Here is a 144179-nt window from a genome sequence, read left to right as displayed (position 1 = left end):
GCATAAAGTGCGTAAATAAGTTAAAACATGCGGGGCTGCTCAGTACGTACTGACAAGACAAAACAATAGGCGCAGTGGTGGACACATTACAGTGTAATCATGAATGATCATTCATAAAACATTGTTTTAACAGCAACCCACAAAAGCCATCTCAGAATTGTACATGGAATCGAGTCTGATCATACAGTGTCAAGGAGCCTGATGGCTTGGGGAGAGAAACGGTTGCACAGTCTGGCCGTGAGAGACCCAGTGCTCCCGATGGCAGGAGGGAGAAGAGTTTGTGTGAGGGGTGTGTGGGGTCTGCCACAATGCTGTTAACCTTTCAGATACAGCGTGTGGTTTAAATGTCTGTAATGGAGGAAAGAGAGGGAAGAGAGATGATCCTCTCAGCTGTCCTCACTATCCATTGTTGGGTCTTATAATATATAGAGGGACTGCAGTTCTTTGTACTATAGACAGGCTACTGTTCTAATTTGTAATTCGTAATTAATAGCTTTATTAACTTAGACCTGTTGGACTTTTACCTGTTGTTTAGCTTTGTTTACCCCAGTCTAACACTGGCACCTCCACATGATGGATATTAATAACAGCCTGTAAATCTCCCAACACTTCCTTGAGATGTGACACCACACAGATGATTATTATACTGACAGTCTTTGGAACCCAGCCAGTGAAGGAGCAACGCTTTGAAATATCGAGTTTAATCTCAAAAAGCCAAGCAGTTAGCTCAGATTTCACAACCCAAATTGCAAAAGTGATGCAATTGCAGAGGGATGAGGGATCGACAAAAACTTTCGGACAATAAGCTGTCTTCTTCCCAGCAGGAATGACAGGACAGTCACTGCCCGTGATGTGGGAGGAGGCGATACAGGAGATTGAAGATTTCAAGGTAAATTAGACCAGGCAGTTGTGGAGAATAGGCGTCACAGGGCTAAAGGGAAATGGGACTGGCAGTGACCCTGCTCAAGTCAGGGAGTTAACGGCACCAAAGAAACATCCGCAGCACTGACACCTCGACGCGAGATATAGGGTTTGATCTTCCCGAGGTCCTACCTGTGATGCTAGGGTTGTTGCAGAGCGCAGATTGACAGCACCTCTCAGTTACAGAAGCTGAAAAGCTGCCACCGTTAAAGGACAGATTCCCGACACAGGTCCCACACTCGCGAACCACAACCGTCTGGGTGACTCCACCTCGGGCGAGAGAAACAAGACTTTAGGTCACCACCCCCATCTCTGTAACCCCCTCCAGCCCCTACACCCCCTCCCTATCTCTGTAACCCCCTCCAGCCCCTACACGCCCTCGCTATCTCTGTAACCCCCTCCAGCCCCTACACCCCTCCCTATCATTGTAACTCCCCACAACCCCTACACCCCCACCCTATCGCTGTAACACCCCTCCAGCCCCTACACCCCCTCCCTGTCTCTGTAACCTCCGCCAGCCTCTACACCCTCTCCCTATCTCTGAAACCTTCTCTTGCCCCTATGCCCCACCCTATCTCTGTAACGTCCCTCCAGCCCCTTGACCCCTCCCTATGTCTGTAACCCCCTGCAGTCCCTACACCCCCTCCCTATCTCTGTAACCCCCTCCAGCCCCTACACCCCATCCCTATCTCTGTAACCCCCTCCAGTCCTTACACCCCATCCCTATCTCTGTAACCTCCTCCATCCCCTACACCCCTCCCTACCTCTGTAAACTCCACCAGCCCTTACACCCCGTCCTTATCTCTGTAACCCCCCGCAACCCCTACACTCTCTCCCTATCTCTGTAACCCCCACCAGCCCCTACACCCCCTCCCTATCTCTGTCACATTCTCCAGCCCCTACAACCCCCCCCCATCTCTGTAATCTCCTCCAGCCCCCACACCCCCTCCCTATCTCTGTAACCCCCTCCAGCCCCTACACCCCCTCCCTATCTCTGTAACCCCCTCCAGCCCCTACACTCCCTCCCTATCTCTGTCACATTCTCCAGCCCCTACACCCCCTCCCTATCTCTGTAACCTCCTCCATCCCCTACACCCCTCCCTACCTCTGTAAACTCCACCAGCCCTTACACCCCGTCCTTATCTCTGTAACCCCCCGCAACCCCTACACTCTCTCCCTATCTCTGTAACCCCCACCAGCCCCTACACCCCCTCCCTATCTCTGTCACATTCTCCAGCCCCTACAACCCCCCCCATCTCTGTAATCTCCTCCAGCCCCCACACCACCTCCCTATCTCTGTAACCCCCTCCAGCCCCTACACCCCCTCCCTATCTCTGTAACCCCCTCCAGCCCCTACAACCCCTCCCTATCTCTGTCACATTCTCCAGCCCCTACACCCCCTCCCTATCTCTGTAATCTCCTCCAGCCCCTACACCACCTCCCTATCTCTGTAATCTCCTCCAGTCCCCACACCCCCTCCCTATCTTTGTCACATTCTCCAACCCCTACAACCCCCATCTCTGTAATCTCCTCCAGCCCCTACAACACCCATACTCTGTAATCTCCTCTAGCATCTCTGCCCAGCTCCAATCCTTTCATCCTGACTATCTGCCCATTTTGGGTCTTTTGCAATGTGGACAATTTCTTAAAGTTATTGAGAAGTGTACTCACTGAGACTCAGTTTACCCAAGATGGTTCTGCAGCTCATGTTCCCAGTCGCATTGCAGACCTGCTGCTCCAAACAGATACCCTCTGGATCCTCACAGGAGAAACAGCTGAGAGTTGAGTCTGTCACAGAACCAACAAGGAGAAGCCATCAGTTATTGTACTCCCACTGAGGGAGCCCTCTGTGTGAGATTGGGATGGAATCATAGAACCCTAACTAAGCCAAAAGAGGCCTTGTGACCCAAACAGCAGACACTGACTCTTTGATGGTCATCCCTTTCCAATCGCCACAACCCAACAATCCCCATCCCCAATCCACCCGAACCTACACATCCCTGGACACTATGGGACAATTTCCCACGGCCAATCCACCCTAACCTGCACATCCCTGGGTACTATGGAACACTTTAGCACCAAAAGAGAAAATGCTGGGAAATCTCAGCAGGTCTGGCAGCATCTGTGAGGAGAGAAAAGAGCTGACATTTCGAGTCTAACTGACCCTTTGTCAAAGCTAAAAATAAGGAGAAATAAGGAGGTATTTATAGAAGCTGAAAATGTGTTGCTGGTTAAAGCGCAGCAGGTCAGGCAGCATCCAAGGAACAGGAAATTCGACGTTTCGGGCACAAGCCCTTCATCAAGAATGATGAATGATGAAATCCAAGGAATTTCCTGTTCCTTGGATGCTGCCTGACCTGCTGTGCTTTAACCAGCAACACTTTTTCAGCTCTGATCTCCAGCATCTGCAGACCTCACTTTTTACTCTCAGGTATTTATAGAAGGTGAGTCATGGCTCCAGAAGCAAAGGTAACAATAAAGAGGTGATAATGACAGTGCATAGAGAGATTATAGGGAGATTAGGAGCTGTGAATGACCAAGGCTGAAGCCAGTGCTGTGTGACAAAATATGGGGGGGGGGGGGGGGGGGGATTGGGGGGGGAATGGGTGAAGCAGAGGCAAAATGGAAAACAGGGGAGAAGGCTAACAAAGGGGGAAGAGGAGAGGGAAAAGGTGATGAGAGAGTGGGGAGCGAGCGAAAGAGAGACAATCAATAAATAAGAGGTACAGAACAGTGAAAAAAATATTGAAAGAAATAAATAAAATAATGAAATAAAATTATGGAGAAGGATGAAAACAGAGGGGTCGAGATGGGATAATAATCATCTGAAGTTGTTGAATTCAATGTTGAGACCGGCAGGCTGTGACGTGCCAAGTCGGAAGATGGGATGCTGCTCCCCCAGTTTGCTTCACTGGGACATTGCAGCAGGCCAAGGGCAGACATGTGGGCATGGGAGCAGGATTGTGTGTTGAAGTGGGAAGCCACGGGAAGGTCCGGGACCTGACTGCGTACAGACCGAAAGTGCTCAGCAAAGCGATCACCCAGTCGGCATTTTGTCTCTGTGATATAGAGAGCACATTGGGAGCAACGAATGCAACAGACCAAATTGAAAGAGGTGCAAGTGAAACGCTGCTTAATCTGAAATGAGGATTTGGGGCCTTGGATGGCGAGCATGGAAGAGGTAAAGGGGCGATTGCATGGGAAGGTGCCGTGTGTGATGGGAGAGGTGGTTCGTAGGGTGAGAAATGCTGTAGTCCACCTAGCTGTGGGAGTCAGTGGGCTTGTAGTGGATATTAGTGGATAAACTAATGTTGCAGTTGTATAAGACTCTGGTACGGCCACATCTGGAGTATTGTGTGCAGTTTTGGTCGCCATACTATGGGAAGGATGTGGAGACACTGGAACGGGTGCAGAGGAGGTTTACCAGGATGTTGCCTGGTATGGTAGGAAGATCGTATGAGGAAAGGCTGAGGCACTTGGGGCTGTTTTCATTGGAGAAAAGAAGGTTTAGGGGTGACTTGATAGAGGTGTACAAGATGATTAGGGGTTTAGATAGGGTTGACCATGAGAACCTTTTTCCACGTATGGAGTCAGCTATTACAAGGGGGCATAGCTTTAAATTAAGGGGTGGTAGGTATAGGACAGACGTTAGGAGTAAATTCTTTACTCAGCGAGTCGTGAGTTCTTGGAATGCCCTGCCAATAACAGTGGTGGACTGTCCCTCTTTATGGGCATTTATACGGGCATTGGATAGGTATATGTAGGATAGTGGGCTAGTGTAGGTTAGGTGGGCTTGGATCGGCGCAACATCGAGGGCCGAAGGGCCTGTACTGTGCTATATTTTTCTATGTTCTATGTTCTATGGCTATTGCTGGAAATGGAGACAGGAAAGCAAGTGTTGGAGATGGACCAGATGAAGGTGATGGAGGGATGGAAACTGGAAGCAAAGTTTATGAATTTTTCCAGGTCAGGAAGAGAGCATGAAGCCGTAGCGAAATAGTCATGGATGTACCAATAAAGCAGTTGTGGGAGGGGACCCGGGTAGACCTGGAACAAGAAATGTGAAATGTTCCACATACCTCATGAAAAGGCACGAGGGTACCCATTGCTATACCTTTGATTTGGAGAAAATGGGATGAGTTGAAGGAGAAGTTGTTGAGAGAGAGAACAAGTTCAGCCCGGTGGAGGAGAGTGGTGGTGGATGGAGATTGTTCGGGCCTCTTTTCGAGAAAGAAGCGAAGAGGTTTCAAGCCGTCTTGGTGCTGGCTGGAGGTGTAAAGAGATTGCACATCCATGGTGAATAGAAGGTGGTTAGGGCCTGAGAATTGAAAGCTGTCAATGTGTCGCAGGGCATCAGAGGAATCCCAGATGTAGGTGGGGAGCGGGTGAACCAGAGGAGGAAGGATGGAGTCAAGGTCGGAGGTAGTAAGTTCAGTGGGGCAGGAGCATGCTGTCACAATGGACCTGCCGGGACAGTCCTTCTTATGGATTTTGGGGAGTAGGTAGAAACGGGTTGTCCGGGGTTGGGAGACTATGAGGTTGGAAGCTGTTGGTGGGGAGGCATCTGGAGGAAACGAGGTCAGTCACGGTGATGAAGACAACGGCTTGATGCTCAGTGGTGTGGTCATGCTTCAGGGGCAGGTAGGAGGAGGAATCTGAGAGTTGGCGCTCAGCCTCTGTGAGGGTAGAGGTCAGTACACCAGACGACAACAGCACCCCCTTTGTCAGCAGGTTTGATGACAAGGTTGGGGTTGGACCTAAGGGAGCGAAGGGCAGAAAGTTTGAATGGAGAGAGGTTGGAATGGGTAAGAGGAGCAGAGAAATTAAGGCGGCCAATGTCCCGTCGACAATTGGCAATGAAAAGATCGAGGGCAAGAAGTTAGAGGTGGAATGTTGGAGGGATGTGAAAGGATCTGTGGTGCAGGGGGAGGACTCTTGCCCAATGAAGTGAGCACGAAGGCAAGGGCAATGGAAGAATAGCTCAGCATCATGTCGAGCCCGGAATTCATTGAGGTGGGGACGCAAGGGTACAAATTTTGCAATTTAGGTAATAATTTAGCACGGCCAATCCACCCCAACCTGCACATTCCTGGACACTGTGGGACAATTTAGAATGGCCAATCCAGCCTAACTGGTTCCCCCAACCCGCGACGTTGTGTAAGTGATCCCAGAGCACTGGGAGTGGATCCGATGATTTGCACTGATCGCCCTCTTTTCGAATGTTCATGCTGAATTGTCTCCCACTGCCCTTTCAGATCGCAGCAATGTGTTCTGCCGAGACTCGTCTCCAAGATGGCACAATGACAACTGTGATTGGTTTTCCAAGCAGAGACAGTGTCAGGGCAATTAACAACAGGGCAATTAACAACAGGGTAATTAACAACAGGGCAATTAATGGGTAATTAATAACAGGGCAATTAACAACAAGATAATTAACAACAGGGCATTTAATAACAGGACAATTAACAACAGGGTAATTAACTAAAGGGTCATTAATAACAGGGTAACTAACAACAGGGCAGTTAATATCAGGGCAATTAATAACAGGGTAATTAATAACAGGGCAATTATTAAGAGGGTAATTAACAGGGCAATTACCAACAGGGTGATTAACAACAGGATAATTAACAACAGGGCAATTAATAACAGGATAATTAATAACAGGGCAATTAACAACAGGAAAATTAACAACAGGGCAATTAACAGGGTAATTAATAACAGGGTAATTAATAACAGGGCAATTAACGACAGGAAAATTAACAACAGGGCAATTAACAGGGTAATTAATAACAGGGCAGTTAATATCAGGGCAATTAATAACAGGGCAATTAATAACAGGGTAATTAATAACAGAGCAATTAACAACAGGGCAATTAACAGGGTAATTAATAACAGGGTCATTAATAACAGGGCAATTAACAACAGGATAATTAACAACAGGGCAATTAATAACAGGGTAATTAACAAGAGGTCATTAATAACAGGGTAATTAACAGGGCAGTTAATATCAGGGCAATTAATAACAGAGTAATTAATAACAGGGCAATTAACAACAGGGTGATTAACAACAGGGCAATTATTAACAGGACAATTAATCACAGGGTAATTAACAGCAGGGTAATTAATAACAGAGTAATTAATAACAGGATAATTAACAACAGGGCATTTAATAACAGGGCAATTAACAACAGGGTAATTAACAACAGGGCAATTAATAACAGGGCAGTTAACAACAGGGTAATTCACAACAGGGCAATTAATAACAGGGTAATTAATAACAGGGTAATTAACAGCAGGGTAATTAACAACAGGGCATTCAATAACATGGCAATTAACAACAGGGTAATTAACAACAGGGTAATTAATAACACGGCAGTTAACAACAGGGTAACTAATAACAGGGCAATTAATAACAGGGCAATTAACAACAGGAGAAAGTGAGGACTGCAGATCCTGGAGATCAGAGCTGAAAATGTGTTGCTGGAAAAGCGCAGCAGGTCAGGCAGCATCCAAGGAGCATGGAGAATCGACGTTTCGGGCATGAGCCCTTCTTCAGGACTGAGGAAAGTGTGTCTAGCAGGCTCAGATAAAAGGGACTCGGGGGAGGGGCATTGGAAATGCGATAGGTGGAAGGAGGTCAAGGTGAGGGTGATAGGCCAGAGTGGGGGTGGGGACGGAGAGGTCAGGAAGGAGATTGCAGGTTAGGAGGGCGGTGCTGAGTTTGAGACAAGGTGGGGGGAGGGGAAATGAGGAAATTGGAGAAATCTGAGTTAATCACTTGTGGTTGGAGGGTTCCTAGGCGGAAGATGAGGCGCTCCTCCTCCAGCCGTCGTGTTGTTATGGTCTGGCGATGGAGGAGTCCAAGAACCTGCATGTCCTTGGTGGAGTGGGAGGGGGAATTGAAGTGTTTAGCCACGGGGTGGTTGGGTTGGTTGGTCCAGGTGTCCCAGAAGTGTTCTCTGAAACGCTCCGCAAGTAGGCGGCCTGTCTCCCCAATATAGAGGAGGCCACATCGGGTGCAATGGATGCAGTAAATGATGTGTGTGGAGGTGCAGGTGAATTTGTGGGGGATATGGAAGGATCCCTTGGGGCCTTGGAGGGAAGTAAGGGAGGAGGTGTGGGCACAAGTTTTGCATTTCTTGCGGTTGTAGGGTAAGGTGCCGGGAGTGGAGGTTGGTTTGGTGGGGGATGTGGACCTGACGAGGGAGTCCCAGAGGGAGTGGTCTTTTTGGAATGCTGATAGGGGAGGGGAGGGAAATATATCACTGCTGGTGGGGTCCGTTTGGAGGTGGCGGAAATGATGACGGATGATATGATGTATCTGGAGGTTGGTGGGGTGGTAGTTGAGGTCCAGTGGGGTTCTGTCCTGGTGGCGATTGGAGGGGCGGGCTCAAGGGCAGAGGAGATGTGGTGGAGAGCATCGTCGACCACATCTGGGGGGAAATTGCGGTCTTTGAAGAAGGAGGCCATCTGGGTTGTTTGGTATTGGAACTGGTCCTCCTGGGAGCAGATGCGGCAGAGATGAAGGAATTGGGAATATGGGATGGCATTTTTACTGGCGGCAGGGTGGGAGGAGGTGTAGTCTAGGTTGCTGTGGGAGTCGGTCAGTTTATAGTAAATGTCCGTGTTGATTCAGTCGCCCGTGATAGAAATGGAGAGGTCTAGGAAGGGGAGGGAGGAGTCTGAGACGGTCCAGGTAAATTTGAGGTTGGGGTGGAAGGTGTTGGTAAAGTGGATGGACTGTTCAACCTCCTCGTGGGAGCACGAGGCAGCACCGATACAGTCATCGATGTAGCGGAGGAAAAGGTGGGGGGTGGTGCCAGTGTAGTTGCGGAAGATGGACTGTTCCACATATCCGACAAAGAGGCAGGCATAGCTGGAGCCCATGAGGGTGCCCATGGCAACTCCTTTAGTTTGGAGGAAGTGGGAGGATTGAAAAGAGAAGTTATTCAGGGTGAGGACCAGGTCAGTCAGTCGAAGGAGGGTGTCAGTGGAAGGGTACTGGTTGGTACAGCGGGAAAGGAAGAAGCGGAGGGCTTTGAGGCCTTCGTGATGGGGGATGGAGGTGCACAGGGACTGGATGTCCATAGTGAAGATAAGGCGTTGGGGACCGGGGAAGCGAAAATCATGAAGGAGGTGGAGGGCGTGGGTAGTGTCCCGAACGTAGGTCGGGAGTTCTTGGACTAAGGGAGACAGGACCGTGTCGAGGTATGCAGAGATGAGTTCAGTGAGGCAGGAGCAGGCTGAGACAATGGGTCGGCCGGGGCAGTCAGGTTTGTGGATTTTGGGCAGGAGGTAGAAACGGGCGGTGCAGGGTTGTGGGATTATGAGGTTGGAGGTGGTGGGTGGAAGATCCCCTGAGGTGATGAGGTTATGGATGGTCTGGGAGATAATGGTTTGGTGGTGGGAGGTGGGGTCATGATCAAGGGGACAGTAGGAGTAGGAGACAGCTAGCGTTTGACCTCAGCGGTGTAAAGGTCGGTGTGCCAAACTACTACCGCTCCTCCCTTGTCTGCCGATTTGATAGTGAGGTTGGGGTTGGAGCGGAGGGAGTGGAGGGCTGCACGTTCCGAGTGTGAGAGGAGTGAGAGGGGTGGAGAGGTTGAGGTGGTTAATGTCGCGGCAGCAGTTGGCTATGAAGAGATCGAGGGGATGGAAGAGGCCAACACGGGGTGTCCAGGTGAATGGGGTGTGTTGGAGGCCGGAGAAGGGGTCGTCAGAGGGTGGGCGGGAGTCCTGGTTGGAGAAGTAGGCGCGGAGGCGAAGGCAGCGGAAGAATCCGCCAAGGACATGCAGGTCCTTGGACTGCCCCAACGCCAGACCATAGTAACACGACGGCTGGAGAGAGAGCGCCTCATCTTCTGCCTAGGAACCCTTTAACCACAAGGGATGAACCTTGATTTCTCCAGTTTCCTAATTCCCCTCCCCCCCCCAACACTCCCGGCCCCACCTTGTCTCAGTCCCAACCCTCGAGTTCAGCACCACCTTTCTAACCTACAATCTTCTTCCTGACCTCTCCGACCCCACCCCCACTCCAGCCTATCACCCTCACCTTAACCTCCTTCCACCTATCACATTCCCAATGCCCCTCCCCCAAGTCCCTCCTCCCTACCTTTTATCTTAGCCTGCTTAGCACACCCTCCTCATTCCTGAAACGTCAACTCTCCTGCTCCTTGGATGCTGCCTGACCTGCTGTGCTTTTCCAGCAACACATTTTCAGCTCTGATCTCCAGCATCTGCAGTCCTCACTTTCTCCTAGTAATTAATAACAGGGCAATTAATAACAGGGTAATTAATAATAGGGAAATTAACAAAAGGGTAATTAACAGCAGGGCAATTAATAATAGGGCAATTAATCACAGGGCAATTAACAAAAGGGTAAGTAATAACAGGGCAATTAAAAACAGGGTAATTAATCACAAGGCAATTAACAAAAAGGTAATTAATAACAGGGTAATTAATAACAAGGCAATTATAAACAGGGTAATTAATGACAGGGCTAACGGGATTGAAGGGTGTGAGGGAGAAATTGGGAACAGGGGACTGAGTTGGATGATCAGCGGTAACCGTACTGAATGGTGGAGCAGGGTAGCAAGCTCTGCTCCTGTTCCTATTTTCGATGTTTCTTGGCCTTACTTGACAAGGAGTTAACAGGTGTCACAGCGAGCGTCTGTTCAGTCGACCTGTAGTAAACTGCCGTCACAGAGTTTGTCATATTCTCAGGCGAATTCCACACCGCTGAGGAATAGAAATTAGCTGTCAGAATGTTGGAGGGTGTTGCTGTCTGTGCTGAGCTGTTCTCTGAAATCCCCCGATTACAACCACTCTCTCGGCAGCAGTAAAACTCTTGCTGTGTTTGGACTCCATAATCCTTTAACAGGTCTGGGTTTTGACACATACTCTCAGAAGCACAGCCTTTGATAGTGAAAGCAAGTGAATTGACTGGAATAAAGGAACATGGGTGTAATATTAGTGATTCATCAGGTCTTTCTCAGCGCTTCAATTGGGAAGCAATAATTGATGGAGTGAACTGTGAGACTTACATGTGACGTAGGAGTGGAGGCACCGTGTCTGTGTACCAACACATTTCACCGTTTCTGTTGGATGCTCACAAACACCAAACAATGGGCATGTGTAACACTCAAGACTATTCAAGGTGGTGTGAGTCTCTTCTGAACAACAGAAATGAGAAGGACACCCGTCACACACACATACACACAACAAAGAGTACAGAATCAATTTACAACAATGGCTACAGGGATGCAAAACCCTCAGGAAGTTGGCACTGTTCTCCCTGGAGAGAAAAAAAAGGCTCAAAGGACGATTTAATGGAGATTTTAACAGAATACGTGCTGGTAGGATGGGCCAAATGGCCCTCTTTTCACCATGGCAGAGTGATGAGCACCATAAACTGTGATTCCTGCTTCCTGAATCCCCAGTCTTCAAGGGTATCACACATCCTTCACTGTTCAGTCCTTTGTGTGTAGGCACACCATAATGGGGTTGTACTGGATGTTGGTGAGTCCTTTTAGAGTCATAGAGTCATAGAGATGTACAGCACAGATGTACACCCTTCGGACCAACTCGTCCATGCCGATCAGATATAATTTGCCAGCACCCAGCCCTTATCCCTCTAAACCCTTTTTATTTATGTCCCCATCCAGATGCCTTTAAAATGCTGTAATTGTACCAGCCTCCACCACTTCCTCTGGCAGCTCATTCCATACACGCATCACCCTCTGGGTGAAAACGTTGCTTCTTAGGTCCCTTTTATATCTTTCCTCTCTCACCTTATATCTCTGCCCTCGAGTTCTGGACTCCCCCACCCCAGGGAAAAGACCTTGTCTATTTACCCTATCCATGCCCCTCATGATTTTATAAACCTCTGTATGATCACCCCTCAGCCTCCGACGGTCCAGGGAAAACAGCCCCAGCCTGTTCAGCCTCTCCCTGTCGCTCCAATCCTCCAACCCTGGCAACATCTTTGTAAATCTTTTCTGAACCCTTTCAAGTTTCACAACATCTTTCCGATAGGAAGGAGACCAGAATTACATGCAGCATTCCAAAAGTGGCCTAACCCACGTCCTGTACAGCCGCAACATGACCTCCCAACCCCTGTACTCAATACTCTGACCAATAAAGGAAAGCATACCAAACGCTGCCTTCACTATCCTATCTACCTGCGACTCCACTTTCAAGGAGCTATGAACCTGCACTCCAAGGTCTCTCATGCTGCATATACCTCTAACAGCATCTCCCATTACAGGCATCTGACATGGTCCCAGCTGGTTTCTTGCACATGACGTTCTACCCACTCGTGGGTGTGTTTCGTGTCCTACCTATGATGGTTTGGTTGTTACAGAGATCAGACTGACAGCACCTCTCAGTCGTGGAAGCTGAGATTGTGCCACCGTTCAAGGACAGGTTTCCAATACAGGTCCCACACTCGTAAGTGATTGACTCGTCGGAGCTGAAAACTGTGAACAGAGAACCCAGAACAGCATTGAACTTTTTGGCGGACGCAGACACTGTGCAGCCAGTTACCACTCCCCTCTCCATCTCATTACAGATAGCCCGTGCAAAGTTTTATACCCCCGTTCTCCAGAACCCCACCCACATCAGTCACAGAGGTCAACAGCCCAGAAAAAGACCCTTCAGCCCATCGAGCCCGTGCCAGCCAAAAACAAGCAACAAGTAAAGGGAAGACCCTTTAGAATGGAGATAAGGAGAGACTTCTTCAGCCTCAGGGTGGAGAATCTGTGGGATTCACTCCCACAGAAGGCTGGGTCACTGAGTCTATTTAAAACAGGGAGAGATAAGCTCTCGATTGCCGAGGGGATCAAAGGTTACAGGAGGGAAACGGAAAAATAGGATTGAAAAACCTATCAGCCTTAATTGAATGGTAGAGCAGACTCAATGGACCGAATGGCCTAATTTCTGCTCCTATGTCTCTTGGTCTTATGAGCGATTCTGATCCCAGTTTCTGGCCACATATTACTGAATCTGGTGATGACAGAAAGGAAAGTAGAATACTAATTTGTGAAGGAGGTATAAGGATCCTGAAGGGGGATATAGGTAGGTTGGTTGAGTGGAAAAGCTCATTAGCGGGTGAGAGTATGATGCAGGAAAGCTTTGGCAGGAAGAATAGAAAATTCAGCCCATTATTTAAATAGAGAGAGTTTGCAAAACGCTGAGCTACAGGGGTGTCCTGGTGTGTGAATCACTTAACATGTAGATAGAGATGGCTAGTGAAAAGGAAGGCAACTGAAAGGTGGCCATTTATTGCAAGGGATATTGAGAAGTAAATTGAGAAGTGTGGAAACAGACCATTCGGCCCAACAGGTCCACACCGGCCCGTGGGCGGTACGGTGGCACAGTGGTTAGCACTGCTGCCTCACAGCGGGTTCAATTCCCTCCTCAGGCGACTGTCTGTGTGGAGTTTGCACATTCTCCCCCGTGTCTGCGCGGGTTTCCTCTGGGTGCTCCGGTTTCCTCCCACAGTCCAAAGATGTGTGGGTCAGGTGAATTGGCCATGCTAAATTGCCCGTAGTGTTAGGTAAGGGGTAAATGTAGGGGTATGGGTGGGTTGCGCTTCGGCGGGTTGGTGTGGACTTGTTGGGTCGAAGGGCCTGTTTCCACACTGTAAGTAATCTAATCTAATCTGACCCTCCGAAGAGTAACCCATCCACACCCATTCCCCAACATTTACCCTTGACTAATGCACCTAACCTACACTGAGCATTGTGGGCAATTTAACATGGCCAATCCACCTACCCTGCACACCTTTGGACTGTGGGAGGAAACCCACGCAGACACAGGGAGAATGTGCAAACTCCACACAGGCAGTCACCCAAGGGTGGAATTGGACTCAGGTTCTTGGTGCCATGGGACAGCAGTGCTAACCACTGAGCCACCGCACCACACTAAAGCTTTGTTCCAGTTCATAGAATCACAGACTACAGGAGGCTCTTCAGTCTATCAATCTCCAGGACAGGAGAGTCCTAATAATAGACAGCACAGGTTTAGGGTGAGAGGGGAAAGATTTAAAAGGGACCTAAGGGGTAACTTTTTCACATAGAGGGTGGAATGAGCTGCCAGAGGAAGTGGTGGAGGCTGATACAATGACAACATTTAAAAGGCATCTGGATGGGTATATGAATTGGAAGGGATATGGGTCAAGTGCAAACGAAACTGGTGTATGGTTGGCACGGACGGGTTGGACAGAAGGGTCTATTTCTTCTGAACTGTCAAAGCCACACTAAATCTGCAACAATCTCACTTTCCATGTGTAGCCCTCATTGAGGGGAGGACAGGTTTGGATGTTCTTATTTGAGTATCGAAACATTTTTGAAGCAAAGGTTAGCCAGTGGGGAGTCATGGTTGCAAAGGATGGACAGTCTTGACCTGCATCCACTTATATTTCAAAGAATGAGAGAAGGTGTGGTCAGGCCATGTGAGGTGGGATGGGGATATGAGAGGATGGATTCTTATGAGAGAGAGAGAGAGAAACGGGAAGCAGGGAACACAATTTGAAAAGAGGGAGTCTCCCATTACATTCCAGACTGTAGGGGTTCTCTGATTGAAGATGAAGAGAATATTTGCTCAGACATTTCCCATTCTTTTCCACAGACAACAGGGCAGCCAGGACATCACTGAATGGCAGAACAGGTTTGATGGGCTGAATGGCCAACAGGTTCAGCTGTTTGTACATTTACACAGAGATCTCCGACTACCTGAGCTCAACTAACCTGCGACCTTTTCAATCCCCAATCAACAAACCAGTTCTGACGGATTAATTGTTCATGTTTCTGAAGCTGTTCTGTACAAACTGTCATAGGTGTCTGGAAAACCCTCAGCCCCTACACCCCCTCCCCTATCTCTGTAACCCCCTCCAGCCCCTACACCCCCTCCCTATCTCTGTAACCCCCTCCAGCCCCTACACCGCCTCCCTATATCTGTAACCCCCTCCAACCTCTAAACACCTCCCTATCTCTGTAGCCTCCTCCAGCCCCTACACCCCTCCCTATGTGTAACCCCCTCCAGCCCCTACACCCCCCTACTCTGTAACTCCCTCCAGCCCCTACACCCCCTCCCTACCTCTGTAACCCCCTCCAGCCTCTACACCCCTTCCCTATCTCTGTAACTCCCTCCAGCCCCTACACCCCCTCCCCATCTCTGTAACCCCCCAGCCCCTACACCCCCTCCCTATCTCTGTAACCCCCTCCAACCTCTAAACACCTCCCTATCTCTGTAGCCTCCTCCAACCCCTACACCCCTCCCTATGAGTAACCCCCTCCAGCCTCTACACCCCCTTCTCTGTAACCCCCTCCAGCCCCTACACCCCCTCCCTACCTCTGTAACCCCCTCCAGCCCCTACACCCCCTCCCTATCTCTGTAACCCCCTCCAGCCCATAAACCCCTCCCTATCTCTGTAGCCTCCTTCAACCCCTACACCCCTCCCTATGAGTAACCCCCTCCAGCCCCTACACCCCCCTTCTCTGAAACCCCCTCCAGCCCCTACACCCCTCTCTATCTCTGTAACCCCCTCCAGCCTCTAAACACCTCCCTATCTCTCTCACCTCCTCCAGCCCCTACACTCCCTCCCTATCTCTGTAGCCTCCTCCAGCCTACACCCCCTCCCTATCTCTGTAGCCTCCTCCAGCCCCTAAACTCCTCTCTATCACTGTAACCCCTTCCAGCTCCTACACCCCTCCCTATCTCTGTAAACCCGTCCAGGCCCTAAATCCCTCCCTATCTCTGTAACCCCTCCAGCCCCTAAACACCTCCCTATCTCTGTAACCCCTCCAGCCTCTAAACCCCTCCCTATCTCTGTAACCCCTCCAGCCTCTAAATCCCTCCCTATCTCTGTAACCCCCTCCAGCCCCTAAACCCCTCCCTATCTCTGTAACCCCTCCAGCCTCTAAACCCCTCCCTATCTCTGTAACCCCCACCAGCCCCTGCACCCCTTCCCTATCTCTGTAACCCCCTCCAGCCTCTAAACACCTCCCTATCTCTGTAAACCCCTCCAGCCTCTAAACACCTCCCTATCTCTGTAACCCCTCCAGCCTCTAAACCCCTCCCTATCTCTGTAACCCCCTCCAGCCCCTAAACCCCTCCCTATCTCTGTAACCCCTCCAGCCTCTAAATCCCTCCCTATCTCTGTAACCCCCTCCAGCCCCTAAATCCCTCCCTATCTCTGTAACCCCCTCCAGCCTCTAAATCCCTCCCTATCTCTGTAACCCCCTCCAGCCCCTAAACCCCTCCCTATCTCTGTAACCCCTCCAGCCTCTAAATCCCTCCCTATCTCTGTAACCCCCTCCAGCCCCTAAACCCCTCCCTATCTCTGTAACCCCCTCCAGCCCCTAAACACCTCCCTATCTCTGTAACCCCCTCCAGCCCCTAAACCCCTCCCTATCTCTGTAACCCCCTCTAGCCCCAAAACCCCTCCCTATCTCTGTAACCCCCACCAGCCCCTGCACCCCTTCCCTATCTCTGTAAACCCCTCCAGCCCCTTAACCCCTCCCTATCTCTGTAAACCCCTCCAGCCCTTAAACCCCTCCCTATCTCTGTAAACCCCTCCAGCCCCTAAATCCCTCCCTATCTCTGTAACCTCCTCCAGCCCCTAAACCCCTCCCTATCTCTGTAACCCCCTCCAGCCCCTAAACCCCTCCCTATCTCTGTAACCCCCACCAGCCCCTGCACCCCTTCCCTATCTCTGTAACCTCCTCCAGCCCCTAAGCCTTTCCCTATCTCTATAACCTCCTCCAGCCCCTACAGCCCCTCCCCTATCTCTGTAACCCCCTCCAGCCCCTAAACCCCTCCCTATCTCTGTAACCCCCTCCAGCCCCTAAACCCCTCCCTATCTCTGTAACCTCCTCCAGCCCCTAAACCTTTCCCTATCTCTATAACCTCCTCCAGCCCCTACAGCCCCTCCCCTATCTCTGTAACCCCCTCCAGCCCCTAAACCCCTCCCTATCTCTGTAACCCTCTCCAGACGCTAAACCCCTCCCTATCTCTGTAGCCTCCTCCAACATCTCTGCATAGCTCGAATTTGTCCGTCCTGATGGACCTTGTTTTCCATCCTCCTGTATCTCTCTCTCTCCCTGTAATGTCTCTGTCTGTCTGCCCACTCCTGCACCTGGACAATCTGACAATGAGTTGAGAAGTGTTCTCACTGGAATTCAGTTTGCCCAAGATGGCTCTGCAGCTCTGGGTCCCAGTCGCATCGCAGACCTGCTGCTCCGTACAGGTCCCAGTTGGATCCTCACAGGAGAAGCATCTGAGAGACGAGGCTGGAATGCAGCAGAAGGTGAAATGGTCAGACAGTGGTGCAGTCACATTGACCAGAGCTCGAGCGTTGGACTCAGAAATGTAAGGAATATCCTAGAGCTTTCTCAAGGTCTGTGGCTCAGTTACTGATACCACATCGAGAATTGAGGCAGTCCCAATGAACTATAGAAAGATCCTGAAAGAAAATATGTTGACATAAATGCCTGAGGCTGCAAATGTGTTGCTGGTCAAAGCACAGCAGGCCAGGCAGCATCTCAGGAATAGAGAATTCGACGTTTCGAGCATAAGCCCTTCATCAGGAATAAGAGAGAGAGAGAGCCAAGCAGGCTAAGATAAAGGGTAGGGAGGAGGGACTAGGGGGAGGGGCGATGGAGGTGGGATAGGTGGAAGGAGGTCAAGGTGAGGGTGATAGGCCGGAGTGGGGTGGGGGCGGAGAGGTCAGGAAGAGGATTGCAGGTTAGGAGGGCGGTGCTGAGTTGAGGGAACCGACTGAGACAAGGTGGGGGGAGGGGAAATGAGGAAACTGGAGAAATCTGAGTTCATTCCTTGTGGTTGGAGGGTTCCCAGGTGGAAGATGAGGCGCTCCTCCTCCAGCCGTCATGTAGTTGTGTTCTGCCGGTGGAGGAGTCCAAGGACCTGCATGTCCTCGGTGGAGTGGGAGGGGGAGTTAAAGTGTTGAGCCACGGGGTGATTGGGTTGGTTGGTTCGGGCGGCCCGGAGGTGTTCTCTGAAGCGTTCCGCAAGTAAGCGGCCTGTCTCCCCAATATAGAGGAGGCCACATCGGGTGCAGCGGATGCAATAGATGATGTGTGTGGAGGTACAGGTGAACTTGTGGCGGATATGGAAGGATCCCTTGGGGCCTTGGAGGGAAGTGTCTCTGAAGCGTTCCGCAAGTAATAAATGCCTGAGGAACTGTTACTATTGAGAGAAAAAGTCATAGAGATGTACAGCATGAAAACAGACCCTTCGGTCCAACCCATCTATGCCTAGCCAATCCAATCTAGTCTTACTTACCAGCACCCGGCCCAGATCCCTCCAAACCCTTGCTATTCATGTCCCCATCCAAATGCCTTTTAAATGTTACAATTGTACCAGCCCCCACCACTTCCTCTGGCAGCTCATTCCATACACGTACCACCCTCTGGGTGAAAAAGTTGCCCCTTAGGTCTCTTTTATATCTTTCCCCTCTCACCCTAAACCTATGCCGTCTAGCTCTGGACTCCCCCACCCCAGGGAGAAGACTTTGTCTATTTACCCTATCCATGCCCCTCATGATTTTGTAAACCTCTATAAAGTCACCCCTCAGCCTCCGACGCTCCAGGGAAAACAGCCCCAGCCTGTTCAGCCTCTCCCTACAGCTCAAATCCTCCAACCCTGGCAACATCCTTGTAAATCTTTTCTGAACTCTTTCAAGTTTCACAATGGGAAGGAGACCATTATATTCCAACAGTGGCCTAAACAATGTCCTGTACAGCCGCAACATGACCTCCCAACTCCTGTACTCTAGATAATTATTGTGTCAAGACAGGGGATGGGACTCATCTGCTTTTCTGTGAAATATTGGAATAATAATCTTTCACATTCATCTTTAAGGGCAGTCAGGAACTCAACTGACCATCTCAGTTTATAGGAGGAGAAAGTGAGGTCTGCAGATTCTGGAGATCAGAGCTGAAAATGTGTTGCTGGAAAAGCGCAGCAGGTCAGGCAGCATCCAAGGAACCGGAGATTCGACGTTTCGGGCATAAGCCTGAAGAAGGTCTTATGCCCGAAACGTCGAATCTCCTGTTCCTTGGATGCTGCCTGACCTGCTGCGCTTTTCAAGCAACACATCTCAGTTTATAGGTTCATTGAGATGTACAGCATGGAAACAGACCCTTTGGTCCAATGCATCCATGCCAAACACATATCCTAACCTAATCTACTCATCGCAGTTCCACCTCTGCATTTTTGTCCGTATAGCTGAACCCAGTAGATATCAGCCTTGGCCATCACTCAGTTCCCAGGAGGAACCATCAAGTCTCAGGCAGAGAGGAGCCTGTAACTGCTGACATGGTTGACGTTCTTGTGATCACTTTTGCCCTCAGGGGGCAACTGGGTTCAATCTTCACATAGCCGCCACTGCTCACCATCTTCCAGCTCTGAGGAAGATTCACCCGAAACAGAAACGTTAACTCTACTTTATCTCCACAGATGCTGCCGTACCTGCTGAGCTCTTCCAGCCATTTCTGTTGCATGAGCTCTTTGGTCACCATAAGATGGACTTTGCTGGTAGCACTCTCCCTTAAGTTAGGTTCTCCTGTTTTGGCTGGTGTGGTAAAGGCACACCGTCACTCAGTCCAGCAGGAAGAGGCACTGGTCTTAAACAAGCCATAGTTCCTCACATGATCATGGAATCATCAACCAATCCCTACAGTGTGGAAACAGGCCCTTCGGCCCAACAAGTCCACACTGACCCTCTGCAGAGTAACCCACCCAGACCCATTCCCCTACATTATGCACCTAATCTACACATCCCTAAACACTATGGGACAATTTCCCATGGCCAATCCACCCTAACCTGCACATCCCTGGGCACTATGGGACAATTTCCCATGGTCAATCCACCCTAACCTGCACATCCCTGGGCACTATGGGACAATTTAGCATGGCCAATCCACCCTAACCTGCACATCCCTGGGTACTATGGGACAATTTCTCATGGCCAATCCATCCTAACCTGTACATCCCTGGACACTATGGGACAATTCAGCATAGGAGAAAGTGAGGACTGCAGATGCTGGAGATCAGAGCTGCAAAATGTGTTGCTGGAAAAGCGCAGCAGGTCAGGCAGCACCAAGGAGCAGGAGAATTGACGTCTTGGGCATAAGCCCTTCTTCAGAAATGCACAGGGCACCCGAGTTAGTCACGCTGCCATTCCTCTATCGGCTGTATGTCCCAGAAATGGAAGGCACTCTGCCTGTCCTTTCTGGGATATGGCTCCTGGTGGTAAATCAACTCAAGTTGACCCCCCCACCCATACCCCTTGAGAAGTTGGGGATGAGCTGCCTTCTTGAACCGCTGCAGTCCATGTGCTGTGGGTAGACCCACAATGTTCCTCACGGAGGAGATTCCAGATTCTGACCCAGGAATGGCGATATATTTTCAAGTTGGTGCCGGAAGTGGCTCGGAGGGGAACTTGCAGGGGCTGGTGTTTCATTCAATCGGTTGCTCTTGCAACCTGGAGGCTGGCCCTTCGTCCCGTCATATCCATGCCAGTCATCAATCCACTCCAATCTGATTCTGCAGCACGTAGCCTTGCCTGCTCTGTTGTCTCATCTTAAATGTCTCAAGGACTCCTGCCTTGATCACCTTTACAGGCAGTGAGTTCCAAATTCACAAATAATCTTGCGAAAGATTATTTTCTCCAAATCTCCTTTAAATCATGAGTTCCTTGCCCTGGAACGATGCCCTCTGGTTGCCCATCGAGGTGGTGGAGGTTATAGCTGCTGTTGAAGGATTGAAGGGGGATTTGCACAGTGCTGCTATTCTGCCTCAGTGATAGTAGGAATGCAGATGTATAAGATGTAAGATGCCGATCAAATGGGCCATTTTGATTTTACCCTGAAGGCCTTCCCGTTGTTTTGAGTGTCGTTGCAGCTGCAGCCATCCAGGAGAGTGGGGAATATTCCATGGCACTGTGGGCTAATGCTTGTTGAGTCAGGGTGCTGAAAGTGTTAATGATGACGAGTGCTGTAAGATCTTTGAGATTGCATCAAAACGTAAAAATGAAATGGCCCCTCTCTTCCCACAGCGTAGATAAAAACCAAACGAACTGCAGATGGTGTAAATCAGAAACAAAGACCGAAGTTGCTGGTAAAGCTCAGCATTTCTGAGGAAGGGTCAGTGCACCCAAAACATTAACACTGACTTCTCTTCACAGGCGCTGGCAGAATTACCGAGCTTTTCCAGTAATTTCTGCTTACACATCACAAGTCTGACCTCTTACTAGAGAGGGGTGGAGTGAAACTGGTGGCAATGTAACAGAAAGATCACAGACAAGACAAGACTTTCATGGTAATCGTAGCCAGTGCAGAAATTGATCCCACACACCTGGGAGATGCCCTATGCCAGAAAGTAGGAATCCAGCCAACTGAGCTAACCAATCCCTTAAGCCGTGATGCAAGTACATGGGTAGGAAAACAAAAAAACAGCATATGATTGGCGTTGTTTCTGAGGGTTTCAGGGACTCCCAGCTCATCAGATCATCTCCTTCAAGGTTAGGTGCTATTATTTGTTTTCCTACCCATGTACTTGCATCACAGCTTAAGGGATTGGTTAGCTCAGTTGGCTGGATTCCTACTTTCTGGCATAGGGCATCTCCCAGGTGTGTGGGATCAATTTCTGCACTGGCTACGATTACCATGAAAGACTTGTCTTGTCTTGTCTGTGATCTTTCTGTTACATTGCCACCAGTTTCACTCCACCCCTCTCTAGTAAGAGGTCAGACTTGTGATGTGTAAGCAGAAATTACTGGAAAAGCTCGGTAATTCTGCCAGCGCCTGTGAAGAGAAGTCAGTGTTAATGTTTTGGGTGGACTGACCCTTCCTCAGAAATGCTGAGCTTTACCAGCAACTTCGGTCTTTGTTTCTGATTTACACCATCTGCAGTTCGTTTGGTTTTTATCTACGCTGTGGGAAGAGAGGGGCCATTTCACTTTTACGTTTTGATACAATCTCAAAGATCTTACAGGACTCGTCATCATTAACACTTTCAGCACCCTTACTCAACAAGCATTACATAGAACATAGAACATAGAAGGATACAGCGCAGTACAGGCCCTTCGGCCCTCGATGTTGCGCCGACCGAATCCTACCTAACCTATACTAGCCCAATAACTTCCAAATGCCTATCCAATGCCCGCTTAAATGACCATAAAGAAGGAGAGTTCACCACTGATACGGGCAGGGCATTCCATGAACTCACAACCCGCTGTGTGAAGAATCTACCCCTAACATCTGTCCTATACCTACCACCCCTTAATTTAAAGCTATGTCCCCTAGTAACACCTGACTCCATTAGCGGTAAAAGGTTCTTAGTATCTACCCTATCTAAACCCCTAATCATCTTATACACTTCTATCAGATCTCCCCTAAACCTTCTCTTCTCCAATGAGAACAGCCCCAAGTGCCTCAGCCTTTCCTCATAAGATTTTCCTACCATTCCAGGCAACATCCTGGTAAACCTCCTCTGCACTCGTTCTAAAGCTTCCACATCCTTCCTATAGTATGGCGACCAAAACTGCACACAATACTCCAGATGAGGCCGCACCAGAGTCTTATACAACTGCAACATGACCTCAGGACTCCGGAACTCAATTCCTCTGCCAATAAAGCCCAGTACACCATATGCCTTCCTCACAGCATTAGCCCACAGTGCCATGGAATATTCCCCACTTTCCTGGATGGCTGCAGCTGCAACGACACTCAAAACAACGGAAAGGCCTTCAGTGTAAAATCAAAATGGCCCATTTGATTGGCATCTTACATCTTATACATCTGCATTCCTACTATCACTGAGGCAGAATAGCAGCACTGTGCAAATCCCCCTTCAATCCTTCAACAGCAGCTATAACCTCCACCACCTCGATGGGCAACCAGAGGGCATCGTTCCAGGGCGAGGAACTCATGATTTAAAGGAGATTTGGGGAAAATAATCTTTCGCAAGATTATTTGTGAATTTGGAACTCACTGCCTGTAAAGGTGATCGAGGCAGGAGTCCTTGAGACATTTAAGAAGACGAGACAGCAGAGCAGGCAAGGCTACGTGCTGCAGAATCAGATTGGAGTGGATTGATGACTGGCGTGGATATGACGGGACGAAGGGCCAGCCTCCAGGTTGCAAGAACAACAGATTGAAGGAAACGCCAGCCCCTGCAAGTTCCCCTCCGAGCCACTTCCGGCGCCAATTTGAAAATATATCGCCATTCCTGGGTCAGAATCCTGGGATTCCCTCCCTGAGGATCATTGTGGGTCTACCCACAGCACATGGACTGCAGCGGTTCAAGAAGGCAGCTCATCCCCAACTTCTCAAGAGGGGGGGTCAACTTGAGTTGATTTACCACCAGGAGCCATATCCCAGAAAGGACAGGCAGAGTGCCTGCCATTTCCAGGACACACAGCCAATAGGGGAATGGCAGCGTGACTAACTCGGCTGTCCTGTTTGTGGTTCAGAGCAATGCCAGGGTTCAATGCCCAGAGCCACAGAGTAGGAAGCAGTGTTAAACCACAACCTTGAGAAACAATCAGGAAAACAGGCACAAGATCAGACGCTGAGCTCAGGTGAACAATTGAGCCATTTTACGACTAAACCTCTCACCTCCTGTAACCAGAGCACAGCCGATGAAAATGCCAGCAAACAACTTCATCTTAATCCAGTTCTCAGGGTCCCTCGCACAGACCTCATGCAGGTACAATCCTACCCTCCTCAGCGTTGTGCGTCTAAATACACACAGATTCACAAGCTGCGTCCTGAAGCCAAGGGAGGTTTCCCTTGCTATCTGCTGGAATGAGTGTTCCTCTCTCAGTGTCTGGGATGGAATGCAGCCATCTGCCTTGCTTTGGTCACGAGATAGGGACTGTCGGAATGACAATAACCAGACAGGTCGTGCCTCAGAATGTCGTCAGCCTTTAACTGGGGACATTTACTGTCCCAGGTTGGTGAGACTGACAATTGGTTTAGGGACTGGGTGGTGCTGATTAAGTAAATAATCACATTCCTGCTCAGTTCTTGGTATGCTAATTCATTAGTGAAGAATGTGTTTACCTCCAGGCACCTTCATATGTGTTTGCCAACCAGATAAAGTCATAGAGACGTACAGGACAGAAACAGACCCTTTGATCCACCTCGTCCATGCTGACCCAGAAATCCTAAATTAATCTAGTCCCATTTGCCAACATTTGGACCATATCTCTTGAAACCCTGTTTCGAATAGGTTAAAAACAATGACTGCGGATGCTGGAAGCCAGATTCTGGATCAGTGGTGCTGGAAGAGCACAGCAGTTCAGGCAGCATCCGAGGAGCAGGAAAATCAATGTTTTTGCCCTTCATCAGGATTACAGGCAGAGAGGCTGAAGGGTGGAGAGATAAGTGAGAGGAGGGTGGGAGTTGTGGAAAGTAGCATAAAGTACAATAGGTGAATGGGGGAGGGGATGAAGGTTGGGAGATCGGTGGGGGGAGGTGAGGATGGAGTGGATAGGTGGAAAAGAAGATAGGCAGGTAGGACAAGTCATAGGGACAGTGCTGAGCTGGAAGGTTGGAACTAGGGTGAGGTGGGGGAAGGGGAAACGAGGAAGCTGTTGAAGTCCACTTTGATGCCCTGGGGTTGAAGTGTTCCGAGGTGGAAGATGAGGCGTTCTTCCTCCAGGCGTCTGGTGGTGAGGGAGCGGCGGTGGTAAAGTAGACCCAGGACCTCCATGTCCTCGGCAGAGTGGGAGGGGGAGTTGAAATGTTGGGCCACGGGGCGGTGTGGTTGATTGGTGTGGGTATCGAATACCAATCCAGATGCCTTTTAAATGCTGTCATTGTACCAGCCTCCACCACTTCCTCTAGCAGCTCATTCCATACACGCACCACCCTCTGTGTGAAAAAGTTGCCCCTTAGGTCACTTTTAAATCTTTCCCCTCTTACCTTAAATAGAGCATAGAACAGACCATTCGGCCCACGATGTTGTGCCAAGGATTATTCGTAATGTAAAATAAAGTGACCTAATTTACGCACTCCTCAACTCCCTGCTATCCATGTGCATGTCCAGAATTCACTTAAATGTTCCTAATGACTCTGCTTCTACCACCACCGCTGGCAACACATTCCATACATTCACAACTCTCTGCATAAAGAATTTCCCTCTGACATCTCCTCTATACCTTCCTCCTAAAACTATGAATCTTAGTGCCAGTCAATCCTGCCCTGGGAAATAGTCTCCAGCTATTGGCTCTATCCATGCCTCTCATTACCTTGTATAACTCGAACAGGTCTCCTCTCTTCCTCCTTCTATCCAGCGAAAAAGTCTGAGCTTAGTCATCTCTCTTCGTAAGACAAGCCCTCCAGTCCAGGCAGCATCCTGGTAAACCTTCTTTCCACCCTCTCCAAAGCCTCTGTATCTTTCCTATAGTTGGGTGACTAGACCTGGACACAATATTCCAAGTGTGGTCTCACCAGGGTCTCATAGACCCGCAGCAAAACCTCATGGCTCTTAAACCCAATCCCCCTGTTAATGAAAGCCAAAACACCATATGCTATCTTAACAACCCTATCCACTTGGGTGGCAACTTTAAGGGATCTATGCACTTGAACACCAAGATCTCTCTGTTCCTCCACACTGCCAAAGATCCTGTCTTTAATCCTATATTCAGCATTCAAGTTTGACCTTCCAAAATGCATCACTTCGCATTTATCCAGGTTGAACTCCATCTGCCATTTCCCAGCCCAGCTCTGCATTCTGTCTATGTCACGCTGCAGCCTGCAACAGCCCTCGGTACTATCAATGGCACCTCCAACCTTTGCGTCATTGGCAAATTTACTAACCCACCCCTCAACCTCCTCATCCCAAGTCATTTATAAAAACTACAAAGTGCAGAGGCCCAAGAACTAAGTCCTGCGGGACCCCACTCAACACTGACCTCCAGGCAGAATACTTTCCATCTACATCCACTGTCAGCCAACCAATTCTGAATCCAGACAGACAATTCTCCCTCTATCCTATACCTCCTGACTTTATGAATGAGCCGACCATGGGGAACCTTAGCGAATGCCTTGCTGAAGTCCATATACACCAGATCCACTGCTCTGTCTTCGTCAGCCTGTCTCGACACCTCCTCAAAGAACTCAACAAGATTTGTGAGGCATGACCTGCCCCTCAGAAAGCCATGCTGACTGCCTTTAATCATGCTGTGCTTTCAAAATAGTAATAAATCCTATCCCTCAGAATTCTTTCCAAAACCTTTCCAAAATCTATGCCCTCCAGTTCTGGACACCCTCCATCACAGAGAAGAAACCTTGTCTATTTACCCTATCCATGCCCCTCATGATTTTATAAACCTCTATAAGGTCACCCCTCAGCCTCCGACGCTCCAGGGAAAACAGCCCCAGCCTATTCAGCCTCTCCCTGTAGCTCAAACCCTCCAACCCTGGCCACATCCTTGTAAATCTTTTCAGAACCCTTTCAAGGTTCACAGCATCTTTCAAATCACAGGGAGCCCAGAATTGAACCCAGTATTCCAAACGGGGCCTAACTAATGTCCTGTATAGCCACAACATGACCTCCCAACTCCTGTATTCAATGCTCTGACCCATAAAGGAAAGCATACCAAATGCCTTCTTCATTATTCTATCCACTTGTGGCTCCAGTTTCAAGGAGCTATGAACCTGCACTCCAAGGTCTGTTGGTTAAACAACACTCCCCAGGACCTTACCATTAAGGTGTATAAGGCCTGCTCTGATTTGCTTTGTCAAAATGCAGCACCTCACATTTATCTAAATTAAATTCCATCTGCCACTTCTCAGCCCATTGGCCCATCTGGTTCAGATCCCGTTGTAATCTAAGGTGACCTTCTTCGCTGTCTGCTACACCTCCAATTTTGGTATCATCATTACTAACTACACCTCCTATGTTCACATCCAAATCATTTATATATATGATGAAAAGTAGTGAACCCAGCACTGATCCTTGTGGCACTCCTCTGGTCACAGGCCTCCAGTTTGAAAAGCAGACCTCCACCACCTTCAAGCCAAGACATTGACTTCAAATCTGGGCCAGCAGTTTCTAGCCTCTGGCAAATCATACAGGTTCTGTTAAAAGTTGACATCGATGGACTGTTTAAGATGGCTGCCACAGGTCACATGACTGCGGGCGCTGCAGGTTGGTGAAGCTTCCGGAAGCTTTGAAATGTGGATGACTGCTGAGAGGCTCTGGGCCTTTGTCCTTATGGAATTTCACACCAGCCGTTCAGAGACAACCATAAAATGGCAACCACAACGGGATTGCAGACTTCCTGGCTCTAGATATTGTCCGTGTATGAAGGGGAGTTAGTGAACTCTGTTTTTGTGTCATGTGCTCCAATGTCCCTCCATTGACGGCAGGGCCAATGGTTTGACCATGGATGGTGGAGGTCATGTCATTAACCTCTATGGCCGATTGAAGGTGTATCTACAGCCTGTGGTTGCGTGAGCTTAACCCACGGATATTTGGCTGAGATTTATCACAGAGTGCTGACGGCCGGGTCAGCAGTCTGCAAACTTCCAAAAGTAGCACCGTCGTCAACAGTGGACATCAGCTCTAACATTCAGCTCCTCCTGCCTGTTACACAGGAACAGGAGGCCATTCAGCCCCCACCCACCCCCAGCCTGTTACACAGGAACACAGGAGAAGGCCATTCAGCCCCCCTCCTCCAGCCTGTTACACAGGAACAGGAGGCCATTCAGCCCCCACCCACCCCCAGCCTGTTACACAGGAACTTGAGGCCATTCAGCCCCTTCCTCCAGCCTGTTACACAAGAGCAAGAGGCCATTTAACGCCCACCCACCCCCAGCCTGTTACACAGGAAGAGGAGGCCATTCAGCCCCCTCCTCCAGCCTGTTACACAGGAACAGGAGGCCATTCAGCCCCCACTCTTCCAGCCTGTTATACAGCAACAGGAAGCCATTCAGCCCCCTCCTCCAGCCTGTTACACAGGAACAGGAGGCCACTCAGCCCCGCCCTCCAATCTGTTAAACTGGAACTGGAAACCATTCAGTCCCCAAGCCCCAGCCTGTTACACAGGAACAGGAGAAGGCCTGTCACAGGGTCACAGATCCCACGCACTCGGTGGAGGGATATTTGGTGAATTGATTCCAAGAATACCAGACGATGGGAATTCTGACCTTTGCCCTGGAGTATTAGTGTCTGTGATTGCAGTGCACATTTATAAATACTAGGAGCTATCATAAAAGCTCACAGAATTCCTCAGGGACTCATATCTCACCCTTATGCTATGGGAGCTAATGTAATGTCCACGGGCGTGATAGTGGGAGGTCATCTAACATGGCTCGTGCTGCTTGGTTGCGTTGTATGTTGCTGAGAAGACTTGGGATTTTTTGTCCTTCTTGTATGTTAAGGGAAATCATACAATCCTACTAGTTTCTCACAAGCAAGCGTACCCCACCCGTTCACATGTGCAATTCTGCTCCCTGGTCTAAAGCGAATGGAACAATTCGTCTGTGTTAACCGAATCCATTATGTGGGAATTGGCGCCTCAGTGATTGGCTGCTTATACACAAGATGTGGAGGAGACTGTGTTGGACTGGGGTGGACCTAGTTAAAAATCACACAACACCAGGTTATAGTCCAACAGGTTTATTTGGAAGCACTAGCTTTCGGAGCACTGTCCTTCGTCAGATAGCTGCCTCTTGAAGGAGCAGCGCTTTGAAAGCTAATGCTTCCAAATAAACCTGTTGGATTATAACCTAGTGTTGTGTGATTTTTAACTAGGCACAAGGGGAAGATAAAAATAGCCGGAATTCAGTTGATGAAACTTTTTTAAATTACATCTTTGGTCACAAGTCTGTACACACAGTAGGTAAGCAAACCTCGACAGATTTGAAACTGTAGTTTTCCTTCCAGGAGCCGAGATTTCTTACTGCAATTGTACAGGGAGAAACCGCACAGTTCATAGAATCTCTCCAGTGTAGAAACAGGCCCCTTCAGCCCAGCACCAGTCCTCAGAAGAGCAACCCACCCATTCCCCTACATTTACCCCTGACTAATGCATCGAGCCTACACCCCCCAGAACACTATGGACAATTTAATATGGCCAAATCACCGAACCTGCACATCTTTTGGACTGTGGGAGGAAACCCATGCAGAGATAGGGAGAATGTGCAAACTCCACACAGTCGCCCAAGGCTGGAATTGAACCTGGGACCGAACCTGGGACCCTGGTGCTGTGAGGTAACGGTGCTAATCACTGAGCCATCACACCAGCCCCTGGAGTACTGTGTGTGTGCAGTTCTCTGTATCTGAGGAAGGATGGTCTGGCGATGGAAGGACAGCAGTGAATGTTTCCCAGACTAATTCTCGGGATGTCAGGGCTGACGGATGAAGAGAGACTGGATTGGTTAAGATTATATTCACTGGTGTTTCAAAGAATAAGATGGGGAGTCTTATAGAAGCCTACAAAAATTCTAACAGGCTAAACAAGGATAAAAGCAGGAAGAATGTTCCATATGACCAGAGGGGTCACAGCTGAAGGACACGGGTAGAACTGCAATGAGGAGAAATGCCTTCACGCAGAGATTGGGGAGCCTGTGGAATTCTCGACTACAGAAAATGGTTGAGGCGAAAACATTGAATATTTTCAAATATATAGACATTGTTCTTAGAGCTCAAGGGGTGAGAGAGTATGAGTACACAACAGGAACAGGGAACTGAGTTAGATGACCAAAAATATTGAATAGCACAGCAGACTTGAAAGGCCGAATGGCCTAGAGTAGAAATTAGGCTATTCGGCCCATCGTGGCTCCTGTTTCCTAAGTTTCTATGAAAGGACTAATGAGCCATTGGTAAGCCAGGAGAGTTTCGCCCTCGGAAGGTTGTTTCTTTTACTGCCCAGTGAAAATTGTCTTCTCATGTCATCATCAAGGAGCAGAGTCATCGATGGTCCCTCTCAAAGATGACCCCTCCTTCAGCAAAGCCAAACAATCACGGCAAGAGAGAGAGCGAGCGAGAGAGGGACTGCCTGCACAGAGTCACCAACAACGCAGGGCTTCACAGTAATCAGAACCTCAAAAGAACCAAGATCTTCCCTCCAGGCGTCATATGGGAACAGAGTCTAGATTTGGAAGAAGCAAAGGAGGAATTCAGAAACAGCTCTGACTAATATCGTACGCTGCTAGGTTAAACCTCGCAAAAACACTTCACATCATCATGGCAATGCCACGTTAGACACCAGGCCACTCTTGGAGTTATTATCTGACTCTCCCAAACTTTTCATTAATGTAATGTCTTTTTTTTTACCAAAATCCTGACAGACAGAACAGTGAAGATCAACAGGAAGTTGAGGAACTACAAAACGATAAAACAGAGGAGCAGAAATGTGGCCATTTGGCCTATCATGCCTGACAGGTTTTTCAGCCCTACTCTCCCACCTTCTCCCAGTGACCTTTGATCCCCTTAACAGTCAAGCAGCTGTTTCCCTCGGTCTGAAATAGACTCAATGAACTGGCCTCCACAACCTTCTGTGGCAGTGAACTCCACAGACTCACCGCTGCAGATGTTTCTCCTTATCTCCGTTCTAGAGGGTCTCCCCTTTACTCTAAGCCTGCGCCCTTGGGTCCTTGTCTCTCCTGTCAATGGAACCATCTTCCCAATGTCCATTCTATCCAGGTCCGTCAGCTTTTGAGCAACACGGCGGTTAGCACTGCTGCCTCACAGCACCTGAGACCCGGGTTCAATTCCCGTCTCAGGCGACTGACTGTGTGGAGTTTGCACATTCTCCCCGTGTCTGCGTGGGTTTCCTCCCACAGTCCAAAGATGTGCGGGTCAGGTGAATTGGCCACGCTAAATTGCCCGTAGTGTTAGATAAGGGGTAAATGTGTGGGTCGGTGTGGACTTGTTGGGCCGAAGGGCCTGTTTCCACACTTTAAGTAATCTAATCTGTTCAATTAGAATTCCCCCCTCCCCTTCATCTTTCCAAACTCCATAGTCCCAGTGGCCTCTAACGTTCCTCGTGTGTTAAGCTTTAAATTCCTGGGATTTTCTCGTGAACCGCCCCTGGACCCACTCCAAGGACCAGTGCATCTAGAGCTTTTTTTTAACAAAGGGGTCAGTATAAGCAGGACAAAGCTGCCCGCTCCTGTACAGTCTACTGAGTCAGAGGTGAAATGATGGACAGGTTTGGGACAGAGCGAGCACACTGACCTTCTATCTTTCTGCAGTAATAATAACATATCACCAACGCGATCACAACTCCAGAGGCGATCCCAACCGTTGATCCGATGATACACCCTGCAGCACCAAACAGAAATGTTTGTGAATGAATACCAGGAGCAATGAGGGCAGGGTTAGATGGAACAGGTATCAGGGACCAAGAGCAGAGGAAAACGGGTGCATATTCACCAATCACCCATCCAGACTCAACGATGTCACAGAGGAACAGGAGGCCATTCAGCCCTCCCTCCTCCAGCCAGTTACACAGGAAAAGGAGGCCATTCAGCCCCCCTCCTCCAGCCTGTTACACAGGAACATGAGGCCATTCAGTCCCCCTCCTCCAGCCAGTTACACAGGAACAGGAGGCCATTCAGCCCCTCCTCCGCCAGCCTGTTACACAGGAACATGAGGCCATTCAGTCCCCCTCCTCCAGCCTGTTACACAGGAACAGGAGGCCATTCAGTCCCCCTCCTCCAGCCTGTTACACAGGAACAGGAGGCCATTCAGCCCCCCTCCTCCAGCCTGTTACACAGGAACAGGAGGCCATTCAGCCCTCCCTCCTCCAGCCTGTTACACAGGAACAGGAGGCCATTCAGTCCCCCTCCTCCAGCCTGTTACACAGGAACAGGAGGCCATTCAGCCCCCCTCCTCCACCCTGTTACACAGGAACAGGAGGCCATTCAGCCCCCCTCCTCCAGCCTGTTACACAGGAACAGGAGACCATTCAGCCCTCCCACCACCAGTCTGTTACACAGGAACAGGAGGCCATTCAGCTGACCTCCTCCAGCCTGTTACACAGGAACAGGAGGCCATTCAGCTGACCTCCTCCAGCCTGTTACACAGGAACAGGAGGCCATTCAGCCCTCCCACCACCAGTCTGTTACACAGGAACAGGAGGCCATTCAGCCCCCTCCTCCAGCCTGTTACACAGGAACAGGAGGCCATTCAGCTGACCTCCTCCAGTCTGTTACACAGGAACAGGAGGCCATTCAGCCCTCCCACCACCAGCCTGTTACACAGGAACAGGAGATGGCCTGTCACAGGGATACAGATCCCACTCACTGGGGGGTATTTGATGGATTGATTTCGGGAATACCAGACAATGGGAATTCTTACCTTTGCCTGTTGTTGACTCTCGGCTGATGGTCCATGATGTCACGGGGCTGCTCGTTGGGATAGCTGCTCCACCAATCAGGAAATGGAATGGGAGGAGAGATCGACCGATCACTCAGATAAAGAGGAACAGATCCCTCACAAGCATCACTGTCCCTTCACAGGATTAACCCCGACACACTGTCAACTTATTCCATTCAATGTCCAGCCACAGAGACAGGATTCATTAAACTGTGAAGCGCTTCAGGATCAGGGAATCGTACAGCACAGGAGGAGGCCATTCAGCCCATCCTCCCCCACCGCTCCAGCCTGTTACACAGGAAGTGGAGGCCATTCAGCCCATCCTCCCCCACCGAACCAGCCTGTCACACAGGAACATGAGGCCATTCAGCCCCCTCTCCTCCAACCTGTTCCACACGAACATGAGGCCATTCAGCCCCCCTCCTTTAGCCTGTTACACAGGAACAAGAGGACATTCTGCCCCCCTCCTCCAGCCTATTACATAGGATCAGGAGGCCATTCATCCTTCATCCTCCAACCTGTTACACAGGAACTGGAGGCCATTCATTCCCCCCTCCTCCAGCCTGTTACACAGGAACGGGAGGCCATTCAGCCTGCCTCCTCCAGCCTGTTACACAGGAACAGGAGGCCATTCAAACCCCCGCCCCAATCCATTCAGTTACGATTGAATAAGAGGCCATTCAGCTCCCCCTCTCCCCCAGCCTGTTCCGCAGGAACATGAGGCCATTCAGTCCCCCTCCTCCAGCCTGTTACAGAGGAACAAGAGGCCATACATCCCCCCCTCCTCCAGCCTGTTACACAGGAACAGGAGGCAATTCAGCCCCTGCTCCTCCAGCCTGTTACACAGGAACGGGAGGCCATTCAGTCCCCCTCCTCCAGCCTGTTACAGAGGAACAAGAGGCCATACATCCCCCCCTCCTCCAGCCTGTTACACAGGAACAGGAGGCCATTCAGCCCCTGCTCCTCCAGCCTGTTACACAGGAACAGGAGGCCATTCAGCCCTCCCACCACCAGTCTGTTACACAAGAACAGGAGGCCATTCAGCCCACCTCCTCCAGCCTATTACACTGGAACAGGAAGTCATTCAGCACCCCCCCTCCTCCAGCCTGTTACAGAGAAATAGGAGGCCATTCAGCCCTCCCACCACCAGTCTGTTACACAGGAACAGGAGGCCATTCAGCCCTCCCACCACCAGTCTGTTACACAGGAACAGGTGGCCATTCAGCCCTCCTCCGCCAGCCTGTTACACAGGAACAGGAGATGGCCTGTCACTGGGATACAGATCTCACTCACTGGGGGGTATTTGATGGATTGATTCCGGGAATACCAGACAATGGGAATTCTTACCTTTGCCTGTTGTTGACTCTCGGCTGATGGTCCATGATGTCACGGGGCTGCTCGTTGGGATAGCTGCTCCACCAATCAGGAAATGGAATGGGAGGAGAGATCAACCGATCACTCAGATAAAGAGGAACAGATCCCTCACAAGCATCACTGTCCCTTCACAGGATTAACCCCGACACACTGTCAACTTATTCTATTCAATGTCCAGCCACAGAGACAGGATTCATTAAACTGTGAAGCGCTTCAGGATCAGGGAATCGTACAGCACAGGAGGAGGCCATTCAGCCCATCCTCCCCCACCGCTCCAGCCTGTTACACAGGAAGTGGAGGCCATTCAGCCCATCCTCCCCCACCACCCCAGCCTGTTACACAGGAACGGGAGGCCATTCAACACCCCCACCCCAATCCATTCAATTACAATTGAATAAGAGGCCATTCAGCTCCCCCCATCCTCCAGCCTGTTCCACAGGGACATGAGGCCATTCAGCTCCTCTACTCCAGCCTGTTACACAGGGACATGAGGCCATTCAGCTCCTCTACTCCAGCCTGTTACACAGGAACCAGAGGCCATTCAGCCCCTCCTCCAGCCTGCTACACAGGAACAGGAGTCCATTCAGCCACCCCTCCTCCAGCCTGTAACACAGGAACAGGAGGCCATTCAGCCACCTCTCCACCAGCCTGTTTTACAAGAACAGGAGGCCATTCAGCCCACCCACCTCCAGCCTGTTTTACAGGAACAGGAGGCCATTCAGCCTACCTCCTCCAGCCTGTGACACAGGAACAGGAGGCCATTCAGCCCCCTCTGCCAGCCTGTTACACAGGAACAGGGGATGGGCTGTCACTGGGATACAGATCCCACTCACTGGGGGGTATTTGATGGATTGATTTCGGGAATACCAGACAATGGGAATTCTTACCTTTGCCTGTTGTTGACTCTCGGCTGATGGTCCATGATGTCACGGGGCTGCTCGTTGGGATAGCTGCTCCACCAATCAGGAAATGGAATGGGAGGAGAGATCGACCGATCACTCAGATATAGAGGAACAGATCCCTCACAAGCATCACTGTCCCTTCACAGGATTAACCCCGACACACTGTCAACTTATTCCATTCAATGTCCAGCCACAGAGACAGGATTCATTAAACTGTGAAGCGCTTCAGGATCAGGGAATCGTACAGCACAGGAGGAGGCCATTCAGCCCATCCTCCCCCACCGCTCCAGCCTGTCACACAGGAATAGGAGGCCATTCAGGCCCCTCTCCTCCAGCCTGTTACACAGGAACAGGAGGACATTCAACACCCCCGCCCCAATCCATTCAGTTACAATTGAATAAGAGGCCATTCAGCTCACCCCATCCTCCAGCCTGTTCCACAGGAACAAGAGGCCATTCAGCCCCCCTCCTTTAGCCTGTTACACAGGAACAGGAGGCCATTCTGCCCCCCTCCTTCAGCCTGTTACCCAGGAACATGAGGCCATTCTGCCCCCCTCCTTCAGCGTGTTACACAGGAACAGGAGGCCATTCTGCCCCCCTCCTTCAGCCTGTTACACAGCAACAGGAGGCCATTCATCCTTCCTCCTCCAGCCTGTCACACAGGAACAGGAGGCCATTCAGCCCCCCACCTCCAGCCTGTTACACAGGAACAGGAGGACATTCAGCCCCCCTCCTCCAGCCTGTTACACAGGAACAGGAGGCCATTCAGCCCCCCACCTCCAGCCTGTTACACAGGAACAGGAGGACATTCAGCCCCCCTCCTTCAGCGTGTTACACAGGAACAGGAGGCCATTCTGCCCCCCTCCTTCAGCCTGTTACACAGCAACAGGAGGCCATTCATCCTTCCTCCTCCAGCCTGTCACACAGGAACAGGAGGCCATTCAGCCCCCCACCTCCAGCCTGCTACACAGGAACAGGAGGCCATTTTGCCCCCCTCCTTCAGCCTGTTACACAGCAACAGGAGGCCATTCATCCTTCCTATTCCAGCCTGTCACACAGGAACAGGAGGCTATTCAGCCCCCCTCCTCGGGCCTGTTACACAGGAACTGGAGGCCATTCAGCCCCTCTCCTCCAGCCTGTTACACAGGAACAGGAGGACATTCAGCCCCCCTCCTCCAGCCTGTTACACAGGAACAGGAGGCCATTCAGCCCTCCCTCCTCCAGCCTGTTACACAGGAACATGAGGCCATTCTGCCCCCCTCCTTCAGCGTGTTACACAGGAACAGGAGGCCATTCTGCCCCCCTCCTTCAGCCTGTTACACAGGAACAGGAGGCCATTCAGCCCCCCACCTCCAGCCTGTTACACAGGAACAGGAGGACATTCAGCCCCCCTCCTTTAGCCTGTTACACAGGAACAGGAGGCCATTCTGCCCCCCTCCTTCAGCGTGTTACACAGGAACAGGAGGCCATTCTGCCCCCCTCCTTCAGCCTGTTACACAGCAACAGGAGGCCATTCATCCTTCCTCCTCCAGCCTGTCACACAGGAACAGGAGGCCATTCAGCCCCCCACCTCCAGCCTGCTACACAGGAACAGGAGGCCATTTTGCCCCCCTCCTTCAGCCTGTTACACAGCAACAGGAGGCCATTCATCCTTCCTATTCCAGCCTGTCACACAGGAACAGGAGGCTATTCAGCCCCCCTCCTCGGGCCTGTTACACAGGAACAGGAGACCATTCAGCCCTCCCTCCTCCAGCCTGTTACACAGGAACAGGAGGACATTCAGTCCCCCTCCTCCAGCCTGTTACACAGGAACAGGAGGACATTCAGTCCCCCTCCTCCAGCCTGTTACACATGAACAGGAGGCCATTCAGCCCTCCCACCACCAGCCTGTTACACAGGAACAGGGGATGGCCTGTCACTGGGATACAGATCCCACTCACTGGGGGGTATTTGATGGATTGATTTCGGGAATACCAGACAATGGGAATTCTTACCTTTGCCAGTTGTTGACTCTCGGCTGATGGTCCATGATGTCACGGGGCTGCTCGTTGGGATAGCTGCTCCACCAGTCAGGAAATGGAATGGGAGGAGAGATCGACCGATCACTCAGATATAGAGGAACAGATCCCTCACAAGCATCACTGTCCCTTCACAGGATTAACCCCGACACACTGTCAACTTATTCTGTTCAATGTCCAGCCACAGAGACAGGATTCATTAAACTGTGAAGCGCTTCAGGATCAGGGAATCGTACAGCACAGAAGGAGGCCATTCAGCCCATCCTCCCCCACCGCTCCAGCCTGTTACACAGGAACATGAGGCCATTCAGCCCATCCTCCCCCACCGCTCCAGCCTGTCACACAGGAACATGAGACCATTCAGCCCTCCCTCCTCCAGTCTGTTACACAGGAACAGGAGGCCATTCAGCCCTCCTTCTCCACCTATTACATGGCACAGGGACCCGGGTTCAATTTCACCCTCGGGTGGCTGTCTGTGCGGAGTTTGCACGTTCTCCCTATTCGGTTTTCCTCCAGGGATTCCACTTTCCTCCCATAGTCCAAAGATGTTCAGGTTAGGGTGGATTGGCCATGGGAAATTGTCCCATAGTGCACAGGGATGTGTAGGTTAGAGTGGATTGGCCATGCTAAATTGTCCCATAGTGCACAGGGATGTGTAGGTTAGGGTGGATTGGCCATGGGAAATTGTCCCATAGTGCCCAGGGATGTGTAGGTTAGGGTGGATTGGCCATGGGAAATTGTCCCATAGTGCCCAGGGATGTGTAGGTTAGGGTGGATTGGCCATGGGAAATTGTCCCATAGTGCCCAGGGATGTGCAGGTTAGGGTGGATTGGCCATGCTAAATTGTCCCATAGTGCCCAGGGATGTGTAGGTTAGGGTGGATTGGCCATGCTAAATTGTCCCATAGTGCCCAGGGATGTGCAGGTTAGGGTGGATTGGCCATGGGAAATTGTCCCATAGTGCCCAGGGATGTGCAGGTTAGGGTGGATTGGCCATGGGAAATTGTCCCATAGTGCCCAGGGATGTGCAGGTTAGGGTGGATTGGCCATGCTAAATTGTCCCATAGTGCCCAGGGATGTACAGGTTAGGGTGGATGGGCCATGGGAAATGTCCCGTAGTGCCCAGGGCTGTGTAGGTTCGGGGCATGAGTTAGGGGTAAATGTAAAGTAATAGGGTCTAGGTGGGATGCTCTGAGGAGGGTCAGTGTGGGCGTGTTGGGCTGAAGAGCCTGTTTCCATCCTGTAGGGATTCTCTGATTACCTGGATTGGGCGTGGTGCTCCCACTCTCGGAGTTGCAGAGGTCCGTCCCACAACACGAGGGTGAGGTGTCAAACCGTACACGGAATTCTGACAATGACCCAGATGTTTGGCAGAAACGCTTGGAGACACAGCCTTTGGCGAAGAACGCCTTCCCACTCGACACTGGAAACAGACGGGACACACGTTAGGAAAACCCGGGGGCCAGCGTGACCCTCCTTGTTGGTTATAACGGATTGGTGTTTGGCAAGAGACATTGACCCGTTACACACACCACATTAATCATCTTTATTCATTCATGGCATGAGGACATCCCTGGCTGGGCCAACATTTCCTGCCCAACCCGAATTGCCCAGAGAGCAGTTCAGAGTCAACCACATTGCTGTGGGTCTGGAGTCACGTGTCGGTCCAGACCAGATGCCTCCTAACGTTTAACACTTACCCATTCCGTTTCTTCCCACAGCCCAGGGATGTGCAGGTTAGGGTGGATTGGCCATGCTAAATTGTTCCATAGTGTCCAGGGATGTGCAGGTTAGGGTGGATTGGCCATGCTAAATTGTCCCATAGTGCCCAGGGATGTGCAGGTTAGGGTGGATTGGCCATGCTAAATTGTCCCATAGTATCCAGGGATGTGCAGGTTAGGGTGGATTGGCCATGCTAAATTGTCCCATAGTGTCCAGGGATGTGCAGGTTAGGGTGGATTGGCCATGCTAAATTGTCCCATAGTGCCCAGGGATGAGCAGGTTAGGGTGGATTGGCCATGCTAAATTGTCCCATAGTGCCCAGGGATGTGCAGGTTAGGGTGGATTGGCCATGCTAAATTGTCCCATAGTGCCCAGGGATGTGCAGGTTAGGGTGGATTGGCCATGGAAATTGTCCCATAGTGCCCAGGGATGTGCAGGTTAGGGTGGATTGACCATGGGAAATTGTCCCATAGTGCCCAGGGATGTGCAGGTTAGGGTGGATTGACCATGGGAAATTGTTCCATAGTGCCCAGGGATATGCAGGTTAGGGTGAATTGGCCGTGCTAAATTGTCCCATAGTGCCCAGGGATGTGCAGGTTAGGGTGGATTGGCCATGCTAAATTGTCCCATAGTGCCCAGGGATGTGCAGGTTAGGGTGGATTGGCCATGGGAAATTGTCCCATAGTGCCCAGGGATGTGCAGGTTAGGGTGGATTGACCATGGGAAATAGTCCCATTGTGCCCAGGGATGTGCAGATTAGGGTGGATTGACCATGCTAAATTGTCCCATAGTGTCCAAAGATGTGCAGGTTGGGTGGATTGACCATGGGAAATTGCCCCATAGTGTTTAGGGATAGAACATAGAACATAGAGCATAGAAAAATACAGCGTAGTACAGGCCCTTCGGCCCTCGATGTTGCACCAACCTAAGCCCACCTAACCTACACTAGCCCAATAACATCCATATGCTTATCCAATGCCCGCTTAAATGACCATAAAGAGGGAGAGTCCACCATTGTTACTGGCAGGGCATTCCATGAACTCACAAGTTGAGTAAAGATGTGGAGGTTAGGGTGGATTGGCCATTCTAAATTGTCCCATAGTGTCCAGGGATGTGCAGTTTAGAGTGGATTTGCAAAGCTAAATTGTCTCATTATGCCCAGGGATGTGCAGGTTAGGGTGGATTGGCCATGCTAAATTGTCCCATAGTGCCCAGGGATGTGCAGGTTAGGGTGGATTGGCCATGCTAAATTGTCCCATAGTGCCTAGGAATGTGCAGGTTAGGGTGGATTGGCCATGCTAAATTGTCCCATAGTGCCCAGGGATGTGCAGATTAGGGTGGATTGGCCATGCTAAATTGTCCCATAGTGCCCAGGGATGTGCAGGTTAGGGTGGATTGGCCATGGGAAATTGTCCCATAGTGTCCAGGGATGTGCAGATTAGGGTGGATTGGCCATGGGAAATTGTCCCATAGTGTCCAGGGATGTGCAGATTAGGGTGGATTGGCCATGGGAAATTGTCCCATAGTGTCCAGGGATGTGTCAGGAAGCTGCATTAGTCAGAGGAAAATATAGGATTAAGAGTCTGGGTGGGTTACTGCTCGGAGGGTTGGTGTGGACGTGTTGGGCCGAAGTGCCCATACTGCAGCGCTTCTATGATTCAAACCTACCCACAGCCTCGAGACCCGACACACTCCCGCAGTGGGTCTCAGCTCCCACACATTGCACCGTCCGCTCTGACCGCCTGCAGGATTCTGCCGAGTCTCCGAAACACCCTCGACATTCCAGTCCATTCCGCGTGGCGTTCCGAGCTTCTGAAACACAAACATGTTTCCCCACGGTCAAACAAGCATGAGTTCCCCGGCAGCTCCCCTTGCTTCCAGACAGAAATACGCCTTGAATTCTATCACGCAGCCACACACGTGTCACAGGTCAACTGATACTCCGTATTCTTCAATCACAGCTGATCCACGTCCCGGAGAGCAAACACAAATGGATATCCCAACACAGCATTAAGGTTCTTCCTCTGTATCTAACCCCCAGTACTGGGAGTGTTTGATGGGAGCCAGCGTAGAAGGAGTTTTACTCTTCATCTCACCCTGCGCTGTCCCTGTCCTGGGAGTGTTTGATGGGGGGACAGTGTAGAGGGAGCTTTACTCTGTATCTAACCCTGTGCTGTCCCTGTCCTGGGAGTGTTTGATGGGGGGACAGTGTAGAGGGAGCTTTACTCTGTATCTAACCCTGCGCTGTCCCTATCCTGGGAGTGCTTGATGGGAGGACAGGGTAGAGTGAGCTTTATTCTGCATCTTACCCTGTCTGTGCCCTGAGAGTGTTTGATGGGGGACAGTGTAGAGAGAACTCTACTCTGTATCTAACCCCGTGCTGAACCTGTCCTGGGAGTGTTTGATGGGGGACAGTGTAGAGGGAGATTTACTCTGTATCCAAATGTGGGCTGTCCCTATCTTGGGAGTGTTTTATGGGGTCAGTTTAGAAGGAGCTTTACTCTGTATTTAACCCCATGCTTTCCCTGTCCTGGGAGTGTTTGTTGGGGAATGGTGTTGAGGGAGCTTTACTCTGTATCTAAAATGGTGCTGTTCCTGTCCTGGAAGGGTTTGATGGGGGTACAGTGTAGAGAGAGCTTTACTCTCAATCTAACCTCATGTTGTAGTGGTCTGGGAGTGAAAATGGGGACATTGTAGAGGGAGATCACAGCTGCAAATGTGTTGCTGGTCAAAGCACAGCAGGCCAGGCAGCATCTCAGGAATAGAGAATTCGACGTTTCGAGCATAAGCCCTTCATCAGGAAAAAGAGAGAGAGAGCCAAGCAGGCTAAGATAAAAGGTAGGGAGGAGGGACTAGGGGGAGGGGCGATGGAGGTGGGATAGGTGGAAGGAGGTCAAGGTGAGGGTGATAGGCCGGAGTGGGGTGGGGGCGGAGAGGTCAGGAAGAGGATTGCAGGTTAGGAGGGCGGTGCTGAGTTGAGGGAACTGACTGAGACAATGTGGGGGGAGGGGAAATGAGGAAACTGGAGAAATCTGAATTCCTACCTTGTGGTTGGAGGGTTCCCAGGCGGAAGATGAGGCGCTCCTCCTCCAGCCGTCGTGTAGTTGTGTTCTGCCGGTGGAGGAGTCCAAGGACCTGCATGTCCTCGGTGGAGTGGGAGGGAGAGTTAAAGTGTTGAGCCACGGGGTGATTGGGTTGGTTGGTCCGGGCGGCCCGGAGGTGTTCTCTGAAGCGTTCCGCAAGTAAGCGGCCTGTCTCACCAATATAGAGGAGGCCACATCGGGTGCAGCAGATGCAATAGATGATGTGTGTGGAGGTACAGGTGAACTTGTGGCGGATATGGAAGGATCCCTAGGGGCCTTGGAGGGAAGTGAGTGTGGAGGTGTGGGCGCAAGTTTTACATTTCCTGCGGTTGCAGGGGAAGGTGCCGGGGGTGGAGGTTGGGTTGGTGGGGGGTGTGGATCTGACGAGGGAGTCACGAAGGGAGTGGTCCTTGCGGAACGCTGATAGGGGAGGGGAGGGAAATATATCCTTGGTGGTGGGGTCCGTTTGGAGGTGGCGGAAATGGCGGCGGATGATAGAGCTTTACTCTGTATCTCACCCTTTGCTGCAGTGTTCTGGGGATGTTTGATGGGGACAGTGCAGAGGTAGCTTTATTCTGTACCTAACCCTGTGCTCCCCCTGTCCTGGGAGGGTTTGAATGGGAGACTGTCAAGGGGGAGTTATTCTGGATCTAATCCTGGGAATTTTTGATGGAACCTCAAGGGAAATTTGCAGGATTGATGTTTCTCAGTCATGGTATTATTAAACTGGACAGACTGATGATGGAATGAATCTATTGGATCTGGATTGGATTATGATGCATTTTTGCCTTACCCACAACTGTCCGATCATTACAGAGCTCAGAATCACAGCAACTGCTTTTCTCTGAGAGGATCACAGCTCCAGTGTTGATAGAGAGAGGATCCGAGCATGATCCACAGGAATTTCTAATCACCTGGTTGGGCTGTCCATCTGAAAACAAGCAAGTATCACGTCAGCAATTTCACACCGGCTGCTCAGAACTGGCGGAGAGATAGAGAGAATGGGGATGAAAGAGAAGTGAAAGAGAGAGAGAGAGAGAGAGGGGAATGAGCAAAAGGAAAGTAAAGTGAATAAGAGATGGGAAAGAAAAAAGCAAGAGAGAAGGAAGTGTGAGAGAAGCGAGAGAGAGTAAAAGAGAAAGGAAACAAAATTTCCCACAAAGTTCAAAACCATTTAAACCCATTGTAGCTTTCAATTAAGAACTGAAATGGTTCTGGAACAAGACTCCACATAAAGATATTTACTGCAATAAACAGGCTAAAATCACCACTGATTAAACAATATCTTTCCATTGGCACTTATGTGTCAAAGTACGACACTTTTGACCCAGCAACGACAACAACATGATTAAAGATACAGCAAAAGTTAAATTCAGCAAGACTGCTCACTCATGGAGAGATGATTGGCTGTAGTTTAACCTGAGAGTCAACCAAGAGGAGAGATTGAGAAGGAGGATCCTTCATGGGATTTTCAGCTGGGGTGGGAATTGAACCCATAATGTCAGCATTACAAACCAGCTGGCCAGCCAAACAAGCCACGTGCAGTGCTGTCACAGTCGACACTCAATTCAAAATCATTCCCAGCTCCCTCGGTATTGCTTCCATTCTTTGTGTTTATCAGCTTAGAGCGGTTGGACTCCAGAACGGTCTTCCATGATGCAAGTTTCCCTGGAGACTTCTCTCTCCTCACAGAGCGAGGCAAATTTTGTCTTAGCTGGATGTAGGTTTGGTCACTGAGCTGGAAGGTTTGTTTCCAGATATTTCGTCACCTTACCAGGTAACATCTTCAGTGGGCTTCTAGGTGAAGCACAGCTGATGATTTCTGCTTTCTGTTGTATGTTTGGATTTCTTTGGGTTGGTGATGTCATTTCCTGTGGTGATGCCATTTCCTGTTCTTTTTCTATGGGGTTAGTGGATGGGGTCTAATCTGATGTGTTTGTTGATAAAGTCCCGGTTGAAATACCATGCTTCTAGGAATTCTCATGCATGTCTCTGTTTGGCTTGTCCTAGGATGGATGTGTTGTCCCAGTTGAAGTGGTGTCCTTCCTTATCTGTATGGAAGGTACTAGTGAGACAGGGTCATTTTGTTTGTGGCTAGTTGATGTTATAGAGTCATAGAGATGTACAGCATGGAAACAGACCCTTCAGTCCAACCTGCCCATGCCGACCAGATATCCCAACCCAATCTAGTCCCACCTGACAGCACCCGACCCATATCCCTCCAAACCCTTCCTATTCATATACCCATCCAAATGCCTCTTAAATGTTGCAATTGTACCAGCCTCCACCACATCCTCTGGCAGCTCATTCCATACATGTACCACCCTCTGGGTGAAAAAGTTGCCCCTTAGGTCTCTTTCCTATCTTTCCTCTCTCAACCTAAACCTATGCCCCTCTAGTTCTGGACTCCCCGACCCCAGGGAAAGACTTTGTCTATTTATCCTATCCATGTCCCTCATAATTTTGTAAACCTCTATAAGGTCACCCCTCAGCCTCTGACGCTCCAGGGAAAATAGCTCCAGCCTGTTCAGCCTCTCCCTGTAGCTCAAATTCTCCAACCCCGGCAACATCCTTGTAAGGTTCTTACAATTCTTGCATGATATTTAGTTTTGTAATTTTTTTTTGCACAAAATACCACGTAAGAACTGTAAGTAACACTACATTGGACAAACAGGCAGAAAACTAGCCACCAGGATACATGAACATCAACTAGCCACAAAACAACATGACCCTCTCTCACTGGTAGCTTCCATACAGATAAGGAAGGACACCACTTCAACTGGGACAACACATCCATCCGAGGACAAGCCAAACAGAGACACACACGAAAATTCCTAGAAGCATGGTATTCCAACTGGAATTCTATCAACAAACACATCGAGTTAGGCCCCATCTACCACCCCCTGAGAAAAAGAACAGGAAGTGACATCACTACCAGAAATGACACCACCAATACAAAGAAAGCCAAACATATAAATAGAAAGCAGAAATCATCAGCAGTGCTTCGCCTGGAGGTTCACGGAAGATGTTACCGAGTAGGGTGACAAAACATTTGGAAATGAACCTTCCAGCTCAATGAGCAACCTTCAGCAGAACCTCAATCTGAGCTACAAATCTTCTCAAAACTCTTGTCTTAACTCCTGGTGAATTTGATTTTTCTCAATGTAAGCCCCAACTCTCATCACTGCACAGTGAGCTGCAACGTATTGCTGCCTACACTTGTTTTCTCTCTCTCTCTCTGTCTCTCTCCCACTCTCTCCTAGATCCTGACAAACTAATTGTGTCACTGTGTTAGATGGGGTATATTAGAAACACTTCCCTTCTCAAAGTCCAATTCTACAACAACATGAATCACATGGACCACGTATCTAGGTAGACATTGTTGATTGCCTACCATTGCAGGCCCAATTCTCCTTCATCCTGGAACTAAATGGACAGCTTAAAAGCACAACTGCTTATAACTTGAACTTCACAGAACTTTGAAAGGAGTTCGGAAACTCACAGTCTATTCCCTGTCAACACATAAGCTCCTGTTATTGATTCCAAATGTCACCACCTCATCCACTCTTCCTCCTTTAATCTCAAATAATCAAGCCAGCTGGGTTTGCTGTTACTCAGAGTTCAGAATGGATCACATGAAGTCTTTTGTTATTCATCTCAGCACAGAACAATCCTACAAACCTCATCACCGGGACAGAGATAACATGGGAAGGAGATAAAGGGTTGAGAGTGAAAGCAAGCGAGAGAAAGTGAGAGAGTAAAAATAAAAGAGAAAGAGAGAGTAAGACCAGAGATTAAAGAAGAAAAAGGCATGGGCCAGTGTGGAACGAATGGCCTGTTTCCGTGCTGTAGGACTCTATGACTAAGAGAGAGAGAGAGAAGACAGAGAAAAATTCTGGAAATGGAAGGAAGAGTAGGAGGTAGAGAGGAGAATTGGGGCAGTAAGCTTGGTTAGTCAAAGCTAATAGAGTTTAAGAGCAGGGAGGTGATGCCCCAGTGATTGTAATGGGGTCAGCCAGATGGACCTCATAGAATCTGAGTTCCCTGATTGGGGCTGTTAACGTGGTCCAGTCAGGGAGCCCTGGCTGACAGATAGAATCAGGAGTGTCTGGGTGTTCAGTTCACTCTGAGAGCTGGCTCTGAGGGAGCTGGGCCAGTGTCACAACCTACACACGTGTAAATGAAGGAGGACTTGGTGATGGGATGGGGCGGCATGGTGGCTCAGTGGTGCTGCTCACAGTGCCAGGGACGCAGGTTCGATTCCTACCTTGGACGACTGCACATCCTCCCCGTGTCTGTGTGGGTTTATTTCAGGTGCTTTGGTTTCTTCCCACAATCCAAAGATGTGCAGGTTAGGGTGGATTGGCCATGCTAAATTGTTCCATAGTGTTAGGTGCATTAGTCAGGGGAAATATTGGGGAGGGGAATGGCTCTAGCTGGGTTACTCTTTGGAGGGTAGGTATGGACTTGTTGGGCCAAATGGCCTATTTCCACACTGTAGGTAATTTAACCTAATGAGAGATTCCACCATAAACCCTGGTTAGAACACAGCTGGAGTCTTGTGTGCAGTAGTAGAATGCACATGCAGGAGAGATGGGATAGCTGTGGAATGGGGGCAGGGGGAGTTGCCTGGGTTGGACAGTTTCAGTGCTGCAGAGAGGTTGGACAGTCTGGGGTTGTATCTCTGAGATTGCAGGAGACTGAGAGGGGTTATGATTGAGATAGATAACATTGCGAGGAACATAGCTAGGAAACATGGCATCTTCTTGATGAAGAGCTCATTGACTGGGGGTGGGGGAGGTGGGGGGATGGGTGTAGATTGAAAAGAAGGGGCATGAGGTTTGGAGGTGATGTGAGGAATAACGTTTTCACCCCAAGGGTGGTGAGAATCTGAAAGGATTAGAGAGACATTTAGCTCAGCGGTGTCAAAGCTGTGGGTCAAGTGCTGGAAGACGGGATTAGAAAAATTCGGCCATTGTTTTTGACTCAATGTGCTGCAGGACCTCGTTTTTGTTTCGTGCTGTCAGACCTCGCCAACGCCATGAGACTAAAATTCAAGTAGAAACATTACCCAAGATTGTGATGATTGAGGTGGTCCGGCAGGTACTTATTTCTGATAGACAAATCACTGATTTGAGATTGCATTCGCCAGAAGTTGCAGAACATTCGTGACAGGTCAAAGGTCGCACTGAGGAGAGAGAAGCAATAGATCAACATGAATCAAATTAACAAGTCCCAGCTCCAGTCAGGAACCCCTCCACTGATTTGATTTATTACCATCACATGTACCAAGATATAGAAAAAAGTCCGCTAACCAGACAAATCATACCTTACGAAGGTAGGTCAGGGTAATCAAAAAGAATATAGTGTTGCAGCTACAGAGAAAGTGTAGAGAAAGATCACTTCGAATATAGAGTCAAAGAGTTATACCACACAGAAACAGAACCTTCAGTCCAACTCGTCCATGCCAGCCAGATATCCTAAACTGACCGAGTCCCATTAGCCAGCACTTGGCCCATATGCCTCCAAACTCTTCCTATTCATATACCCATCCAGATGCCTTTTAAATGCTGTAATTGTACCAGCCTCCACCACTTCCTCTGGCAGCTCATTCCATACACGCACCACCCTTTTAAATCTTTCCCCCCTCACCTTAAACCTATGCCCTCGAGTTTGAATACATATTTTAAAATATAAGACATCGTAAGTCTGATACCAGCATCACAGACCATAGGTAGAAAACGTCAGAGTACTGGGTCCAGCTGCAATCAGTGTAGCCATGGGGAGGGGTTTTTACAGCACACAGAGAGAGGCCATTCCGTTCATTCATTCCATAACAGCGCTCCCTATGGGGTGATTTGAACAGCAGTTCTGCCACTGTAGCCCTGTGGGTTTATTTCCCTCATGTGTCTCTTTTCCTCTTAGATTGATACTATTTGTACTATTCCAGTGAATTCTAGATTGCTACCACTCACCGTCTGAAGATGTCCCCCTCTCACAATTTATCTCATGCCCAACACTTTAAATCTGTGTCGCTAGTCCTAGTGATATCAGCTGTTGTGATCATGTATATCTGAACAGGTACAAGAAATGATTCCCCAAACTAACCTTGTAGCTAAAATCCCTCACCACTCTGGTAAATCCACACATGATACCTAGGATCCTTGACCCTTCCTATAATGTGCTCACCTGATCTAAATTCAAAGAGCTGCAAATGTGTTGCTGGTCAAAGCACAGCAGGCCAGGCAGCATCTCAGGAATAGAGAATTCGACATTTCGAGCATAAGCCCTTCAAAGAGCGTTGAGTAAAGAAGTTGAGAGATCATATTGTGGATGATGGTGAGGCCACTTTTGGAATACTATGTGCACTTCTGGTCTATCTTAGGATATTATTAAATTGGAGAGGGTACAGAAAAATTTACAAAGATGCCACCTGGCCTGGATGTTTTGAGTTACAGGGAAAGGCTGGATAGGCTAGGACATTTTTCCCTGGAGCGTCGGAGGCTGAGGGTTGACCGTATGGAGGTTAATAGAATCATGAAGGGCATACATAGGGTGTTTCCCCTCGGGTAGGGGAGTCCACAACGAAAGGGCATAGGTTTAAGGTGAGAGAAGAAAGACCTAAAAGAGACCTGAGGGACAAATCTTTCACACAGAGGGTGGTGCGTATCTGTAAGGATCTAAAATTTGAATTTAGGCAACAAAAATATGTAGATTTTTATTATAACAAAATGGTTTCTCGATTTAAAAGAATACTATAAAATGGCCTGTGAATCTGTCCTGCTGATTTGCAGAATTAAGCAGAAATTCAAAGATAAGAGGACAATAGAGTTTTCAAAAGCTGAATACTGACACATTAATTGAGTAATAGGCTCCTGGTATTAAATTATAGGTTATTATTAATATAATAAAATATAATATTTAATAAGTTAATAAATAATAATAATTTAATAATTAAAAATCAATACTTAAGTTGATTTTTTAAAAAAAGAAAATAAATACCACAATATTTTATAATAAAAGTTATTTTTTAATAAAAAGGTTTGTGAAATTGATTAGTGCTTGTGAAAGTCTGATCGGCAAGTAATTTTTTTAAAAATTAGTTTCTATAAAATTGAAGTAATTGTAAAATGGGTAATTACATAGACAGAACAGATGATTCACCATCAATGTTAGTGAAATGATGTGAAGAATTTCCCGAAATGTCTGAGGTCTTTAGAAAACTGTGTGGAGGTCTAAACAAAACATTGGGGTGATGAAGAATATCATTAGGCATCCCTAAATCTTGTTCAGTTTGGTTAAATCAGATCAGCGATTGATTTGGAAACGTAACATGGGAGTGGGCTCCCCCTCCAACTCTACTTTGATTTAATCCCTGCCCTCCCCTTCATTGTTTGATCACACAGCATTGCCCTTTGATGTGAAGGGCACTGCTTGTCACTGGCCACTCGGGTGTTTCCTTTCTTCCTGATGGTGGAAATTAAATAAAGATTTGAGAACTTTGTGTCTCTCACTGCGTCTCACACTTGCACACACACCATGGGTGCTGGGGAAACAATAAGCACTACCGCAGTTAGGCGGTAGTGCGGGGGTAAAGAAGATAAAGAGAAAAAAATATATAAACAGGGAACAGTGCTTGTCACTGACCACTCGGGTGTTTTCCTTAAAAAAGAACATGGGAATGGGAACAAGAGAGTTAATTGGGCTGTGGCAGCAGTTTTGTGATGAGACGCACAAAGAATCAGTTTTGCACTCATTGCAGGATACTGCCACCAAATTGGGATTGAATTAACTGCAAATGGTGCTATGAAGTAAAAACAACGACTGCAGATGCTGGAAACCAGATTCTGGATCAGTGGTGCTGGAAGAGCACAGCAGTTCAGGCAGCATCCAACGAGCAGCGAAATCAACGCTTCGGGCAAAAGCCCTTCATCAGGAATAAAGGCAGTGAGCCTGAAGGGTGGAGAGATAAGCTAGAGGAGGGTGGGAGTGAGGAGAAAGTAGAATAGAGTGAGTGGGGGAGGGGATGAAGGTGATAGATCAGGGAGGAGGGTGGAGTGGATAGGTGGAAAAGGAGCTAGGCAGGTAGGACAAGTCTGGACAAGTCATGGAGAGAGTGCTGAACTGGAAGTTTGGAACTAGGGTGAGGTGGGGGAAGAGGAAATGAGGAAACTGTTGAAGTCCACAAGTCTGTTGAGGTTCTTAAAAGTGAAATGCTCGAGCAAAATAACTACAGAAACAAAAGGAGAAGGTAAACAAGCAGAACTGCGCAGTTCGATGGTTGGTCTTAGTTTTAATGAGGAAGGCAATGATAATTCGGATTTAGATGAGTGGTGCTTTTTTAAAATATTATTATATAATTTCTTTGCAGCTCCTATTTCAGTCTCTTCCTTACAGGCTGATCAGTCTTTGGAATTTACAGCTGTTTCACTTAATTCTCAATAACTTTACCACTGTAGTCCAGGAACAGCATTGACAAGATAATAATCTCGCTGGTGTATCTGCTGTATTGGCGCGATGAAGTCTGTTGAGGTTTTTAAAAGTGAAGTGCTCGAGCAAAATAACTACAGAGCTACAGTTGTTGTACCTAGTGTGTCTGTTCAGCTTGTCTTGTCTTGCTTTGTTGCTTTTTTGTTCGTTTGGTGATTGTTCTTTGTTTATGGAATATGGAGGCTGGTCATTATTCTTTCTTGATGTGTTAAAAGATAAGGCAGGCCAGTGGTAACAATCCTTCCACACTTGGTTAAGCAATGATGTCACAGCCAGGATCTATCAGACTAAACTCCCAAGCTAAAAATTGAGACATGGTGTGTGTGTGTGAGAGAGAGAGAGAGAAAAAAGAGCTGTACAGCTAATAGAAAGTTTAACCCTTTGTGAATGCACATTTGTTTGTTGGTGATGGAATGTTTATGCCTTGTTCCCTGGAGCTTGAGATCCGGGACTGTTTGACTCTGATTTCTATTATGGAAATTTAACATGATTTCTTTTAAGTTTAAGGATTTTACAGTGATTATGAAATAAAATATTAACTCCTGCTCTTTTTACAGGCCATGACTGCCTTACTATCAGTTTCTAACTAATCTCTTTTATTCTTACATAAAAGCCAACCTTATTCGATTTCAAATCAGCTTAATACAGAGGAAACCAACACCATAACCTTTTTATTGTGTTTCAGACTAGTTTGTTTCCACTTAATTTTAAGACTGATGCTTGGTGATTGGTTTCATTGGTGATTATGAAGTGCCAGCTGTAACTTTATTCAGACAGTCCCCTGCCTCAATGACAGTTGAAGTTTCAGTTCAACACTAGATTGTAATAAATCATCAAAAAAATTCCTATGGTTAATATCTGTGTCCTTGGATTTGGTCATTATTCATGCATTAGTAGTTTTTTTTAACTTCAATCAACAAATCCTTTTAAGACAGCTCTCGACCTATGGCATTGTAATTGAGTAATGATTGGTCAGGACTACTTATGAAAACTAATTTTGGATTTAAATTAAGGGACTAAAACCTGGTAATTATAGTGGATTTTAAAGTTGGGAACTGTATGCATTTTACATTTTAAATATTAAATACTAAATAAATGAATTTCAAGTTTATGTATAATATATAAATATATATTTATAAATTATATAAGAAAATAAAATGTTGTATGTTACTCAGATATATTGTAAAAAAAATGACCATTGATATATTACCACAGAGGAGATCTGCTCTCAAAACAAGACAATGAGAACTATGCTCTGCTGATCCTCCAATGTCCACAAAAATAATTGAAAATTTACTTATTTTCCATAATCAGATGTATCCCCACTCAGCACTGTACAAAGTATGCTTGGTACCACTCCACTCAGTTTTCTCTCCAAAATTCAAGCTGAATTCTATCCATATCATTAGGTGTCCCCAACGATGAAAAAGGACTCCTGTCTGACTTAAGCAGGCACTGCTGTCACCCAGCGTTCCAACCTTTGGAAAATAGGGACAGCCAAACATATCGAGGAATAGGGTGGTATATCAATCATTATTTCTTTTGTAGTATCACTGCCCCATTTCATGGAGTTGGCAAGTTCCATAATGTTCGAGGAGAAAGTGAGGTCTGCAGATGCTGGAGATCAGAGCTGAAAATGTGTTGCTGGAAAAGCGCAGCAGGTCAGGTAGCATCCAAGGAACAGGAAATTCGACGTTTCGGGCATAAGCCTTTCTTCAGGAGGGCTTATTCCTGAAGAAGGGCTTATGCCCGAAACGTCGAATTTCCTGTTCCTTGGATGCTGCCTGACCTGCTGTGCTTTTCCAGCAACACATTTTCAAGCTCCATAATGTCACAGCTATGTTATACAATGACCAGGACAAGTGAATGAGACAAATCACCCATTTAGTTATTCTCCTCTTGTAATTTTTGATTAGCTGAAAATTCAAATCCTAAAATTCGCTTTCAGATTATGACAAGTAAGATTCCAAAATATATAGTTCGGAACAGGCTTTAAAGTTAGACAGGCATAAATTGATAAATTGGTTAGATGAGGTTAAAATGGATATAGCGGCAAGGAGATCAACTACGAAAGGTAAGAGAACGATACAATAAGAATGATAAAGCAGCAGAGTACAGTTTTTAAAGCGTTTTAGTCACTTGTTGGGTTTCCATCTGAATTACAGATAATGATTATTTTATTTATTTTTAATTATATATTATTATTTATATTATTAATATTTATAATAAATCAATTGTATTAGCCTGAATCAATATTAATTGGCAGGATTCCTTCACACATTCTCAGTAACCTGTCACATTGATTCATGGCTAATTTAAACTTGACTGGATTGATTCATTGCTAATTCAAGAATGGAAAGCTACATTACTGACCAGTTGAAGAAAGTTTGCATATGATTGGGGAATAGGGATATATATATATATATATATATTCCCCTATATATATGTGGCAGATAAAACTTCCAACAGTTGGAGAGGTGACTGTGAATGGTTTATATATATATGAGGAATATATAAACAAGGTTAAAGCAACAATACCGTAAAATAAAATAAAACTTAAATTCTACTCAGAATCCCGAGCCTATGTCTGGCATACCGACCCTTTTCGAGAATTGGGCTTTTGTTCCTGTATACATGCTGAGCCCTGTGGTTATGTGGTTGGCACTGTTTCCTCGCAGTGCCAGGGTCCTGGGCTTAATGCCAGCCTTAGATGGCTGTCTGTGTGGAATTTGCATGTTCTCCCCGTGTCTGTGTGGGTTTCCTCCGGGTGCTCCGGTTTCTTCCCACAGTCCAAAGGTGTGCAGGTTAGGTGAATTGGCCATGCTAAATTGCCCGTAGTGTTAAGCGCATTAGTCAGAGGGAACTGGGTTTATTCTTCATAGGATTGGTGTGGATTTGTTGGGCCTGTTTTCACACTGTAGGGAATTGGATCATCTCCTGATTGTCCCCAGCCTTAATTTAAGGCATCCACTTGTTGAAACCTTTCCTTTTTTTGAAAATGAAGCATCCAGTCTCCATAGTCGATATCATGGGGATGAGTGACTTGCACCATCCTAAACCAGGTCCCATCCCAGGGACGAGAGTAATGTTAATGAAGCATGCCCCTGACTGCAAGACCAAATGGCCAAATTTGCTCAGTATGTCCAAGTGTGATACAGATATAAATGCAGTAAAATTCTAGGAGTAGCCTGAACACGAATGGCTCGTGTTCCAAGACTGAAAGATGCACCTATCTGTCTGATGGAAGTGACAAACAATTGAACGATAATCAAGAAGCTCAATTACCTTTATTTAACTCTGGAGTCACTGACATGATCCAGACCAACCTGACCAGGAATTTCCAGTCGCAAATGAGGTGAGCCGTGGTTTTCTATTGGGATGGCCAGAACCAAACTGAACCATGATACAAGTTACAGGTAAAACAAATTATATTCAGCATCTTCACGATCCCAAATGCCATATGCCAGCCCTGATAGGGTTAATTGGGACCAGGATACCCACTGGGAGCGGAACCTACATCATGGACCTACCCAACGATCACTGCTGGATAACCTTTTCCTGATGGGATCCTGAAAATGGGGACAGCATTTCACCTTTGTGACTGGCAACAAGACAAAATAAAACCCAGGGGCAAATGTCTGGCCCTTACTTTAACTTGACATGTGGCCAATGGGGAGTAATGTGTCTTTAATGTTACCTCAGGGCTGGCATTGGGGCTTGACAGGCTTTCATCCTATCATCCTATCTTTGTGGGTGGCACGGTGGCACAGTGGTTAGCACTGCTGTCTCACAGCGCCTGAGACCCGGATTCAATTCCCGTCTAACATATGAGGAACGACTGAGGATACTGGGATTGTATTCGTTGGAGTTTAGAAGATTGAGGGGAGACTTAATAGAGACGTACAAGATAATACATGGCTTGGAAAAGGTGGACGCTAGGAAATTGTTTCCGTTAGGCAAGGAGACTAGGACCCGTGGACACAGCCTTAGAATTAGAGGGGTCAATTCAGAACAGAAATGCGGAGACATTTCTTCAGCTAGAGAGTGATGGGCCTGTGGAATTCATTGCCGTGGAGTGCAGTGGAGGCCGGGACGCTAAATGTCTTCAAGGCCGAGATTGATAGATTCTTGTTGTCTCGGGGAATTAAGGGCTACGGGGAGAACGCTGGTAAGTGGAGTTGAATTGCCCATCAGCCATGATTGAATGGCGGAGTGGACGCGATGGGCCGAATGGCCTTACTTCCACTCCTATGTCTTATGGTCTTATGGACTCATGCGACTGACTGTGTGGAGTTTGCACGTTCTCCCCGTGTCTGCGTGGGTTTCCTCCGGATTCTCCGGTTTCCTCCCACAGTCCAAAGATGTGTGGGTCAGGTGAATTGGCCACGCTAAATTGCCCGTAGTGTTAGGTAAGGGGTAAATGTAGGGGTATGGGTGGGTTGCGCTTCGGCGGGTCGGTGTGGACGTGTTGGGCCAAAGGGCCTGTTTCCACACTGTAAGTAATCTAATCTAAAAGGAAAATCTACTCATATACAGTGTCTCTTCATTGTGCTTTTAATATGATCCACGATTTTGGAGCCTTGGGGGAGCATTGAAGGTTTTTAACTCCAAAGTGGGGGGGCAGCGTTATAGTAATGCTATTTTGTCCAATCAATCTGACAGTTATCAAGATATCTGGCTCATGCTGATGAAAATGATCCTGTTTATGAAGTAATGGGTAAGTAGATGCAGCTGCCAAGCAGTTAGCCTTACACCCCAAACCTCTGATCCCATGGGGTCCCCAGCAAAACCCGTTTAGACACAGTATAAGGATGCGTATACCAGACCTGGGTAAGGTGCAGAAATCACAGGGGAATGATACTGTCTGTTCAGTGCCAATTCACAATGTAGAGGTTGATTTCTCTATTGCTTACTGACTGTAATCGTACAGGCTTAGTGTTTGGATTGTTTTCAATATTGTTTTGAAATTTGAAATGTTTACAGGCACTTTATACTACAGACTGAATTATCAAGTGATTTGATTTCATACATGGACACTAAGCCTAAATATCTTTGCTTTGTGCACAGAGCTTGTAAGAATATAGACTGGTTGATTTGATTTATTTTTGGATTGGGCTGTTAGATCTAAGAAAGGGTGTCTGGCTGAGCTATTATCTTCACTTAGATACTTATAACTGAACAGTAATGATTTGGAGATGCCGGTGTTGGACTGGGGTGTACAAAGTTAAAAATCACACAACAGCAGGTTATAGTCCAACAGGTTTAATTGGAAGCACACTAGCTTTCGGAGTGACACGACAATCACCTGATGAAGGAGCGTCGCTCCGAAAGCTAGTGTGCGTCCAATTAAACCTGTTGGACTATAACCTGGTGTTGTGTGATTGTCCTGATGAAGGGCTTATGCCCGAAACGTCGAATTTCTTGTTCCTTGGATGCTGCCTGACCTGCTGCACTTTTCCAGCAACATATTTTCAGCTCTGATCTCCAGCATCTGCAGACCTCACTTTCTCCTTGTGTGATTTTTAACTTTATAACTGAACAGTGATGGTTTATAATTTTAAGACTGTACCAATATCTATATTCTAGGCTTAGCTCAATATTAGATAAATTTCAGTGCGATTTGAAAGCTTTGTGTCATGTTGCCAGAATTTGGGGACGGCATTTCCCTCCAGCCAATATTTACTACCGACTTTTCTCAAAATCATCATCAGATTTCTACATTCAATTCTGATTACTGTTAACTAAAGCTGTAGATCAGGCCATTTAATTGGGCACAATGTTAATTTCTTTCAACACAAAAAGGGAATACAATATATATTGCAGAACTAATCTAAATTTGAGATAAAATAGATTTATTTTTATTAGCAAAGCTTCAAAGAGCACTACACCCCAGCAAAGCTTGATTGATAAAAAATAGGTTTGCTTAATTCGCCCAGGCCCGGGCTTTTCCATATAACATAGGAAAATAATAGGAAGGAAGGGAATACTAGTGCATAATTTAAAATGAATGAACCTTTTGCCAGGATGCGCAATATCTTTACTCCAGTGGGCTATTTCATTTTGATTAATCTGTGGATTATTTATTTCAAAATTGCTCTCACGGCTTCTAACCTGCTTAAGAGCACAAAGTATGGCCTCAAATAAGGTACTCCCGCGATACTCAGACCAGAATATGGGCGACCCCTATCAGATTAGTTTGCGTTACATCTTCTCTGCTGCCTATTGTAATTGAATATATGTATATTGTATATACTTATATACGAGGAGGAAATGGTTTCTACTTTATTACAACGGACACTTCCCGGTCTGCAACCTTGCAAGGGGGGGGAGATGATAAAGATAGAACTTGACCTGCTGTGTGGACTTGTCATTGGTGCACAAGAAGGGACAGTTTTCCTGTGCCGATCCTGAGCAAACAGAGACTGTGGACCAACTACGCCAGGAAGATGTCTTTCTGTGTCATAAGACTGAATGTTGTTAAGAAAGACTTTTGCAGTGGTCAAACTGTATAAAAAATTAACAGTTCATTTACAGCACAAGTCTAAATGGACTTTACCGTGTAAAACTGTTGTGTGCCAGTTTGATGACATTTGTACTATGGGCATCTCTGATAAGCCTTCTCCCCTTTCAGATAGATCATGTCGTAAAAGAGACAAAGGGGGGATGTTTCTAGAAACCTATAATAAAATGTTTGGAGAGGATGAAGTAATTTGTTATGCCCTTACTTCAGTAATAGACTTCCTGACCCCTTTTATCCTTCCAAATCCTAACATGGGGGTATGGAATAGTATTTACAGGATGTAATATCTTTTTAGTTATTTCCTATCCCCACCTGCTATTTGTTTATGGACTTCCTCCAATAAATCCGCAATATCCTGTCCAAATTACTACAAGGAGAAGGTGAGGACTGCAGATGCTGGAGATCAGAGCTGAAAATGTGTTGCTGGAAAAGCGCAGCAGGTCAGGCAGCATCCAAAGAGCAGGAGAATCGACGTTTTGGGCATAAGCCCTTCTTCAGGAAAAAGAAGGGCTCATGCCCGAAACGTCAATTCTCCTGCTCTTTGGATGCTGCCTGACCTGCTGCGCTTTTCCAGCAACACATTTTCAGCAAATTACTACAAGGGTAAGGGACAGGGGTGCGCTTATGTAAGTGTGCCTAATTTTTTTTTTCCCTGTGCTATGATTAAATGAATTGGTCGCCACTGCTTTTCTGAAGGACCTTGCATCTCATTTGTATGCCTTAACGAAAAAGGTATCCCGATTATCACTGGAATTCAAACTCTATGTGGAGAGGGTAACAGCACCCACCTTCATTATGATACCCCTAAAGGCACTAATATTTTCCCAGGTATTGGAGGGGGAAGAACCATTTTGGGTTGCTGACCATGTTTCTTATCAAGAAACTCACCTCATTAGCAGCGGATGATTTTCACCCTCAGCACCCAGGGCCAAGTTATGTAACCATGGATTATCCACATACCCCAGGAAGTCACAAAGCTAGGCCCACTTCTTACTGGGAAGGACCATCTATTGCCTATGCTAAACCTGGATATTATTTTTTCAGTTATAATAAGGCAGCTAACTACTTTGTCCTGAATAGACAAGTAGTCCTCATGTCGTAGCTGGAGGAACACTATTTCCAACTCCTGTTCCCTGTCCCATTGCCTGGCAACGAGATCCTAATTCCCTTTTTAAACATACAGTTTCTCCTTGCTCTGAGCAGAATGGAAAAATCCAAAGACCAGATCAAGAAGTAAAGCACACTGATTGACATATGCAACTCTTTCACTACGAGAGTCCTTAAGAATATTAGTCATCAAAACCATAATTATCCCATTGGTGGACTCATAATTCTGAGGAATGAGACAACTGCTGCTTTAATACCTGCTTTCAGAATTGCGTCTATTTGCCCAACAAAACCGATTACATACTTGCGAAGGAAGGTGGATTTTGTGTTATAGTTAAAGGAAAATGCATTATGAGGGTCACTGATCTTTTTGAAAGCATTACTAGACATATTGATAATATTCACACTTTTGTCAACCAAGTGAACGAAGGTTCAGGATGGGAAGATTGGGATTTGGCTCATGTACAACTGATTAATTAATATGTCTGTGTATGGTGCCATTGTTTTAATTGGTCTTTTTATTGGTATTGCTATAGTTAAGCGTATTATTGCTAAAATATTAACTTCTATTGACAATATTGGCTCCTCCCAGAAAAGGCCACAACGGTTGGAGGAAGAGCTGCTCATCTTCCGCCTGGGAACCCTCCAACCACAAGGGATGAACTCAGATTTCTCCAGTTTCCTCATTTCCCCTCCCCCCACATTGTCTCAGTCGATTCCCTCAAACTCAGCACTGCCTTCCTAACCTGCAATCTTCTTCCTGACCTCTCCGCCTCCACCCCACTCCGGCCTATCACCCTCACCTTGACCTCCTTCCACCTATCACATCTCCATCGCCCCTCCCTCAAGTCCCTCCTCCCTACCTTTTATCTTAGCCTGCTGGACACACTTTCCTCATTCCTGATGAAGGGCTTATGCCCGAAACGTCGAATCTCCTGTTCCTTGGATGCTGCCTGACCTGCTGCGCTTTTCTAGCAACACATTTTCAGCTCCTGCCAGAAAATGCTTCTTCCCCAATTAAATGAAGACGAGGGAACACCATTGCCTGTTCTAAGTTCCCCTTCGGAGGAAGAGGAAGTATTAGCAGTCTTTTGCTGCTATTGAATCGGATTAATTTGATCCATGCTTTTCTGGTGTGGTCATAAAATGACCAAAAGGGGGAAATGAGGATCTAAAATTTGAGTTTAGACAACAAAATTATGTAGACCTTTCTTGTAATTAAGAACCCTTTCCCAGGAGTTATCATTGGATATTTCAGGAGTTGGAAATAGTGTTCCTACAGCTATGGCATGAAGACTACTTGCTGTATTCAGGATAAAGTAATTAGCTGCCTTATTATAAGGGTAAATCATGTCACCTTATTATATGTGGCCTTCCTTGAAGGCTGTACTATTTCTTAAACATATAAATAATGTGTAATTTTCAATGCAATTGTGCAACTTCACGGAACACAGAAGCTTCCGTCTCTGAGTTGCTGGATAGAATTGCATCAATGTACCTTAATCCAATAAACTAACAACCCTTGCTTTTTGAATAGACCACATTTGGCGATTCTTTTGGCTGATCTCGAACCAAGAGGTCCGTCCTGAGGGGTCTAAATCTTCATCTGGAATGAGCTGCCAGAGGAAGTGGTAGACGCCGATACAATTACCACAATTAAAAGAAATTGGGCAGGGACATGAACAATTAAGGTTCAGAGGGAATATGGTTGAAATGCAGGCAGATGGAATCTACTTTAGATAAATGTGAGCGTTTAGATAAATGTTGGTATTTTAGTGAGCCAAACTGGGGCACGACTTACACAGTCAATGGTAGGGCCCTGGGGAGTGTTATAGAACAAATGGTTCCAGGGGTGCGGGTTCATATCTCCTTGAAACCGGAGTCACAGGTAGACAGGATGGTGAACAAGGTTTCTGGCATGCTTACATTCATCACTTAGAGCGCTGAGTATAAAAGTTGGGATGTCTTGCTGCAGCTGTACAAAATATTGGTGAGGCCCCGAACTATGTGCAGTTCTGGTCACCTCCCAATAGAAAAGGTATGATTAAACTAGAAACAATGCAGAAAAGTTTTACTAGGAAGAAATCTAGGCTGGAAGGTTTGAAGTATAAGGAGAGGTTGGATTGGCTGGGAGTTTTTTCCCTGGAGCGCAGGAGGCTGACCTTATAGAGGTTGATAAAATCATGAGAGGCATCGATAAGGTAGATAGCCAACAGCATATCCTCATGGAATCTGAAACTAGAGGGCGTAGGTTTAAGGTGAGATATACAATAGGGTCCACAGGGGCAACGTTTTCACATAGACGGTGGTGAGTGTCTGGAACGTGCTGTCAGAAAGAGCAGGGACGGCTGGTACAATTCAGTAATTTGAGAAATATTTAGACCGGGACATGGATGGGAGAGGAATGGAGGGGTATGGAGCAAACACAGGCATATAGGGCAAGTTTAAATGGTGAAAATGGGGCAGCATGGCAAGCTGGGCTGAAGGGCCTGTTTCCAGTCTGTAGACCACCGTGATGCTATGAGATAGGATTAGTTCAATTTGGTCAGCTTGATGTGGAGGGGCTGGCGTTGGAGTGGGATGAACAAAGTCAGAAACCGGATTAAAGTCCAACAGGTTTGTTTGAAATCCCAAACTTTTGGAACGTAGCCCCTTCATCAGGTGAAGTCTTGGAGGAAGGGTTCGGTTTCTGTGCTGTACTGTCTTTGTCTACAGCAGTAGTGCCAGAAGACTGGAGGACAACAAATGGTGTTCCCTTGTTCAAGAAGGGGAGACAGGGCAACGCTGGTAATGATAGACCAGTGAGCCTCACTTCGGTTGTGTGTAAGCTGTTGGAAAAGGTTATAAGAGATAGGATTTATAATAGAAGGAGAAAGTGAGGACTGCAGATGCTGGAGATCAGAGCTGAAAATGCGTTGCTGGAAATGCGCAGCAGGTCAGGCAGCATCCAAGGAACAGGAGATTCGACGTTTCGGGCATGAGCCCTTCTTCAAGAATGAGGAAAGTGTGTCCAGCAGGCTAAGGTAAAAGGTAGGGAGGAGGGACTTGGGGTAGGGGCGATGGAGATGTGATAGGTGGAAGGAGGTCAAGGTGAGGGTGATAGGCCGGAGTGGGGTGGGGGCGGAGAGGTCAGGAAGAAAATTGCAGGTTAGGAAGGCGGTGCTGAGTTTGAGGGATTCGACTGAGACAAGGTGGGGGGAGGGGAAATGAGGAAACTGGAGAAATCTGAGTTCATCCCTTGTGGTTGGAGGGTTCCCAGGCGGAAGATGAGGCGCTCTTCCTCCAGCCGTCGTGTTGCTATGGTCTGGCGATGGAGGAGTCCAAGGACCTGCATGTCCTTGGTGGAGTGGGAGGGGGAGTTAAAGTGTTGAGCCACGGGGTGGTTGGATTGGTTGGTCCAAGTGTTTCAGAGGTGTTCTCTGAAACGTTCCACAAGTAGGCGCCTGTCTCCCCAGTATAGAGGATTTATAATAATCTAGAAAGGAATAAAATCATTAGGGATCGTCAATGAGGTTTTGTGAAGGGTAGATCATGCCTCACAAACCTTATTGAGTTCTTTGAGAAGGTTACCCAGCAGGTGGGTGAAGGTAAGGTGGTTGATGTGGATGTACACAGATCGTTTAAAGTTGCCACCCAAGTTGACAGGGTTGTTAAGAAGGCATACAATGGGTTAGCTTTTATTAATAGAGGGATCGAGTTCTGGAACCATGAGGTTATGCTGCAGCTGTACAAAACTCTGGTGTGGCCGCACTTGGAGTACTGTGTACAGTTCTGGTCACTGCTTTATAAGAAGGATGTGGAAGCTTTGGAAAGGGTGCAGAGGAGATTTGCTGGGATGTTGCCTGGTATGGAGGGAAGGTCTTACAAGGAAAGGCTGAGGGACTTGAGGCTGTTTTTGTTAGAGAGAAGAAGGTTGAGAGGTGACTTAATAGAGAGACATAAGGTAATCAGAAGGTTAGATAGGGTGGACAGGGAGAGCCTTTTTCCAAGTATGGGGATGGCGAGCACGAGGGGGCATAGCTTTAAATTGAGGGGTGATAGATATAGGACAGATGTCAGAGGTGGTTTCTTTACTCAGAGAGTTGTAAGGGTATGGAATGATTTGCCTGCAATGGTGGTAGATTCACCAACTTTAGGTACATTTAAGTCGTCATTGGACAAGCATATGGACGTACATGGAATAGTGTAGGTTAGATGGGCTTCAGATTGGTATGACAGGTCGGTGCAACATTGAGGGCCGAAGGGCCTGTACTGCGCTGTAATGTTCTCGGGTCTAACCCTATCAACCTGGCTGGCAACTTGCAAGTATCTATGTACCTGGACACTGTCATGGAGAAAATGTCGAGAACCACCAGGAGATGCAGAGAGTCCTTCAAGATGTAAGTCTTTTATTTGCAAATAAAAAACTGTGACACTGAGAAAGCAGATTCTCGAATGCCCCTGAACCTCAGGGTCTGTGGTTTTTTAATATTTTTTTATCATGTTTCTATTAGCTTATCAGCATGTTCAACTATATTAATCAAAGTACCTCAGTCTCGCTACACAATAAGCCAGTGATGTTAGTTCCCATCATCTCTTTAGTTGTACATTCTACTTCATGTTAATCTAATGTCATGGGTAGATTTTTAGTGTCAGCTTTTCCAACAATGGTCGTTCTCCAGACCCTACTTAATATTTTCCTAATGACATGATTAGATATTTATTGTCAATAGTCTCAAGCAGGCTGACTCTACTAACTATTAATTAGATATTTAATGACGTGTCCCAAATATTTATGGTCCCAATCTTGTCATAGTGATACTTAACAGGGAGGCTAACCTTACTAACTGTTATCTCATCTCGCCACAGTGACCTTTCAGCCTTAACCTTACTCTGCTCATTAGTGTAAGACCATTCCACTGTCTTATCCCATCCTGCCTTCCACAGACCCCTTGCAACAGATTGCCAGTGGACTCCATGCTTTAGCCCTTCCGTTGCTTTCATGCTCTTTATTTTCCATAGCACCCACATGAGGCAGCACCGTGTCTCAGTGGTTAGCACTGCTGCCCCCCCCCCCAGTGCCAGGGACCTGAGTTTGATTCCCATCTCGGCCGACTGTCTGTGTGGAGTTTGTACATTCTCCCTGTGGGTTTCCTCCGGATAATCCGGTTTCCTCCCACAATAGAAAAGATGGGCAGGTTAAGGTGAATTGGTCATGCTAAATTGCCCATAGTGTTAGGTGTATTAGTCAGGGGTAAATATAGGGGAATGGGTCTGGGTGGGTTACTCTTCGGAGGGTCGGTGTGAACTTGTTGGGCCAAATGGCCTGTTTCCATACTGTAGGGAATCTAACCTCTCTGCTCATCAACACTACCAAGAATCTTACCATCAATCCAGTACTCTGCATTCCTGTTACTCCTTCAAAAGTGAATCACCTCACAATTTTCCACACTAAACTCTGTTTGCCACCTCTCAGCCCAGCTCTGCAGCTTACCTATGTCCCTCTGTGATCTACAATATCCTTTGTCACTATGCACAACTGTACAGACCTTAGTGTCGTCTGCAAATTTACTAACCCACCTTTCCACGCCCTCATCCGGGTCGTTTATAAAAATGACGAATAGCAGTGGACCCAACACCGACCCTTGCGGTACACCACTAGTAACTGGACTCCAGGATGAACATTTCCCATCAACCACCACCCTCTGTCTTCTTTCAGCCAGCCAATTACTGATCCAAACTGCTTTCTCCCCCACAATCCCATACCTCCGCATTTTGTACAATAGCCTACGGTGGGAACCATATCGAATGCCTTGCTGTTAAGAAGGCATACAGTGTACTGGCTTTTATTGATAGTGGATTGAGTTTCGGAACTGTGAGATAATACTGCAGCTGTACCTGGAGTATTGCGTACAGTTCTGGTCACCGCATTATAGGAAGGATGTGGAAGCTTTGGAAAATGTTCAGAGATTTACTAGGATATTGCCGGTAGTGGAGGGAAGGTCTTAAGACTGAAGACTGAGGAACTTAAGGCTGTTTCTGTTAGAAAGAAGATGGTTGAGAGGTGATTTAATTGAGAGACATAAAATACTCAGAGGGTGAGATAGGTTGGATAGTGAGAGCCTTTTTCCTCAGATGGTGATGGCTAGCAGAAGGGGATGTAGCTTTAACTTCAGGGGTAATAGATATAGAACAGATGTCAAACAGTATTAGGGGTATGGAATGCACTGTCGACAACAGGAGTAGACTCGCCAACGTTAGGGGCATGTAAATGGTCATTGGATAGACATATGGACGAGAATGGAATAGTGTAGGTTAGATGGGCTTCTGATTGGCTCCACAGGTCAGCTCAACGTCAAGGGCTGAAGGGCCTGTCCTGCATTCCAATGTTCTACGTTCTATGTACGACTCAATGAATCTATACCGTAGCTGAGACTGAACCAATGCTTTGACATTGTTCAAGGATATTTATTTCTTTACTTCTGGAGCCAATTCCTCAACTAAGATGCCAATCGTCCATGAACGGAGCACTGAACGGAGAAAGGTGAAGGACTGAGAAAGCCCCAGTTCACTCCATACGGAACAGGGAGAGGTGTCAGAAGTGGGACTCTTGAGTCTAACAAACTCCAGGCTGAGGAGAACAATTCTATATCTGAACACATACACACACACACACACACACACGCGCGCACACATTCTAACACATACCTTCAGAGAGCAACGATGAGAGGAGAATGGTTGGGTATAATGTTTTTAGGTATCTCTGTAACATTGTTTGAATTGATCAGGCCAATTCTCAGTTTCTGCGTCAGACAACTTCCTGGTGAGCAGGGAACGCCCCCAGTTCACTGGAAAATGATGAAACTTCATATTTCTCTTTTGAAGTTCTCCTGTCCAGGCAGTGTGAGTGCTGGCAAACTGTTTCCTGACACACCCCCATCACCAATGACTGGCAGAGAAAGGGGAGTCACTTTGAAGAGATTGACCTGCCAACTCCCCACTGACACACACAGGGCAGAAGGGATAACACAATCCAACAACCACAAATATTGCCACTTCATTACAGGAAACTGTGTCGTGACGATGCAAAAACAATTCACCACCTCCAAACCGGATCGATTTGAATTCATGGTCGAACAGGCACATTCATGTCACACTGAGAGATTTCAATCAGCAAGGTTGTACGCCTCTTGTCAAAGTCTGAAGGGTCTGGGTAAACATTCCAACTTGCCAGAACCATTTACACCATAAGGTTCAAACACCGAGGGTCAGTACACAGGGAGTGCCGCACTGTCGGAGGGTCTGTGCTGAGGGAGCGTCGCACTGTCGGAGGGTCAGGGCTGAGGGAGTGCCGCACTGTCGGAGGGTCAGTGCTGAGGGAGTGCCGCACTGTTGGAGGGTCAATGCTGAGGGAGTGTCGCACTGTCGGAGGGTCAGTGCTGAGGGAGTGCCGCACTGTCGGAGGGTCAGTGCTGAGGGAGTGCCGCACTTTCGGAGGGTCAGTGCTGAGGAAGTGCCGCACTGTTGGAGGGTCAGGGCTGAGGGAGTGCCACACTGTCGGAAGGTCAGTGCTGAGGGAGTGCCGCATTGTAGTAAGGTCAGTGCTGAGAGAGTGCCGCACTGTCGGAGGGTCTGTGCTGAGGGAGTACCGCACTGTCGGACGGTCAGTGCTGAGGGATGACCGCACTGTCGGAGGGTCAGTACTGAGGGAGTGCTGCAGTGTTGGAGGGTCAGTACTGAGGAATTGCAGCACTGTCAGAGGGTTAGTAGTAACGGAGTGCCACACTGTCGGAGGGTCAATGCTGAGGGAGTGCCCCACTATCAGAGGGTCCGTGCTGAGAGAGTGCTGCACTGTCAGAGGGTCAGTGCTGTGGGAGTGCCGCACTGTCGGTGGGTTAGTGCTGAGAGAGTGTCGGACTGTCAGAGGGTCAGTGCTGAGGGAGTGCCAGACTGTCAGAGGGTCAGTGCTGAGGGAGTGCCGTACTGTCGGAGGGTCAGTGTTGAGGGAGTGCCGGACTGTCGGAGGGTCAGTGCTGAGGGAGTGCCGGACTGTCGGAGGGTCAGTGTTGAGGGAGTGCTGCACTGTCAGAGGGTCAGTGCTGAGGGAGCGCTGCACTGCTGAAGGGTCAGTGCTAAGGGAGTGCCGCACTGACAGAAGGTTAGTCGTGAGGGAGTGCTGCACTGTCAGAGGGTCAGTACTGAGGGAGTGCTGCACTGTCAGAGGGTCAGTACTGAGGAAGTGCTGCACTGTCAGAGGGTCAGTGCTGAGGGAGTGCTGCACTATTGAAGGGTCAGTACAGAGGGAGTGTCGCACTGTCGGAGGGTCAGTGCTGAGGGAGTGCCGCACTGTCGGAGGGTCAGTGCTGAGGGAGTGCCGCACTTTCGGAGGGTCAGTGCTGAGGAAGTGCCGCACTGTTGGAGGGTCAGGGCTGAGGGAGTGCCACACTGTCGGAAGGTCAGTGCTGAGGGAGTGCCGCACTGTCGGAGGGTCTGTGCTGAGGGAGTACCGCACTGTCGGACGGTCAGTGCTGAGGGATGACCGCACTGTCGGAGGGTCAGTACTGAGGGAGTGCTGCAGTGTTGGAGGGTCAGTACTGAGGAATTGCAGCACTGTCAGAGGGTTAGTAGTAACGGAGTGCCACACTGTCGGAGGGTCAATGCTGAGGGAGTGCCCCACTATCAGAGGGTCCGTGCTGAGAGAGTGCTGCACTGTCAGAGGGTCAGTGCTGTGGGAGTGCCGCACTGTCGGTGGGTTAGTGCTGAGAGAGTGTCGGACTGTCAGAGGGTCAGTGCTGAGGGAGTGCCAGACTGTCAGAGGGTCAGTGCTGAGGGAGTGCCGTACTGTCGGAGGGTCAGTATTGAGGGAGTGCCGGACTGTCGGAGGGTCAGTGCTGAGGGAGTGCCGGACTGTCGGAGGGTCAGTGTTGAGGGAGTGCTGCACTGTCAGAGGGTCAGTGCTGAGGGAGCGCTGCACTGCTGAAAGGTCAGTGCTAAGGGAGTGCCGCACTGACAGAAGGTTAGTCGTGAGGGAGTGCTGCACTGTCAGAGGGTCAGTACTGAGGGAGTGCTGCACTGTCAGAGGGTCAGTACTGAGGAAGTGCTGCACTGTCAGAGGGTCAGTGCTGAGGGAGTGCCGCACTGTTGTTGGTGGGTCAGTGCTGAGGGAGTACTGCACTATCAGAGAGTCTGTGCTGAGGGAGTGCCGCACTGTCGGTGGGTCAGTGCTGTGGGAGTGCCCCACTATCGGAGGGTCAGTGCTGACGGAGTGCCGCTGTATCGGAGGGTCAGTGCTGAGGGAGTGGACACTGTTGGAGGATCAGTGCTGAGGGAGTGCCGCACTGTCGGTGGGTCGGTGCTGAGGGAGTGCTGCACTGTCGGTGGGTCAGTGCTGAGGGAGTGACGCACTGTCAGAGGGTCAGTGCTGAGTGAGATGCCGGACTGTCGGAGGGTCAGTGCTGAGGGAGTGCCGGATAGTCAGAGGGTCAGTGTTGAGGGAGTGCCAGACTGTCGGAGGGTCAGTGCTGAGGGAGTGGGCACTGTCGGAGGGTCAGCGCTGAGGGAGTTACGCAGTGTTGAAGGATCAGTGCTGAGGGAGTGCCGGACTGTCAGAGGGTCAGTGCTGAGGGAGTGCCGGACTGTCGGAGGGTCAGTGCTGAGGGAGCGCCGCACTGTCGGGGTCAGTGCTGAGGGAATGCCGCATTGTCAGATGGTCAGGACTGAGGGAGTGCTGCACTGCGGAAGGGTCAGTGCTAAGGGAGTGATACACTACCGGAGGGTCAGTACTGAGGGAGTGACACACTGTTGGAGGATCAGTGCTGAGGGAGTTACGCAGTGTCGGAAGGTCAGTGCTGAGGGAGCGCTGCAGTGTTGGAGGGTCAGTGCTGAGGGAGAGCCACACTGTCGGAGGGTCAGTACTGAGGGAGTTACGCAGTGTCGGAGGATCAGTGCTGAGGGAGTGCCGCACTCTCGGAGGGTGAGTACTGAGGGAGTGTCGCACTGTGGAAGGGTCAATGCTGAGGGAGCCCTGCACTGTCAGAAGGTTAATGCTGGGGGAGCGCCACACTGTGGAAGGGTCAGAGCTGAGGGAGTTATGCACTGTCAGAGGGTCAGTGCTGAGGAGTGCTGCACTGTCGGAGGGTCAGTACAGGGGGAGTGCCACACAGTCGGAGGATCAGTACTGAGGGAGTGCCGCGCTGTTGAATGGTCCTTACAGATGGTTGGCCGCATGGTCAGTGGATCAGTACAGAGGGAATGCGGAGGGAATTGTCGGAGGGTCAGTGTTGAGGGAGCGCCGCACTGTCAGAGGGTCAATGCTGAGGGAGTGCCACATTGTCGGAGGGTCGGTACTGAGGGAGCACTGCACTGTCAGAGGGTCAGTACTGAGGGAGTGCCGCACTGTCGGAGAGTCAGGGCTGAGGGAGTGCCGCACCGTCGAAGGGTCAGTACTGAGAGAGTGCCAGACTGTCAGTGGGTCAGCACTGCGAGAGTGCCACACTGTGGAAAGGTCAGTGCTGAGGGAGTGATGCACTGTCGGAGGGTCAGTACTGAGGGAGATGCCGGACTGACGGAGGGTCAGTGCTGAGGGAGTGCTGCACTGTCAGAGGGTTAGTGCTGAGGGTGTGCTGCACTGTCAGAGGGTCAATGCTGAGGGAGAGCCGCACTGTCGGAGGGTCAGTGCTGAGGGAGTGCTGCAATGTCAGAGGGTTAGTGCTGAGGGTGTGCCGCACTGTCGGAGGGTCAGTGCTGAGGGAGTGCTGCAATGTCAGAGGGTTAGTGCTGAGGGTGTGCCGCACTGTCGGAGTGTCAGTGCTGAGGGTGTGCCGCACTGTCGGAGTGTCAGTGCTGAGGGAGCGCCGCACTGTCAGAAGGTCAGTACTGAGGGAGCACCGCACAGTCGGAGGGTCAGTGCTGAGAGAGTGCCGCACTGTCGGAGGGTCAGTGTTGAGGGAGTGTTGCACTGTGGGAGGGTTAGTGCTGAGGGTGTGCTGCACTGTCAGAGGGTCAGTGCTGAGGGAGTGCCGCACTGTCATAAGTGCTGCCGGTTTGATATTGTGTGCAGATTGTGGCTCAGAAAGCAATCATTATCATTCATGTAGTCACGTTTTGTTTTTGGCTACAGTACTAATTCTCTGAATTACTTTGGAAAGTGCCTGTACTGAGGGTGCTCTGAGTGCATCTAACAGGAGGTTGTTTGCTGACCAGAGAATGCACTAAGTTACCAGTCTGCTGTGCCAGCATCAAACACCCCCTGCCACCAGAAGCAATATTTTCTTTCCCGTTCATTTGACCTCGGGCCCCTTCTTGATTTCACCAGAATGTCCCATTCTGTGTCAATCCCTCTCGTCAAGTGCCTGTTGCTGTCTCTTTGATCACCACTGGGCATCAGCAAACAACTCTCATGGACCCTGTGGATCCCAAAGTGGGGCAAATCCTGAGCAGGCCAATTTCCAAACCGCAGCCGTTAACCCATTCCGTTATGGCAACATCGGGGCACCTTTTTTTTTAGGTTACTTACAGTGTGGAAACAGGCCCTTCGGCCCAACCACTCCACACCGACCCGCCGAAGCACAACCCACTCATACCTCTACATTTACCCCTAACCTAACACTACGGGCAATTTAGCATGGCCAATTCACCTGACCCGCACATCTTTCGACTGTGGTAGGAAACCGGAGCACCCGCAGGAAACCCACGCAGACACGGGGGAGAACGTGCAAACTCCACACAGTCAGTCACCTGAGTTGGGAATTGAACCCGGGTCTCTGGCGCTGTGAGGCAGCAGTGTTAACCACTGTGCCACCGTGCCGCCCCCTAGAGGCCTATTGGCTCAATAAGCCGGGTTGGCCTGTCCTTCGTGACTGGACACCTATCTCAATTCCATTATCTCTATACTCTTGAAAGCCTTGATATCATGGATGTCCTCACACTGACTCGTGTCTGTCTGGAAATTTCTTCATTGATTCTTCCGGAGTCCTCAGATTCCAATGATATTCCTCCTCATCTCAATCTTATGTTTCCTTATGGAATCCTCACAGTATGGAAACAGGCCATTCAGTCCAATGAGTCCACACCAGCCTTCCGAAGAGTATCCCACCCAGACCTATCCCCCGGCTCTATTCCCGTAACCTGGTATCTCTAGAGAATGCGAGCACAGTTAACTCAACAAAAATAAAAGAACCCCAAACGACCTGGGGATGCTGGAAATCAGAAAAACAAACAGGAATTGCTGGCAGAGCTCAACAGGTCTGGCAGCATCTGTGGAGAGAAAGCGGAGGTAACGTTTCAGGGCGAGTGACCCTCCCACAGACCCTTTTCTGGTTACCTCAGTCTCTCAACATCCAGCAATCTCACCATCCCAGGGATTAGGTTAGGGTTCCGAAGAAATTCACTAGACCTGAAACGTTGACTCTGCTTTCTCTTCACTCATGGCTATGAACCTGCCAAGTTTATCCAGCAGTTTCTGTTTTTTTATGCCCCCCATCTCTGGGATCAGCTTATGGAAAGCTCTGTATCAAAAATGTGCATCTCCCCTTCATTGCTCAGCCCTTTGAGTGTAGGAGTTGGGAACGTCATGTTGAGGTTGTACAGGACATTGGTGAGGTCCCTTCTGGAATACTGTGTCCAGTTCCGGTCTCCCTGTTATAGGAAGGATATTATTAAACTGGAGAGGGTTCCGGAGAGATTTCCCAGGATGTTGCCAGAAATGGGAGGGTTTGAGTTATAAAAAAGGCTGGATAGGTTGGGACTTTTTTCCCCGGAGCGTAGGAGGCTGAGAGACGACCTGATAGAAGTTTATAAAATAATGACAGGTATAGATAGAGTTGATGGTAGTTGTCTCTTCCCAAGGATGGGAATTTCAAGACTAGCGGGCACATTTTTAAGGTGAGAGGAGAGAGAGGGTTCCCTCCGATTACAACAGGATCTGGACCAGATGGGCCAATGGGCTGAGAAGTGGCAGATGGAGTTTAATTCAGATAAATGCGAGGTGCAACATTTTGGGAAAGCAAATCTTAGCAGGACTTATACACTTAATGGTAAGGTCCTAGGGAGTGGTGCTGAACAAAGAGACCTTGGAGTGCAGGTTCATAGCTCCTTGAAAGTGGAGTCGCAGGTAGATAGGATAGTGAAGAAGGTGTTTGGTATGCTTTCCTTTATTGGTCAGAGTATTGAGTACAGGAGTTGGGAGGTCATGTTGCGGCTGTACAGGACATTGGTTAAGCCACTGTTGGAATACTGCGTGCAATTCTGGTCTCCTTCCTATCAGAAAGATGCTGTGAAATGTGAAAGGGTTCAGAAAAGATTTACAAGGATGTTGCCAGGGTTGGAGGATCTGAGCTACAGGGAGAGGCTGAACAGGCTCGGGCTGTTTTCCCTGGAGCGTCGGAGGCTGAGGGGTGACCTTATAGAAGTTTATAAAATCATGAGGGGCATGGATAGGGTAAATAGGCAAGGTCTTTTCCCTGGGGTGGGAGTCCAGAACTAGAGGGCACAGGTTTAAGGTGAAAGGGGAAAGATATAAAAGAGACCTATAGGGCAGCTTTTTCACACAGAGGGTGGTACTTGTGTGGAATGAGCTGCCAGAGGATGTAGTGGAGGCTGGTACAATTACAACATTTAAGAGGCATTTGGAGGGGTATACTCTGTGATCTGCCTGTATTGCTCACAAGGCAAAGCTTTTCACTGTGCCCCGGTACACGGGACAATAAATTCAATTCAATCCAATTCGAATTTTTTACGCAGAGCGTGGTTTGCTTGTGGGATGAATTTCCTGAGTAAATGGTGGATGTGGGGACAATTAAAAAACATTTGGATGAGGACATGAATAGGAAAGATTTGGAGGGATATGGAGCAGACAAGTGAGACTGGTTTAGCTTGGGGATTATGGTCAGCACAGACTGGTTGGACCAAAGGGCCTGGTACTGTGCTGTAGGACTGTACGATAAGGAGGTCAAAACTGTCTGCAGTATTTCAGGTGAGGTCTTATCAAGGCTGTATATAAAGACAGACAGCCATCTTAATTTCTGTTCTTTTGTATTGATGACCAATGTATCATTAACATTTCCTGGCAGCACCTACACTAAGAACTCGCACACACACACCCTTGCCCACGTTCGGTAATTCAATAATTTGTATCACAGAACCAGGCCATTTGGCCCATCTGTTCTGTGCCAGTACGTATGCTACACGTGAACCTCCTTCCCCCCCATTTCACCTCACTCCAGCACCATAACCTCCTCTGTCTGTCTCCCTCATGTGTTTATCCAGTTTATCATTAAATGTCCCTTTCTGATCCATTTCGCCCTCTGCCCTGTTATCATGATGTCCACGTGCTCCCTCCTCTCTGCAGACACTCCCAGTTGGATGGGCTTATCCCAAACTTTTTTTGATGGTCCCCAGTTCTGTTTTGGTGGAAGTGTTAAATTGTTACTGGGAAACAGGTTAGGAGCCGTCACCCGAGATCAGCAGAAAGACTCATTTGTTTGCGATCTTACAAATTTATTGTCATAATTTATTACAGATCATCGGGCGTTTGTAAACATTTCCATTTCAGCTGCCCTTACGTTACCCCTTTGCCTCCAGCACTCAGAGCCAACCTGCTCCGATTCATCTTCGAAGGAGTATCTCAGCACCTTCGTACAGCTGTCTTAGGCCAGTCTTCCCTTCAGGTCGTTGCTGGTGCCTGGATGGCCTGTAGAGTTGGAATCTACAACTCAGGACGTCGGTTTGAAACACAATATAATCTTGGGGTCTGAGGAGATATCACATAATGGGTCTCCCACCCATTACAATACCCCACAAACACAGCTAGTGACCCAGATTATCTCTGAGCTTCGTACACACATCCTAGTCCTTTCAGACTCACACGTCATCCCTTCGCACGATTGCCACACTGTTCAAAAGAATTTTCCCAAAAATGTTTCTGTGAAGGTAAATATGTAAAGGATTCCTCCTCCAGTACTCTAGCTTGAAATGCAGCTCCTTCATATCAATTTCAGTGGCTCAGTGGTTAGCAGTGTTGCCTCACAGTGCAGGGTTCGATCCCACCCTGTGACTGTCTGTATGGAGTTTGCACATTCTCCCCGGGTCTGCATGGGTTTCCTCCGGGTGCTCCAGTTTCCTCCCACAATCCAAATGTGTGCAGGTTATGTTTGTTTGGCCATGATAAATTATCCATGGCGTCCAAGGATGCGTAGGTTTGGTGGATCAGCTCAGGGAAATTCAGGAATACAGAGATGGTGTTGGATGGAATGCTCTTTGGAGGGTCAGTTTGAACTTGATGGGCCAAGTGGCCTGTTTCCACACTGTAGGGGGTTCTGACACATGATAATCGCTTGTAGGGTGGTGAAAAAAAGTTAGGCCAGTAATACAAAGACATACCAGCAGAGGGCAATAGAGGGCAGTGTAATGAATAACAGAGCGACAGAGGGAGATGACAAAGGGAGGTGTAACTGGTTACAGAGACACAGAGGGAGGGGTAACTAGTTACAGAGACACAGAGGGAGGGGTAACTAATTACAGAGATATAGAGGGAGGGGTAACTGGTTACAGAGACACAGAGGGAGGGGTAACTAGTTACAGAGACACAGAGGGAGTGGTAACTGGTTATGAGATACAGAGGGAGGGGTAACTGGTTACAGAGACACAGAGGGAGGGGTAACTAGTTACAGAGACACAGAGGGAGTGGTAACTGGTTACAGAGATACAGAGGGAGGGGTAACTGGTTACAGAGACACAGAGGGAGGGGTAACTGGTTATGAGATACAGAGGGAGGGGTAACTGGTTACAGAGATACAGAGGGAGGGGTAACTGGTTACAGAGATACAGGGGGAGGTGTAACTAATTACAGAGATATAGAGGGAGGGGTAACTAGTTACAGAGATACAGGGGGAGGTGTAACTAATTACAGAGATATAGAGGGAGGGGTAACTGGTTACTGAGATACAGAGGGAGGTGTAACTGGTCACAGAGATACAGAGGGAGGGGTAACTAGTTACAGAGACACAGAGGAAGGGGTAACTAGTTACAGAGATACAGGGGGAGGTGTAACTAATTACAGAGATATAGAGGGAGGGGTAACTGGTTACAGAGACACAGAGGGAGGGGTAACTAATTACTGAGATACAGAGGGAGGGGTAACTGGTCACAGAGACACAAAGGGAGGTGTAACTGGTTACAGAGACACAGAGGGAGGGGTAACTAATTACTGAGATACAGAGGGAGGTGTAACTAGTTACAGAGACACAGAGGGAGTGGTAACTGGTTATGAGATACAGAGGGAGGGGTAACTAGTTATGAGATACAGAGGGAGGGGTAACTTGTTTCTGGATTATCTGTAACGGGTGCATGGGAAGAGAGCAGCGCATTGAGATTAGTTTGGGGGATTGATTCAGGCCTGTGGGAAGAGAGCAGGGCAGTGGGATTGGGGTGAGATTGTTCTTAAAACATTTGTCACAGATACAATGACTGAATGGCCTCTTGCTCATGCTGGGATCAAACATTACAGGAATACAGCCCCCACTGAGCAAATACCACAAGAGAATAGCTACTGTACAACCAGGTATGGGAGGGAATGAGCTGAGGAAGGTCTCCCGGCAGGAGATTGAGGGGGGGATTGTAAATCTATAGATGAGAAGGTTTGACCACACAGAGCATGTTGGGAATGGCCCTCCCTCTGAAGATGCCCCTCATTCCACCCAGGGGCTCCTGCAGCCAACCGATGAGAGGGTGAAGACTGAGACGTTGTGCTTCAGAGCACCAGTCTGAGGAAGGCCAGGAGAACAGCCATGATGAGGGGGCTGCTCAGTTGGGTTGGGCTTGCGGTGGACGTGGTGCTGGGTCCAGTGGTAGAGACATTGAGCAGGGTCGGAGCAGCGTTGGGAACAGTCGAGGAGTCCTTGTGTTGGGCTGACGTCATGTTCATCGTGCTGGTAGCGAGAGGTGTGAAAGTATTGACTTGGATTGAGGTGGTGCTGGGCGTGGTGCTCAGAGTGAAATTCCGCGACTCGCGGTTACACAGGGCGCCCTTACAGCAGTAGAAACCGAAAGTTGGGTCAAGTCCTACCACCCGGAGGTCACCAGGACTTCGACACAGGAAATCCGAAGCACAGCCCTTCATCACAAAAGACGTTGAATTGGCTGTTTGGAAGGAGGAAGAGAGCATTTAGTTTGATATCTTCCCTTTTGTGTTGTATCCAATTCAAAATCTGTGTCATCTCTTACCAGATCACCAGTCCCACACCGTCTTACCCTCTGATTTCCCCACAGGAGGAGGCCATTCAGCCCCTCGGATCCTTGGAATAGATCAAGGCCAATCTGGACCCTAACTCCACCCAACCATTTCCGAATGATCGTCCTTAACTTCCAGAACCCCATCAGGAAATGAAATGAGGCGCATTTTCCGCCTCGGGCCTGAATAATGAGTTCAATTCTTCCAGAACCTGAACGCTTTCTTCCCCACCCACTGCCCCACGCCCAACCCCACCCTCCAGGCCCTGTCATCACATGGGCTGTTTGAAGCACATCCAACCCATTTTCCCCTCCTTATGGTCCCCAGTATCAGCCAATGGCTGGGAGTCAATTCCTGCATTGGTAAGGTTACCAGGAAGGACACTTTGCCAACCTCCTCCCCACCATCGCCTGAGGTGTGGTGACCCCCAGGTTAACGTACTAACAGTCATCTCTCTCTCTCTGTCTAAACAGAACCTTGAACTGGGGTGACTTTACCTTTATACGGAGGCCCCTAGTTCTGTCTCCCCACACCCACGCAAATGGAAACATCTTCATCACATCGACCTTATTGAAGACCAAGTCACAGTCTTAAAGACTGAAAATATGTTGCTGGAAAAGCGCAGCAGGTCAGGCAGCATCCAAGGAGCAGGAGATTCGACGTTTCGGGCATAAGCCCTTCTTCAGGAATGAGGAGAGTGTGCCAAGCAGGCTAAGATAGATAGTTACCCCCCCTCCTTACCTTTTATCTTAGCCTGCCCGGCACACTCTCCTCATTCCTGAAGAAGGGCTCCGGCCCGAAACGTCGAATCTCCTGCTCCTTGGATGCTGCCTGACCTGCTGCGCTTTTCCAGCAACACATTTTCAGCTCTGATCTCCAGCATCTGCAGACCTCACATTCTCCTCAACAGTCTTAAAGACCTCAATCTTCCCATTTACAGAGTCATACAGCAAATCCTTTAGTCCAGCCAGTCCATGCTGAACAGAAACTAGTCCCAAAGGAGCCCTGTATGTTCGCTCCTCCCCGATAGCTGGAACATTTCTGGAAGTCTATTTCCTTTTGGAGAAGCTGCTCAATAAGTGAACTGAGAGGATGTGGATCTCACTCCCACAGAGAGTGAGCTGTACAGGTGGGTTTAAAGGACGTTCTGGATAAAGACCAGAAACTCAACTGGACACACCACATAAACGCAGCGGCTGCAACAGCAGGTCAGAGGCTGGGAATCCTACAGCAAGTAACCCAAACTCCTGCCCCACCATCGCAAAGGCCAAAGGCAGGAGGGTGAGGGAATATTCCCCACTTGCCCCTGGATGGGGGCAGCTCCAGCAACACTCAACAAGCTCGACACCATCCAGGGACAAAGCAGCCCCCGGCTGGATTGGCCCCACACCCACAAACATCCCCTCCCACCCCCCACCGACGCTCAGTAACAGCTGTGTGTGCCATCCCCTCCTTCCCCCCACCGACGCTCAGTAACAGCAGTGTGTACCACCCTCTCCCTCCCCCACCGCCACTCAGAAGCAGCAGTGTGTACCATCCCCTCCCTCCCCCCCACGACGCTCAGTAACAGCAGTGTGTACCATCGCCTCCCTCCCCCACCGCCACTCAGTAACAACAGTGTGTACTATCCTCTCCCTCCCCCCACGACGCTCAGTAACAGCAGTGTGTACCATCCTCTCCCTCTCCCACCGACGCTCAGTAACAACAGTGTGTACCATCCTCTCCCTCCCCCACCGCCACTCAGTAGCAGCAGTGTGTACCACCCCACCCTCCCCCCCACGACGCTCAGTAACAGCAGTGTGTACCATCCCCTTCCTCCCCCCCTCAGTAACAGCAGTGTGTACCATCCCCTCCCTCCCCCCACCCTCCTCAGTAACAGCAGTGTGTACCATTCCCTCCCTCCCCCCACCCCCCCTCAGTAACAGCAGTGTGTACCATCCCCTCCCTCCCCCCCACCCCCCCTCAGTAACAGCAGTGTGTACCATCCCCTCCCTCCCCCACCCCCCTCAGTAACAGCAGTGTGTACCATCCCCTCCATCCCCCCACCCCCCCTCAGTAACAGCAGTGTGTACCATCCCCTCCCTCCCCCCACCCCCCCTCAGTAACAGCAGTGTTGTACCAGCTACAAGACCCACTGCAGAAACTCACCAAAGACCCTCAGACAGCACCTTCCAAACCCACGGCCACTTCCACCTGGAAGGACAAGGGGCAGCAGGTACATGGGAACCCCACCCCCCTGCAAGTTCCCCTCCCCTCACCATCCCGACTTGGAAATCTACCGGCCGTTCCTTCCTGGGTCAGAATCCTGGGATTCCCTCCCTCAGGGACATTGTGGGTCTACCCTACAGCACATGGACTGCAGCGGGTCAAGGAGGCAGCTCACCCCCCCACCTTCCCAAAGGGGGCAACTAGGGACGGGGCGATAAATACTGGACCCACGAAGCGACGCCCATGTCCCACAAGTGAAAAAACACAGGAGGGAGAGAGGAAATAGGAGGGTATGAGTGGGGTAAAGGCAGGGGAGGTTTCTAAGAAGGATGGGAGATTATTCACATTGAGTGAGACGAAGAGAGGGTGGTGGGAGGCTGGTATGATGCATAAATCCAGCAGGGAGCAGATACCCATGTGCTGTAAAATCTCAGCTTGTACGTCGGCCTGTGCTAGCTGTTCTCTACTGCCCAGTGAAGTGATGAGTAAAAGACTTGGGACTTACACCCAGCCAGGAATCCTGATGTATGCAAACAGTGGTCTTGTTCCCCTCTGCATTTTACCGGGGTCGTCAAATTTCCACACTCGCTTGAAAGAGCAAAGCAGGCGTGACATTCCAACCCGTTCAGCGTGCTGTTCTCGATGTCTGAAACACAAACAGAGAGCAACATAAGCCAGTCCCCATCTGCTCTTCTGAAACTTTCAAAGCACTGAACTCTATCAGTAAGATCTCAGAACCGTGCCCACCAATAGGCGCTGGGACTCAGTCACCTGGATACATTCGGAAAACCCGATGCATGTCACGCCAATACCCATCGAGGATTATCCCTTTTACTGAGATGATACTCCGGAATGGCTCCAGGATTTCATCCTTGGGGTTTTAACAAGAGGTGGCTGATGAGGTAACATTGGGGTTAATTATCCAAAGTTCCCTCGAAGCCGGAAAGAGGTTATCAGACTGGGAAGTAGCAAACATGACCCCTCTGTTTAAGAAGGGAGGGAGGCATGTAATAGGTAAATATAGGCCATTTAGATTTACATTTGACAAGGGGGAATGTGTGAAGATCAATCATTAAAAAGAGCAGAGCTGTGCATTTAGTAAAGTTCCAAGGTAATTCGTCATGATGTGGAGATGCTGGTGTTGGACTGGGGTGGACAAAGTGAAAAATCACACAACACCAGGTTATAATCCAACAGGTTTAATTGGAAGCACACTAGCTTTCGGAGCGACGCTCCTTCATCAGATGGCTGCGGAGAATAAGCTTGTAAGACACAGAATTTATAGAAAAGTTTACAGTGTGATGTAACTGAAATTATGTATTGAAAACGACCTGGATTGTTTGTTAAGTCTCTCGTCTTTTAGACTGACCATGTTGGTTTCAGTTTTTTCATATGTAAATTGCAAAACCTTTTTAGAAGTTATATTCTCAAGTGAACTTTAACAACTGGTGTCATGTCGGCCAAGATAACACATTGAATTAGTGAGGTGTGCTGCGTGAGACTGTCTGCGTCACTATGGTCAGACTGATTCTCATAAAAAAAAACAGGTTTACAGAATCTTACATGGATTCATGGAGTTTTTGAAGAAAGTAAAATGTAACTCTGCAAGTACAAATTCACCCCACACCCTTATATATGAATGTGTGTGTTGGATGGGGAGGGTGGGGTGAACGGGGGTTATGAATGTCTGTGAGAGAGTGTGCGTACATGTATGATTGTGAGTGTAAAAGGGTATAAGTCTGTGAGAGGGTGCATGTGTGAGTGTGGGAGTGTGTGTGTGAGCGTGTGAGAGAGAGTCTGAGGGAGTATATGGGTCTGTAGGATTGTGAGTGTGTGTGTCTGTAGGAGTGTGTGTGTCTGTAGGAGTGTGTGTGTGTGTCTGTAGAAGTGTGTGTCTGTAAGAGTGTGTGTGTGTCTGTAGGAAAGTGTGTATGTCTGTAGGAGTGTGTGTGTGTATCTATAGGAGGGTGTGTGTGTCTATAGGAGTTTGTGTGTGTCTGTAGAAGTGTGTGTGTGTGTGTGTGTGTCTGTAGGAAGGTGTGTGTGTGTGTAGGAGTGTGTGTGTTTGTAGGAAAGTGTGTGTCTGTAGAAGTGTGTGTGTGTGTGTGTGTCTGTAGGAAAATATGTGTGTCTGTAGGAGGGTGTGTATGTCTGTAGGAAAGTGTGTGTGTCTGTAGGAGTATGTGTGTGTCTGTAGGAGGGTGTGTGTGTCTGTAGGAGCATGTGTGTGTCTGTAAAGGTGTGAGTGTGTGTCTGTAGGAAAGTGTGTGTGTATGTAGAAGCATGTGTGTGTCTGTAGGAGGGTGAGTGTATCGTAGGAAAGTGTGTGTGTCTGTAGGAGTGTGTGTGTCTGTAGGAGTGTGTGTGTGTGTGTGTGTGTCTGTAGGAGTATGTGTGTGTCTATAGGAGTGTGTCTGTGTCTGTAGGAGTGTGTGTGTCTGTAGAAGTGTGTGTGTGTGTGTGTTTGTCTGTAGGAGTGTGTGTGTGTGTGTAGGAGTGTGTGGTTTCATGTGTGAAAGATCATGTTTAATCAGTTCATTGGAGGAATAACATGTACTTTAGATAAACGGGAACCAAACGTGGATTTCCAGAAGGCATTGGATAAGGAGACACATGAAAATATAGCAGAAAATAAAAGCTCACGGTGCTGGGAGGAAGATATTAGCGTGGATCGAAGATTGCCTGACCTGGCAGAGCAAAGAGGGTGTGCATGGATGGATCTTTATCTGACTGGCAGGATATGATGAGAGGAGCCCTCAATCTTTGACAACGTACATCAGTAACTTGGATGAGAAATATGAAAGTCTTGTAACTAAATTCAGCCGACATCAAGATAGGCAGAAAGGCCCATTGTGGCGCAGGTATTGTGCAGGGGAGTATTGGTTGAGTGGATAGTGTGATGTGAGGGGTGTGATTTATCGATATTTTCAATGCCATTTATTTTGAGTTGCATGTTGCGCCTGGAGTATTGGGCACAGCTTCGATCCCCTTAGTGACAATCAAGACGTAGTGGCACTGGAGGCAGTTCAGAGACCGTTCCCAGAGAGGAGGGGTTAGTCATATGAAGAAAGATTGAGCAGTTTAGTCCTATACTCTCTGGAATTTAGAACAATGAGGGGGTTATCACATTGAGGTATTGAAGATGATAAAAGCTCTGGATGAACTCAACGTGAAGCAGATGCTTCCTCTTGTGGTGCATTCTGGGACGAGAGGTCACCGTCGTAGGATAAAGGGGAGCAAATATAAAACAGAGTTGAGGAGGAACTACTTCTCCCAAAGGGTTGTGAGTCTGTGGGATTCGCTACGCCAAGGTACAGTGGATGCTGGGACAGTGAGTACATTTAAGGAAGAGTGAGACAGAGTTTTAATTGGTAAAGGTTTGGAGGGATATGAGGAGAGGGCAGGGAAATGGGAGGTGAGGGGCAGACCAGCCATGATCGAATGGCAGAGCAGACTGGATGGGCCGAATGGTCTTATGAACTTATGAACTTGAGTTGGGATTTTGAACTAGTGGCATGTGGATTCTGGCCCATATGCCTGGAGGGATATAGTGATTGATTCATTTCTGATGGCATGTTGATATTTCAAAAACACTGTGAGCCAACTAATGAGAACTTAACTCATTGTTATGAGAGAAATTGAACATGAAAATGAGGATGTTCTGTTTCAGTGATACACTACATTGGTGAGACCACCAAATACCGTGTGCAGTTTCCCTCTACCTGTTTAAGGAAGTGCGTAAATGTGGTAGAGATTGTAGAGAGGAGATTTACTAGATTGACACAAAGAATGCATTTCTGTGTTATGGGGTTAGGTTGGACAGACTGGGCTTGTTTCTACAGAGGTTTAGAAGGGTGAGGGGTGATTTCATTGCAGTGTGGCAAGGTGGATGCAGACAGAATGTGAGTCAGACCAGAACTAGGGGACACTGTTGTAAAATGAGATTTTGTCCTTTCAGGACAGAGATAAGGGGATTGTTCTCTCTCCAAAGGCTTTGTGACTTTGGAAATCCCAGCCTCAGAAGGTAATGAAGGTGGGAAGGGGTGCGTACATTGAATGTTATTAAATAGAGGGGGGGGGCTGGATTCTGTTAGGCAGGGGGATCAAGCATTGGTGGAGGAGTGGGGAGAGAGATTGGAAGGTGGAATTCAAAATCAAAACCGATCAACTAATTAATGTCGAAGAAGCTCTGAGGGGCGAAGAGATATGCTGCTGCTTTCAGACATTTCACACAAATTTCACACATTTGTAAATTCTCGCGAGTTAGATTTATCATAACTAGCAGCTAGAATTTCTACAGTGGAGGTATGTGTTAGCATCATCAGAAATTGTTTAATCACCAGCGGTGGGAATTCAATGTCAGAAATACAAACGAATGAGTGACAAATAACTTTGGCTGACAGTTCAAAAGGTTCTGAGCTTGCTGAGTGGGTGACTACTTTCCTCCCTCAAACTCCCCCCTTTATCAAGTAATCTACAGCAGGATTGAGGGAATTTCTTTTGGAGAAAGTGAGGACTGCAGATGCTCAAGGTCAGAGTCAAAGGTATGGTGCTGGAAAAGCATAACCGGTCAGGCAGCTTTCAAAAGGCAGTAGACTCAACATTTCGAGCATAAGCTCTTCAGAATTTCTTTACTCAAAATAGGAGCTGTTTCCTGCTCCTGTGATATGTTTGATATCTATTGCCTGAAGGGAATCAGTGAATAACAATGAAAGTTGTATAATCAAAAATGGTTGCAGACAATAATCAGAACCCTGGGGAAATCCCAAATTCAGATAAACAGCTACTAGAGAAAGAAAGTTTTTTTTCTCTGTATTGATTGGAATTCAGTTCTAAATACAGTATGAGAGAAGGAAAACACTCCAAAAGATGTACAGGTCAGGTGAATTGGCCTTGCTAAATTGCCCACAGTGTTAGTGCATTAGGTCAGGAGTAAATATAGGGTAGGGGAATGGGTCTGGGGGGGTTGCTTTTCAGAGGGTCGGTGTGGATTTGTTGGGCCGAAGGGCCTGTTTCAATACCGTAGGGAATTTAATCTAATCTTATAACCTCAAATAAATTAAATAAATTGAACTGTTTCTCCAGGAAGTGTTGGTTTTACATGAGTCAATTTAAAACTATTCAGGATAAATAATACACTTGGTCCCTTTATTTGGAGCAGGGATACATGGAAAAGCGATAGCCTGTTGGTTTTTATCACGAGACAACTAATCCAGAAACTCAGCTAATGTTCTGGGAGCCCAAGTTCAAATATTACCATGCAAATGGAATTTAAGTTCAATTATTTTAGAGGCTCTTGTAGTGTAGTGGCAGAGTCTGTATCTCTTGGCCAGGAGGCCTGGATTCACAATCCCATTTTCTGGATTAGTGGTGCTGGAAGAGCACAGCAGTTCAGGCAGCATCCAACGAGCAGTGAAATCAACGTTTCGGGCAAAAGCCCTTCATCAGGAATACAGGCAGAGCGACTGAAGCGTGGAGAGATAAGCTAGAGGAGGGTGGGGTGGGGAGAGAGTAGCATAGAGTACAATGGGTGAGTGGGGGAGGGGATGAAGGTGATAGGTCAGGGAGGAGAGGGTGGAGTGGATAGGTGGAAAAGGAGCTAGGCAGGTTGGACAAGTCCGGACAAGTCATGGGGACAGTGCTGAGCTGGAAGTTTGAAACTACAATGAGGTGGGGAAGGGGAAATGAGGAAACTGAAGTCCACATTGATGCCCTGGGGTTGAAGTGTTCCGAGGCAGAAGATGAGGCGTTCTTCCTCCAGGCATCTGGTGGTGAGGGAGCAGCGGTGAAGGAGGCCCAGGACCTCCATATCCTCGGCAGAGTGGGAGGGGGATTTGAAATGTTGGGCCACAGGGCGGTGTGGTTGATTGGTGCGGGTATCTCGGAGATGTTCCCTAAAGCGCTCTGCTAGGAGGTGTCCAGTCTCCCCAATGTGGAGGAAACTGCATCGGGAGCAACGGATACATTTTACCTTTCGCAATCCCATTGGCTCATGAAGCATGCCATAACGTATCTGAACAGGTTGTATTTTAAAAAAAACTAGGCTGTTAAAAAATGACAATACTTGGTCGCTTTTTTTGTTCTGTCGGGCAGACACAAGGGGAAGGCAATGACCTCGTGGTTTTGATTACATTAGATTGCCTACATTGTGGAAACAGGCCTTTGGCTCACTAAGTCCACACTTGACTCTCTGAAGAGTAACCCACACAGAGCCATTTCCCTCAGATTAATGCACCTAATACTGTAGGCAATTTAGCATGGACAATCCACCCAAACCTACACACCTTCAGACTGTGGGAGGAAACCAGAGCACCCGGAGGAAACCCGCACAGACACAGGGAGAATGTGCAAACTCCACACAGAGTCGCCCAAGGGTGGAATCGAACCCGGGTCCCTGGCGCTGTGAGATAGCAGAGCTAGCCACTGTGCGGCCCTGTTATGCAGATGCTATTAACCCAGAGAACCAGGTAATGTTTCAGAAACCTGGGTTTGAATCTAGGTGGCACTTGAACTCAATAAAAATCTGGGATTAAGAGCCTGTAATGATCATGAGACCATTGTTGACTGTGAAGGGAAAAACTGTCTGGTTCACTAATGACCTTTAGAGAGGGAAATCTGCTGTCTTTCCCTGGTCTGGCTTACACATGACTCCAGACCCATTAAAAGTTCAATGCCTTCTGGGCAATTAGCGATAAGTAATACATATTGACCTTGGCAGCGATTCCCACAATAATAAAAGATGCAGACAATTCTGTCGAGAGTTTAGATGGTGTGCTTCAGATATTAATCAGAGAAATGGCAGCAGTGATTATCAGGAGTGGAACTTCCTGGGAATATGGAGACAATCCCTTCAATGCAAGGTCAGGTTGAAGGTACTGTGTGGGTGGAAGCCTCAGATATGTTAAAATAAACATCAGGGCGATGTTCTGTCCAGTTCAGCCTAACACAACAACCAAAGAGGGGTGACTGGACTCAAAACATTAATTCTGCTTTTCCCACTCCACAGATGCTGCCAGACCTGCTGGCTGTCTCAAAAGTCTGTGCCAAGATCAGCCCCCTCCCCCGCAACTTGAGGAGGTGATGGCCTTCTGGCATTATTGCTCAATTATTAATCCCAGAGACGTCAGTCATATCCCGGTTCAAATCCAGCTAGGGCAGATGCCGCAGTTTGAGTTCAATAAAAACCTGAAATTAAGAGTCTAATGGTGACAATTGAAACCATTGTTAGAGGGGGAAAAAAATCCATCTGGTTCACTAGTGACACTTTAAGGGACAAGCCATCGTCCTGACCTGGTCTGGGTAAAATTGGACTACAGTGTCCAGTTCTGGTCTCCCTGTAATAGGAAGGACATTATTAGGCTAGAGAGGGTTCTGAAGAGATTTGCCAGGATGTTGCTGGGTATAGAAGGTTTGAGTTATATGGATACGCTGAGTCTTTTTTCACTGGAGTGTAGAAGTTTAAGAGGTGACCTTGTGGGCGGCACAGCGGCTCAGTGGTTAGCACTGCTGCCCCATAGCACCAGGGTCCTTGGTTCAATTCCAGCCTTGGGAGACTGTCCGTGTGGAGTTTGCACGTTCTCCCTGCATCTGTGCGGGTGTGCTCCGGTTTCCTCCCACAGTCCAAAGATGTGCCGGTCAGGTGAATTGGCCATGCTAAATTGTCCATGGTGCTAAGGTGTATTAGAGGGGAAATGGGTCTGGGTGGGTTACTCTGCAGAGGATTGGTTGGGCCGAAGGGACTGTTTCCACACTGTAGGGAATCTAATCTAATCTTATAGAGGTTCAGAAAATCATGAGGGGTATAGATGGGGTTATTGGTCAGCGCGTTTTTCCTAGGGGGATTTCAAGTTAGGGGGCACATTTTTAAGGTGAGAAGACAGATTTACAAAGGACAAATCTTCTTACTTGAGTATTTTCTCCAACGTAACTTTGAACTATAAGGCCTAGACCATCATCTACATATCTCTGTGCACGGGATATACTGCAACGTTGCTTACAGTGTATCCAAATACTGGGCTGGGTAAAAACAATGACTGCAGATGCTGGAAACCAGATTCTGGATCAGTGGCGCTGGAAGAGCACAGCAGTTCAGGCAGCATCCAACAATCAGCGAAATCGATGTTTCGGACAAAAGCCCTTCATCAGGAATAAAGGCAGAGCGACTGAAGCGTGGAGAGATAAGCTAGAGCAGGGTGGGGGTGGGGAGAGAGTAGCATAGAGTACAATGGGTGAGTGGGGGAGGAGATGAAGGTGATAGGTCAGGGAGGAGAGGGTGGAGTGGATAGGTGGAAAAGGAGCTAGGCAGGTCGGACAAGTCCGGACAAGTCATGGGGACAGTGCTGAGCTGGAAGTTTGAAACTAGGATGAGGTGGGGGAAGGGGAAATGAGGAAACTGTTGAATTCCACATTGATGCCCTGGGGTTGAAGTGTTCCGAGGCGGAAGATGAGGCGTTCTTCCTCCAGGCGTCTGGTGGTGAGGGAGTGACGGTGAAGGAGGCCCAGGACCTCCATGTCCTCAGCAGAGTGGGAGGGTGAGTTGAAATGTTGGGCTACGGGGCGGTGTGGTTGATTGGTGCGGGTGTCCCGGAGATGTTCCCTAAAGCACTCTGCTAGCAGGCGCCAGTCTTCCCAATGTAGAGGAGACCACATCGGGAGCAATGGATACAATAAATGATATTAGTGGATGTGCAGGTAAAACTTTGATGGATGTGGAAGGCTCCTTTAGGGCCTTGGATAGAGGTGAGGGAGGAGGTGTGGGCATAGGTTTTACAGTTCCTGCGGTGGCAGGGGAAGGTGCCAGGATGGGAGGGTGGGTCGTAGGGGGGCGTGGACCTGACCAGGTAGTCACAGAGGGAACTGATTTTTCTTTGCGGAAGGTGGAAAGGGGTGGGGAGGGAAATATATCCCTGGTGGTTTTTTCTTACTGTTCCCTCCCGATGCGGTCTCCTCTACATTGGGGAGACTGATCGCCTCCTAGCAGAGCGCTTTAGGGAACATCTCCAGGACACCCGCACCAATCAACCACACCGCCTCGTGGCCCAACATTTCAACTCCCCCTCCCACTTTGCCGAGGACATGGAGGTCCTGGGCCTCCTTCACCGTCGCTCCCTCACCACCAGATGCCTGGAGGAAGAACGCCTCATTTTCCGCCTCATTACACTTCAACCCCAGGGCATCAATGTGGACTTCAACAGTTTCCTCATTTCCCCTTCCCCCACCTCACCCTAGTTTCAAACTTCCAGCTCAGCACTGTCCCCATGACTTGTCTGGACTTGTCCGACCTACCTAGCTCCTTTTCCACCTATCCACTCCACCCTCTCCTCCCTGACCTATCACCTTCATCCCCTCCCCCACTCACCCATTGTACTCTATACTACTCTCTCCCCACCCCGACCCTCCTCTGCTTATCTCTCCACGCTTCAGTCGCTCTGCCTTTATTCCTGATGAAGGGCTTTTGCCCGAAATGTCGATTTCGCTGCTCGTTGGATGCTGCCTGAACTGCTGTGCTCTTCCAGCACCACTGATCCAGAACCAAATACCAGGCTGGCATGTGTGGAGGGTTTGGTGGTATAAACACCATTTCTTCCTCGTGGTCGTGTCTTCTGCAAGTGATGATATAAATGAGATAGAAGCACAACGCAAGGATGCCTCTGGCTCTGCCTCCACCTCCTCCAGGTGTGGGGACTGACCGATGCCTTACCTGGTTCAACAGCGTCGTTACACAGACTGGAGCTGCAGCAACTGGTGTGCAGATAGCTGGAGAAAAATCCACTGTTGAAAGAGATGAGGCCAAAACAGCTTCCACAGCCACTCAGGAGATAGTTAGAATGCCGTATGCCTAACAGAATGGACAACATCATGTTATACCATTACATTCATTCTCACCAAAGTTTCCACTACAATGCATTTTGCTGCCATTCAGTTGAATCAATGCTGCACCTTTACTAAATGCTGCCTGAGGGAGAGGGTGAGGTCGGGAGCAGAATACACTGACTGCAGACAGATACAGTGCAGGTACTGCGCAGCTGAAACCTGGCTTCAGACCAGGTACATTCCACTCGTCCGTGACACAACAGGTCAACGCTGTACACACCTTTCATATTTCCATCCAAACTCTCAGCACTCACGCAGACTCAGAATACTTCCAGGGAAATGCTCAGCCCGTCGGCAGTGCCCAGCTTCTCCCCACTTGGTCTGACTACCTCTGGAACCTGCTATAGCCTCGATGGCTTCCAAACTCCGGAATCCCATCTGCCAAATATCAACCTGAAAAGGTTTCCAAACTGACTGAACACTCCCAAATTCTGTCACTTTCTCCAGGCCAAACACCCCTTCCTATCCCTGTCAACATCTCCAGTCCCTACACCCCCTCCTTATCTCTGACATCCCCTCAAGTCCCTACACCCCCTACCGATCAATGTAACCCCCTCCAGCCCTTACACCCCCTCCCTATCTCTGAAAACCCCTCAAGTTCCTACACGCCTCCCTATCTCTATAACCCAGTCCAGCCCCTAAACCCCCTCCCTATCTCTGTTACCCTCCTCCAGCCCCTACACCCCCTCCCTATCTCTGTAACCCCCTTGTGGGATATAGGTAGACTAATGTTACTTCTGCAATTCTGTAATTATAATTGATTATATAAAAATAAGTGAAATCACATTAGTGTGTAATTGTTCCAGCCAAGAGCTGAGTCAACAAGAATGGGAACTATGTGGAGGAAATGCATAATTGTTTTTTTGTATTAGCTAAAAATGTCTGCAAGAGAGAAACGGGACTGCAAAACAATGGTAGATAATACAGGCGACGAGATAAGGTGCTGTGAGGAGAAGCAGTTGAGCTAGATACGCCTGTACAAACAGTAGGTATAAACATCTGTTTCCCACTTTTACAGACACACAGGAACAAACCCCAATTAAAAGGGCTTAGTGATGAGATGCTGTGAGGGGCAGCACAGATGGAGGGAGTAGATAATGGTGAGGCAAGGATGTGCCCACAGCAGGATGAGGTCAAATGGCCTTGTGAGGCCAGGAATAAGCATTTTGTCACAGACAAGGCCGGATAAGACAAGAGATAAACAGGAGTAATGGGTACCGGTCTTAGAGAAGTGGAGGATGTGAGCAGGGGACGAAACAATGAAATAAGAAAAAAAATGTAGGGACTAAATCATATAAATATCGAGTATTTGTTGAATTCGGTGTGTTTTGTCCCTGCCTTGTGGACATCACACCCACTTGCAAGTGTGAAATAACTGACACTACTGATTCAGATCTTCTCTCGGACTGACATTATTGAAGTGAGTGAGCTTTGTTTCTCACACCTTCCAGCCCCTACACCCCCTCCAGCCCCTACACCCTCTCCAGCCCCTACAACCCCTCCCTATCTCTGTAACCCCCTCCTGCCCCTACACCCCCTCCAGCCCCTACACGCTCTCCAGCCCCTACACCCCCTCCCTATCTCTGTAACCCCCTCCAGCCCCTACACCCCCTCCCTATCTCTGTAACCCCCTCCAGCCCCTACACCCCCTCCCTATCTCTGTAACCCCCTCCTGCCCCTACACCCCCTCCCTATCTCTGTAACCCCCTCCAGCCCCTACACCCCCTCCCTATCTCTGTAACCCCCTCCAACCCCTACAACCCCTCCCTATCTCTGTAACTCTTTCCTGCCCCTACACCCCCTCCCTATCTCTGTAACCCCACTCCAGTCCCTACACCCCCTCCCTATCTCTGTAACTCTTTCCTGCCCCTACACCCCCTCCCTTGCTATAAGCACCTCCAGGCCCTAGATCTGTTGCTGGAACCTCTCCAGAACTTGCAACCCTCAGGAAATTTTATTTTTCTTTTAATGATCGCTCCTTGGTATTTTCTGATCCCGACAACTCCATTGTCTGAGGTCATGCCTTCAGCTGCCTGGGGAACTGTCCCATTCAATTCCCTCGTTCGACCTCACAGTCTCTGTCACTCTCTCTCTCTGTCGCCCAAGCACCTGCCTTCTGTGAGGCTTCTTAAAATCAATTTCTTTTTCTAAGATTTGATGACTGGATCTCTGTCCCCTCCTTGCACACATTTGTACATGAAGCAACTGTGAATATTGTATGGCAGGATAATTCGGATCCAAATGCAAGTTGCTGTTATGTGACTGAAAAACATTACCAAAGGTGCACATTCCTACCAATCACTTGACTGATACTGATGGATCTGCAAAAGGTGTGGATTGTTCGGTTGCATTCGATGGTCGTGTTTAATGCACAGTTCCCGGTCAGACTATTACAGCTGTGACATTTCAGTGAGGAACCTGCAGGAACGAAAACTGAAAATTATCTTTTCACCCATTTAGCTCACATGGGTATTATTCAAGGATTGAACATTGAGTGCCCTAACGCTGATTAATCCCCAAAGGGGAGATAACACCATGTAAAAACAGACACTGACACTCAATCCCCATTGGGAGGATATTACTCTGTAATAACACACACTGACACTCAATCCCCAATGGGGGGATATCACTCTGTAATAACACACACTGACACTCAATCCCAAATGGGGGGATATCACTCTGTAATAACACACACTGACACTCAATCCCCAATGGGGGGATATCACTCTGTAATAGCACACACTGACATTCAATCCCCAACGGGGGATATTATTCTGTAATAACACACACTGACACTCAATCCCCAATGGGGGGTATATCACTCTGTAATAACACACACTGACACTCAATCCCCAATGTGGGGATATCACTCTGCAATAACACACACTGACACTCAATCCCCAATGGGGGGGGGAGAGCACTCTGGAATAACATACACTGACACACAATCCCCAAAGGGGGGGACATCACTCTGTAATAACACACACTGAAACTCAATCCCCAATGGGGGGGATATCAATCTGTAATAACACACACTGACACTCAATCCCCAATGGGCAGATATCACTCGGTAATAACACACACTGACACTCAATCCCCAATGGGGGGGGGAGAGCACTCTGGAATAACACACACTGACACACAATCCCCAAAGGGGGGGATATCACTCTGTAATAACACACACTGACACTCAATCCCCAATGGGGGGGATATCACTCTGTAATAACACACACTGACACTCAATCCCCAATGGGGGGTGGGGGATATCACTCTGTAATAACACACACTGATACTCAATCCCCAATGGGGGAATATTACCCTGTAATAACACACACTGACACTCAATCCCCAATGGGGGAATATTACCCTGTAATAACACACACTGACACTCAATCCCCAACGTGGCTATATATCACTCTGTAATAACACACATTGACACTCAATCCCCAATGGGGGGGATACCACTCTGTAATAATACAAACTGACACTCAATCCCCAAAGGGGGGGATATCATCTGTAATAACACACACTGACACTCAATCCCAAATGGGGGGGATATCACTCTGTAATAACACACACTGACACACAATCCCCAATTGGGGGGATATCACTCTGTAATAACATACACTGACACTCAATCCCCAATGGGGGGATATCACTCTGTAATAACACACACTGACACTCAATCCCCAATGGGGGTTATCACTCTGTAATAACACACACTGACACACAATCCCCAATGGGGGGGATATTACTCTGTAATAACACACACTGACACTCAATCCCCAATGGGGGGGATATCACTCTGTAATAACACACACTGACACTCAATCCCCAATGGGGGGGGGGGGGATATCACTCTGTAATAACACACACTGATACTCAATCCCCAATGGGGGAATATTACCCTGTAATAACACACACTGACACTCAATCCCCAATGGGGGGGATATCACTCTGTAATAACACACACTGACACTCAATCCCCAATGGGGGAATATTACCCTGTAATAACACACACTGACACTCAATCCCCAACGTGGGTATATATCACTCTGTAATAACACACATTGACACTCAATACCCAATGGGGGGGATACCACTCTGTAATAACACAAACTGACACTCAATCCCCAAAGGGGGGGATATCATCTGTAATAACACACACTGACACTCAATCCCAAATGGGGGGGATATCACTCTGTAATAACACACACTGACACACAATCCCCAATTGGGGGGATATCACTCTGTAATAACATACACTGACACTCAATCCCCAATGGGGGGATATCACGCTGTAATAACACACACTGACACTCAATCCCCAATGGGGGTTATCACTCTGTAATAACACACACTGACACACAATCCCCAATGGGGGGGATATTACTCTGTAATAACACACACTGACACTCAATCCCCAATGGGGGCATATCACTCTGTAATAACACACACTGACACTCAATCCCCAATGGGGAGGATATCACTCTGTAATAACACACACTGACACTCAATCCCCATGGGGGGAAATCACTCTGTAATAACATACACTGACACTCAATCCCCAATGGGGGAGATATCACTCGGTAATAACACACACTGACACACAATCCCCAATGGGGGGGATATCACTCTGTAATAACACACACTGACACACAATCCCCAATGGGGGGGATATTACTCTGTAATAACACACACTGACACTCAATCCCCAATGGGGGGGATATCACTCTGTAATAACACACACTGACACTCAATCCCCAATGGGGGGGGGGGGATATCACTCTGTAATAACACACACTGATACTCAATCCCCAATGGGGGAATATTACCCTGTAATAACACACACTGACACTCAATCCCCAATGGGGGGGATATCACTCTGTAATAACACACACTGACACTCAATCCCCAATGGGGGAATATTACCCTGTAATAACACACACTGACACTCAATCCCCAACGTGGGTATATATCACTCTGTAATAACACACATTGACACTCAATCCCCAATGGGGGGGATACCACTCTGTAATAACACAAACTGACACTCAATCCCCAAAGGGGGGGATATCATCTGTAATAACACACACTGACACTCAATCCCAAATGGGGGGGATATCACTCTGTAATAACACACACTGACACACAATCCCCAATTGGGGGGATATCACTCTGTAATAACATACACTGACACTCAATCCCCAATGGGGGGATATCACGCTGTAATAACACACACTGACACTCAATCCCCAATGGGGGTTATCACTCTGTAATAACACACACTGACACACAATCCCCAATGGGGGGGATATTACTCTGTAATAACACACACTGACACTCAATCCCCAATGGGGGCATATCACTCTGTAATAACACACACTGACACTCAATCCCCAATGGGGAGGATATCACTCTGTAATAACACACACTGACACTCAATCCCCATGGGGGGAAATCACTCTGTAATAACATACACTGACACTCAATTCCCAATGTGGGGGATATCATTCTGTAATAACGTGCACTGGCACTCAATCCCCAATGTGGGGGATATCGCTCTGTACTAACACACACTGACCCTCAATCCCCAACGGGGAGATATCACTCAGTAATAACACAGACTGACACTCAATCCCCATTGGGAGGATATTAATCTGTAATAACACACACTGACACTCAATCCCCAATGGGGGGGATATCACTCTGTAATAACACACACTGACACTCAATCCCCAATGGGGGGGATCTCACTCTGTAATAACACACACTGACACTCAATCCCCAATGGGGGGGTTATCACTCTGTAATAACACACACTGACACTCAATCCCCAATGGGGGAGATATCACTCGGTAATAACACACACTGACACTTAATCCCCAATGGGGGGGGATATCACTCTGTAATAACACACACTGACACTCAATCCTCAATGGGGGGATCTCACTCTGTAATAACACACACTGACACTCAATCCCCAATGGGGGGGATATCACTCTGTAATAACACACACTGACACTCAATCCCCAATGGGGGAGATGTCACTCGGTAATAACACACACTGACACTTAATCCCCAGTGGGGGGGATATCACTCTGTAATAACACACACTGACACTCAATCCCCAATGGGGGGGATATCACTCTGTAATAACACACACTGACACTCAATCCCCAATGGGGGAATATTACCCTGTAATAACACACACTGACACTCAATCCCCAACGTGGGTATATATCACTCTGTAATAACACACATTGACACTCAAACCCCAATGGGGGGGATACCACTCTGTAATAACACAAACTGACACTCAATCCCCAAAGGGGGGGATATCCTCTGTAATAACACACACTGACACTCAATCCCAAATGGGGGGGATATCACTCTGTAATAACACACACTGACACTCAATCCCCAATGGGGGGGATATCACTCTGTAATAACATACAATGACACTCAATCCCCAATGGGGGGATATCACTGTAATAACACACACTGACACTCAATCCCCAATGGGGGTTATCACTCTGTAATAACACACACTGACACACAATCCCCAATGCCGGGGATATCACTCTGTAATAACACGCACTGACACTCAATCCCCAATGGGGGGGATATCACTCTGTAATAACACACACTGACACTCAATCCCCAATGGGGGGGATTGCACTCTGTAATAACACACACTGAAACTCAATCCCCAATGGGGGAGATATCACTCTGTAATAACACACACTGACACTCAATCCCCAATGGGGGAGATATCACTCGGTAATAACACACACTGACACTCAATCCCCAATGGGGGGGATATCACTCTGTAATAACACACACTGACACTCAATCCCCAATGCCGGGGATATCACTCTGTAATAACACGCACTGACACTCAATCCCCAATGGGGGGATATCACTCTGTAATAACACACACTGACACTCAATCCCCAATGGGGGGGATATCACTCTGCAATAACACACACTGACACTCAATCCCCAATGGGGGCGGGGGAGAGCACTCTGGAATAACATACACTGACACACAATCCCCAAAGGGGGGGACATCACTCAGTAATAACACACACTGAAACTCAATCCCCAATTGGGGGGATATCACTCTGTAATAACACACACTGACACTCAATCCCCAATGGGGAGATATCACTCGGTAATAACACACACTGACACTCAATCCCCAATGGAGGGGGGAGAGCACTCTGGAATAACATACACTGACACACAATCCCCAAAGGGGGGGATATCACTCTGTAATAACACACACTGAAACTCAATCCCCAATGGGGGGGATATCACTCTGTAATAACACACACTGACACTCAATCCCCAATGGGGGGGGGGGGGGGATATCACTCTGTAATAACACACACTGATACTCAATCCCCAATGGGGGAATATTACCCTGTAATAACACACACTGACACTCAATCCCCAATGGGGGGGATATCACTCTGTAATAACACACACTGACACTCAATCCCCAATGGGGGAATATTACCCTGTAATAACACACACTGACACTCAATCCCCAACGTGGGTATATATCACTCTGTAATAACACACATTGACACTCAATCCCCAATGGGGGGGATACCACTCTGTAATAACACAAACTGACACTCAATCCGCAAAGGGGGGGATATCCTCTGTAATAACACACACTGACACTCAATCCCCAATGGGGGAGATGTCACTCGGTAATAACACACACTGACACTTAATCCCCAATGGGGGGGATATCACTCTGTAATAACACACACTGACACTCAATCCCAAATGGGGGGGATATCACTCTGTAATAACACACACTGACACTCAATCCCCATGGGGGGAAATCACTCTGTAATAACATACACTGACACTCAATCCCCAATGTGGGGGATATCATTCTGTAATAACATGCACTGGCACTCAATCCCCAATGTGGGGGATATCGCTCTGTACTAACACACACTGACCCTCAATCCCCAACGGGGAGATATCACTCAGTAATAACACAGACTGACACTCAATCCCTATTGGGAGGATATTAATCTGTAATAACACACACTGACACTCAATCCCCAATGGGGGGGATATCACTCTGTAATAACACACACTGACACTCAATCCCCAATGGGGGGGATCTCACTCTGTAATAACACACACTGACACTCAATCCCCAATGGGGGGGTTATCACTCTGTAATAACACACACTGACACTCAATCCCCAATGGGGGAGATATCACTCGGTAATAACACACACTGACACTTAATCCCCAATGGGGGGGATATCACTCTGTAATAACACACACTGACACTCAATCCTAAATGGGGGGGATCTCACTCTGTAATAACACACACTGACACTCAATCCCCAATGGGGAGATATCACTCAGTAATAACACACACTGACACTCAATCCCCAATGGGGGGGATATCACTCTGTAATAACACACACGGACACTCAATCCCCAATGGGGGGGGATCTCACTCTGTAATAACACACACTGACACTCAATCCCCAATGGGGGGGTTATCACTCTGTAATAACACACACTGACACTCAATCCCCAATGGGGGAGATGTCACTCGGTAATAACACACACTGACACTTAATCCCCAATGGGGGGGATATCACTCTGTAATAACACACACTGACACTCAATCCCCAATGGGGGGGATATCACTCTGTAATAACACACACTGACACTCAATCCCCAATGGGGGGATATCACTCTGTAATAACACACACTGACACTCAATCCCCAATGGGGGAATATTACCCTGTAATAACACACACTGACACTCAATGCCCAATGGGGAGATATCCCTCAGTAATAACACACACTGACACTCAATCCCCAATGGGGGGGATATCACTCTGTAATAACACACACTGACACTCAATCCCCAATGGGGGGGATCTCACTCTGTAATAACACACACTGACACTCAATCCCCAATGGGGGGGTTATCACTCTGTAATAACACACACTGACACTCAATCCCCAATGGGGGAGATGTCACTCGGTAATAACACACACTGACACTTAATCCCCAATGGGGGGGATATCACTCTGTAATAACACACACTGACACTCAATCCCCAATGGGGGGGATATCACTCTGTAATAACACACATTGACACTCAAACCCCAATGGGGGGGATACCACTCTGTAATAACACACACTGACACTCAATCCCCAATGGGGGGGATATCACTCTGTAATAACACACACTGACACTCAATCCCCAATGGGGGGGGATATCACTCTGTAATAACACACACTGATACTCAATCCCCAATGGGGGGATATCACTCTGTAATATCACACACTGACACTCAATCCCCAATGGGGGGGATATCACTCTGTAATAACACACACTGACACTCAATCCCCAATGGGGGAATATTACCCTGTAATAACACACACTGACACTCAATCCCCAACGTGGGTATATATCTCTCTGTAATAACACACATTGACACTCAATCCCCAATGGGGGGGATACCACTCTGTAATAACACAAACTGACACTCAATCCCCAAAGGGGGGGATATCATCTGTAATAACACACACTGACACTCAATCCCAAATGGGGGGGATATCACTCTGTAATAACACACACTGACACACAATCCCCAATGGGGGGGATATCACTCTGTAATAACATACACTGACACTCAATCCCCAATGGGGGGATATCACTCTGTAATAACACACACTGACACTCAATCCCCAATGGGGGTTATCACTCTGTAATAACACACACTGACACACAATCCCCAATGGGGGGGATATTACTCTGTAATAACACACACTGACACTCAATCCCCAATGGGGGGATATCACTCTGTAATAACACACACTGACACTCAATCCCCAATGGGGAGGATATCATTCTGTAATAACGTGCACTGGCACTCAATCCCCAATGTGGGGGATATCGCTCTGTACTAACACACACTGACCCTCAATCCCCAACGGGGAGATATCACTCAGTAATAACACAGACTGACACTCAATCCCCATTGGGAGGATATTAATCTGTAATAACACACACTGACACTCAATCCCCAATGGGGGGGATATCACTCTGTAATAACACACACTGACACTCAATCCCCAATGGGGGGGATCTCACTCTGTAATAACACACACTGACACTCAATCCCCAATGGGGGGGTTATCACTCTGTAATAACACACACTGACACTCAATCCCCAATGGGGGAGATATCACTCGGTAATAACACACACTGACACTTAATCCCCAATGGGGGGGATATCACTCTGTAATAACACACACTGACACTCAATCCTCAATGGGGGGATCTCACTCTGTAATAACACACACTGACACTCAATCCCCAATGGGGGGGATATCACTCTGTAATAACACACACTGACACTCAATCCCCAATGGGGGGATATCACTCTGTAATAATACACACTGACACTCAATCCCCAATGGGGGGATATCCCTCAGTAATAACACACACTGACACTCAATCCCAAATGGGGGGGATATCACTCTGTAATAACACACACTGACACTCAATCCCCAATGGGGGGGGATCTCACTCTGTAATAACACACACTGACACTCAATCCCCAATGGGGGGGTTATCACTCTGTAATAACACACACTGACACTCAATCCCCAATGGGGGAGATGTCACTCGGTAATAACACACACTGACACTTAATCCCCAATGGGGGGGATATCACTCTGTAATAACACACACTGACACTCAATCCCCAATGGGGGGGATATCACTCTGTAATAACACACACTGACACTCAATCCCCAATGGGGGGATATCACTCTGTAATAACACACACTGACACTCAATCCCCAATGGGGGGATATCCCTCAGTAATAACACACACTGACACTCAATCCCCAATGGGGGGATATCCCTCAGTAATAACACACACTGACACTCAATCCCCAATGGGGGGGATATCACTCTGTAATAACACACACTGACACTCAATCCCCAATGGGGGGGATCTCACTCTGTAATAACACACACTGACACTCAATCCCCAATGGGGGGGTTATCACTCTGTAATAACACACACTGACACTCAATCCCCAATGGGGGAGATGTCACTCGGTAATAACACACACTGACACTTAATCCCCAATGGGGGGGATATCACTCTGTAATAACACACACTGACACTCAATCCCCAATGGGGGGGATATCACTCTGTAATAACACACATTGACACTCAAACCCCAATGGGGGGGATACCACTCTGTAATAACACAAACTGACACTCAATCCCCAAAGTGGGGGATATCCTCTGTAATAACACACACTGACACGCAATCCCAAATGGGGGGGATATCACTCTGTAATAACACACACTGACACTCAATCCCCAATGGGGGGGATATCACTCTGTAATAACATACACTGACACTCAATCCCCAATGGGGGGATATCACTCTGTAATAACACACACTGACACTCAATCCCCAATGGGGGTTATCACTCTGTAATAACACACACTGACACACAATCCCCAATGCCGGGGATATCACTCTGTAATAACACGCACTGACACTCAATCCCCAATGGGGGGATATCACTCTGTAATAACACACACTGACACTCAATCCCCAATGGGGGAGATATCACTCGGTAATAACACACACTGACACTCAATCCCAAATGGGGGGGATATCACTCTGTAATAACACACACTGACACTCAATCCCCAATGCCGGGGATATCACTCTGTAATAACACGCACTGACACTCAATCCCCAATGGGGGGATATCACTCTCTAATAACACACACTGACACTCAATCCCCAATGGGGGGGGATATCACTCTGTAATAACACACACTGACACTCAATCCCCATTGGGAGGATATTAATCTGTAATAACACACACTGACACTCAATCCCCAATGGGGGGGATATCACTCTGTAATAACACACACTGACATTCAATACCCATAGTGGGGGGTATCACTGTGTAATAACACACACTGACACTCAATCTCCAGTGAGGCGATATCACTCTGTAATAACACACACTGACACTCAATCCCCAATGTGGTGGATATCATTCTGTAATAACACAGACTGACACTCAATCCCCAATGGGGGTGTTTCACTTTGTAATAACACACACTGACACTCAATCCCCAATGGGGCAGATATCACTCTGTAATAACACACACTGACGCTCAATCCCCAATGGGGGGGATATCACTCTGTAATAACACACACTGACACTCAATCCCCAATGGGAGGGATCTCACTCTGTAATAACACACACTGACACTCAATCCCCAATGGGGGGATATCACTCTGTAAAAACATACACTGATACTCAATCCCCAATGAGTGGGGTATCCCTCTGTAATAACACACACTGACACTCAATCCCCAATGGGGGGATACCACTCTGTAATAACGCACACTAACACTCAATCCCCAATGGGAGGGATCTCACTCAGTAATAACACACACTGACACTCAATACCCAATTGGGGGATATCACTCTGTAATAACACACACTGACACTCAATCCCCAATAGGGGGGATATACTCTGTAATAACACACACTGACACTCAATCCCCAATAGGGGGGATATACTCTGTAATAACACATGATAACTGTGCACATTTCAAAGTTTGAACATTGCAATTGAAAAGACCCAACACGATCTTTCTCCGGCTCAACCACTGGATCTGACCAACCGGGAAAAATCGATGTCCTCTTCCATCAGTCTCCTGTCATGAAATGGATATTTCTGAAGGAAACATTTGCAGTGAGAGATTGGACAGATATTAAGAACAGACATAGTCTGCACAGAAATCTTACCTTGTGTGACCAAGACAGTGAGGAGCACTGCTGCCAGTTGGATCTTCATCTTGCTGTCTGTCTCCCTCTGGATGTCAGGAACCGCTAAATATATTGGGGAATAGAGAAACGTTATTACTTTTATAGGCTGGATGACGTGAAAGGAAAGTAAAATTAAAAAATCCCTAACAGGACAAGAGCCAAGTAGCTAGTGAAGGTCCCACCCATTGATCCCTCAGGCTCCACCTGTTGTGGTGACACCCTGGCTCAGTTCCAGGGTAAAACCCCAGGCATCATTGGAAATTGGGGCAATGGAAGATGGAGCTGGCCTTCATCCTGAAAAGCCGTGGTTCACTGACTGGGGAATGGGGACGGACCTAACAACCTGCCTCCTTTATAGGGGCCTCTCTTCAACACTTATCAGTGTATCAGTGTTGAGGGAGTGCCACACTGTCAGAGGGTCAGTGCTGAGGGAGTGCTGCATTATCGGTTGGTCAGTGCTGAGGGAGCATCGCACTGTCGGAGTGTAAGTGCTATGGGAGTGCCGCACTGTCGGAGGGTCAGTGCTGAGGGAATGCCGCACTGTCGGAGGGTCAGTGCTGAGGGAATGCCGCACTGTCGGAGGGTCAGTGCTGAGGGAGTGCTGCCCAGTCGGAGGGTCAGTGCTGAGGGAGTGCCGCACTGTCGGATGGTCAGTGCTGAGGGAGTGCTGCACTGTCAGAGGGTCATTGCTGAGGGAGCATCGCACTGTCGGAGAGTCAGTGCTGAGAGAGTGCCGCACTGTCGAAGGGACAGTGCTGAAGGAATGCCACACTTTCGGCAGGTCATTGCTGAGGGAGTGCCGCCCTGTCGGAGGGTCAGTGCTGAGGGAGTGGCTGCCCTGTCGGAGGGTCAGTACTGAGGGAGTGCCGCACTGTCGGAGGGTCAGTGCTGAGGGAGCATGGCACTTCGGAGGGTCAGTGCGGAGGGAGTGTCGCACTGTCAAGGGGTCAGTGCTGAGGGAGTGCCTCACTGTCAGAGGGTCAGTGCTGAGGGAGCATCGCACTGTCGGAGCGTCAGTGCTGAGGGAGTGCTGCACTCTCGGAGGGTCAGAGCTGAGGAAATGCCACACTGTTAGAGGATCAGTTCTGAAGGAGAGCTGCACTGTCGGAAGGTCAGAGCTGAGGAAATGCCACACTGTTAGAGGATCAGTGCTGAAGGAGAGCTGCACTGTTAGGATCAGTGCTGAAGGAGCACCGCACTGTCGGAGGGTCAGTACTGAGGGAGTGTCACGTTGCTGCAGATATGTCGCACAGGAAATCAGCAAATTTTCCTTCTCGAATTGAAATTGTAGATGTCCATTTGTCTGCAGAAGATGAGAGTGTTCAGCTCGGATCCAGTACCTCATCTCGGGCTCTCTCTTGATCAGTGGCTTATGAATGAACTTGATGTCTCTTTCAGAAAGATTAGATTAGATTACTTACAGTATGGAAACAGGCCCTTCGGCCCAACAAGTCCACACTGACCCACCGAAGCGCAACCCACCCATACATATACCCCTTACCTAACACCACGGGCAACTTAGCATGGCCAATTCACCTGACCTGCACATCTTTGGACTATGGGAGGAAACCAGAGCACCCGGAGGAAACCCACGCAGACACGGGGAGAACGTGCAAACTCCACACAGTCAGTTGCCTGAGGCGGGAATTGAACCCGGCTCTGGCGCTGTGAGGCAGCAGTGTTAACCACTGTGTCACCGTGCCACCCACAAAGATGAGGAGCTGTTTCCCTGAACCACCTGGTCAGTTATTCTCCCTAAACATCGTCACCAAAGCAATGATCTAGGTCAATTTCGGATGTGCTGTTTTGAGGGGTAGCCATGGGCACCCGTATGGGCCCTAGTTATGCCTGTCACTTTGTTGGCTACGTAGAGCAGTCGATCTTCCATAGTTACACCGACACCACTCCCTACCTCTTCCTCCGCTACGTTGATGACTGCATTGGTGCCACCTCGTGCTCTCGTGAGGAGGTTGAGCAATTCATCAACTTCACCAACACATTCCACCCTGACCTTAAATTTACCTGGACCATCTCTGACACCTCCCTCCCCTTCCTGGACCTCTCCATCTCCATTAATGACGACCAACTTGATACCGACATTTTTTACAAACCCACCGACTCCCACAGCTACCTGGATTACACCTCTTCCCACCCTACCTCCTGCAAAAATGCCATCCTGTATTCCCAATTCCTCCGCCTCCGCTGTATCTGCTCCCAGGAGGACCAGTTCCACCACAGAACACACCAGATGGCCTCCATCTTTAGAGATCGCAATTTCCCTTTCCACGTGGTTAAAGATGCCCTCCAACGTATCTCATCCACATCCCGCACCTCCGCCCTCAGACCCACCCCTCCAACCGTAACAAGGACAGAACGCCCCTGGTACTCACCTTCCACTCTACCAACCTTCGCATAAACCAAATCATCCGCCAACATTTCCGCCACCTCCAAACGGACTCCACCACCAGGGACATATTTCCCTCCCCACCCCTTTCCACCTTCCGCAAAGACTGTTCCCTCCGTTACTACCTGGTCAGGTCCACGCCCCCCTACAACCCACCCTCCCATCCTGGCACTTTCCCTTGTCACTGCAGGAACTGTAAAACCTGTGCCCACACCTCCTCGCTCATCTCCATCCAAGGCCCTAAAGGAGCCTTCCACATCCATCAAAGTTTTACCTGCACATCCATTAATATCATTTATTGTATCTGTTGCTCCTGATGCAGTCTCCTCTACATTGGGGAGACAGGACGCCTCCTACCAGAGCACTTTAGGGACATCTCTGGGACACCCGCACCAATCAACCACACCGTCCTGTGGCCCAACATTTCAACTCCCCCTCCCACTCTGCCGAGGACATGGAGGTCCTGGGCCTCCTTCACCGCCGCTCCCTCACCACCAGACGCCTGGAGGAAGAACACCTCATCTTCCGCCTCGGAACACTTCAACCCCAGGGCATCAATGTGGACTTCAACAGTTTCCTCATTTCCTCTTCCCCACCTCACCCTAATTCCAAACTTCCAGCTCAGCACCGTCCCCATGACTTGTCCGGACTTGTCCTACCTGCCTATCTTCTTTTCCACCTATCCACTCCACCCTCCTCCCTGACCTATCACCTTCATCCCCACCCCCACTCACCTATTGTACTCTATGCTACCTTCCCCCACCCTCCTCTTTGACCTATCACCTCCATCCTGTCCCCCACTCACCTATTGTACTCTATGCCACTTTCTCCCCACCCCCCACCCTCCTCTCACTTATCTCTCCACCCTTCAGGGTCTCTGCCTCTATTCCTGATGAAGGGCTTGTGCCCAAAATGTCGATTTTCCTGCTCCTTGGATGCTGTATGACCTGCTGTGCTTTTGCAGCACCACTCTAACCCAGAATCTGGTTTCCAGCATCTGCAGTCATTGTTTTTAACCTGTTTTGAGGAGCTGGCTATGCATGGATTGGCTGTCTTATTTCTTGCATTGTACCTGTTCCAACACTTTTGGGAAAGCAATCAATTTCTCGGATGACACCGCCTGAAGTGACAAGCATGCAGTTGAATGGAAAGCCATATTGTTCAGTAAAAGACTGATCAGCAAAAACAAAGGGACTATACAGAAGAAGGAACAAACTCAGAGAATGCCAGAGAAAGTCAAGCAGGTTTGGTAGCTTCTACAGAGAGCAATCCTTTCCACAATCCTTCCCTTTTTCTCAAAAGTCATCGAGTCATAGAGATGTACAGCACGGAAACAGACCCTTCAGTCCAACCCGTCTATGCCGACCAGATATCCCAACCCAATCTAGTCCCACCTGCCAGCGCTTGACCCATTCCCTCCAAACCCTTCCCATTCATATACACATCCAAATGCCTCTTAAATGTTGCAATTGTACCAGCCTCCACCACTTCCTCTGGCAGCTCATTCCATTCGCATGCCACTCTCTGCGTGAAAATGTTGCCCCTTAGGTCTCTTTTATATCTTTCCCCTCTCACCCTAAACCTATGTCCCTCTAGTTCTGGACTCCTTGATCCCAGGTAAAAAAATGTGCCTATTTACCCTATCCCTGCCCCTCATAATTTTGTAAACCTCTATAACGTCATCCCTCAGCCTCCAACGCTCCAGGGAAAACAGCCCCAGCCTGCTCAGCCTCTCCCTGTAGCTCAAATCCTCCAACCCTGGCAACATCCTTGTAGATCTTTTCTGAACCTCTCCAAGTTTCACAACATCTTTCTGATAGGAAGGAGACCAGAATTGCATGCAATATTCCAACAGTGTTCTAACTAATGTCCTGTACAGAGCAACATGACCTCCCAACTCCTGTACTCAATACTCTGACCGATAAAGGAAAGCATACCAAACGCCGCCTTCACTATCCTATCTACCTGCAACTCCACTTTCAAGGAGCTATGAACCTGCACTCCAAGGTCTCTGTTCAGCTACACTCCCTAGGACCTTACCATTAAGTGTATAAGTCCTGCTAAGATTTACTTTCCCAAAATGCAGTACCTCGCATTTATCTGAATTAAACTCCATCTGCCACTTGGCCCATCTGGTCAAGATCCTGTAGGAATCTGATGTAACCCTCTTCACTGACCACTACACCTCCAATTTTGGTGTCAGCTGCTAACCTACTAACAATACCTCTTATGCTCACATCCAAATCATTTATATAAATGACAAAAAGTAGAGGACCCAGCATCAATCCTTGTGACACTCCAGTGGTCACAGGCCTCCAGTCTGAAAACCCTCCACCACCACCTTCTGTATCCACATGTCTCGTTCTCCCTTTGTCCCTGGATGGTGTCGAGCTTCTTGAGTGTTGTTGGAGCTGCCCCCATCCAGGGGCAAGTGGGGAGTATTCCCTCACCCTCCTGACTTGTGCCTTGTCACTGGTGGGACCGGCTTTTGGGGGAAATCAGGAGGTGAGTTACTCACTGCAGGATTCCCAGTCCCTGACCTGCTCTTGTAGCCGCTGTGTTTATGAATCCAGTTGAGTTTCTGGTCAATATACCCAAGATGTTGACACTGGGGGATTCAGTGATGGTAACACCTTTGTTCATAGAATCCCTGCAGTATAGAAACAGGCCCTTTGGCCCAACAAGTCCACACTGACTCTCCAAAGGATAACCCAGCCACATCCATTCCCCAATGTTCACCCCTGACTAATGCACCTAACTTACACATCTCTGAACACTCTGAACAACTTAACATGGCTAACTCACCTAACCTGCACATCTTTGGGAGGAAACTGGAGTACTGGGAGGAATCCCATATAGACAGGGGGAGAATGCACAAACTCCATGCAGACAGATTAGATTAGATTACTTAGATTACTTACAGTGTGGAAACAGGCCCTTCGGCCCAACAAGTCCACACTGACCCACAACCCACCCATACCCCTATATTTACCACTTATCTAACCCTAGGGCAATTTAGCACGGCCAATTCACCTGACCCGCACATCTTTGAACTGTGGGAGGAAACCGGAGTACCCGGAGGAAACCCACGCAGACACGGGGAGAACGTGCAAACTCCACACAGTCAGTCGCCTGAGTCAGGAATTGAACCCGGGTCTCTGGCGCTGTGAGGCAGCAGTGTTAACCACTGTGCCACCGTGGTGGCACAGTGGTTAAGCCTGGCAAATATTATTTATCACTTGTCGGCCCAAGTCTGAGTATTGTCCAGATCTTGTTGTAATTGAACATGGACTGCTTCAGTATCTGAGGAGTTGTGAATGGTGCTGAACAAGTGTGCAATCATCAGCGTTGATCAATGTGGATCAGCCAAGGGAGTATGTGGTAATCAGCAGGAGGTTTCCTTTACCGTGTTTTACCTGAAGCCACGAGACTTCATGGGGTCCCGAGTCAATGTTGAGGACTCCCAGGCCTACTCCCTCCTGTCTGTATCCCATAGTGCTGCCCCCTCTGCTGGGGCTGTCCTGCTGGTGGGACAGGACATATCCAGGGATGATGACAGTGGGTTCTGGGACATTGTCTGTATGGTATGATTCCCCAAGTGTGACTGTGTCAGGCTGTTGCTTGGCCAGTCTGTGGGACAGCTCTCCCAGTGTAGGCACTAGGCCCCCAGATATTAATGAGGAGGGCTTTATAGGCTCAGACAGGGCTGTTTTTGCCGTTGTCTTTTTTGCTGCCTTGGTGATCCGTCTGGTTTCACGTCTTTGAGACTTTGGTACAGCCATGGCCTGCTCAGCCGTTTCAGAGTCAGCCCCATTGCTGTGGGTCTGGAGTCACATGTAGGCCAGACCAGGTGAGGACAGCAGATTTCCTTCCCCGAAGGACATTAATGACCCTCTCTGGTTATGACCCTTCTTCAGAAATTGTGTTTTGATGTCAGAGAATGTTTTTTCTTCTGCAGGTTTGACTTTGCGGCCAACAGTTTAAGTGGAGCATATCCTTTGTGTTTTTTTTTGGGCTGATCAGTTGCTCACAATAACGTTGGAAACTCCCTGCTGCTTTTGTAGTTTGCCGATATATCTTTAGCGAAAATACTTTACTTCTGGGGAGAATGAGGAAATTGAAATTGTTAATTGCTCCATTTAATACATTCATATTCCCTTGCATTTGCAAAAACCTCCTCTCGCCAAATATTGCACAACTGAATATTAAGCATTCTCATATGCTAGAAATGTCCCACAAACAACCTGCACATTTTCACATCCATCCCAGAAGTTACGTTGACCACAAAGCAACAAAAGGGACTTGCATTTATGTGTCCAGTCCCGGTCGCCCTGTTATAGGAAGGATATTATGAAGCTGGAGAGGATTCAGAAGAGATTTATCAGGGCGTTGCCAGGAATAGAGGGTTTGAGTTAGAAGGAGAGGCTGGATAGGCTGGGAGATTTTTTCCCCAGAGTCCAGAAGGTTGAGAGGGGACCTTATAGAGGTTTATAAAATCATGAGGGGCGTGGGTGAGGTGACTAGCGGCTGCCTTTCTGCGAGGGTGGGTGAGTTCAAGACTAGGGCGTGTATTTTTTAAGGTAAGAGGAGAAATATTTAAAATAAACATGAGAGGCGATTTTTTTAAATATGGAGAGTGGTGGAGGAAATGGTGGAGGTAGGTGCAGTTACAATGTTTAAAAGACATCTGGATAAGTTTATGAATAGGAAAAGTTTGGAGGGATATGGGCCAGGAGCAGGCAGGTGGCACTACTTTACTTTGGGATTATGGTCAGCATGGACTGGTTGGGCCGAAGGGTCTATTTCTGGGCTGTCTGACTCTGTGCGAAGTCACAGGAGCAGGAGGTGTGCGTGAGGGACAGGCTGACGTGGGAGAGACCATGAGGAAGATGGAGGAAGAGGAGAAAGGTGTAGCGTGGGGATTGGGGGAGGAGATGTGGGGACAGGACACCAGCAATGGGCCCAATGGCCTCTGTATGTGCAATAAACCCTTCTCTGATTCTCTAGTGGAGGCTTCAAAGTGATGAAGCCACAGCAAGGGAGGGGGAGGGCAGGCAATGTGAAAAGATGATACTGACGTAAAATCAAAGCGATTCCGCCCAGTGGTTAATGCTGATCTGGATCACTGGAGGTATTGAGTCACTGGCATTCATTAGCATACATGGGAGCAGAGATTTGGATGAGTTCATGTCCATGGACATTGGACAATGGGGAATTTAAGTTACAATTTCCCTCTTACATCATCATTACTTGGACGTCAAGTTGTTTTCTCAGGGATGAGGAGAGACATTCCATTATTTACGCAAAACAAATTGTCTTTAGGAAAGCACAGCTAAATTGCACGCACCTTCGTTGGCCGCTGTTCTGGTTTGCATGCTCTAAGAACTTCAAGAGATCAGAGATGAAGCAGCTCTTCTGTAAATACCTCCTCCCCCCCACCCCTACCTCGCTTATACAAAACACCAGTGTAAACAACACTTACAATGAGTATCAGCTTACTTGTTTTAAAAAGTGCTGCGATCCTTTCCACCATCCTTCCCTTCTCAAAAGCCCTTTCACCTGTTCCAGTTCTCAATCAAAAACACAGAAACATAAAATTAGATCGTCTTTAAAATGGATGCAAATACTGTGGAGTCTCAGAATTTAATGGGTTCCTTGTGCGTTGTGGAATTGTTTAATGGAGTGTCAACAATTATAAAAAATATTGATAGCTGTGCCATCTAATGAGTAAACATTTGGGAATGACAAAGCACGCTTTAAAAACGGAAAAAATACCCTTCAGAAATTTTCAAGATGGGCCCTCAAAATAAAAGATATTCTGACCCTTGGAGATCGCTCAATGACAAAATAGAGGAACAGTGCAGGGGTCAAGTGGACGTGGAAGTGACTGTGAGGATCAAGAGAACTGCAATATTCTAAACAGATCGCATCAGATTCACTGTCACTTCAATCTCCTCCTCAATAACATTAATTTCCAAATCTCCAGGTCCTTAGTGGGGAGCGAACAATTATGAATGAGAAAAATATTTGGGAACGCTTAATATCCAGGCGTGCAATATTTGGCGATAGGCAGCTTTTACAAATGCGGGGGAATGTGAATGAATTAAAAAGAGTAATTAGCAATTTCAAGAGCTACTGTTTTGAATATAGTGCGACTCTTCTTCAGGATTCACGGTTCTCTCTTCTCAGGTACTGCCAGACCTGCTGAGTTTCTCCTGTATGTTTTAGCTTTAAATTTAAGCTTTGTTGTCACGTGTGCTCAAATACAGTGAAAAGTTTCCAGTGTCAAAGGTACCTAGAAACACAGAGAAACAAAGTTTTTTGCTTGAACTGATCATTCTTTTAATCCCGAAGTTTTAATGTACCTTTCAATAGAAATTAGATAGTTGTGATCAGGTCTTTTTGTTATGTACTGACGTGTAATATTTGATGCAGTTACCACCCAGATGAACATCGATGTGGGACTGTCAGAGTAACATTACAGAGGAAGGGAAGTTGAAAGCCATGAAGGTATTTTAGAATACCTGTTGTGTTTATAAAGTAAAAAAAATCCATGGGAAATATTCAAGTCACAACAAGGTCAGGTTCTCTGAAGAACTTGTTGGTGTAGATAATGCTGAGTGTTCAGGAATTTAAAAATTCTGCCCATGTTTTATTTTAATTAATTGTCTCTACTTCCTGGTGCCAGCTCCCCACATGCAATTACATTTTGAAATCCCCAGACACTCTCTGAGATTTTGATTCCTTCTATATCAAGATTCCTCCAGTCAGAAGGAAATTTGGAACATTTACTGGCTGCTTGTAATTGGTGCATATTTTCTCCCACATGTTGCATGAAAGAACCATTATGCCTGAATATTAAATATCTTCCTCTCTCACGCAGTTATGTCCCTAATCACTCTACCTTCCATCACAGAATCTAGATTGAGCAAGAATGGAACACAAAGCAACTACAACAACTTGCATTTATATAGTGACTTGAATGTAGGACTTAGATCTATATGCTGGAGAAACTCAGCAGGTCTGACAACATCAGAGAAGAGAGAGTTGTGAACCATGAATAGGAATCACGCTATTCCCGAAATGTTTACTCTTGTTTCTCTTCCCACAAATGATGCCAGATAAAGAAATGTCAAATCAATAGATTGATAATTTTAGGATGCAGGTTTGCTCGCTGAGCTGTCGGTTTGATATCCAGACGTTTCATTACCTGGCTAGGTAACATCATCAGTGGTGACCTCCAAGTGAAGCGAAGCTGTTGTCTCCTACTTTCTATTTATATCTTTCTCCTGGATGGGGTTCCTGGGGTTTGTGGTGATGTCATTTCCTGTTTGTTTTCTGAGGGGTTGATAGATGGTATCTAGATCTATGTGTTTGTTTATGGCGTTGTGGTTGGAGTGCCAGGCCTCTAGGAATTCTCTGGAATGTCTTTGCTTAGCCTGTCCCAGGATAGATGTGTTGTCCCAGTCAAAATGGTGGTTTCCCATGGCCATTTCACCTAACCGGCACATCTTTGGACTGTGGGAGGAAACCAGAGCACCCGGAGGAAGCCCACGCAGACTCGGGGAGAATGCGCAACCTCCACACAGACAGTCGCCCGAGGCTGGAATTGAACCAGGGACCCTGGTGCTGTGAGGCAGCAGTGCTAACCACTGAGCCACCATGCCACCCTTTTAGAAAAAGACACATTAGGGTGTGCAGGATATGCAGGTTAGGGTGGATTGGCCATGGGAAATTGTCCCATAGTGTCCAGGGATGTGCAGATAAGGGTGGATTGGCCATGGGAAATTGTCCCATAGTGTCCAGGGATGTGCAGGTTAGGGTGGATTGGCCATGGGAAATTGTCCCATAGTGCCCAGGGATGTGCAGGTTAGGGTGGATTGGCCATGGGAAATTGTCCCATAATGCCCAGGAATGTGCAGGTTAGGGTGGATTGGCCAAGCTAAATTGTCCCATAGTGCCCAGGGATGTGCAGGTTAGGGTGGATTAGTTGGGGGGAAATGTAGAGCAATAGGGTAGGGGAATGGATCTGGGTGGGTTACTCTTTGGAGGGTCGGTGTGGTCTTGTTGGGCCAAATGGCCTGTTTCCAAACTGTAGGGATTCTGTGAAAACCTTTATTGTCTCTTGAGTTAAGAAGCAGTGCTACAGAGGGAAACAAACCAAGTCCTGGTCATTATCAAAAGGAGAATAAACTGGACTGTGTTTAAGACCATAAGGAACAGAAGGAGGCCATTCAGCCCCTAACGACTGCTGTACCATTCAACAGCGTCACGGTTAATCTAACAATCCTCAGGTCCAATTTCCTCACCTTTCCCCGCGACCCTTGATTCCCCGACAGATCAAGAACCTATTGATCTCTGCCTTCAATGTACACAAGGACTCTACCCCCACAGCTCCCGAGAGAAGAAGTTCCTCCCCATCTCAGTCTGAATTTGGTGCCCCTTTATTCTGAGACGGTACCCTCTGCTCCTAGACTCTCCCCTGGGGAGGGGGGGGGGAGGGGAGACCCTCCCTCTCAGCATTGACCCTGTCCCAGCCCCTTCAGTATTCGATATGTTTCAGTGAGATCGCCTCTCGTTCTAAACTCCAGCGAGTAGTGTCCCGATATGCAGAATGCAAACTTTCTAAGTACACAGGAGCTGCTGAAGCAGGGAGGAAGCGACTTGATTTTGCTTTCAGTAAACTATTGCATTCACACAATCTGCAAAAGTACATCACTGACATGAAAATTGCAACCAAATTTAAGATTCGGTCAGGAGACAATCCCTCCACAGCAGGGATCATCATCGTGAACTATCTCTGAATTGTTCCCGATGAAATGATGTCCTTCCTTGAAATAAGGTGACTGAAACTGCTCACATTTCTCCAGATGTGGTCTCCCCAGCCCCTTGTACAGCTGCAGTAAGACTGCCCTACTCTTATGTTCCAACTCCCCCTGAAATAAAGGCCAGCATTCCATGGCCCTTCCTGATTACCTGCTGCCCTTTTGTGCTAGCTTTCTGTGTTTCATGTACTAGTTCCCCCTTTTCTCCATCTAAGTAAAACTCTGCTCGTGTCTTCTTCCTGCCGAAATGAGGCCTTCATATTTTCCCACGTTAAGACTCTATTTGCCAACTTTTTGCCCACTGACCTAACCTACCAATACCTCTCTGTGAACTGTTTGCATACCTCTCACAAACTGCCTTGCCACCTATGTTGGTTGAGTTGTCTTTAATCAACAGCGATCTTGGGGTGGTGGTACACGCTGGCCTTAGTGGAATTGGCAGAGAGGTGGGGTTTTAAATCACCGAGTAGCTTAAGACTATTGCAGTCATACTGAGGTAGCTCAGACTGGGGCACGCTGCATTGGAGGTGGGTTGAATTTTGTTGCAATTTTCATGTCAGTGATGTACTTGCAAATTGTGTGAATGCAATAGTTTACTGAAAGCAGAATCAAGTCGCTTCCTCCCTGCTTCAGTAGCTCCTGTGTACTTAGAAAGTTTGCATTCTGCACATTGTGCAAGGTACAACTTTGAAACAGGATAACCCCCCGAAATGCAGCCTCACAAAGGAATGGCAGGATTGTGGATAAATATAAAGAGAATCTAGTCTCTGGGACAGTTTAACCAAGCCTGTCCCTCAGGCAAATACATTTGTTCATTGTTACTTCCAATTAATACTCTGATCCACTTGATTAACTATCTCAATATTTGCATTATGAACCTTTTCATGTGAATTCATCACTAATTGGCTCAGAGCTTTTCAGAGCATAGAATAGTACAGCACAACAAAGGTCCTTTGGCCCTCAAATTGGTGCTGGCCTTCAGATCAGACTCACCTGCATATCCTTCATTGTCCTAACTTGCATGTGCCCATCCGAGAGTTGCTTAAATGTCCCTACGATGTGGACTTTCGTTTTGAAATGTTGTCGCTGTGTAAAGGCAGGGAGATGTGACGGCCATTTCACACACAGCAAGATCTCTCAAGCAACAGGGTGACAATGACTCAGATCAGCTGCATTAGTGATGCTGGATCAGAGGTAATTGTTGGGCAGGATACTGGGGACAACTGGCCCTCACGATCTGAAAAACAAGATTGGGATCTTTCACACCCGGACAGGAAAGCAGTCTGGGTTTTGACGTCTCGTTTCATCCAAAGTCCCATTAGCAGCCAGAGCAGAAGGGTCAGTTTCTGCTTGGAGGATAACGATTGCAAGGGCAGTGGACATCGTGCACAGTGTCCTTGGTCAACACTCATCCAGAGAACTCACAGACTCCCTGCAGCGGGGAAGCAGGCCATTCAGCCCATTGAGCCCACACTGATCCACCAAAGAGCATCTGACCCAGACCCACTTTGCTATCCTAACCCTGTAACCTTACCTTTCCCCCATGGTTAATGCAGCTAAACCTGACATCCCTGAACACACCAGGTAAGTTAGCATGGCCGATCCACCTAACCTATTATTTTCATTCACAGGAGGAGGGTGTTGCTGGCTAGGCCAGGTTTATTGCCCAACCCTAATTGCCCAGAGGGCAGAGAGTCATGGAGATGTACAGCACAGAAACAGACTCTCGATCCAACTGGTCTGTGCCAACCCAGATATCCTAAATTAATCTAGATCCATTTGCCAGCACCCGGCCCATATCCCTCTACACCCTTCCTATTCATATACCTTTCCAGATGCCTTTTAAATGCTGTCATTGTACCAGCCTCCACCACTTCCTCTGGCAGCTCATTCCACACCCTTAGGTCCCTTTTAAATCTTTCTCCTCTCACCTAAAACCTGTGCCCCTCTAGTTCTGGACTCCCCCCACCCCAGGGAAAAGACCTATTTCCCCTATCCATGCCCCTCATGATTTTCTAAACCTCTATAAGGTCACCCCTCAGCCTGCGACTCTGCAGAGAATTGAGAGTCAACTACAGCGTTGTGGGTCTGGAGTCACGTGTAGGCCCAGACCGGGTATGGATGGCAATTTCCTTCCCTGAAGGGCATGAATGAATCAGATGGGGTTTTTCCAATGACTGAAGTCGTTACTTAAATTACTTAAAGTAGTTATTAGACTCTTAATTCCAGATATTTATTGAATTGAAATTGCATCATCTGCTGTGGCAGGATTTGAACTCTTGTACCCAGGATCTTAAGTGGCTGTTGACAGCCCACACACAGCTTTGAACTTGCACATCCTTGAACTAATATTGAAACTTACTGATAATTGGAGCCAAATGCAGATTGTTGCAAAGGGGGTCTTCCTGAGCTCCAGCGAGCTGCGAATTTCTCTGAACTACAACGTGGCCACCCTACACAGATCCATCCTCGAGCTGTTTGAGATATCTTCATGTCGTGGAAAGTATTTTATGAATCCAAGTCTGTCCCAATGGTTCTCAGCTTGGGCTGGGTGGGGGAGCAGTATGTGTGCAGGTGGTTTAGGATAAAATGCCTGTAGCTGATTCGATATCATTCGAGAGCCTTGTGCTGTTCCTGCAACTAGCCCACCAAACCTGGTATTGTACATGTCTCGTACAAGGTAGAGGGGATTTGGTCCATCCTGTCTGTGCTGGCTCTTTGAAACAGCTCCCCAATTTCTCCTTCACATCAATCCCTTCCCTTAGATTTAGAGTCATAGAGATGTACAGTGTGGAAACAGACCCTTCAGCCCAACTCATCCATGCTGACCCAGATATCCCAACCCAATCCAGTCCCATTTGCCAGCACCCGGCCCATATCCCTCCAAACCCTTCCTATTCATATACCCATCCAGATGCCTTTTTAACATTGCAATTGTACCAGCCTCCACCACATCCTCTGGCAGCTCATTCCATACACGTACCACCCTCTGGGTGAAAAAGTTGCCCCTTAGGTCTCTTTTATATCTTTCCCCTCTCACCCTAAACCTATGCCCCTCTAGTTCTGGACTCCCCCCACCCCAGGGAAAAGACCTTGTCTATTTATCCTATCCATGCCCCTCATGATTTTATAAACCCCTATAAGGTCACCCCTCAGCCTCCGAGGCTCCAGGGAAAACAGCCCCAGCCTGTTCAGCCTCTCCCCGTAGCTCAGATCGTACCAGTCCCGGAAGCACGTTTGGAATTTCAACCCACTGCCCTTTCAGGAAATCTGTCCCAGAGCTGCACATCCATTTTACCTGGGACAATGTGCCTGACACTTTCCCTCGTCCGGCCCTTTTCCCAATTCCCTACAATCCTGAGTTTAGAAGACGGAGAGGGGATCTGATTGAGACATATAAGATTATGAAAGGATTGGACCCTCTGGCAGCAGGAAACATGTTCCCGCTGATGGGTGAGTGCCGAACCAGAGGACACAGCTTAAAAATACGGGGTAGACCATTTAGGACAGAGATGAGGAGAAACTTCTTCACCCAGAGAGTGGTGGCTGTGTGCAATGCTCTGCCCCAGAGGGCAGTGGAGGCCCAGTCTCTGGATTCATTCAAGAAAGAGTTGGATAGAGCTCTCAAAGATAGTGGACTCAAGGGTTATGGAGATAAGGCAGGAAGCGGTTACTGATTAGGAATGATCAGCCATGATCATATTGAATGGTGGTGCAGGCTCGAAGGGCAGAATGGCCGACTCCCTGCACCTATTGTCTATTGTCTATTGAGTCTCTCTGGTGCCCCCCCTGCCCCTGGGAACACTTTCTCCACTTTGACAGTGACTCGTTCGAAGCCCCTCATGACTCGGAACGCTCCCATTCCATCTTCCCCTTTCACCACTTCCACTCCCAGGGGAGCCATCTCAGTTTCTCTCCCCTTCAGTCTCTCCACAGTAATTGAGAACTCTTGGCCCTGATATCATTCCAGTAAACCTCCTCCCCAGCCTCGGCTTTCTTCCTGAACAGTGCCATCCAGAAGTGAACACAATCCTTCCGTGGATACCCAGCAAGGTGACTTGGTAAGTTGTAGCTCAACATTCCTGATGTTGTAATCTGCAGTTCTATTGTTCCATCTGGGAGATGTACTCCTGATGATGTGGGTTAGGACTTGGTATCATTCCAACATCCTGTTTACCATGACTAAAGCAGAAGATTACTCTGCAGTCCAACCCATTGCTTGTTTTTGATCATTGTATTGAATTACAACACAGAAACAGGCCATTTGGCCCTTCTGCTCTCTGTTGGTCCTTCTGCTCCACACAAAGTTTTTCCCATGCCATCTTCGTCTCACCCCTTTTAAATGCTGCAATTGTACCAGCCTCCACCACTTCCTCTGGCAGCTCATTCCATACACGCACCACCCTCTGTGTAAAATAAGTTGGCCCTGAGGTCCCTCTTAAATCTTTTCCCTCTCACCCTACACCTACGCCCCTCTTATTATATACTCCCCCTCCCCTCCTTCATGGGTTCCCTCTTCAATGTATCAGTACTGTTCCCTTGGGTCAGTCCCTGTGGGAATGAGTTCCGATATTCACTCAGTTTTCCTTGTGAGGAGACCAGCCTTTAATTCCCAACTGGATTAATTTGTGACTGACTCACACTGTTGTTCTGCTATCCCGATTTTGCCTACACTTGGAAACTTCCTCGCCACAACCACCTTTATCGAAACACGCTCACGGTTTGAAAAGCCTCAGTGAGGTCTTCTCTGCTATTGTGGAGTGAGCCCAAGACTGTACAGCGTGCCTTGATCAGTCTGTCCACACAGCTCAACGTTTGCCAGTCCTTCCAGAACGTTTTATTTCTAATAACCAGTATTTAACCTAGAGCTGTGTTCGAGCAGAGAGTTTGACTCAATCATCGCATGTAAAGGGTGGCACGGTGACTCAGTGGTTAGCACTGCTGCCTCACAGCGCCAGGGACCCGGGTTCGATTCCACCCTTGGGTGACTGTCTGTGTGGAGTTTGCACGTTCTCTCTGTGCCTGCACGGGTTTCCACCAGGTGATCCAGTTTCCTCCCACAGTCCAAAGATGTGCAGGTTAGGGTGGATGGGCCATGCTAAATTGTCCCATAGTGTCCAGAGATGTGCGGGTTAGGGTGGATGGGCCACGCTAAATTGCTCCATAGTGTGCAGGGATGTGCAGGTTAGGGTGGATTGGCCGTGCTAAATTGTCCCATAGTGTGCAGGGATGTGCAGGTTAGGGTGGATTGGCCGTGCTAAATTGTCCCATAGTGTGCAGGGATGTGCAGGTTAGGGTGGATTGGCCGTGCTAAATTGTCCCATAGTGTGCAGGGATGTGCTGGTTAAGTGGATTGGCCATGATAAATTGTCCCATAGTGCCCAGGGATGTGCAGGTTAGAGTGGTTGGGTCGTGCTAAATTGCCCCTTAGTGTGCAGTTTAGGGTGAATTGACGATGGGAAATTACCTATAGTGTCCAGAGATGTGTGGGTTAGGTGCATTAGTCGTATGGGGGAATGGGTCTGCGTGGGTTACTCTTTGGAGGGTCAGTGTGGACTTGTTGGGCCGAATGGTCTGTTTCCACACTGTAGGGATTCAATGATAATTCTAAAGGATGGCCGGTCTATCTAATTTCTTGAAAAATAATGGAGCTTTCTCCTGTCATTCAGTGAGCTAAATCACACCTAGGAAATTGTGGTGCATGAAAAACTGTATTCAGAGGCCCATTTTCTCCTCTCGCAAACTTAAATTCTTCAGAATCCCCGTTAATCAACATCATAACCCTTCCCATTCAACCATCGTCACTGGTCAGAATCATAGAATCACCACAGTGTGGAGGCAGGCCACTCAGCCCATCGAGTCCGCCCCGACCCTCCAAAGAACAGCCCACCCAGATGCTCCTATCCCCATAGCCCCACATTTCCCGTGGTTGATCCATCAAAACCTATCCTATCCCTGGACACTACGGGCAATTTGGCATGGCCCAATCCACCCAACCTACACATCATTGGAGCTCAGCAGGTCGAAAACTGATGGTAATTCCAGGCCAGAGAAGGTCCTCTTGGCTCCTTCCCGGGATGCAGCGAGTTTCCAAGGAGGAATGGCCAAATGGTTAGGGTTCGGGAGAGTGAGAGGTGAACCAACTGAAACCCACAGACTGCTGTGGGAGTGGACAGGGTGAGGTAGCAGAGCGCGTTTCTCTCGTGGAGAAGGTGAAGACAAGGGGAAACCAAGCAAACTACAGACGCCGTGAATCAGCAACAAAACCAGACGTTGCTGGAGAAGCTCAGCAGGTCTGGCAGCATCTGTGGAGAGAAATCAGAGTTAACGTTTCGGGTCCGGTGTCCCTTCCTCAGAACTGATGGTGCCTGGGAAAATGTTGGTTTATATGCAGAAGGTAGGGTGGGAGGGAGGGATAAGGAGTAAAGGATAAGTGGGGATAGAGGCCAAAGAGAGAGATGAACAGTTGGACAGAGGGAGGAGTGGATGGCGATCTGGCTGAGAGAGTGAATAGCTGTTAACGGAGAATCTCAGTGGCTAACAATGGGTAACGTGTACTCACAGACCATGTGATAACAAGTCGGAGAAAGTGAGGACTGCAGCTGCTTGAGATCAGAGTCGAGAGTGTGGTGCTGGAAAAGCACAGCAGGTCAGGCAGCATCCGAGGAGCAGGAGAATCGACGTTTCGGACATAAGCCCTTCATCAGGAATTTCCAAAATATTGATTCTCCTGCTCCTCGGATGCTGCCTGACCTGCTGTACTTTTCCGGCACCACTCTCTCGGATGTGATAACAGGCCTAGTGTGCGGGGTGGGGACATGTGGAAAGTCAGGCCCTAAAGCTATTGAACTCGATATTAAGTCCGGAGGGCTGCAGGCTCCCCAAGTGGAAAATAAGGTGCTTTTTTTTTCCACCTTCCTCTGAGCTACATTGCAGCAAGTCTGAGACAGAGATGTTGGCCAGGGAACAGGGTGGGGAGTTAACATGGCAGACAGCTACAAGGTCAGGATCATCTTGGTGATGTTCCGCAAAGTGGTCACCTAGTCTTTGCTTTGTTGCCCCCACGTTACCCATTGTTAGCCACAAACAGTCTCCAATAGCATCCATTTACCCACCTAGTCAGGCCATTATCTGCACGTTTGTCTATCCAACTGCTCTTCTCTCTCTTTGGACTCTATCGCCACCTATCACTTACCCCCTTGCCCCCTCCTTCTGCATATTTTCCGAGCCACCATCAGTTCTGAGAACCTGAAGCATTGACTCCAATTTCTCTTCAGAGATGCTGCAAGACGGAATTGCCTCGGGGAATTAAGGGCTACGGGGAGAACGCTGGTAAGTGGAGTTGAAATGCCCATCAGCCATGATTGAATGGCAGAGTGGACTCGATGGGCCGAATGGCCTTACTTCCACTCCTATGTCTTATGGTCTTATGGTCTTATGGTCTTAAGACTCGGGGAATATAGTTCAAGGCAAGCAGGTTCCCTCGTAGGACAAAATTGAGGAGATTGATTCTGTCTCAGAGGTTCAATGCATGTGGGATGCTGTTCCCCTTTTGGGTGTTGAAATTTATTGAAAGGTTGAGTTGGATTGTTGACAGAGAGGAGAGGCAGGGGGCAAAGGGAGCAAACAGGAAGCTCCAGCTGGTAAGATGACCAGACAGACCCATGACGGTATTGGATGGTGCAGACGCTGAAAGAGGAAAGTGTCATCACCCTGCACCCATTTTGCCGACACACGTCTTCCTCTGCAACTTCCTCCATGTTTCGAAAACAATCCCATCTCCTGTAAATCCATGGGCGGCCCTTCAGTGAACAGGATGGATTTGGATGACAGTTACACATGAGGCTCACGTTTTAATAAAAGACTTTTTTTTAATTACTGATTTCAGATGTCACCATTATCCACGATGGGATACAAACCCAAGTCATCAGAACCATTATCCGGGGATTCGGGTTTCGAGTCCAATAACGTTACCACTCAAGCACCACCACCCTGGCCTTCCAAGACTTGGCAATCCTCCCTATCACTGTAACCCCCTCCGGACCCTATACCCCCTCCCTATCTCTGTAACCCCCTCCAGCCCATACACCCTCTCCCTATCTCTGTAACTCCCTCCAGCCACTAAACCCCCTCCCTGTATCTGTAACCCACTTCAGCTCCGACACACCCTCCCTATCTCTGTAACCCCCTACACCCCCTCCCTATCTCTGTATCCTGCACCAAACCCTACACTTGCTCTCTATCTCTGTAACCTCCTCTCACTCCAACTCCATCTCCCTATCTCTGCAACTCCCTCCAGCCCCTACAACCCCTCTCTATCTCTGTAACCCCCTAAAGCACCTATAGCCCCTCCCTACCTCTGTATCTCAGTCCAGCCCTTAGACTGTTCCCTATCTCTGTAAACCCCTCCAGCCGCTACACTCCCTCCCTATTTCTGTAACCCCCTCCAGCCCCTATATCCCTTACCTATCTCTATAAGCCCCTCCAGCCCCGACATCCCTCCCTATCTCTATAACCCCCTCCAACCCCCACACCCCCGCCATCTCTGTAACCCCCACCAGCCCCTGCACCTCCTCCCTATCTCTGTAACCCCCTCCAGCCCCTACATACCCTCCCTATCTCTGTAACTCCCTCTAGCCACTAAACCCCCCTCCCTATCTCAGTAACCCCCTCCAGCACCTACACCCCCTCCCTACCTCAGTAAGCCCCTCCAGCACCTACACCCCCTCCCTATCTCTGTAACCTTCTCCAGCCCCTGCACCTCCCGCCCTATCTCTGTAAACCCATCCAGGCCCTACACCTCTCCCTATCTCTATAACCCCCTCCAGCCCCTATACCCCCTTCCTATCTCTGGAAACTCCTCCAGTCCCTACACCCCCTCCCTATCTGTGTAACCCCCTCCAGCCCCTACACCCCCTCCCTATCTGTGTAACCCTCTCCAGCCCCTACACTCCCTCCCTATCTCTGTAACCCCCTCCAGCCTCTACACCCTCTCCCTATCTCTGGATCCTCCTCCAGCCCCTACATCCCTCCCTTTATCTGGAACCTCCTCCAACCTTTGCAACGCTGTTTGCAATCTACCTTCTCCCTGGATAGCGTTCCTTTCTTTATAACTGCCCTGTATCCCTCTGGAATCTCTGCCCTTTACCATTTTGTACACGTTCCTCCTGCAGCCATCTGAAATTGTTTGGGGTGGCATCGCACCCACCAATCCTTCCTGTTGGCATTATTCTCAGGTCTTCAAACCACGTGGGAAAGATGCCAGACAAAACCTTCAGCGTGAAGCAGGCCCGCTCCTGAGGACTGGTGAATTTGCTTCTTACAAATGACTGAATATTCAGGAATATTCCACCTGAGCTGCAAAATGGACACCAGAAAGTCTATTCCCATTCCCAGTATTAAGGCAATATTCCACAATCTTGCTTACAAGCACAGAACTTTACAAACCTTGTGGAAAACTGGTTTGATTCTTGTAGGAACAGCCTTCACAGAATGGGTGACCTGGTGGCTCAGTGGTTAGCACTGCTGCCTCCTAGCACCAGTGACCCAGGTTCAATCCCAGCCTTGGGTGACTGTGTGGAGTTTGCATATTCTCCCCATGGGTTTCCTTCAGGTGTTCTGGTTTCCTCCCGCAGTCACAAAGATGTGCCGGTTCAGGTGAACTGGCCTTTGGAAATTGTCCTGTAGTGTTCAGGGATGTGTAGGTTAGGGGCATTAGTCAGGGGAATGGGTCTGGGTGGGATGCTCTTCAAAGGGTTGGGATTCTGTAAATCGTGCCTATTCATGATGTCAGTTCGCTCTTTTAGGTCCCTACCCTCTGATGCAAGGATTGATTTCTCAAGCATTCTCCCTGCCACTTGCATCTTCAGCCACTTGGTATCTGAGAGCCTGGAGTTCTTTCCCTCATCCATGCCATCTTATTCTCTGCCAGCCCTGAAGACAAGCCTTTAAACCAACCCTTATCTCCAAACTTTTGGTCACCTGTCCCTAATACCTCTGGTGCCTCAGCATTGAGCTCTGGTTGGTAATTGCCCTTCTAAATTGCCTTGGCATCTTGTTAAAGAAGCTATGAAAATGTAAACCATTGCCTGTTGTCCCTTTGCATTCTAAGTGTGGTTCGATATGTAACCTCATCTCATGATGGAGAGCAAGATTTTAACCTTGTTCCAGGGCATTCCAACACACCCAATGACATCAGATATTTAATATTTAGGACAGCAACATTTGCACAAGAGAATTTATTTTAAATCTGGTGAACTATACATGAGTTATGATGAACAATAGCATATTTTTATTTCCCCATTCTGCGTCAGTGTTGCAGAAAGGTTGATATTCCGAAAAGGCATTTGGGAATTTCCAGATCTTTCCAAAACTAGATGCATCTGGTCAATGACAAAACAAACATAGAACAGCCCGCAATGTAGTGCCAACCTGTGAAACCAATCTGAAGCCCATCTAACATGGGCGGCACGGTGGCACAGTGGTTAGCACTGTTGCCTCACAACGCCTGAGACCCGGGTTCAATTCCCGCCTCAGGCGACAGACTGTGTGGAGTTTGCACGTTCTCCCCGTGTCTGCGTGGGTTTCCTCCGGGTGCTCCGGTTTCCTCCCACACTCCAAAGATGTGCAGGTCAGGTGAATTGGCCATGCTAAATTGCCCGCAGTGTTAGGTATGGGGTAAATGTGGGGGTATGGGTGGGTTGCGCTTCGGCGGGTCGATATGGACTTGTTGGGCCGAAGGGCCTGTTTCCACACTGTAAGTAATCTAATCTAATCTAACCTACACTAGGTCTTGTCCATGTGCCTATTCAATGACCATTTCAATGCCCTTAAAGGTGGCCTACTCCTGTTGCAGGCATTTTGCGTTCCATGCCCCTAGTACTCTCTGAGTAAGGAAACTACTACTGACATCTGAGCCAAAAACACGGAGTCAAAACAAACTCACCTTTCTGATACAAAAACAGAAATTGCTGGAAAAGCTCAGCAAGTCTGGTAGCATCAGTGGAGAGACATCAGAGTTAACATTAGAGGGCCTTGGGTAGTGTTATAGAACAGAGGGACCTAAGGTTGTTGGTGCACAAGTAGATGAGATTAGATTCCCCAAGGTATGGATACAGGCCCTTCAGCCCAACAAGTCCACGCTGACCCTCTGAAGAGAAGCCCACCCAGACCCACTCCCCTACATTTACCCCTGACTAATGTACCTATCACTACGAGCAATTTAGCAATTAACCTGCACATCTTTGGACTGTGGGAGTAAATCGGAGCACCCAGAGGTAACCCACACAGACACGGGGAAGAACATGCAAACTCCACACAGTCGGATTGAACCAGGGTCCTTGGCACTGTGAGGCAGCAGTGTTAACCACTCAGCCACCGTGCCACCAGGGACTTTAAAGTTTGCATCACATATAGACGGGGGTGGGGGTTAAGAAGTTGTTTGGCATGTTTGCCTCAGTGCTCGGCCCTTTGAGTGTAGGATTGGGGACGTCATATTGAGGTTGTACAGGACGTTAGTGAGGCCCCTTCTGGAATACTGTGTCCAGTTCTTGTTGCCCTGCTTTGGGAAGCATGTTATTAAACTGGAGAGGGTTCAGGAGAGATTTCCCAGGATGTTGATGGGTTTGGGAGGGTTTGAGTTATAAACGGAAGCTGGACAGGCTGGGAATGTTTTACCTTGGAGCATTGGAGGTTGAGGGGCGACGTTATAGAGGTCTTATAAAATCATGAGGGGTATAGATAGAGTTATTGGCAGGTGTCTTTACCCAAGAATGGGGGATTTCAAGTCTTGGGGGCACATTTTTAAAGTCAAAAGGAGAGAGGGTTAAAAAGATATAGGAGTAAATTTTTTTACACAGAGGGTGGTTTGTGTGTAGATTGACCTTCCTGAGGAAGTGGGGGATGTGGGTACAGTTACAACATGTAAAAGAGATTTGGATAAGGACATGGATAAGAAAGGTTTGGAGGGATATGGGCCAGGAGCAGGCAGGTGGGACTAGTTTAGTTTGGGGATTATGGTGAGCAGGAGCTGGTTGGGCCGAATGGTCTGTTTCCATGCTGTGGGACTCTATGACTCTGTGAGTGATCCTTCCTCAGAAATGAGAGGTCTAAGGAGGGGCCACTCTACCCGAAACAGGCTGTGGTGAGTGATGGGAAGGCAGAAGCACGGGTGATAGGCCGGATGCGGTTGAGGGTCCTGTCGATCACAGTGGGCGGGAAACCACAGCTCTGGAAGCAGGAAGCCACATCAGCAGTGCCGTTTCGGAAGGTGGCATCGTCCGAATAGATACGATGTAGGCGAATGACCTGGGAGAATGGGATGGAGTCCTTGTGGGATGTGAGACAAGGAGGAGTGAAGGTAGCTGGGGGAGTCGGTGGCTTTATAGTGGATGGCAGTGGGCAGTTTATTCCCCAAAATGGAGACAGAGAGGTGAGGGACACGAAGGGAAGTGTTGGAGATGGATGACGTTTAAGTTATAAATTGGAGGCAAATTAACAAAATTTTCAAGGTCCTGGCGGGAGCGTGAAGGGGGCATCGATGGACTGAGGAAAGAGATTGTGGAAGGGATCCAGTGTAGGATTGGAACAAGGATTGGCCCACATTCCCCTGATAAAGACAGGGTGTAACTGGGAACCATGCGGGTGCCCACAGCTACTCCTTTGACTTGACAGAAGTGAGATGAATTAAAAGAGAAATTGCTCAGTGACAGAACAGGTTTAGCCAGGCGGAGGAGACTGGTGGTGGATAGTGAATGTTCGGGCCTCTGGTCTAGGAGGACTCCGAGAGCTCTCAGACCGTCCTGGTGGGGGAAGGGAGTGAATTGGACGTCCATGGAGAACAGGAGGCAGTTAAGGCCAGGGATCAGGAATTGTCAATATGGCAGAGGGATGGGAGGAATTGTGGATATAGGTGGGGAGGGAGCAGGATTGGCCCATTTAATCAGGTTGGTCCTGACCCACTCAGCTCATTTCCTCCCACCCTGACCCTGGGTGGAATGAGGCATCCGAGGAGGGAGAGTCATTCCCAACACGCTCAGTGCAATCAAATCCTCTCATCTACAAATTTACAATCCCCCCTCAATCTCCTCCGGGGAGACCTTCCTCAGCTCATTCCCTCCCGTACCTGGTTGTACAGTAGCTATTCTCTGTAGCTCAACTCCCAAACTAATCCCACTGCCCCACTCTTTCCCCATAGCCCTGTATCAATCCCCAAACTACTCCGACTGCCCCACTCTCTCTCCATAGCCCTGTATCAATCCCCAAACTAATCCCACTGCCCCACTCTCTTCCCATAGCCCTGTATCAATCCCCAAACTACTCCGACTGCCCCACACTCTCCCCATTGCCCTGTATTAACCCCCAAACTAATCCCACTGCCCCACTCTCTCTCCATGGACCTGCATCAACTCCCAAACTAATCCCACTGCCGCACTCTCCCCCCATAGCCCTGTATCAATCCCCAAACTAATCCCACTGCCAACCCTCTCCCCATAGCCCTGTATCAATCCCCAAACTAATCCCACTGCCCCACTCACTCCCCATAGCCCTGTATCAACCCCCAAACTAATCCCACTGCCCCACCCTCTCCCCATAGCCCTGTGTCAATCCCCAAACTAATCCCACAGCCCGACCCTCTCCCAATAGCCCTGTATTAATCCCGAAACTAATCCCCCTGACCCACTGTCTCCCCATAGCCCTGTATCAATTCCCATCTAGTCCCTCTGCCCCACTCTTTCCCCATAGCCCTGAATCAACTCCCAAACTACACCCACTACCCCACTCTCTCCCATAGCCCTGTATTAACCCCCAAACTAATCCCACTGCCCCACTCTCTCTCCCTAGCCCTGTATCAATCCCCAAACTAATCCCACTGCCCCATGTTCTCCCCATAGCCCTGTATCAATCCCCAAACTAATCCCACTGCCCCACACTCTCCAAATTGCCCTGTATCAATACCCAAACTAATCCCACTGCCTACCCTCTCCCCATAGCCCTGTATCAATCCCCAAACTAATCCCACCGCCCCACTCTTTCCCCATAGTCCTATAACAATCCCCAAACTAATACCACTGCCCTACACTATCCCCATAGCCCTGTATTAATCCCCAAACTAATCCCACTGCCCCACTCTCTCCCCATAGCCCTGTATTAATCCCCAAACTAATCCCACTGCCCCACTCTTTCCCCATTGCCCTGTATCAATCCCCAAACTAATCCCACTGCCCCACCCTCTCCCCATAGCCCTGCATCAACCCCCAAACTAATCCCACTGCCCCACTTTCTCCCCATAGGCTTGTATCAATCCCCAAACTAATCCCACTGCCCCACTTTCTCCCCATAGCCTTGTATCAACCCCCAAACTAATCCCACCACCCCACACTCTCCCCTTAGCCCTGTATCAATCCCCAAACTCATCCCACTGCCCCACTCTCTCCCCATAGCCCTGTATCAACTCCCAAACTAATCCCACTGACCCACACTCTCCCCATAGCCCTGCATCAACCCCCAAACTAATCCCACTGCCCCACCCTCTACCCATAGCCCTGCATAAATCCCCAAACTAATCCCACTGACCCACACTCTCCGAATAGCCCTGCATCAACCCCCAAACTAATCCCACAGCCCGACCCACACCCAATAGCCCTGGATGAATCACCAAACTAATCCCACTGCCCCACTGTCTCCCCATAGCCTTGTATCAATCCCCAAACTAATCCCACTGCCACACCCTCTCCCCTTAGCCCTGTATCAATCCCCATCTAGTCCCTCTGCCCCACTCTTTCCCCATAGCCCTGAATCAACTCCCAAACTACTCCCACTGCCCCACTCTCTCCCCGTAGCCCTGTATCAAACCCCAAACTAATCCCACTGACCCACTCTCTCCTCATAGCCCTGTATCAATCCCCAAACTCATCCCACTGTTCCCACTCTCTCCCCATAGCCCTGTATCAAACCCAAACTAATCCCACTGCCCCACTCTCTCCCCATAGCCCTGTATCAATCCCCAAACTCATCCCACTGTTCCCACTCTCTCCCCATAGCCCTGCATCAACTCCCAAACTAATCCCACTGCCCCACTCTCTCCCCATAGCCCTGTATCAACTCCCAAACTAATCCCACTGCCCCACTCTCTCCCCATAGCCCTGTATCAATCCCTAAACTAATCCCACTGACCCACTCTCTCTCCATAGCCCTGTATCAATCCCCAAACTAATCCCACTGCCCCGCTCTCTCCCCATAGCCCTGTATCAATCCCCAAACTAATCCCACTGCCCCACTCTCTCCCCATAGCCCTGTATCAATCCCCAAACTACTCACACTGCCACACCCTCTCCCCATAGCCCTGTATCAATCCCCAAACTAATCCCACTGCCCCACTCTCCCCATAGCCCTGTATCAACCCCCAAACTAATCCCACTGCCCCACTTTCTCCCCATAGCCTTGTATCAATCCCCAAACTAATCCCACTGACCCACTCTCTCCCCATAGCCCTGCATCAATCCCCAAACTAATCCCACTGACCCACTCTCTCCCCATAGCCCTGTATCAATCCCCAAACTAATCCCACTGCCCCACTCTCTCCCCATAGCCCTGTATCAATCCCCAAACTAATCCCACTGCCCCACTCTCTCCCCATAGCCCTGTATCAATCCCCAAACTAATCCCACTGACCCACTCTCTCCCCATAGCCCTGTATCAACCCCCAAACTAATCCCACCACCCCACACTCTCCCCATAGCCCTGTATCAATCCCCAAACTAATCCCACTGCCACAACCTCTCCCCATAGCCCTGTATCAATCCCCAAACTAATCCCACTGCCCCACCCTCTCCCCATAGCCCTGTATCAATCCCCAAACTAATCCCACCACCCCACTCTCTCCCCATAGCCCTGTATCAATCCCCAAACTAATCCCACCACCCCACTCTCTCCCCATAGCCCTGTATCAACCCCCAAACTAATCCCACTGCCCCACTCTCCCCCCATAGTCCTGTGTCAGTCTGAATTGATCCCACTGCCCCACTCTCTCCCCATAGTCCTGTGTCAGTCTGAATTGATCCCACTGCGCCACTCTCTCCCCATAGTCCTGTGTCAGTCTGAATTGATCCCACTGCCCCACTCTCTCCCCATAGTCCTGTGTCAGTCTGAATTGATTCCGCTGCCCCACTCTCTCCCCATAGTCCTGTGTCAGTCTGAATTGATCCCACTGCGCCACTCTCTCCCCATAGCCCTGTGTCAGTCTGAATTGATTCCGCTGCCCTATTCTCTCCATATTGCCTTGTATTAGTCCCCAAACAAATCCCACTGACCTATTCTCTCTTCATACCCCATATCACTTCAATCTAACTGCACTGCTTCACTGCCTCCCCATCAGGCTGGTGTGGAACCTGCCTATCAGCTCCTGCTTGGCAACTCTGCATTGTTGTGTATCTCAAAGGTTGTATCTAATGGTGTCACAAAACTACCAACAAAGTGAACCAATCCCCTTTCACATCCTTTCCTTCCCACCTTGTCTCTATTTTGCAATATCTTTCTTTGTTCCTTTCCACTTTATTTTTCCCAGTCAGGCTCAGCCCATCCTCCCCTTTCTCTTTATTCATCATTCTCCCTTTTGTCTTTCCAATGAGCATTATCACACATTCTCTCTCTCACTCTGTCTCTCTCTCTCTCTCACTCAGTCTCCAACACTCTCTCTCTGTCTCCATTACTATCTGTCTCTCTCACTCTCTCTCAATTCCCCTCACTCTCTGTCTCTTACTCTATCTCTTTCTCCATCACTCTGTCTCTCTCTCACTCTCTCTCTCTCTGTCTCTCACTCCCTCTCTATCTCCATCACTCTCTGTCCCTCTCACTCTCTCTGTCTCCATCATTGTCTCTCTCATTCTCTCTCTATTTTCATCACTCTCTGTCCTTCTCACTCTCTCTGTCTCCATCAGTCTCTGTCTCTCTCACACTCTCTGTCTCCGTCACTCTCTGTCCCTCTCACTCTCTCTGTCTCCATCACTCTCTGTCTCTCTCACTCTCTCTCTGTCTCCATCACTCTCTGTCCCTCTCACTCTCTCTGTCTCCATCACTCTCTGTCTCTCTCACTCTCTCTCTATTTCCATCACTGTCTGTCCCTCTCACTCTCTCTGTCTCCGTCACTCTCTGTCTCTCTCATTCTCTATCTCCATCACTGTCTGTCTGTCTCAATCTGTCTATCTTCATCACTCTCTTCTTTTCACTCTTCATCATTCTCTGACTCTCTCACTCTCTCTCTATCTCCATCACTCTCTGTCTTTCTCACTCTCTCCCTACCTCCATCACTGTCTGTCTCTCACTCTCTCTCTATCTCCATCAATCTCTATCTCCATCACTCTCACTCTCTTGCTATCTACATCACTCTCTGTCTCTCACTCTCTCTCTATCTCCATCACTCTCTGTCTTTCTCACTCTCTCCCTATCTCCATCACTGTCTGTCTCTCACTCTCTCTCTATCTCCATCAGTCTCTATCTCCATCAGTCTCTATCTCCATCACTCTCACTCTCTTGCTGTCTCCATCACTCTCTGTCTCTCACTCTCTCTCCACCTCCATCACTCTCTGACTGTTTGTCTCGCTCTGTCTATCTCTCTTATTTTTGACTCGGTCAGTGACACACTAGCTGGAGGGTGAACTTCAGAAGAATTTGTTAGTAAAGCTAAGGACAGGGTGGAGAATGAGTTTCAGAGATAATTATACCACAGAACGATTTCAGAACATTATCCCTGAATAAAAGTACTGTTGGAGTGAGGGTGGAGCCAGTATCATTGGCAATAAGAAAATTAATAAAAAGCCAGTGCATGAAATTTGGTGAGCACTTACTTTGCACACTTCCTGGTAGGGCAATGGAGACAGATACTGATATTCGAAAGGAGACTTGGATAAATCCTTGCTGTGGGGAAACATGAGGGAGAGTGGGACCAGTTGAGTAGCCTTGTGCAAGACGCGACATGGACACAATTCCATCACACTCCTGACTTATCCCTTAACGATGGTCGGTAGGTTTTGGGAACATATGGATTAGAAACTGGAGTAGGCCATTCAGCCTCTCTAGATTGTTCTGTTGTGGGTAAATCACCACAAATTACCTTCTATTTGACTATTTACTAAGAATCTCATTGATAATCAAGTACCGAAACAATGATTTCAACTTTATTGCATAGAGCAACAAAAATAAGACCCTCAAGTGAGCAAGTTAAGCTTCACAAACCAAGTTACCCAATTGCTGGTGGAACTTGGCTATTGACAGTTCTGATTTCTGGAAGTGACCAGGGTTTGATCATCATATGAATAGAAGGCCTGACAGTGAACAGCTTAGGATCCTGGGATTGTATTCATTAGAGTTTAGAAGATTGAGGGGAGATCTAATAGAAACTTACAGAATATTGCATGGCTTAGAAAGGGTAGACTCTGGGAATTTGTTTCTGTTGGACAGGGAGACTAGGACCCATGGGAACAGCCTTAGAATTAGAGGGGGTCAATTTAAATCAGAAATGTAGAGACATTTCTTTAGCCAGAGAGTGGTAGGCCTGTGGAATTCATTGCCACGGAGTGCAGTGGATGTTGGGATGTTAAATGTCTTCAAGGCAGAGATTGATAAATTCTTGATCTTACAAGGAATTAAGGGCCATGGGGGGATTGTGGATAAGTGGAGTTGAAATGCCCTAGGAGAAAGTGAGGTCTGCAGATGCTGGAGATCAGAGCTGAAAAATGTGTTGCTGGAAAAGCGCAGCAGGTCAGGCAGCATCCAAGGAGCAGGAGAATCGACGTTTTGGGCATGAGCCCTTCTTCAGGCTCATGCCCGAAACGTCGATTCTCCTGCTCCTTGGATGCTGCCTGACCTGCTGCGCTTTTCCAGCAGAGTTGAAATGCCCATTAGCCATGATTAAATGGCGGAGTGGACTCGATGGGCCGAATGGCCTTACTTCCACTCCTATGTCCTATGGTCTTATTGTTCTTCAAAGTTCTGCTAAATAAGGGATGTGGTATTCAATTCTTATAGTGATTGCCATCCTTTGTGCCAATGATGTGATATATTGATGGTTATTTTTAGAATCCTTCCCTCTAAAATATTGATTATTCTTCTGCACTCCTTGAGATTGCAGCTTGCTTCTTTATCAGAGTAGCTCCCATGTTCCTTGGTAGAGCTGGCATTGATGCCACTGCTGTGCTGTGGTTAACTCCTTAAATTCTTTGTCAAGGTAATCCTTGGTCTTTTTTGCCAATGGTGTGCGGAACCACTATAGAAAATCACAGTATGGAAAACCACTATAGAAAATCACAGTATGGAAAACCACTGGAGAAAATCACGCTGTGGAAAACCTCTATAGAAATTCAGGTACAGGAAACTGCTATAGAAAAATCACACTTGGAAAACCACTATACAAAATCACACTATGGGAAACTGCTATTGAAAGTCTCTCTATAGAATACCATGGTCGAAAAACACAAGATGGGAAACCACTGCAGACAATCATGATACAGAAAAACTGCTGGAGAAAATCCGTGGGCGGCACGGTGGCACAGTGGTTAGTACTGCTGTCTCACAGCGCCTGAGACCCGGGTTCAATTCCCGCCTCAGGCGACTGACTGTGTGGAGTTTGCACATTCTCCCCGTGTCTGTGTGGATTTCCTCCGGGTGCTCCGGTTTCCTCCCACAGTCCAAAGATGTGCGGGTCAGGTGAATTGGCCATGCTAAATTGCCCGTAGTGTTGGGTAAATGTAGGGGTATGGGGTGGGTTGCGCTTTGGCGGGTCGGTGTGGACTTGTTGGGCCGAAGGGCCTGTTTCCACACTGTAAGTCTAATCTAAAAAAAATCACACCACAGGAAAACCGCTATAGAAAATCATGCTATAGGAAACCGCTATAGAAAACCAATATAGAAAATCACTCTGTGGGACACCACTACAGAAAATCACATTATAGAAAATCATACTATGGGAAAATTGCTATAGAAAATCACGCTGTGGTAAACTGCTGTAAAAAAAGCAATGATTTTGGAGATGCCGGTGTTGGACTGGGGTGTACAAAGTTGGACTATAACCTGGTGTTGTGTGGTTTTTAACATAGAAAAGCAACTATGGGAATCCGCTGTAGAAAATCATACTGTGGGAAACCATTGTAGAAAATCATGTTATGGGAAACCGCTACAGGAAATCACACTATGGAAAACTGCTATAGAAAATCACTGAATGGGAAAGCACTGAAGAAAATCATGCTGTAAGAAACACCTGTAGAAAATCACATTATAGGAAACAGCAATAGAAAATCACACTATGGGAAACCACTGCAGAAAGTCACGCTATGGAAAACCACTACAGAAAATCACAGTATGGGAAACTGCTACAGAGAATCACACTATGGAAAATCGCTACAGAAAATCACACTATGCAAAGCCACTATAGAAAATCAGGCAATGGAATACCACTATACAAAATCACACGATGGAAAACTGCTTTCGAAAATCACGCTGTGTGAAACCGCTTTTGAAAATCATGCTGTGGGAAACTGCTGCAGAAATTCATGCAATGGGAAACTGCTGCAGAAAATCACACTGTGGAAAACTACTGTAGAACATCTCACTATGGGAAAATGCTCTGGAAAGTCACGCGATGGAAAACCGCTATAGAAAATCACGGTAAGGGACACCACGACAGAAATTCACTCCATGGGAAACTACTATAGAAAATCACACAATGGGAAACTACTATAGAAAATCAAGGCATGGGAAACCGTGACAGGAAATCACGCTATGAGAAACTGTTGTAGAAAATCGCTCTGTGGGAAACCACTGTCTAGAATCACATCATAGAAAACCACTGTAGTGAATCACACTATGGGAAACTGCTGTAGAAAATCACATGATGGAAAACCGCTAAAGAAAATCACGCTATGGGAAACCACTATTAAAAATCACAGTATGGAAAACCACTATAGAAAAATCACGCTATGGGAAACCACTATAGAAAATCACAGTACAGGAAATCGCTATAGAAAATTCACTCTATGGGAAACTGCTATAGAAAGTCACACTATGGGAAACCACTATAGAAAGTCACACTATGGGAAACCACTATAGAAAATCACGCTATGGGAAACTGCTATAGAAAATCACGATTTGTAGATGCCGGTGTTGGACTGGGGTGTACAAAGTTAAAAATCGCACAACACCAGGTGAGAGTCCAACAGGTTTAATTGGAAGCACACTAGCTTTCGGAACGACACTCCTTCATCAGGTGATAGTGGAGGGCTCGATCGTAACACAGAATTTATAGCAAAACTTTACAGTGTGATGTAACTGAAATTATACATTGAAAAATTGATTGTCTGTTAAGCCTTTCATCTGTTAGAATGCAGTGATAGTTTCACTTCTTTCATGGGTAGATCACAAAACCCTTCTTTTTAAAGTTGCATTCTCGGGTTAGCTGTTAACAATGGTGATAGCTAGACAATATGTTGAGGGTGTTGGCCCCCTGTGTTCTCTGTCTATGCCATGATGTTTAGATTAATTCTAATATAAAAAGTGAGATAACAGAGTTTTACATAAATTCATGCAGTTTTTGAGCAAAGTACAATGTAACTCTGCAAGTACAAATTCACCCCACAAAATATATGTGTGCATGTGGGTCTTTGTCTGTCTGTCTGTGTGTGTGTCTGGGGTGGGGGGTATGAGTGCGAGAAAGTGTGTGTGTGTGTGTGTGTGTGTGTGTGTGTGTGTATGTGCAGTGAGTGCACAGTGTCTGTGAGGGGGTGCATGTGTGAGTGTGGGAGTGTGTGTGTCTATAAGGGTGTGTGTGAGTGTCTGTGTGCGCGTCTGTCTACCTGTGTCCGTATGTGAGAGTGTGTGTTTGTAGGAATATCTGTGTGTGTGTGTAGTGCAATGGTGATCACCTGTAATGTGACGTGAACCCAAGGTCCCGGTTGAGGCCCTCCCTATGGGCACCGAACTCAGCTATCAGCCTCTGCTCGGCCAATTTTTCTGCTGCTTGTCCCGAAGTCCACCTTGGAGGATGGTCACCCGAAGGTCCGAGGCTGAATGTCCTCAACCACTGAAAACTGTGGAAAACCACTAGAGAAAATCACAGTATGGGAAACCATTATAGAAAAATCACACTATGGGAAGCTGCTATAGAAAATGACACTATGAAAATCGCTCTATCGGAAAACCACTATTAAAAAATCTTGCTATGGGAAACCGTTATAGAACATCATGCTTTGGGAAACTGCTATGGAAAATTTTGTGGGAAATTACTACAGGGAATCACATTATGGGAAACCACTGTAGGAAATCATGCAATGGAAAACTGCTACAGAAAATCACAATATTGGAAACTGCTATAGAGAACCACACTATTGAAACCCGCAATAGAAAAATGCATTAAGGGGAACCGCTATGGAAAATCACAGTATGGAAATCTGCTATTGAGGATCGCATTGTGGGAAACTGCTATAGAAACCACGCTGTGGAAAACCACTACAGAAAATCACGCTGTGGAAAACCATTATAGAAAATCACACTATTGGAAACTGCTATAGAAACTCATGGTATGGAAAACATACAGAAAATCATACTATGGGAAACTGCTTTAGAAAATCAGACTGTGGGAAACTGCTATGGAAAGTCTTGATGTGGGAAACCACTGTAGAAAAATCACGCTATGGGAAACTGCTATAGAAAATCACACTATAGAAAATCACTCTATGGGAAAACTGCTATAGAAAATCACTGTATGGGAAACTGCTATAGAAAATCACACTATAGAAAATCACTCTTTGGGAAAACCGATATAGAAAATCATGCTATGGGAAACTGCTATAGAAAATTACTGTATGGGAAACTGCTATGGAAAAATCACGCTTTAGGAATCCACTATACAAAAGCACACTATAGGAATACCACTGTAAAAAATCATACTATTGGAAAACTGCTATACAAAAATCATGTTATGCGAAACCACTATAGAAAATCACGCTGTGCAAAATCACTATAGAAAATTACGCTGTAGAAAACCATTATAGAAAATCACACTATTGGAAACTGATATAGAAAATCACACTATCGAAAATCACTCTATGGGAAAACCACTATAGAACATCATGCTATGGGAAACTGCTATAGAAAATCACACTAAGGGAAACCGCTATAGAAAATCACACTATGGGAAGCTGCTATCGAAAATCACACCACTGGGAAACTGCCATAGAAAATCTCAGCTTGGAAAACCGCTACGGAAAATCATGTTATGGAAACCACTATAGAAAACCACGCTGTGGAAGATCATTCATAGAAAATCGTTGTGCCATTTCCATAGAAAGTTCGCATTATCCAAACAACATTCACAACTTGTCAATCGCATTATAGCCAATTCAGATTGACAAGATGCACGTTATTCCAAAATGACCTGTATATAATATTTGTCAGTTTATCCACGGGGTCAGTTCATAAGTCGCCTTAAAACAAACTTTGCTGTAGATTCAGTACAATGACTCCAAGGAGAGAGGGGATGTGGGATAACCTGGCGATTTGGGTTCCGAGCAGGGAAGGCTGAGTGGACCGGGTAGACTTGATTCAGATCAGGATAGGGGAGTAGCAGAGTGAAGTAATAGAGAATGTTCAAAGTTTGGGAGAAGATTTGTAGCTCGGGTGCTCGTTGTTGTGGTTCTTTTCCCCTGCTGGGAATTTGTGTTGCAGACGTTTCGTCCCCTGTCTAGGTGACATCCTCAGTGCTTGGGAGCCTCCTGTAAAGCACTTCTGTTATCTTTCCTCTGGCATTTGTAGTGGTTTGAATCTGCCGCTTCCGGTTGTCAGTTCCAGCTGTCCGCTGCAGTGACCGGTATATTGGGTCCAGGTTGATGTGTTTATTGATTGAATCTGTGGATGAGTACCGTGTCTCTAGGAATTCCCTGGTTGTTCCCTGTTTGGCTTGTCCTATAACAGTAGTGTTGTCCCAGTCAAACTCATGTTGCTTGTCATCCACGTGTGTGGCTACTAAGGATAGCTGGTTGTGTCGTTTCGTGGCTAGTTGGTGTTCATGGATGCGGATCGTTAGCTGTCTTCCTGTTTGTCCTATGTAGTGTTTTGTGCAGTCCTTGCATGGGATTTTGGACACTACATTGGTACACTCATCCACGGATTCAATCAATAATATCCTTCCTCAAGTGAAGGAGCCGTTGGGAAGTAGTGACCATAATACATTAAGTTTCAATCTGCAATTTGAGAGGGAGAGGGTACAATCGGAAGTGACAATATTTCTGTTGAATAAAGGGAACTATGGAGCTATGAGGGAGGAGCTGGCCAAAGTTCAATGGTGCAATACCTTAGCAGGGATGACAGTGGAGGAACAATGGCGGATATTTCTGTGTATAATGCAGAAGATGCAGGATCAGTTCATTCCTAAAAGGAAGAAAGACCCCAGGAGGAGGCATGGGCGGCCGTGGCTGACGAGGGAAGTTAAGAAACATATAAAGTTAAAAGAGAAAGAGTATAACATAGCAAAGGTAAGTGGGAAAACTGAGAACTGGGAAGCTTTTAAAGAACAACAGAGGATTACTAAGAAGGAAATACGAAAGGAAAAATGAGGTACGAAGGTAAACTGGCCAATAATATAAAGGAGGATAGTAAAAGCTATTTCAAGTATGTGCAAGGCAAAAAAATGGTTAGGACTAAAATTGGGCCCTTGAAGACAGAAACAGGGGAATATATTACGGGGAACAAAGAAATGGCAGAAGAATTAAATGGGTATTTCAGATCTTAGATTACTTACAGTGTGGAAACAGGCCCTTCGGCCCAACAAGTCCACACCGACCCGCCAAAGCACAACCCACCCATACCCCTACATTTACCCCTTACCTAACACTACGGGCAATTTAGCATGGCCAATTCACCTGACCTGCACATCTTTGGACTGTGGGAGGAAACCGGAGCACCGGGAGGAAACCCACGCAGACACAGGGAGAACGTGCAAACTCCACACAGTCAGTCGCCTGAGTCAGGAATTAAACCTGGGTCTCAGGTGCTGTGAGACAGCAGTGCTAACCACTGTGCCACCGTGCCGCCGTGCCACCCACTGTGTTCACTGGGGAAGACACAAGCAATCTCCCTGAGGTAACAGTGACTGAAGGACCTGAACTGAAGGGAATCTGTATTTGCCAAGATTTGGTGTTGGAGAAACTGTTAGGTCTGAAGGTTGATAAGTCCCCGGGGCCTGATGGTCTACATCCCAGGGTACTGAAGGAAATCGTGGATGCGTTGGTGATTATTTTCCGGAATTCGATAGATTCAGGATCAGTTCCTGAGGATTGGAGAGTGGCTAATGTTATACCACTTTTTAAGAAAGGTGGGAGAGAGAAAGCAGGAAATTATAGACCAGTTAGTCTGACCTCAGTGGTGGGAAAGATGCTGGAGTCTATTATAAAGGATGAAATTACTGCACATCTGGATAGTAGTAACAGGATAGGTCAGAGTCAGCATGGATTTATGAAGGGGAAATCATGCTTGACTAATCTTCTTGAATGTTTTGAGGATGTAACTCTGAAGATGGATGAGGGAGATCCAGTAGATGTAGTGTACCTGGACTTTCAGAAAGCTTTTGATAAAGTTCCACATAGGAGGTTAATGAGCAATATTAGGGTGCATGGTATTGGGAGCAAAGGACTAGATTGGATTGAAAATTGGTCGGCTGATAGGAAACAAAGGGTAGTGATAAACGGCTCCATTTCGGAATGGCAGGCAGTGACCAGTGGGGTACCGCAGAGATCCGTACTGGGACCGTAGCTTTTTACAATGTATGTTAATGATATAGAAGATGGTATCAGCAATAACATTAGCAAATTTGCTGATGATACAAAGCTGGGTGGCAGGGTGAAATGTGATGAGGATGTTAGGAGATTACAGGGTGACCTGGACAAGTTAGGTGAGTGGGCAGATGCATGGCAGATGCAGTTTAACGTGGATAAATGTATGGTTATCCACTTTGGTGGCAAGAACGGGAAGGCAGATTACTACCTCAACGGAATCAATTTAGGTAAAGGGGCAGTACAGAGAGATCTGGGTGTTCTTGTACACCAGTCAATGGAGGCAAGCATGCAGGTACAGCAGGTAGTGAAGAAGGCTAATAGCATGCTGGCCTTCATAACAAGAGGGATTGAGTATAGAAGCAAAGAGGTGCTTCTGCAGCTGTACAGGGCCCTGGTGAAACCACACCTGGAGTACTGTGTGCAGTTCTGGTCTCCAAATTTGAAGAAAGACATTCTGGCTATTGAGGGAGCGCAGCGTAGGTTCACGAGGTCAATTCCTGGAATGGCGGGATTACCTTACACTGAAAGACTGAAGCGACTGGGTTGGTATACCCTTGAATTTAGAAGACTGAGAGGGGATCGGATTGAGACATATAAGATTATGAAAGGATTGGACACTCTGGCAGCAGGAAACATGTTTCCGCTGATGGGTGAGTGTCGAACCACAGTGGAAGCAGTAAAAATACGGGGTGGACCATTTAGGACAGAGATGAGGAGAAACTTCTTCACCCAGAGAGTGGTGGCTGTGTGGAATGCTCTGCCCCAGAGGGCAGTGGAGGCCCAGTCTCTGGATTCATTTAAGAAAGAGTTGGATAGAGCTCTCAAAGATAGTGGAATCAAGGGTTATGGAGATAAGGCAGGAAGAGGATACTGATTAGGAATGATCAGCCATGATCATATTGAATGGCGGTGCAGGCTCGAGGGGCTGAGTGGCCCACTCCTGCACCTATTGTCTATTGTCTATTGACCACTGCAGCGGACAGCTGGAACTGACAACTGGAAGCGGCAGATTCAAACCACTACAAATGCCAGAGGAAAGATCACAGAAGCGCTTCACAGGAGGCTCCCAAGCACTGAGGATGTCACCTAGACAGGGGACGAAACGTCTGCAACACAAATTCCCAGCTGGGCGAACAGGACCACAACATAGAGAATGCGTCCAGGGTGGGCCAGGGGAATGTTGCTGAACAAAGAGACCTGGGGAGCAAGTTCCTTGAAAGTGGAGTCCCAGATGGACAAGGTAGTGAAGCAGATGTTTGCTTTTATTGGTCAGTGCATTGACTATGGGAGTTGGGAGGTCATCTTGCAGCTGTACAGCATGTTTGTTAGGCCATTTTTAGAATACTGCATTTAATTCTGGTCTCCTTGCTGCAAGAAGGATGTTGTGAAACTTGAAAAGGTTCTGGAAAAACTTACAAGGATAGCGCTGGGACTGGAGATTTGAGCTACAGGGAGAGGCTGTTTTCCCTGGTGCATTGGAGGCTGAGGGGTGACCTTGTGAAGGCTTATAAAATCATGAGGGGCATGAATATGGTGAATAGGCAAGGCCTTTTCCCTGGGGTGGGGCAGTCAGAACTAGAGGGCATAGGTTTATGGTGAGAGGGGAAAGATATAAAAGGGACCTGAGAGGTAACTTTTTCACACAGAGGGTGTATGGAATGAGCTGCCAGAGGAAGTGGTGGAGGTTGATGCAAGTACAGCATTTAAAAGGCATCTGGATGGGGATCTGAATAGGAAGGGTTTGGAGGGATATGAGCTGGGTGCTGGCAAATGGGACGAGCATCAGTTCTTCTATAACGCGATGGCCATGTTCTTGTGCAAACACGTGTTATAGAAAAATTGCGCTTGAGAAGCAGTGTTCAAAGTGCTGGTGATATAATCGCGTTACAGCCAACACACCTTTTAAAACTTTGTGCTTTGTACAAACAGTGTCCTCAACTCATCAACCGCGTTACAGCGAATTCGCATTGGCAATACACGCATTACAGTAGAGCAGCCTGCAGTTCACTTGAGGATATCTGGTTGGCATGGATGAGCTGGACTGAAGGGTCAGTTTCATGCTGTGTGACTCTATAACTCCAGGTTAAAGATTCAGCGCAGACTTAAACTGATTTGACAAAATGGTATCATTGACGTCGTGAAAATTGTTTTTTGCGAAATCACAAGTGGGCCATTCAACCCACTGGCTCTCCGAATGACCACCATGACTTAATACCATCCATCTGCCTCTCCCCTATACTCTTACTCACTGTTTTTATTTAAGTGATTATACAGCGTTCTCCTGAATTCCTGATTGAAACCTGCCCCTCCAGATTTGCTGCCAATACATTCCAGACCAATACCATACGTGTGAAAAGGCAGCTTTTCATGACTCATGCACTCCTGCTGCAAGTTCTTCTGCATTTCATTCCGAATGCTTTTCCAAGTGGGGGGGCCATTCATTCCCTACCTGCTCTAACCGGCGACCTGAAGATCTTGAAGACCTCTATCCAGTCTCAAATTACGGTGGCTCAATACTCTCCACTCCATCTCACAAACGAAATTTTTCACCCCGGAACCATTTGTGAAAGCCCATGCTGCAAAGGGGGGAGTTGGTCGAACGTGAGACTTGAATCTGTCCCCTTTGCACAACTGACTTGAGGGAACCAGTCAGGGAACGAACAGTTCGGATTTGGAACAGTTCGGTAGAGGGACAGCTTTAGAAGAGGGAATTCAATAAACACCTGAGGGGGGGGGAAATCGATTTAAAGGTCACAGAGAGAGAGAGAAACAAAGAGAGAGAGATCAGCAATTCAGAGGAAAGGCTAGCACAGACATCATGGGCCAAATGGCCTCTGTTGTTGCACAATTCTCAGAATGATGGGCTGAAATGTTCTCCTTCTCACAGCCATGTAGATATCAGAGTAGTCCTTCAGGTCTCAGCCAGGCAGGAAATACAAGGAAGAGGAAATCATCAACAGAGATGACAATTGACTTGCCTGAGATTGGTTACATGTTAAAATCTCAACAAATGGTCATCCCTCTGCCCATTTGGATCAGCTGCTGTCTCACGGGAGAGATCATTTCTGAGCAATGGTCTGTCTGGGTTTTCTCCCAACCACTGTGCCCCACGTGAGATTAATACAAACAGGTTAAGAAAGCCCCCTCCTGAATTGCCATGAGGCATTGTCCTACATTCAAGGCACTACGTAAATGCAAGTCATTGTCCTTGGCTTGTGTTCCATTCCTGTCCATTCAAATGCCCAGATTCTGAGGTGGAGGGTAAAGTGAGCAGGTTGTTCCAGGGCAGGGACTGAGGGAGTGCTGCACTGTCCGAGGGTCAGTGCTGAGGGAGTGCTGCACTGTCTGAAGGTCAGTGCTGAGGGAGCGCTGCACTGTCCAAGGGTCAATGCTGAGGGAGTGCTGCACTGTCGGAGGGTCAGTGCTGGGGGAGTGCTGCACTGTCCGAGGGTCAGGGCTGAGGGAGTGCTGCACTGTCGGAGGGTCAGTGCTGGGGGAGTGCTGCACTGTCGGAGGGTCAGTGCTGAGGGAGTGCTGCACTGTCATAGGATCAGTGCTGAGGGAGTGTTGCACTGTCGGAGGGTCAGTGCTGGGGGAGTGCTGCACTGTCCGAGGGTCAGGGCTGAGGGAGTGCTGCACTGTCGGAGGGTCAGTGCTGGGGGAGTGCTGCACTGTCGGAGGGTCAGTGCTGAGGGAGTGCTGCACTGTCATAGGATCAGTGCTGAGGGAGTGTTGCACTGTCGGAGGGTCAGTGCTGGGGAAGTGCTGCACTGTCCGAGGGTCAGTGCTGAGGGAGTGCCGTACTATCGGAGGGTCAGTGCTGAGGGAGTCCGCACTGTCCGAGGGTCAGTGCTGAGGGAGTGCTGCACTGTCGGAGGGTCAGTGCTGAGGGAGTGCTGCACTGTCGGAGGGTCAGTGCTGAGAGAGTGCTGTACTGTCGGAGGGTCAGTGCTGAGGGATTGCCACACTGTCGGAGGGTCAGTGCTGAGGGAGTGCTACACTGTCATAGGGTCAGTGCTGAGGGAGTGCCGCACAGTCTGAGGGTCAGTGCTGAGGGAGTGCAGCACTGTCGGAGGGTCAGTGCTGAGGGAGTGCCGCACTGTCGAAGGGTTAGTGCTGAGGGAGACCCGCACTGTCGTAGGGTCTGTGCTGAGGGAGACCTGCACTGCCAGAGGGTCAGTGCTGAGGGAGTGCCACACTGTCAGAGGGTCAGTGCTGAGGGAACACTGCACTGTCGGAGGGTCAGTGCTGAGGGAGTGCCGCACTGTCGAAGGGTTAGTGCTGAGGGAGACCCGCACTGTCGTAGGGTCTGTGCTGAGGGAGACCTGCACTGTCAGAGGGTCAGTGCTGAGGGAGCACTGCACTGTCAGAGGGTCAGTGTTGAGGGAGTGCCGCACTGTCGGAGGGTCAGTGTTGATGGAGTGCCGCACTGTCGGAGGGTCAGTGCTGAGAGAGTGCCACACTGTCGGAGGGTCAGTGTTGAGGGAATGCTGCACTGTCGGAGGGTCAGTGCTGAGGCAATGCTTCAGTGTCGGAGTGTCAGTGCTGAGGGAGTGGGCACTGTCAGAGGGTCAGCGCTGATGGAGTGCCATTCTGTGGGAGGGTCAGTGCTGAGGGTGTGCTGCACTGTCGGAGGGTCAGTGCTGAGGGAGTGCCGCACTGTCGGAGGGTCAGTGCTGAGGGAGTGCCGCACTGTCAGAGGGTCAGTGCTGAGGGAGTGCCGCAGTCGGAGGGTCAGTGCTGAGGGAGTGCCGCACTGTCAGAGGGTCAGTGCTGAGGGAGTGCCGCAGTCGGAGGGTCAGTGCTGAGGGAGTGCCGCACTGTCAGAGGGTCAGTGCTGAGGGAGTGCCGCAGTCGGAGGGTCAGTGCTGAGGGAGTGCCGCACTGTCGGAGGGTCAGTGCTGAGGGAATGCCACATTGCCTATCCCCATCATCATATCCTTCTTTCCTTCCTCATGTGTTTATCCAGGTTATCGTAAAATGTCCCTTTCTGATCCATTTCGCCCTCCGCCCTGTTATCATGATGTCCACGTGCTCCCTCCTCTCTGCAGACACCCCCAGTTGGATGGGTTTGTCTCAAACCTTTTTTGATGGTCCCCAGTTCTGTTTTACTTGTTACTGGGAAACAGGTTAGGAGCCGTCACACAAGATCAGCAGAAAGACTCATTTGTTTAAGATCTCACAAATTTATTGTCATATATATTACAGATCATCGGGCGTTTGTAAACATTTCCATTTCCATCACCGAAGCCTATTCTCCTTTTGAGTGTAACTCTTTTCAGAGCACTCAGCAGGATGTCACAGTGCGAGCAGACTGCTCTCTCTCTCTCTCTCGCAAACTTTAATCCCAAAGGTATCCCCTGAACTCAGCTGCCCTAACATTACCCCTTTGCCTCCAGCACTCAGAACCAACCTGCTCCTTTTCATCTTCGAAGGGGCATCTCAGTTACGATCAAACTGTCTTAAGCCAGTGTTCCCTTTGGATAATTTGTGAATTGCTCCCAGAGGTGAAGTTTTTAGGAACGGCAGGTCAGGGCAGTTCTTGGTTCTGGAGCTAGGGGATATCACGAAGATAGGAGAGGCCACCCATGAGAATACACTCATCCGTTACACACTCACGGTTCTCCCCAATCACACGCAAGAGTCATACCAGCCTTGCCAAGGTCATTATGTGCCCCACCAACACCCCATTCAGTTAAAAAAGTGAAGAATCACTTCCCCCTAATTACGCGTTGAAACATAGATTTTCAATATCACTTGCCCAGACATGCGACCAATGGTGTGTAGGCCCAGAGAGACAGAGGAGATAGAGAAAGAGTGCCTGATTGCAGAGACGCAGAGTTGTGAATAATTCTGCTCAATTCCACATTCTTATCAGCTATGAGAAAGAATTACCCAGAAAGTTGGCTTAATTAAACAGTAAAACTAATGTTCCAGCATTCGCAGTTCCTCATTTGCTGTTGGGTACATCAGAGAGATTGGTTTGTAAAATGTGACTTCCTCCAGCCCGGTGTTCTAAAATGTAGTGTGGCATTATCATGGATTTGTGATTGATCCAAGATCGTGGGGAGTCAGAGACTGAAACAACAGGGTTAGTTTGGAGACTGATACAATGAAATGGGTAAGTGCGGGGCAGTGGGATTAGTTTGGGGACTGATACAGGGCTTTCAGGAGAGAGTGGGTCAGTGGGATTAGTTTGGTAGTTGATACAGGGCTATGGGGAGAGAGTCGGACTGTGTGATTAATTTGGGGATTGATACAGGCCTATGGGGAGAGTGTGGGGCAGTGGTATTAGTTTGGGGATTGATATAGAGCTATGAGGAGAGAATGGGGCAGTAGGATTAAGATGGTACTGATCTAGAAGACACCTGTCACAGATACAATGACTGAATGGCCTCTTGCTCATGCTGGGATCAAACATTACCGGAATACAGCCCCCACTGAGCAAATACCACAAGAGAATAGCTACTGTACAACCAGGTATGAGAGGGAATGAGCTGAGGAAGGTCTCCTGGCAGGAGATTGAGGGGGGCATTGTAAATCTGTAGATGAGAAGGTTTGACCACACAGAGCATGTTGGGAATGGCCCTCCCTCTGAAGATGCCCCTCATTCCACCCAGGGGCTCCTGCAGCCAACCGACGAAAGGGTGAAGACTGAGACGCTGTGCTTCAGAGCACCAGTCTGAGGAAGACCAGGAGAACAGCCATGATGAGGGGGCTGCTCAGTTGGCTTGGGCTTGCGGTGGACGTGGTGCTGGGGCCCGGAGTGGTGCTCCGGGTGAAGTTCCGCGACTCCAAGTTGCACAGGCCATCCTTGCAGCAGTAGAAACCCGCTGACGCCTCATATCGGAATAGTCCGAGAGCCCCGGGATTTCGACAGAGGAAGTCGGAAGCACAGCCTTTCATCACGAACGTCCTGGGATCCACTGTTTGGAACAAAGGGTGGGCCATCAGTCTGATGCCTTCAGATGGAGAGACAGAGTCCCACTTTGAAGCCCTCCCCCCATCACTTTCTTCATCATCTGAATGCCAAAGCACTGCACAGGAACAGGAGGAGGCCATTCAGCCTGAACCTCCAGGGGAAACTACCCAGTCTCATAGAATCCCTATACTGTCAAATGGGGGCATTCAGCCCAACAAGTCCACATCGACCCTCCAAAGATCAACCCACCCAGAGCCATTCCCCAACCCTACTACTAAACATTTATCCCTGATTAATGCACCAAGCCTACACATCCCTGGACACTGTGGGGCTATTTAGCATGGCCAATCCTCCCTAACCTGCACGTCCCTGGTCATCATGGAGCTATTTAGCATGGCCAATCCACCCCAACCTGCACATCCCTGGTCATTATGGAACTATTTAGCATGGCCAATCCACCCTAACCTGCACATCCCTGGACACTATGGGATAATTTCCCATGGCCAATCCACCCTAACCTGCACATCCCTGGGACACAA

General features: G+C 48.2%; 4 protein-coding genes across 5 annotated transcripts in view; all 4 read right to left on the bottom strand.

Moving 5' to 3' along the window:
- Positions 1-20: 20 nt before the first annotated feature.
- LOC132833998 (uncharacterized) lies at positions 21-14632 on the bottom strand. Its single transcript, XM_060852710.1, has 6 exons — positions 14476-14632; positions 12261-12398; positions 10558-10863; positions 2593-2709; positions 1054-1191; positions 21-49 (listed from the first exon to the last, which is right to left on the bottom strand). The coding sequence occupies exons 1-6, from the start codon at positions 14630-14632 to the stop codon at positions 21-23; spliced, it is 885 nt and encodes a 294-aa protein (XP_060708693.1).
- A 14110-nt stretch (positions 14633-28742) lies between these two features.
- LOC132833966 (phospholipase A2 inhibitor gamma subunit B-like) lies at positions 28743-64380 on the bottom strand. Of its 2 annotated transcripts, XM_060852667.1 has the most exons (8): positions 64186-64380; positions 46453-46569; positions 42175-42312; positions 39967-40110; positions 37838-37999; positions 36554-36616; positions 31141-31227; positions 28743-30052 (listed from the first exon to the last, which is right to left on the bottom strand). In XM_060852667.1, exons 1-8 carry the CDS (start codon positions 64247-64249, stop codon positions 30036-30038), a joined length of 792 nt encoding a protein of 263 aa, XP_060708650.1. In that variant the 5' UTR covers positions 64250-64380; the 3' UTR covers positions 28743-30035. The 2 variants fall into 2 exon arrangements, with proteins under 2 accessions (XP_060708650.1, XP_060708651.1); XM_060852668.1 differs by lacking the exon at positions 36554-36616.
- A 7531-nt stretch (positions 64381-71911) lies between these two features.
- On the bottom strand, positions 71912-105551 carry LOC132833887 (urokinase plasminogen activator surface receptor-like). The gene is made up of 6 exons (XM_060852543.1): positions 105483-105551; positions 99652-99735; positions 89081-89203; positions 86613-86750; positions 77418-77558; positions 71912-74613 (listed from the first exon to the last, which is right to left on the bottom strand). The coding sequence occupies exons 2-6, from the start codon at positions 99698-99700 to the stop codon at positions 74225-74227; spliced, it is 840 nt and encodes a 279-aa protein (XP_060708526.1). The 5' UTR covers positions 99701-99735; positions 105483-105551; the 3' UTR covers positions 71912-74224.
- Positions 105552-141884: 36333 nt separating this feature from the next.
- LOC132833967 (urokinase plasminogen activator surface receptor-like) overlaps positions 141885-144179 on the bottom strand; it is a 7748-nt gene continuing 5453 nt past the window's right edge. The window contains exon 5 of the mRNA XM_060852669.1: positions 141885-143644. Within this exon, the coding sequence (XP_060708652.1) occupies positions 143388-143644 (257 nt within the window). The 3' untranslated portion in view covers positions 141885-143387. The remainder of the gene's footprint in view (positions 143645-144179) is intronic.

This window comes from Hemiscyllium ocellatum, chromosome 38 (genome assembly GCF_020745735.1).
Source record: "Hemiscyllium ocellatum isolate sHemOce1 chromosome 38, sHemOce1.pat.X.cur, whole genome shotgun sequence".
NCBI classification, from domain to species: Eukaryota; Metazoa; Chordata; class Chondrichthyes; order Orectolobiformes; family Hemiscylliidae; genus Hemiscyllium; species Hemiscyllium ocellatum.
Note: the sequence above shows the minus strand (reverse complement) of the source record. Positions and strands in the feature narration are given on the sequence as shown.

Coding starts and splice junctions, on each gene's coding strand:
- LOC132833998 (XM_060852710.1), bottom strand. CDS start 14,632: ATGTACAAACAGCTGAACCTGTTGGCCATTCAGCCCATCAAACCTGTT. Junction 10,864..12,260: donor TAACAACCAAACCATCATAG/GTAGGACACGAA, acceptor CCTTTATTCCAG/TCAATTCACTTGCTTTCACT. Junction 50..1,053: donor CAACAACCCTAGCATCACAG/GTAGGACCTCGG, acceptor TTGTCTTGTCAG/TACGTACTGAGCAGCCCCGC.
- LOC132833887 (XM_060852543.1), bottom strand. CDS start 99,700: ATGAAGATCCAACTGGCAGCAGTGCTCCTCACTGTCTTGGTCACACAA. Junction 86,751..89,080: donor CAGTATCAGTCAAGTGATTG/GTAGGAATGTGC, acceptor CCATTCTGTTAG/GCATACGGCATTCTAACTAT. Junction 77,559..86,612: donor TAACGACGCTGTTGAACCAG/GTAAGGCATCGG, acceptor TTTGTGTTTCAG/ACATCGAGAACAGCACGCTG.
- LOC132833966 (XM_060852667.1), bottom strand. CDS start 64,249: ATGTTACAGAGATACCTAAAAACATTATACCCAACCATTCTCCTCTCA. Junction 40,111..42,174: donor TAATGATCGGACAGTTGTGG/GTAAGGCAAAAA, acceptor TTTGTGTTTCAG/AAGCTCGGAACGCCACGCGG. Junction 31,228..36,553: donor AGAGTCAACAACTGGCAAAG/GTAAGAATTCCC, acceptor TTGGTGCTGCAG/GGTGTATCATCGGATCAACG.